At 45.1% G+C, this 144,179-nt stretch overlaps 1 protein-coding gene and 2 long non-coding RNA genes across 3 annotated transcripts; 1 reads left to right on the top strand and 2 right to left on the bottom strand.

The window, feature by feature from the left end:
- Positions 1–33,212: 33,212 nt before the first annotated feature.
- Positions 33,213–40,543, bottom strand: LOC107974940 (uncharacterized). The gene is made up of 4 exons (XR_001718053.4): positions 40,414–40,543; positions 40,211–40,316; positions 38,952–39,051; positions 33,213–36,441 (listed from the first exon to the last, which is right to left on the bottom strand). It is a non-coding gene; the product is annotated as an uncharacterized LOC107974940 (long non-coding RNA).
- Positions 40,544–71,126: 30,583 nt separating this feature from the next.
- On the bottom strand, positions 71,127–134,787 carry NSG2 (neuronal vesicle trafficking associated 2). The gene is made up of 5 exons (XM_518109.8): positions 134,512–134,787; positions 133,470–133,620; positions 116,071–116,154; positions 75,970–76,080; positions 71,127–72,994 (listed from the first exon to the last, which is right to left on the bottom strand). The coding sequence occupies exons 1-5, from the start codon at positions 134,751–134,753 to the stop codon at positions 72,803–72,805; spliced, it is 780 nt and encodes a 259-aa protein (XP_518109.3). The 5' UTR covers positions 134,754–134,787; the 3' UTR covers positions 71,127–72,802.
- On the top strand, positions 85,742–88,010 carry LOC107974937 (uncharacterized). Its single transcript, XR_001718050.3, has 3 exons — positions 85,742–86,148; positions 87,112–87,255; positions 87,725–88,010. It is a non-coding gene; the product is annotated as an uncharacterized LOC107974937 (long non-coding RNA).
- Positions 134,788–144,179: the final 9,392 nt, after the last annotated feature.

The following is a 144,179-nucleotide window of genomic DNA, read 5'->3' as shown; positions in this document are numbered from 1 at the left end:
GGGGCTTGCTTGTCCACTGATCCCTCGGTGAGCAGCTGGAACTCAGGAAGGAGGGTCAGGGCTGTGGGGAGAATTCTGGGAGGCCAACAAAGCAAGTGTGTTTTCACATTCGTCACACATCACCCCCAGACTCCCAGAGTACAGGGTGGGGAAGGAACCTGGGGTACCCTCCCCTGGGGACCAGTGGGCAAGTCAAGGGCTCCATCCCTCCCAGTAACTGGTGAAGTTCCATCCTGGTTTTGCTACGTCCCAGCTGTGTGATCTTGAACAAGAGACTTCCCCTCCCTGAGCCTCAGTTTATTCATCTACAAAATGGGAATCAGATCCCCTACAACTGCAGGGTTGTAAGGAAGAGATGAGCACCTAGTACATTCACAGCTCTTTAAAGAGGTTTTGTTTTGTTTTGTTTTGTTTTGTTTTTTTCTCACCATTGTCCCTGATGAAAGAGAGAATGTTTATTCAGGGACTGAAATTCACCTGCAGACCTGGCTGGAACAGCATTTTTATGGCCTCATTCCTTTTGCCACCCCGACAGGAAAGGTGTTTTATGGTGCAAGAACATTTTCATCGAGTTCTTTTAAATCTTCTTTGCAAGGCTCTGCACAAAATCACTTGGACCATAAACAGAACTGAACAGATGACCGAGGCGACTTCCCCTGACACCTCAGTCCTCTCCCCTGTTTTTGTACGGTGTTCATATTTGCTCTGACCGCCCACAGAGTGCTGTTCCCGGGAGCTCAAGGTCATGGATGGTCCGGGCCACAGGGGTTGATGCTTATCTGGTTGGAAATCGTCACCAATTTGCACTAGGGTTTTTTCCTGATCAAAAGGTTGCCAGTGGATATGGCTTTGACCTCCCAAGGAGCTGCTGTATTTTGCCAGCTATGCCCATTTACAATGCCTGTTTCAAAATGCATCTATTATTGTTCTTGCAATTTAAGCCCTAAAGCAATTGTTGCAAACTCCATTTCCTGCAGGTGCCTACTGGGAAAAGTGAACAGTGACGCTTGCTGGGTGCAAGATGACAGGGCATGGTAGGGCCTGTGGTAAACTGCTGGGCCTGCACCTTGTCTCATGGAGAGTGTCTCCTTGGCTCCAGCTGGTTGCTGTTCCTGCCACATGCGTAAGTGATTCTAGTGTTGCTAGGGCTTTCAAGTATTCTAGAGAAACTAGAAATAAGCAATTTTACACAAAATTCTCTGAGTTTCAGGCAGGCCAACAACATCTTCAGGCCACCCATTTTCCAAACTGGTCTCAGACAATTGTATTGTTATTTGAATAAAGAATAAGAATAGCTAGCACTAGTCTGATAATCCTCAGATTACAAAACATTTCCCTCGCTGACAATTTGGCTTTTAATTTTACTAAACGTCTGCTCTGGGCCAAGCCCAGTGCTGGGGCTGGGGGTGCAAAGACAAATCACACACGTCACTGCCCCCAGGGAGCTCATGTCCCACCAAGAGAGCCGCAGAGCCACTCCCACCAATGGTATCATCAGGATCTCTCTTCCTCCTAGGCAGGGTCCCAGGTGGGAACACAGAGTAGTCATCCTTGTTTCCCTGCCTCAGTTTCCTCATCTGTACATTGGGGACAATGTTATCTGCCTCAGTTTCCTCATCTGTGCATTGGGGACAATGTCATCTCATTGGCAGGGTTGTTGTGAGGACTAAATAAGGCACTGTATGTAAAGTACCAACTCAGAGTAGCATACAAATATCAGCCTTTACTAAGGAGCTCTCTTCATTTTTACTGAAAATAGAATGAGTTATTCAGAATGCCTGCATCTAACTCCCACATTCTGAAACCTAAGGCTCATGACCCAAGGAAGGAGGCAAGCATTTGTGTAGAGGATAGAATCAGAGTCCTGGATCCAAATTCTGGCTCTACTATTGACTGTGGCCCTGGACAAGTCCCTTCACCTCTCTGACCCTCAGTTTCTTTTTCTATAAAATAGGAATGAAATCTACCTCCTAGAACAAGCATGAAATGAGGTCACACATAGAATCTGGCTCTTAGTAAACGCACAATAAATATTTCCTCGTATCCCAGGTCCCAGGGGAGAATACCTTAATCCCCAGACTTCATCAATAGTTCAACCCCACCTTCTTGATTCTCAGATCTTGCTGGAGCTCAGCTTGCACCATCAAGGAAGGAGGTTTATATCAGCAAAAAGGCTCCCAGGTCAGGATTTAGAAGGGCGCAAATGAAACTGACTTTCTCTAAGCCACTGCGGTGGAGCGGGGAAACACCTTCAACCCTGGCAGAAAGTCAAGAAGTAGAAACCAGCCTGGGTGCGTCCTGCATGCCATTGTCACTGAGATGCCAAAGGCCCATGAGAAACATTGATTGGCACCTGTTGGGACAGGGTTTTATTTGTTTAGAAGCCAGGAAGCTTGATTTCATCTCTGCATATGGTAGGAAAGGGTAGAAATTTGACTTGGAGCAGGGAGTTTTAAGCACTACTGATGCCTGGGTCCAGCCCCAGAGATCCTGCTGTGGTCCATCTGGGTGCAGATAGCACATGAGGGTTTTTTAACTCTAATGCACAGCCTGGTGAGTCTCCCGTGCAGTCAGGGCTGCGAACCACTAGAGAGGAGAGATGAGCGAGACCTCAGTTTCTCATCCTCTAACTATTCCTAATGTTAAATTTCATTGATGCCAAGATGCAATTTTCTTTTCACATTTTAGCATCTCTGAAATAAGAATGTCTTTAGAATCATGATGATAAGACAGGACTGCATTATAATTTAGTTGACAATGTTCTTCCTGTCTTAGCGGAATATGAAATAATGGTGTGTCTCATAATCAGTGATGTATTTGTTCTTCTACTCAGGCAGGAAAAGCAGTGTTCCCAAACCTGAACGCGTGTCAGAATCACCTTGAGGGCTCTTAGAATGCAGATCGCTGGGCTCCGCCCCCAGAATTTCTGATTCAGCAAGTTTGGGCTGGGTCCCAAGAATTGGTGTTTCTGGTAAGTTCCCCAGGGCTGCCAAGCGGCTGGTTGGAACCCTCACTTTGAGAAGCACTGGTTGATGAGCAGACCTGGGTAGAGAAAAGGTGGCAGTTGACACAACTTTTGAGGGATGGGGCTGTGCTAAGCACTGGACACTTTATCCTCACAGTAAGTCCATGAAACTGGTGCCACGGTTCTCCCATTTTTCAGAAGAGTAAACTAAGTCAGTGAGGGGCTAGGACAGCCAACACGCGGCAGAGGAGGAGTGCCAGGAAAGAAATAAACAGTCTGGTTGCCAGAAGGTCTGGCAAGGCCAATTGAGACAGGGTGATCAAGAAAGGCTTCTCTGAAGAGGTGGCATGTCAGTTGAAAATTGAAATAAGTGTGTGAATGAACTCGCAATGAGAGAAGACTATCTTTTTACCATTTATGTGTGCTTAATACCGTGCTAAGTTAAACTAATGCTTACAACAGCCTTTGAAGTAATTACTTTTATTATGTCAATTTTCTACATAAGGGAATTGAGGCTTGCTATAGACTGAATGTTTGTGTTTCTCCCAAATTTGTATGTTGAAACCCTAACCCCCAAAGTGAGGGTATTCAGAGATGGACTTCCGGGAGGTGATTAGGTCACAAGGGTGGAGCCCTCATGAATGGGGTTAGTGCCTTTTTGAAAAGAGGCTCCAGAGAGCCCCTTTGCCCCTTCCACCACTTGAGGATGCAATGAGAAGACCGCCATCCATGAGCCAGAAAGCAGGCCCTCAACAGACACTGACTCTTCCGGCCCCTTGACCTTGGACTTCTCAGCCTCCAGAACTGTGAGAAATATCTGTGGTATAAGCCACCCAGTCTGTGGTATTCAGTTATAGCAGCCTGAACCAACTAAGACATGGCATAAAGAGGTGAAGCAACCACCCCACTAGAAAGTCAAGGGGCCAGGATACAAAGCCAGGAGGTCTGATGCAATAGTGCCTGCCTTCAGCCACTGCATTTTACAAACTCCCAGGCAGTAGAAGACGGGAGTGGTCACGGGAGGCACTGCACTGTGGGGATGGTGTTGGCTCTGGTGTCAGCCAGATCTGGGGTTGAATCCCTGGCGTGGGACCTTGAACAAGCCACTGTGCTTCTCTGATGTTCCGATTCCTTGCCTGTAAAACGCAGAAAGGAACAGCAACTCTGTGCACTGTTTTAAAGACTTAGTCAGTTGATATGTAGTTAGTCCAGTTTCTGGCACATATGGAGCACTCAGAAAGTGGCAGTCATTGTCACTATTGCTTTGTGTTGTGATGGCTTCCAGTGTAGCCTTTCAGCCAGAAACTGGAAGGCCTCCAGGGTCGTCAGAATTGCCCATCTGATATAAATCCAGGTTTCCCCACTAGGATATCAGCCTCCAGCAATTTCACTAACACTCACTCCATCTTTCACAACCTTAGAGGAATATCAAACCGATCCATCCTCTACCAATGGCTTCCTGTCCCTCAGCCATGAAGTCTTTCCTTCCCTGTGACTCTGTTTGAGTGATGGGGAGTGGATGAGGGGCTGGGCTGTTCCATGTGGGAAAACGAAGCTGAACGCGTCTCTGTTCTCGTCTTCCTTAAACCGAAACTTCCTCTGCTCAGTTGGGAATTGCCTTACCGAGGAAAACACACATTTTCTTTTCATCCTGTAGCTGTTTCTTTTTGGCTTTGGTCAGAGTTGGCAGAATTGCCGTAGGTTTCCAGCCAGAATCACAAGGCAGTTATCACACATGAACACACACACCCGGCTTTGTTTCTAAATCGTTTCAGCCCCTCTGCTTATACATTCCACGTCCTCTAACTTCGCACCACCTGCCCTCTTTTTACCCACAAGGAAACCCAAATCCAGTTCCGTTCGACAGATATTCACTAAATGAGTGAGTTTCCAGACCCAGGCCTGGAGCTGCTGCAGGGAGACTCAGGGACAGTTCCAGATGAGTCCCTGCACGTGAGAAATGCAGTCTCGTGCAGGTCACACCTGGTCACTCTGCTTTCAACCTTCCATGGTGTGATGGAGACAGCTAGCTGCTCATCAAACGTGTCCTCCTCCTCCAGGCACACAGCTGAGACACATCCCCAGCCTCCTTCACAATTAGGCATGACCCTGTGTTATAGGATTACATTCTGGGCCACAAAAATTTATATGTTGAAGTCTTAACCCTCAGGACTTCAGAATGTGACTTATGTGGAAATAGAGTCTTTGTAGATGTAATTAGCTAAAATGAGGTCAAACTGGAGGAGAGTGGGCCCCTGAACCAATATGACTGGTATCCTTATAAAAAGGGGAAGCTTTTTATACACCCAGAGAATGCCATGTGAATATGAAGGCAGAGATGGGGTGACGTTTCTCCAAGCCAAACCACGCCTAAGATCACTGGCAAACCACCCGACACTGAGGGAGAGGCAAGGGACAGATTCTACCCCAGCACCCTCACAAGGAACCAATCTTGCCAACACCCTGATCCTGAACTTTCTAGCCTCCAGAACCATGAGACAATAAATTTCTGTTGTTTAAGACATCCAGTTTAGGTGACGTGGAAGCCATATGTTGAAGAGGCCATGGCCTCCATCAGCCTGGGTCTCTGCGTGACTGCATGGAGCAGAGCCACCCACCCCCAATACCAACTGGATTCAAATAACAGACAGGGACTTCTATTCAGTAAGCCACTGAGACCTGGGGATTTTTCTGACAATCCTGTTTAAAGTGGCCAGCCCTTATTTCCTTTCATAGCATTTATCACAATTTATAATAATGTTTTTGATTTGGTTACCTACTTATTTTCTGCCTCTGCCACTAAGTAGTAAGTTTTACAAAGTTGGGGGGCACTCCTATTTGTTAACTGCTGCTAGGCCAGTGCACAGCAAATGGCCTAATGCCTAGAAAGCCCTCCTTCCATATTTCTGGATGGGATATTCCTTCTGGTTCGAGAAATGGTCAGGGAAGCAGGCAATGGCTACTCACTGTGACATATAATGACCAGGTTGTGAGCAGGGGGACCACTGTCTTTGAAGGGAAGAAAAGAAGAGCAGAAAACCTCAGCAAGGAACTGATCCCCAATCAGAGTTTGAGAAGAGAAACTGGCGTTTCAGTGGGGCAGAGCAAGTGTGGGAAGGTGTGTGGATAACATCGCACGGATAAGATCGCATTCCAGCAAAGGACGTGGCTCAGACAGGGGCAGGAATGAGTGGAGGACTCTGCGTGTTCTGAGAACAGTAGGGCAGATTATGTGGCCATGTTCAGGGAGAGGTAATACCAAGAAATGCAGCTGGAGAAAGTTGGAGAAGCCGGACCTCAAGGGTCCTGAAAGCTCAGATGAATTTTCACTTAATCCACCAACTGTTGAACCTTTGAGCTCACACCTCATAGAAAGAAACACATTGTACATCACAATCCAGCGCACACCCATTCATGCCTTAACAGAAGAGAAACAGCAGTCTCAAAAGATGGCACAGGCTCCTATCATTAGAAAACAACCAGTTTGGCATTTTCTATTCTAATCCACACTCCATATTTTTAAATGCGGATCTCTTTCACTAAGTGGATTTCACTATAACTATGGGTTATCACCCAGAATTGGAAAAATCACTGCTGCTGGCCATGGAACTGAGTGCTAATGCTTTAAAGGACTGAAGAGTCCTTTGGGTGGACTCTGAGCCAGGGAGGAAGCCAAAGAGACCATGGACTGAGGGGCAGTGGGGCCAGCCCAAGGGAGGCGAGCCTGGCACAGTGCAGTGGTTACGGAAGGCAGATCCCAGAGTGACATCCTGTGAGCAGGGGTAGGCCCGGGGATTGGCAGGAACTCAAGTGCGGCAAATAGCTGTCTCTTTCTAAGGGTTTGGCTGAGCAATGTGGGGGAGTCCTAGGCCAGGCTGCAGGTAACTGTGTGCCCTCCTGGGGGAACTTGCTGATGGATGCTTGGCCGGCATCTTTGGAAAAGAGGGTTTGCTGAGGTGGCGGATAGGACCAGAGGTGTAGAAGGGAGGTGTGTGAGCACATTAGCCTCAGGGGTGGCCAGTGTCTCAGCACTACCCTCAAGAGGACTGGCAAACCCTCAACACAAAGAAGGGCTGTGTGTGTGTGTGTGTGTGTCTGTGCACACGTGTGCACGTATGTATCTGTGCATGTGTGTGTTATGTGTGTGGGTGTGTAAATGTGTGAGTGTGCATGTGACAGTGTAAGTGCATGTGTGTACATGTGAGTGTGTGTGTCTGCATAGGGATGACACATATGATGGCGGCACTCCCTCCCACCACAGGTGTGACATCTTCAGGAAAATATGCCCTCCCTTAATCACCCCTCAGGTGGTGGCCTGGCCCCAGAGCACAGTGGGAAGCTTTGGAGTCAGACAGAATCATGAGATGAACCCCTGAGCTTGCTCTTTACTCACATGTGACGAGCCAAGTTACTTCTTTCTAAGCCTCAGTTTCCATATCTGCAAAGTGAGTGTAGCAATGCCTTCACTGCAAGGTGGTTTTGTGAGGCCCTTCACAGTAAGGTATGGAGGCTTCCTGGCACCTGGCTGACTTACTGGAGGCCATTTCAGAAGGAAGAAGGTTCTGAACTTGACTTAATTCCCACTGGGGCCGCTTGAGATGATCTGCCTCCTTCTAAGCCTCTCTCACTTGTGGACACTGCTGTGGTAGCCATTCACTGCCCTACAGGTCTTTCCTCAGTCTCCCCTGTGACCCTCTTTCTACCCTGGCTACTGACAGATTTTTGAATGACAGAACTAGGAACTAAAGTTCACCTCTGCTCTTCCAAACATAGCCCCTCTGAGTCTCCACATCTGCATCTGTGCAATGGGCACAAGACTCGTCACGCCTCCCTTGGCAGGGTTGTTGTGAGAAGCTGGAGAATTAACACACTTGGAAGGGCATGGTCATCTGCAAAGAAGCTCGAGTAGTGACAGGATAATGGGGAACTGCACGGATGTTGGTGACTCAGGCAAGATGCTGGCAAACTCCCTGCAAAGAATTGGGCACGCAGGACAGCTGGGGCAGCTCAGGACATTGGGTGTGGATGCAGGCTGCCAGTAGCTATAGAGAGAGTTCTCTCTTTCCTTCACTCCTTCCTGCTCCTCTCCCATCTCTTGCCCATATTTGGATTTGGACGTGATTCAAAAAAAGGGGAAGAGAGATTGCCCCAAAGAGGGCCCTAGATGCTCCCAGACAATAGCCCTGTAGACTATGCACCTTATGGCTTCCTATCACCTCCTCTGCCTCCAGACAGGGCCCATGGTAACACCTAAAGCAGGGTCTCCACCATCCCCACCCCCTAATCTTTGCAGCCAGCTCTGCTCCCTGAGCAACGGGGAATAAATACACAGCCTTCAAGGGTTAGAATTCTCTTGGATTCTTGCTGGCACCCAGTTTCCATGGCAACCTGAAACTCTCCTTCGCCATCTTCAGGAATGTCATTAGGCTGCGAGGGGGAGGCTGCAAACAAAGCCACGATGTGTCAGGCTGCAGCAGATGCTGAGGAGGGCAGCTCTGGGGGGCAGAAGCCCTTTTCGTGGCAGGTATTTTTTTTTCTTTAAAATAAAATACATAAACCATTCCATTACATCAAACCAACTAAAGCTTCTGTTTTTCTAAGGAAAAAAGCAACAAAACTAATAACATGTGCCTCAATGCCAGTTAAGGGATTGGAAAATATATGCTCATGTTTCAACACAGACACGATAATAACAATAACGATCCTGCTTGCTTTGTCACATTAAACCCTCCCAACCACCTATTCTATGGATGAGAAAACTGAGTTTATGAGAAGCAAAGCAACCTGTCTAAGGTCACAGATCAGTGTGCGGGGCATAGGGATTTGCAGTCTCTTTCTAACACTGAGTTCCATCCTCAGAGCCTGCTCAGCACTCTGGTACACTCACCAGCATGGCGCTTACAGGAGACAGTGGCCATGTCATAAGCACCTGATTCAGGACCCCGGTGGGGAGAAGGGAAGGGGTACTGGATGCCTTGTTCACTTTCCATCCTCAGGCTGTGGTGCTGATGCAAACCTTCAGCCTGTGCCACTTCCCTTGTGAGGTCTTTCCTCTCCACCTCCATGCAGATGTAAGAGCACCCTCCTCTCAGCCTTTAAAATATTTAGACTTATAGCACTTACCTCATTTACCGAAATTATTTACTAACATATTTGTCCTCCACTAGACTGGAATGCTTTGAGGGCAGAGACTGCATCTGGTTCATTACTGTGATTCAAGCATGTAGCAGGTGCTCGGGAATTTGTGAATGGTTGACTGGCACATGCACCCACACACATGCAGATGGACAGTGAAAAAACGAAAGCATGCAAATGTGAGCAAAAGTTGTTTAAAGCTAAGCCAATGAGAGATGGTACTGGGATGAGTTATTTTTCTATTTGAAAATCTCTTTGGAGTTTTTGGAACACAATTTGCATGATATAAACAAGTCTGATCTGTTGTTGCACCAGTGACCAGGCTCATAGCATGGCTATCTAGGCATGCTCAAGGACTGGAGGCATCTTGTCTTATCTTGTTAAGCACCATTAACATCTCTGGATAGTCTACCCACTTAGAGAAAAATCTATGGCCTTAAATGCATTTATTAGAAAACCACAAGGTTGACAAGAAGGGGCCTTAGCATGCATCTTTTAAAAAAAGGCAGAAAAGAACAAAATAACCCACTGTCTAAAGCACGGGTCCCCAACGCCGGGTCCACTAGGAACGAGGCCACAGAGCAGGAAGTGAGTGGCAGGTGAACGAGCGTTACAGCCTGATCTCTACCTCTTGTGAGATCAGCAGCAGTATTAGATTCTTATAGGAGTGCAAACCCTATTACGAACTGTGCTTGTGAGGGATCCAGGTTGCACACTCCTTACGAGAATCTAATGCTTGATGATCTGAGGTGAAACAGTTTCATCCCAAAACCATTCTTCCCCCCACTCCCCACCCCATCCATGGAAAAATTGTCTTCCATGAAACTGGTCCCTGGTGCCAAAAAGGTTGGGGACCACTGCTCTAAAGGAAGCAATTTAAAAGGATGAAAGCAGAAATTAATAAAATAGAACACAAGCAAAACAAAATCAGTAGATTTGATCAATACAACCAACGATGGTTCTCTAAAAAGATTAATATAATAAACAAATTTCTGGCAATTCTTATTTTAAAAAACCCAGAAAGACCATTTTAAAAAATAGCTTAGAAATGACAGAAGGAAAGGAACCCTTACAGATAAAGGTGATATTAGAAATGTATGTAAGAATGCTTGGTACAACTTACTGTCAATAAATGTGAGCATCTAGATAAAATGAATTATTTCTTAGGAAAATATAAATTATAAAAATAATTTCAAGAAGAGATAGAAAACCTAAATAGATTAATAAACATAGAAGAAATTAGAAAGTTAGCCAAAGATCTACTCCTTAAAAAGGAAGTAAACTCAGATAATTTATGGCAAGTCTTACCAAATTTTCAAAAAAACTTGTAATTTATGATACATAAACTGAACATCAAATAAGGTGAAATCATTTCTCCTTCATCTCTGAGAAAAACTCTTGACATCAAAACTGAAAAAGTAAATAGTAGGCTATATTCACTAAGAAACATAGATATAACATGACCAATCAAATATTAGCAAATTAAACCTAGCAATATATTAAAATAATAATGCCAAGGATATTTTACTATGTAATACTTTTAAAATATTAATATTAACACAAATGTTAATATTAATACAAATTCCTAACATATTAGATTACAGAAGAAAATACCAAAATTAATAAAAATATTAATGCTATTATATTAATATTAATAAAAATATTAATATTTATACTATTATATTAATATTAATAAAAATATTAATATTTTTATTAATTTGGGTATTAATATTTATATTAATTATATAATTAATATATAATATATTAATACTAATGCATTAATATTGATATTAATACAATTAATATCAATATTAATATAATTGATATCGATATTAATACAATTACAAATATTAATACAATTAATATTGATACAAATATTAATACAATTAATATTGATACAAATATTAATACAATTAATATTGATACAAATATTAATACAATTAATATTGATACAAATATTAATATTAATACAAATTGCCAGCTTAATAGATTAGAGAAGAAAATACCCAAAAACACTTGGTCAAATTAAACACCTAAATAAAAACCATAACCTAGTAGTTAATGCTTAACAAACATCAGATGTACTGGTGAAATATAGAAGCATTCTCTCTTAGGACTTGAACAAGTAATGATGCTTTCTGTATCATTCTTGCTATACAACATTGTTATCAGTATCTCAGCCAATACAATAAAGCAAGAAAAAAATAAAAGTAATAAAACTTCAAACATGGAAAATTGTCATTATTTGTAGGCAATAGTATTATCTCCCTAGAAAATCAGCTAACAAAATAACAAGGCTAATAAGAGAAATCAGTAAACAGGGAGTAGATACATGCACAACATTCAAAAATCAGTAGTTTCTATTACTACATAATAATCAATTAGAAAATCAAATTAAATTTTCCATTCATAATAAAAACAAAGAAACATACATATAGTATCTAGGAATAAACCTAATAAGAACTATGCAAGAAGAAAGTTATTAAGCCTTATGAAACGAATGTCACAACCGTTTTAAAAACCTTAAATAATGAAGATTCATGGCATAATCCTAGATGAGAAGACAAGTTGTAAAAATGTAAAAATTATCTCCACATAATCTTCACATTCAGTGCAACCCTAATCGTAATTTGAGCATGATTTTTAATAAACTTAACAAGTTGATTCTAATCTTACCATAAGATGCATACAAATTATTAGGGAAATTGTCAAAAGGAACAATGACATGGAACTTGCTATACCAACATATAAAACCATACTACAGGCCGAGCACAGTGTCCCAAGCCTGTAATCCCAGCACTTTCAGATGCTGAGGGAGGCAGATCACCTGAGGTCAGGAGTTCCAGACCACCCTGATCAACATGGAGGAACCTCGTCTGTACTAAAAATACAAAATTAGCTAGGCATGGTGGCGCATGCCTGTAATCCCAGCTACTCAGGGGGCTGAGGCAGGAGAATCGCTTGAACCCAAGAGGCGGAGGTTGTGGTGAGCTGAGATCTCACCATTGTACTCCAGCCTGGGCAACAAGAATGAAACTACATTAAAAAACAACAAAAAAAAAAACAAACAAAAAACATACTACAAAGCTGTAGTAATTAAAAGTGTGTTTACTGACTCAGAAATAGACAACTGATTAAAAGAACAAAATAGTATAGAAACAGATAAATACATTTAAGAATTTATTTTATGATAAGATATGGCCTACTCAATCAACAATATTTCTCAGCAGAAAAAAACGAGGGTGATAATAAAAAATGTATGGTTATATCATATGAAAAATAATGAAATGGTTAGTGACATAGATAGATTTCCAATACAAATTGTAAAATGAAAAAAAGGAAAATCATGGAGCAAGGTGCATACTGTAATTCCATTTCTGATTTAAGATGCAAGCACATTTGCACAGGTTTGAACGTAAATGCATAGAAAAGAGTCCAGAAGATGGATGCAAAACTGTTTACAGTGGATACAGTTGGGGTGGAAATTGGGATGGAAAGGGAGATGTAAAAAAAAATTCTCACTCTGCTTTGTATTCTTTTAGATTATTTTAACCTCTCACACTGAAAATGAATTCAGTCATGATTTGTTTATATTATGCATTAAGTAACAATTTTTCAGGAAAAGAAAAAAAAAGAACAACAATTCCATCATATACGATGGGAAAGTGGGAAAGACCCCAGTGCCTGCAGAACAGGGCTGGAGCTGTGAGGGCCCAGGAAGTTTTCTGAGCTGACCCTCTTCCTCCTCCTCACCTGTCCGGCTGTGCAGAGGCACAGTCTTTCCTCTCTAAAGCCAGTTCTGCCTCTCTGGCTGTCCCTGCTAGAAGTGGCCTCTGACGCCCATCCAGTTAACAAGCCTGCCTTCTCTCCTGGACATCCCTTAGCTGCATCTGTCCCACTCCTACTCTGAGTGCTGGCTCAACCAGCCCAAGGGGGGTTCAGGCCCTCCCATCTGAAACGCGCAGAAATCGGATGCCAGGGCCCCTGTGTCAGTGCCCCTGAGCAAGGAGCCTTCCTCCCCAGAAGGCAAGATGCCACGTGGCCACCTCCTGACCACCAGCTTCTGTCATCTTTCCTCATCATTCCCTGGCCTTCTGTGTCGTAATTATCTTCGCACATCAAGCTGTCTGTTTGCCACTAGAATGAAGAAGAGCAGGGAATTGATTTTTGTTTTTGGTTTGGTCTATCTCCGGCCCCTAGAAGTGTGCCTGGCCCCTGGTAGGCACTCAGTAAATAGTTACAGGCTGAGTTCAAGAAGTCACATGACCTATTTTACATTCACCAAAATGGGGTCAATTTTATTCTCTTTTGGGAATGTTGGTATGGAGTAAATATAAGGAAAGCAGCTTCCTCGGCCCAGCCCAGCTCTGAGTAACTGTGCCCCAGAGGGGCTGAACCCCTCATGTTTAGGGCCCCACTGTGGACACACCTCTCTGATTTCTGACTCCTCAGGGCTGGGTGCAGGATGCCCTTCTCACTCATGGTAGGCCCTGTCTCGCTTCTTCTCCCCAGAACAACCTATCTTGTAGGCTTCGGGCCTCTAAGCCATAGTTTCCACTTCCCAAATAATGTAATCCCCAAATTCTCATGTCAAGACAAGTCAGGAGTAGGGCAGCCAGCGCCGTGAATGGCTTCCAGGACAGCAGTCACAGGATTTGCATTTTTTTTGCAAGCTTCATCTCATAAATTTCCCCTGTACACCCTGGCCAAGGATTCATCAGACTAAAGATTTTCTGTATCTCCTTTCCACAACCAAACTCAAGGAGAATTTCTAATTTTCTGCCCATCCCCTGTGCTCCATGGCTTTCTTTCCCAGAGTTTTGTGTCACCAAAAATATTGATTCCTAGAGGAAAAAGCCACAATAGATCCAGCCTTTCCAGAGGTCTTAATGAGGAGAGTGCCTGCCAGCCGGAGCCACTGTCATCTGAGTCTCAGTAGGAGTCCAGAAGGACTTTGTGAGAGGACACAGCCAAACACAGCCCCCCAGGGGAGAGTCTGACAGGCACCTCAGGAACTGGCCCACCTGGCTCTGAGCCAAAAGCTCTAAGCAGGGCAGCCCGCAGCGTGGAAAAGCCGGCAAGCTTGTGTAGGGAGGAGAAAAGCAGTCACTTTGAAATCTGAGACTTGGGGAAAGAGAACAAACTCCACTGGGCCTCAGTCATCCCATCTATGCAATGGGCATAATCACCCTTCTGTCGTGAAGTTCTGGGCCTATCATCTAAGACAATAATAATCATGAGTGTGACCAGCACAGACAGGGAGCCTCAGAACTACTTCTTTTCCCTCTAGACTTTTCCTATAACCCTGACACTCATCCCTCCACCAAGAAAATGAGCCTCACACACAGCTTTGGTTGTTTGTTTTGCTTTTTGGTTTTTGGAGGTTTTTTTTTTTTTTCTTTTTTGGTAATCCTTGGAAAGTGTCCATTCAAAGGTCAATTTTGAGCACAGACTGTGGCTTAGCACTGGGCCAAAGCAGCTTGGGAGATGATAAAGAAACCTAAGAGATGTTTGCTGCCTTGTCAAAGTTTACAATTTGCTTGAGGACATAAAAGTGAGTATTTGCCAGCGATGAGTGTTCGACGAAGGCAGCTTTTACTCAGAAGCCCTGGGAACAGAGTCCAGTGCTGCCTACCACCAGCCATGTCACATGGCTGATAACAGCCTCACAATGCCTGGTCCTGTATCCGTAGAAAAGGCATTTTAACATCCACCCTCTTGGATCGTCATGTGACTTTAAAAAAGCATCTGCAAAATGATGTTGGTGAAACATTTATTAATGAGCTGGGCATGGGACAAACACACACTAACTGCTTTTTGAAATTTATGACCATTGATAATCAGGGAATAATTATGTGCCCCCACAGTCAACATACAGTGGAGCCGTACTGGAGGGAAGCGAATGTGAAATGCTGAGAAACCCAGCCACTGCTGCACCGTGCTCACGTCTCCATTCACCTCGGCTTTTACAACTGTCCTAGATTCCTCCACGGCCAGGAGGCAGGGAGCGCAGTTAGGCCGATGGAGGTGTGCAGGGAGCTAGAGACATTTGGGTTCTAAATCCAGTTTCACAAGCAGCCTGCGGTGTGACCTTGGCTGGTGGCTGACCTTCTCCATCTCTACACCTTCCTTGTCTATAAGACGCCAATAATGACAGTCCCTTCATCACAGGGTGGTGTCAAGGATGAAATCATGTAGGATGTGTAAGAGTAGAATGCAATGCAGATCCAGAGATGGCAGCTAATTTCGTCGGGAGAGCTCCAGTCCCCAGTCACATGGTGAGAATGCCAGTTCTGTTCCTTCTTAGAAATGGGAGTTCCCTGGGGTGCTGGGGAGGGGCAGGGAAGAGAAGCAGGGGAGGGAAGGAAGCAAGCGAGATGAGAGATGCTCACACATGCCATGTGAAGGGGTCTGGACGTGGGAATCAGCATCACACTAAGAAGAGGAAAAAGAGAAACGGGGTCCGGGAGCATCCCAGAAATCCCTCAGTCCCTGGCAAGCTGGAACAGCCATTCACTCCAAAGGCACGATTGCAGTAGCAGCAGTGGCACACAGAGAAGCTGGGCTCGGCCAAGAAGACAATGCAGGAGAAGCAAGGGGAGCATTGGAGGGTCCTGGAGAAGAGAGCAAAGTCCCAAGGAAAGCTTTTCACAGATCCTGAGCCATGACTCAGAGAGGAGCTCAAGGCATGGGCATTTGCTTGTGGGACAGCTGGTCAACCACCTCCATAGCCCTACACAACCCTAGCATCGTGCGTTGCTGGTGGTGTTGCACAGACATTTTCCAAATCAGTGAAATAGGCACAGCACTGTCACCAAGAGAAGAGATGCTGGAAGAGACACTTGCCATTCAGCCCAACGCATGAGAGTCTGGAAGAAAACTGAGAAGCTCAGAAGAAGGCAGGGCATAAACACTAGAGGACAGGCATGAAGATTAGAGGACAGGGCAAGAAAACTGAGGCATGTGCCCAGCTGCCAGGCAAGGAGGGACTGATGGTTGAAATCCTCAGAGGGATTTGTAATAACTCACATGTGCTTAACTTCACAGTTTAAAGAATGTGACTGTGGGCCGGACGTGGTGGCTCACGCCTGTAATCCCAGCACTTTGGGAGGCTGAGGTTTATGGATCACAAGGTCAGGAGTTCGAGACCAGCTTGGCCAATATGGTGAAACACTGTCTCTACTAAAAATACAAACATTAGCCAGGCGTGGTGGCGTGCACCTGTAGTCCCAGCTACTTGGGAGGCTGAGGCAGAAGAATTGCTTGAACCCGGGAGGCGGAAGTTGCAGTGAGCCAAGATTGCGCCACCGCACTCCGGCCTGGGTGACAGAGCAAGACTCTGTCTCAAAAAACAAAACAAACAAACAAAATGACAACAACAACAACAAGCAAAACAGAAAAAGAATATGACTGTGATGCCGTGAAATATATATTTGGGCTTCGACCCAGTTTCCTGGTATACAACTCCTAAAATCCTTAGAAACTCCAAAGTGGTATGTTTTGTTTGCTAATGAGTTGACTCTTGGCTGGGCACCCCTAGGTAACTTCAGGATGGAGCTGGTCACCAGAAAAACCAAGGCAAGACCAGCGGGTTGGGACTTTCAGCCCCACCCTCCATCCTCCACAATGGCCATTGGTTTAATCACTCCTGCCCACATAATGAAGCCTCCATAAAAATCCAAAAGGACCGGGTTTTGAGAACTTCCGGATAGATGGACATGTGGAGGCTGACAGGACATTGAACAAGAACTCATCCATGTGCCAGGAAGTTGGTGCACCCCAGCTCCATGGGGACAGAAGCTCCTGTACTTGGGACCCTTCCAAATTTTGCCCTATGTATCTCCTCATTTAGCTGTTTATTCGTATCCTTTAAATTACCTTTTGTGATAAACTGGTAAATGTAAGATTTCCCCTGAGTTCTGTGAGCAGTTCTAGCAAGTTAATGGAACCCAAAGAGGGGGTTGTGGGAACCCAACTTGAAGCCAGTCTGTCAGAAGTTCCAGAGGCCCAGACTTGCAGCTGGTGTCTGTAGGGGGACAGTCTTGGAGACTGAGCCCTCACCCCGTGGGATCTGATGCTGTCTCCAGGTTGATAGTGTCGGAATTGAATTAGAGGACACCCAGCTGGTTGTGTCTGCAGCAGAACTGATTGCTTGCTCGCTGATGGGGAGAAATACACACACACACACACTGGGTCTCAGAGGTCTTCTGTGTTGATAATCATTTTGGTGTGAGAGCAGAGGAGAAAGTTTGAGGTTTTATAATTATTATTATTGTTATTTGAGACAGAGTCTTGCTCTGTTGTCCAGGCTGGAGTGCAGTGGTGCTATATCAGCTCACTGCGGCCTTCACCTCCTGAGGTCAAGCAATTCTCCTGCCTCAGCCTCCCGAGCAGCTGGGACTACAGGCATGTGCCACCACTCCTGGCTAATTTTTGTATTTTTAGTAGAGACAGGGTTTCACCATGTTGGCCAGGCTGGTCTCGAATTCCTGACCTCAGGTGATCTGCCTTCCTCGGCCTCCCAAAGTGCTGGGATTATAGACAAGCCACAGTACCCTGCCAAAGTTTGAGTTTTTCCACTTTCAGAGGCTGTAACTTCCTAAACCGTGACAAGCAGTTACAGTTATGACAATAGCTAACATTTCCAAGCACTTTACTTCTATAAAACACTGACAGCTTTTATCTTATTTAAGGCTCACAGCAATCTTATTGTACAGGTACGATCTCTATGCCTATTCTACAGATTAGGAACCCGAGGCTTAGAAATGTCAGCTCACTTGCCCAGGTATCCAGGAGCAACAGAAGAGCTCAATAGTTGGTTATGTCCCAGGTTCCCCTCTTTGTATCCAAGGGGGGGTGTGTCCCACATGAAGATCAGTCTATTGGCTAAAGAAGGGGGAGTAAATGTTGCGGAGATCAACACCCAAGTCCACACCCCAGGGCACCTCCAGGTACATGCTATAATCAAACACTTGCCTTTAGCATCAGCTGCATTCAATGAAATCCAATCTAAAATTAAGCCTTGCCTAAATCTTTTCTCATTTTGGTTATAGAGTCATTAAACGTAAAAACTCTTCTAGATGCAAAGTCATTGGCCATACACTCCATATGCCCCAGCTCCCAAAGTCATGTTTTTACGTTTCACATTTTCCCCAGTTCTGCTAAAATAGCCACTTCTGACCATTGGTAAAGAACTCTCTCTCTAACTCACAAAACCAATTTTTTCTTTCTATATCTGAGAAAATGGGGTGTGTAATTATAAGAACCTAATTATCAGCTCTTTCAAAAGAGTCAGGATGCTTGGGCTATGTTTGTGGCGTTGCACCCAACAGCGGTAAAAACTTATTGCACAGTATTATAATTATTGTAATCAATCATGCTACCCTCGCAGTACTAAATGGTGACCTTTTTTCTGGAAACAAAACAAAGTAAACCCCTTTTCTTTTTTATTTTATTTTTTAAGTTCCAGGGTGTATGTGCAGGATGTGCAGGTTTGTTACATAGGTAAACATGTGCCATGGTGGTTTGCTGCACCTGTCAATCCAGTACCTATAGGTATGAAGCCCTGCATGCATTAGCAATTTTTCCCAATGCTCTCTCCCACCCAACAGGCCACAGTGTGTGTTGTTCCTCTCCCTGTGTCCATGTGTTCTCATTGGTGAAGCCCTTTTCAATGACAAATAAGTAGCAGGATGGGAGCCAGTTAATTTAGTGGTCTGAGTCATACAGATGAGAGTTCCCCATTTTGCCCTGACTAGCTGTGTGACCTTGGGCAAGTCACTCAACATTTCAGAGTCTTAGTTTCCTCATCTGTAAAATGGGGTTAAAATGATTTCCCTCACACGGCCATGTGAAGTTAGCAAAATAACACATGTCAAAGCAAGTCCCAGGGTGTCTGGCACAAAAGAAGCCCTCACTAAATGGTAGCGTTATTCACATTTAATATATTTAGATTATTTTATTGAATGAGGATGATGGATTGAGAATGCTCTTAGTAAACTGTAAGCTCCTCTCCTTATGTTATAACTGATTGTCCAGCTAAGAAGTTCACTTCTTAGACTTGAGGAATTCACCTCCTCTTCCCCCTTCATCTTGGGAGAAGCCCAGATCGTAAAGCTCAAAGAGACATGAAAAGGCCATCAGCATAACTTCCTGGGCCTGTTTCTCAGCTGTAAAACTGGCTGGTCTCTACCTCACTGGCTTGCTGTGAGTATTGGTTCAGGGATGTAAAAAGTCCTCCTCCGTGCCCAGCACATAGTTGTTGCCCCATAAATGACAGTTTTCTTCCTTTTGGTGCCTTCTGTGCCAGCAAGAACCCTGTCCCTGTTGGAGCAGCGGTGAGCTGACCTCTATGAGGTCACTCTGCTGGATAAAGCTGGAATCTAAACTCCGCCTTGGGCTCCACTCTGTGGCTCCATTCCTGTACTCCTTCTGATGGTCCACAGCCATCTCATGCATTCACTCAACACAAATCTACTGAGTGCTTCCCACATACCAAGCTGTCAGCTGGGCTACTGCAAAGGTCCAGGCTTGACTTAATGAGGGCCTGACCAAGGCCAGTGGCACCAGAAAAAGCTAAGGAGGCAGCTTCTGTCTCTTCTTTCTGTGCCTCCTCTCCCCTCTTCCCTGCTTATTCTCCCTCTCATTTCTTTTCTCCAGGGCTTCACCACCCACCCACACAGCCAGCCACAATCAGATGAAGTTAATAATCAGGGTGTCAGCTTTAAATATAAGTTAGCTCAAGGGGGAGAGAGCCAACCTACTCCCCCTCCCCACCCCCCCAAAAAAAAACTAACAAGAGGAATATTCCAATTGAGCTAACGCATTACCACAGTCCATGACACAGTTGTACGGCACCTATTCATCTGCTGGTTCTTGGAAGAAGTATTTATGAACATCTATTAGGTGTTAGATTGTTCTTCTTCTGTAAATGACAAGAGACTGAATATTTAAGGCTTGAGAGCTCTACAGCATCTATTGCAACGACTCAAGGCTGCTCTTGTGATATAGACAACATGGAAACAAGTGGGGTGGCCGTGTTCTAGCACAAAGTTGTTCATAAAAACAGAAGGTGGGCTGCAGCTTGCTCACCCCTCTGTAAACTCCAGGACACAAAAGAAAACAGGGCCCAGGCCCCTTCCTCATGGAGGTCAGAGTCTGGAAATGAAGATAGACAAGGAGCCCGCACTGGCATCAGAAGAAGATAAAGGCACGATGATAATGGTAATTAGTAGTTTGTGGCCTGTCAAGCGCCTACTCTGTACCAGACCCTGTACCTAAGTCACTTCATGTATCTTTCCAACAACACTTTGAAGATGGTATTCTCTATCGGCATTTACAGAAGAGAAAAATCAGAGTGACAAGATTTCCCTGAACCACATGGCAGTGGTCAGTGTTCACTGATTTGGACAGGTGTGTCTGACTCCAAAGCTCACGCTCTGAAATGCTGCCTCTCTATGGAGGCGCAAAGGAGGGAGGTCTCTAACCAGGTCACTTGGCTGGAGCAGGTCACTAATCAAGGTGGTGATTCTTAAGCTGAAACTTCAAGTTTTTATTGAACTTTCCCAGGCAGGATGCAGGAGGCGAGACAGCTTTCAGAGGCTGGGGAGGGAGAGCAGGCAGGGGAGCCCCCCACACCTCCCTTCTGGCTCCTGGACAAAGCCACCATTGACAGGAGGAAGCCCAGCTAAACTGGGAGAGCCTGAGGGCAGGGCCTGGGTTTTGTCCACTTTGTCTCCCTGGTGCCCTGGAGAAGGTTCTAGAAAGCCTGCTGAGTTGCTGGCCAGTTGCCTCACCAAAGGACACACAGGATGTGTGACTAATGGGGCAGGACTCTTCAAATTCTTGTCCCCGCCCTGCCCCTCCCACCCTCCTAAAAGCGTCGCAGCCTGGACACTCACTCTCACTGTGATCCTCTACTTTTCAGTACGTTCCAGCCCATGCTCCGCCCCCAGCTGCCACCCAGCCTCTTGGTCACTGAGGCCCCGGGACTGGGAGCCCTCCACAAACCAGAAAGCCCCATTCTGCGTACTTTGTGGGCAGAGGACATTAGCATCCCTGGGGTCATGTGGCTGAGGACAATTCCTCTCCAGGGGACTCCCACTCCAAGAGACAAATTTTGAGGGAGGTAACAATCCCCGGGGCCAGTACAACCTCACTGAATAAACGGCTGCCTTGTCGGTTAGCCCAGGCCTGGAGTTGGCCCTGGGCAACATTGCATGGGGTCCCCAGTCCCTGTGTTGAAGCTTCACACCCATCTGGCTGCTGCCACCAGCTGCCGCTCTGGGACCCACCCTCCTGCCCTGCTCTGGCCTCCAAGACAGAGCACTTGTCACCACCTGACATAATATGTTTTTACTTGTTCATCGTGTGTTTCTCAAGAAGAATGTGAGCTCCATGAGGGAAGAAACTTCATTTTGTTCTCTGCTATATTCTTTAAATACTGCCTGGTACATGGTAGGTATTCAAAAAATATTTGTTGAATGAAGGATGGATGGGTAGATGGATGGATGGATGGATGGATGGATGGATGGATGGATGGATGGATGGTTGGTTGGGTGGATGGATGGTTGGATGGATGGATGGTTGGGTGGATGGATGGATGGGTCAGTGGGTGGATGGATGGATGGTTGGGTGGATGGATGGATGGATGGGTGGGTGGGTGGATGGATGGATGGATGGATGGATGGATGGATGGGTGGCTGGAGTGTGATGGAGCTGCTTTAAACCCTGACTCCACACCGGATTTACTATGTGACAGAGAGTGAGGTAGTTCACCTCCGAGTCTCCTCAATTATCAAACTCAGGGGTTAATAGCATTTAGCTCCTTCACAGGACTGGAGATAAATACTTCACAGCTCATTTTCAGTAGGACCTTCAACTAATCAGGACAGCTGTTGGGCCAATCGGAACTGGCCCTGAGTAGGCCAGCTGAGGGCCAGTGTTGCTCACAGATAAGACCATCCACATAAGGTGCCAGCACCCTTTCTGTTGCACGGCGAGTGCACAGTAAAATGCATCTGTAACACAGCGATGCCTAGCACATATATTCACTCAAAGAGTTAAAGCTGTTTTACTCATATTATTTGTTTTACGGAATTCTCCCCATTCTATATAGTAACATAACTCATATTCCCATAACAACTTGTGAGGTAAGTGCCACTAATCCCATTTTATTTTTTTAACTTTTTTTAGGTTTGGGGGTACATGTGAAGGTCTGTTACATAGGTAAACTCATGTCACAAGGGTTTGTTGTATAGATTATTTCATCACCCAGGTATTAAGCCCAGTACCCAATAGTTATCTTTTTTTCTCCTCTCTCTTCTCCCACCCTCCACCCTCAACCCTCAAGTAGACTCCAATCTCTGTTGTTCCCTTCTTTGCGTCCATGTGTTCTCATCATTTAGCTACCACTTATAAGTGAGAACATGTCATATTTGGTTTTCTGTTCCTGCGTTAGTTGGCTAAGAATAATATCCTCCAGCTCCATCCATGTTCCTGCAAAAGACATGATCTCATTCTTTTTAACAACTGCATAGTATTCCATGGTGTATATTTACCACAATTTCTTTATCCAGTCTGCCACCGATGGGCATTTAGGTTAATTTCATGTCTTTTCTATTGTGAATAGTGCTGCAGTGACCATTTGTGTGCAAGTGTCTTTATGGTAGAATGATGTATATTCTTTTGGGTATCTACCCAGTAATGGGAATGCTGGGTTGAATGGTAGTTCTGCTTTTAGCTCCTTGAGGAACTGCCATACTGCTTTCTACAATGGTTGAACTAATTTACACTATTCCCATTTTAAAGATAAGGAAACTAAGAATGAGAGCAATCAAGACACATGGCAAGTCACACTTTATTCATTCATTCAACAAATTTTTTGAATGCTTGTCATGTACCAGGCACTGTTCAAAAGGCAAGGGATATAGCAGTGAACAAAACAAAGTCCCTGTTCTCAGGTAGCTGGCATTCCCGTGGGGAGGGATACACAATGAACAAACAAAAATATAAAATGTCAGGAGATGCTCAGAGGTAAATGAAGCTGGGAAGGACAGAGACTGTGGCCAGAGAGGACTTCTCTAAGGACCCGACAGTAGATGGAAGGAAATGAGGGAGTGAGACATGTGGTCCAGCCAGAGAAAACAGCACATGCAAAGGTCTTAAGGTACAGGTGTGTTTGGGTGATGTAGGAGCAAGAGTAGTGAAAGGAGAAGAGCTCTAGAAGGTCGCTGGGAGCCAGATTGTGGAGGGGCCCTGGCATCCTGTCCAAGGACCTGCTGGCTCAGATGGGCACAGCTGAGAATGCGAGTGGCCCCAGTATCCCCATGCTCATCCCTCCACTGCCCATAGGGTGCACTTTCCTGAGTGGAGCAACCTCCACAGAGGCCCAAAGCAGAGGAAAGGCAGGTCTGAGTGTCCTGCCCTCAGGACTAGAGACCACCTCCTCCCTCCCACTGAAGGAGCAGGGGCAAAAGCGGAGCTGCTCACCCACACAGGCCACTGCAGCCTCAGCATCAGCTGTCCCAGAAAGAGGTTAAAGAGGGAAAAGAGCTTCCTTTAAAAGAAACAACTCACAAAGAAACATTTGTTTCCTGGTCAATCCTAATTGGTAAAAGCAATATCAGGCAATTCTTCCATAAACAAAGCATCATATTCATCTTTTGTGAATCCATTCTGATTTCACTCTTTGCCAATACTACGGGTAGATGTGTGTAGTGGGGAAAAACCATCTAGGTTTACTTATTCTTTTATTTTTTTAAGTGAGCATAAATAATAGTTAAGTTTTTGCCCATTAAAAATGTAGTTTTCAGAAATTATTTTAACTGATGTCAGAAAAAAAATGCATGGCTCAGATGGAATACATTATCATGTATTTCTTCTTTTCACTCTGCAATGGCACATTTATGAGCTTCCTAGGAATCAAATGTAGTAGCCTTTGACCACAGTGTAGACAATCCCGGCCCACAGCATTGATTCACGTGCAGATTGCTTTCCTGACACATGTGCCATGCTGGGGTGGGCGAAGAGATGAGCAAAAGAGGGGTCCAAAGGGGCACACATTCTAAATAATTGACACTGAGCTTGCTGCCAATCTGTTTCTAGATAAATTTATGGATGTGTCACAAAGATCGGCAAGGCATTTTAAAGAGACAGGAAAGATATATTCCTTTTGACAATATCCAGATGCCAGAAATAAGTTTCCTGACCTCGTCTCCAACAATGGGTCCAAAGTGTGTCATTGCCCTTCAGGGCTTCTAGCTGAGGGACTGTGTGGAAGACAACATGGGCGGTAAGATTTGGTCTATATTCAGAAAGATGAATTTAAAGCACTCATTAGCTCAGTTCTTCTCTCAAGGGGAAAAGGCAGGCTGTTGAGATGCCAGAAACTGTAGCTGTATCTGTTTGCAAGCCTTTTCTCTTGTATATTTATTTGAAGGAAAAATATCATAAGAGAAGCCTGAGCTTATCACCCTGTTTTCATGCCTTTGTCATGCTGATCTTTTTACCTTAGAGGCCCTTGCCCATACTTTCTGCAAAAAAGAACTACTTTTTCTTTAAGAATGAGCGTGGAATTCTGCTTACAGTATGGTGAGTTAAGTCCTAGCAGACATCAATCCTCCCAGAAATAACAACTATCAACTATGGACAGAATATAAAAAGCAACTACATTAAAGACTCTAGAGAGTGATTAAAAGCAGGCAAATTTTGGAGGGAAGCCAAAATGCTGAAAGGACTGGCATCGGGTGAGTTCCCGATGCAAAGTTTTGCAGCTTTGTCTGAGGGAGGGCTGTAATCTCAGAGTGGTGTAAGGCAGCTGAAGCTCTGATAGGAAACCCATAATCTTTCTGCAGTAAAAGAGGATAGAGGTTAGCATGGCCACAGCCACCAGAAACTAAGGAAGGGATTGAGGATCCAGGAAAGGAAAGACATAGAGAATGGGGAGACCCAGGTTCAATGTATAAACTTTGTCCAAGTATCTGGCCAACCCCCTGAACCATGTATGCATGGGACACACTCAAAGTAGCCCAAATAAGGATTAAATCCAGATCTGGGAATTGAGCTACCATCCACTGCATGCAAGCGAGAGACCACAGTTGGAATCTAACTGTCTGCTAAAACAAAAACATTAACATTCTTGGGGGGAGCATAAAAGAAAGCCAGAGTTCCTGTTATATTCCAGAGTTTATTATTCCATAATAATCAAAATGTTCAGGATAAAATCAAAATAACTCACCATATGAAGAACTAGGAAAATTTGACTCTTTTGCAATAGAAAAGAAAAATCAACAATAGTAAACCACAAGATGACTCTGATGTTTTCATTATTTTTTAAAATTCTAATTTTGCTCAGGGAGGTGAAGAAAATATACCAATGAATAAAAAGATAGGGAACACGATCAGAGAAATAGATGTGTCTGTATGTGGGTGTTTACCAAATAGAAAATCAACACCTGAAAAATAGCATGTCTGAAATCTAAAATACACTTGTTAGGTAATGATGAACTTATAGCTTTAGCTTAGAATTCATAAAGCTAGAAAGAACATTTCTCTCACCTTTATAAAAACAACAAAATTTTAGGCAACCTGGAAAAAAAAATGTTTTTCTTGAATTTATCACATCCAGACACTGGGCATACTGTATTCAAACTGCTAAAAACTTAAGAAAAAGACAATGTGTATTCTGAGAAAAACCTGAGTAACCAAATTAAACAAGTAAACAAAACTAAACAAATGAACAAGAAAAAGGCAGTTTATGTATGGTAGCTAGAGAGGAAAGAGATAAGAATAACTCATTGCAGACTTCTCAATAGAAACTATGCAATCCAGAAGATAATGGGTGGTGTTAAAAAGAGCTGAAATAAAAATGCTGTCAACACAGAATTTTATACCCAGCAAATATATTTTTCAAAAATGAAAGAAAAATAAGGTTTTTCAGACAAACAAAAGGAGAGAGAACTCACAGCTGGGTGACTTACATTACCAAAAAATAGTTAAAAGAACTTCATCAGGCAGAAGAAATACGATACCAGACAGAAATTTGGAGCTACAACAAAACAAAACAAACACTGGAAGTAGAAACAAAGTTAAATATAAAAATCAGGTTTTTTTTATTTTTACCTGCATCAAATGACAACTGACTAGAGCAACAAGAGTAGCAATGTATTGTGTGTTTATAATATGTATAAAAGTAAAATTTACAGCAACAGTAGCACAAAGGATGGGAGAGAAGAATTGGGAGTATACTGTAGTAAGGTCCTTCTACTACAAACAATTTAATATTGAGAATTGAGCAACATAATTTTTGAAGATAGATACTTCTACTCTTTAAAACTATTAAAAGAATTAAAAGACAAGCCACAGACTGGAAGAAATTATTTGCAAATCACATATCTGATGAGGAATTTGTATTCAGAATATCTAAACAACTCTCAAAATTCACTGACAAGAAAACAAATAATCCAAGAAAAAGCATGTAAGAATTTACATAAGGGAAATGCAAATTAAAGCCAAAATGAGATACCATCACACACCTATTAGAATGGATAACATTAAAAATATTGTGAACTTACAATAATACTAAATATTATTAGTATTTTTACTAATATGCAGATGAGGAACAACTGGAACTCTTACATATTACTGATAAGAATGTGAAATGTCACAGTCACTGTGAAAATAGGTCGGTAGCTTCCTATAAAGTCAAACATACACTCATCACAGGACCCAGCCAATTTATTTCTAGGTATTTACATAAGTGAAATGAAATGTGTGTGTAAATGCCTTAGTGGCTTTATTTGCAATCAACAAAATCTAGACACAACCCTAAATATTCTTCAACTGGTGAGTGAATGAACAAACTCTGAGATGTCCATACAGTGAAATACTACTCAGAAATAAAAAACAGCTAACTATTGATAGATGGTTGAGATTCCACAGCATGAATGAATCTTAAATTTATAATGCTAACTGAAAGAAGCTAGACTCATAAGGCTATATACCATATAATTCTATTTACATGTTATCCTGGAAAATGCAAAACCTGTAAGGACAGAAAACACATTCATAGTTTCCAGGGGCTGAGGGTAGGACACAGATTGACTACAAGAAGGATGGAGGAATTTGAGGAGTGATTAATGGAACTGTTCTATATCTTGCTTGTCTATCTTGATAATCTTAGCAGCATTATATAATTATATACATTTGTTAAAATTTGCAGAACTGTGTACTAAAACAGGTGAATGTTACTGTATGTATATTCATGGCTGTATAATTCTGTCAAAACTCATTGAATTTTACATTTTTAATGGGTGCAATGTATTGTACATAAATTATAACTCACTAAAGTTTTTTTGTAATCCAGCTCAAATTTTTTGTCTTGTGTAAGGCCCTGCAAGATCCCCCTGACATCGTGAATCTTTCCCTCTCTGTACTCCATTGATATGTTATACAGGTTCCTTTTACAGTACTGGCTGTGTGGTTCTGAGGCCATTTTTCTCTCTTCCTAAGCCTGTCATGTCTCATTTTTCTCCAACTCTCCCACAGAGCCTGGAATTCATTCTTTCAACAAATATGTGATCTGCACCTATTGTGGGCTAGTCAACAGCTGTGCCTTCATGAAGATTACAGTATAGCTGGAAAGAAGAATAATAATCTCGTAAACAAATGAATGAAGGTAAGTTCTCAGAGCCTCATTTCTTCCTCTATAAAATGGAGATGATAATAACCATCAGGCAGTTATGAGGTCTACATGGAGCAACCAACAGTGTCTGACACACAGCAAGCACTCAGTAAGTGTTCATTCATATTGTTATTACTGAATATTAAATTATTAAACTTAATTGCTGCTGTGACAATAGCTGGGAAGAAAGTTAACCTGATTTGGTGACAGAAATAATGAGAAAGCACCTACTTTAGAAAGGGTAATCAGGGTGGCCTCTCTGAGAGTGGACACGGAAGCTGGAACCTGAAATAGGAGAAGGCATCAGCCAGGTGAAGTGTGCTTCTGTCAGGCAGCACAGCCTAGATGAAGTCTCTGAGACAGGGAATTGAGGGGCCCCTTGGAGGAACCAGAAAGAAGCTGAGCAGCTTTAGCCCAAGAAGGAAAGGTACGAGTGGAGGAGGTGAGGGAGAAACAGAGGCCCCTTCACCAAGGGTTTATGGGCACTGGCATGGCTTTGGTTAATGTTAGATGGATGGAGGATGGATGGATGGATGGATGGATGGATGGATAGATGGAAGGGTGGATGGATGGATGGATGGACATATGGATAGATAGATGGATAACCCCGCAATTCAGAAGCCACACAGATGTGGGTGTCAACTCTCTTTGTCTCTTGGCAGCTGTGTGATTAAAGGCAAGTAGCTTTCCCTAGCACAGTTTCAGCTTCCACATCTATTAATAAAACAGTGTTAATAATAGTAGCAACCCCACATGATTATTGTAAGAATCAAGTAAGATCATGTACAGTCTACCACTTAGTAAATAATCTCACTTTTCTCTCTCCCCACTGTATGTAAGCATGTGTGTATTTCTCTCCGCCATTCCCATGTGTGTATGTACACATGTGTATGTGGGTGCACGTGTGTATCTCCCTCCATGCTTGGTGTAACCACCATGGTCAAGAGCTATGCCTCAGCTTGGCCAGACCAGAAATACAACTTGGCGAGGGCCCCTGGAGTTGACTGGGCTCAGAATCTGTCAGACTTGCCAGAGATGGATGCATGAACCAGAAGTCACATTCTGTCATTCCCTGAAACAGAGAGAGGCTGGGTCATTTGGTGAGGGCACTCTTGGGAGTCATCAGCAGCTGACTGAAGGCAGAGCAGGGCAGGAAATGGACTGGTTTCAGTAGCAAAGCAAGGGGAGAGAATAGACAAGAAGAATAGTGAATGTGCATTGAGTTCTTCTTATGGAGGAAGCACTTGGCATCAATTTTCTCTCTCTCTCTCTTTCTTTTTTTTTTTTTTTGAGACAGATTCTTGCTCTGTAACCCAGGCTGGAGTGCAGTAGCACAATCTCTGCTCACTGCAACCTCAGCCTCCTGGGTGCAAACGATTCTCCTGCCTCAGCCTCCTGAGTAGCTGGAATTATAGTTGTGTTTCACCACACCTGGCTAATTTTTGTATTTTTAGTAGAGACGGGGTTTCACTATGTTGGTCAGGCTGGTCTCGAACTGCTGACCTTGTGATCCACCCACCTCGACCTCCCAGAGTGCTGGGATTATAGGCATAAGCCACCACACCAGGCCTGATTTTCTCATTTTATCCCCACCACAACTCTAGAATAGTGCTATTTTTATCATCATCTCCATTATACAGATAAGAAAATTGGGGCTCACAGAGGTTATGTTATGCTTCCCCGCAAGGTGCTCCTATTGGATGAGGTGTGTGCTGAGATAGCCTTGATGCCCTCAGCACTGGACATAGTCAGTCCCCAGCTATGAGCAAACTCGTCTTCTTTCCCTAGGGTGACTAATAAATTTGATCATTTGCTGTATATGCCTTGACAAATGGTGGGGCACATCAGGGTAATCAATTCACTCGAGGGCCCCACTAGTCAATGGTGGGAGGGATTCGAGTCCCAGCAGTCAGACTCCCAAGCCCACCCCACTACGGTAGGGAAAGCCTGCTATACATACACCCTGGCCCTGAGTTCTAGCTCTGTCCCCTCCCTGTCCTCCCCTCCCATGGCAGGCTGCAGTCAGCCATGACCCTAATTAACCCTCCCACAGATCTGATGGGGAGGGTGATTCCATCCACTGTACAGATGCAAAAATTGGAGCATCCCTCATCCCCTCTTCCCCTTTGTCAAGCCTTATTCAGACTGTGCCATCTCTGCCTGCCCAGGGCAAAGGCATTGAGTTGGGGTAGATGGCACCTGGGATGGGGTCTGTTCTGTTTGTAGAACTGAACACTAAAAGGTCCGTTGGAAAACTGCCCTTCCAGAGCCCCTGAGCACATTCCAGAACTTCCTGAGGCCCTTGGTCAGCAGTTCTTTTGTAGGCTTTGTGACCACCTCCTCAGCCAGCCTTCTAGGCTCAGCTCCAATGTCACCCTTTTGTCCCAGTCCAGAAAGAGCTAGTGGTTCTCTCCTCCTCACACCCACAGCTCCCTTACAGAAGCGCCCTCCTGGAATTACAACTGACTGTGTGTCAGCTGCATCACATGCTGGAAAAAACCTTGTGGGTAGGCACACCTGGGAAGTGGAGGGCCGTGCACAGGCCTGGGATTTATGGGGAGACAGAATTAACAGAACTTGGTGATTAGGCGGATGCAGGGAATAAGCTGGATGAAAGAGACGTGAATACTCCCAGCTCCCGGTTATAAGCAAAAGGGGGAAGATGGTGCCATTTGTTGAGACGGATGGAGGAAGGCAGCTGGGGCTTCTGTGGAGGGGATGATTAAAAATCTCATTAGGGGAGGAATCCCAGCATCAAACCTACAATCTCTCAGGAGAGCAATCTTGACATGCAGTTAAGACCTTTGGAGGCTGAGTCTTCCAAGTAACCCCTTTCTCTCAAGCCACTGGCATTTCAGGGATCTTTATTTAGATGATGGAAACATCTAGAAAAACTGGGTCCATTTTTGCATTTCTTTTAGTTCACCAGCAATTTTTAGTGTGGCTAAGTTCAACGGGAAAATCACCCTCCCTTTCAATTCTATCTGATGTCTAGGGAATGTCTCCGTCGGTCGTCGGGGTGGGAGAGAAGAAAGTCAAAATCATCCAGGGTTCTGGGCTAGGGAAAGGGTCAAGAGGCCAGGGTTATGGCCCCAGGGCCACTTCTGGTGATGGCCCCAAGTATGGAGTTCAGTTCTCCAGGCCCACCCTCTGAGATGCCCTGGCTTGCTGGGAACTCTTCCTGCTTCTGCTTCCAGGCCATTCTTGGTGACCCTTGTCCCTCTCTGAACAGAGCAAAACATTCTCCTCTCCCCTCCTCAGCATCCAGTTCATTCCTCAATTACAGCAGCTGCCACATTCAACTCCCATCATTCCTGGTCAGTGCCATGAAGTGGAAAGAACTCGAGAGTCAGACGATTTTTGGTCCCCATCCCAGGCTTTGACTCCACATCTGCGACTCTGGGGAAGCCTCTTTTCCTCTTTGAGTCTCTATCTCCAATTGATGTGAGATTTTAAACATGAGAAGAAAAAATACACATAACTGTTTGTCATCATGACAGGCACATGCTAAGTGCACAATAAATACTAGGTCCTTGTCCCAAGAAGACAGAGAGCTCCATGGGACAGGGACCATCTGTATCATGCATCTCTGAGGACCTAGACTTTGCTACCAGATTGAAGTGTGTCTGTGTCCTGGTTCTGCCTCTTACCAGGTGGGTAAGCTTAAGGCAGATCATTTTACTTCTTTGAGCCTCAGTTTCATATTCTGTAAAATGTAAAATTTCATAATCTGTAAAATGGTGGCTTTTGTTAGGAAAAATGTGAATTGTATGACAGTATCTGGCACTTACTCTTATAAAAGGCTCAAATTGTTGAGCTAAGCCCTTGAAACCTCTGTGAGATCAGGAACTGTTTCTATCTTGCTCACAACTGTGTCCTCAGGTCTTCCATGTACAGCTACGTAAGTTGCGCACTGCTCTATTCCAGAGCATCCTTCATGCAAACTTTGGGATGAATTGTGCTCCCTGGAGTTTGCAGTGTATCAGCCCTGCCAGCACAGTGCCTGGCATTGTTCCAGGTGCTATAAACAGGACTAATTCCTGCTTTCATAGAGATTATAGTATCATGGGGAGGAAAAATAATAAACAGGAAAATAAATGTTACCAATTAATAAAATAGGGTGATGTGACAGAGAGTGACTAGGAGAGGGGTGACTCCCACATAGATAGTGACATGAGCTGAGGCATGAAGGTCAGCCATGCAAAAATGGGGAACACAAAGGACACAAAAGCAAAGGGCCTGGGACAGGTACGAGGGTGGAGAGAGGTGGGCAGCAGGCAAATCATCTCAGGCAAGCAGTATTGGGTAGGAACAGCACGTCCTTCAAGGTCCTCCAGGAAGCCATGGAAATTTTGAATCAGAAGCTGGACATGATCCAATGTGTGATTTATAAAGGGGAGAAGGGGAGCAGGGAACCAATCACGAGACTAATGCCCACACCCTGGCACAGAAGGGCCACTGAGACCAGGGAGGGGGTAGTAGAGTTGGGAAGAAGTGAATCTGGTCTGTCCATATGTCAGAAGTGGAGGAAGTAGGAAGGCACGGAAGTGTAAGATGTGGAAGAGAATAGCGAAGGGCTGTCCTCAGGGGTGGACAGGGAGTTACCGAGGGAGATGGGAAGACTGAGAGAGGAAGAGGTTAGGGAGGTTTCAGTGCCAGTTAGGCATCCAAGTGGAGATGCCTAGTGCTTAACTGGTGCTCAATAAAACCTGTTGGATGAATGAATAAATGAATGAATGAGACTCCAGGTCCTCTGTAATGTGGAGGTAATAAGCCTCACTTTTGTGAAAAGAAAATAAGACTGCAGAGGTCATAGGTGGAGGAAGTCGCTCTGTTGCTGCCCTGGAGAGGGAGAGGTGGTCTCCCCTGCCTGCCCCTGAGCTGCCCTGCCCTGTCCCAATGCCTGCCCCTGCCCTCCCTGCCCACCCTCCACCCTGTGTTTAGAGCTCTCTGACTTCCTTCTTCAAGTGTCTCCTGCCCCTCTTCCTGAGTAGAGCTACTGCAGTCCAGAGGGGCCACAGCTCCTCTCAGCCCGGGGACACTCTGCCCAGCTCCTCGGGGTGCAGGGTCAGAGTGGCCAGCCTGCTGAGGGTGCAGAGGTGAAGGCAGTGGTGCCAGTTCCTTGACCTATGAAGGAGCAATGTATTTTGGTAGGGGCTTGGTTTGGGGTCGGTGGTCCTGCTGAGCATGGTGCAGGGAGGAGGAGGCTCCTGGTGTCCTGGGCAGAGGCCAGACCCATGCTGGGCAGGGCTACAGCTCACTCTACATGCTTTTCCCATAACTCCTCTCCCCCATGGTTCTCCACGCCCCCCCCCCCGCCCCCCGCCGCACCCACCCTCTCATCTGGGTTGGCCTTTTCATTCTCTGGCAGGTGTTGTCTCCAAACTGAAGGTGTCTGTGAACACTGTGGAAATGAGAATATGTCAAGGCTCTTATTTCTGTGCAGTTTTATTTTAACTGCCCTTCAAAGAGACCTGGGGCTTCCTAGCAGAGCCATGGCACTGGTGGACTCGGGCTTGGATCCTGGCACCATGATCACAAGCTGTGCCACCTGGGGCAAGTCACTTCCGGTCTCTGAGCCTCAGGTTCCTCACCTGCAGGATGGGCTGTTTGCACAGATTCCTCACCTGCAGGATGGGCTGTTTGCAAGGCCAGAGCACTTATTTAGTAACATGCAATAGACCCTCAGCTAAATGTCTGGCCCAGAATAGAGACAGAGAAATATTAGTGAGCTGCTTCCTCTCAAATCAATGTAAGACCAAAGACCCCAGAAGGCTCACTTCACAAATTCTAACGTTCACTTTTCAGATCCTCATTCATTCAAAAAGTACTAAACGGCCTCTCCCCTCTCCTGTGTGCCGGGTCCTGGGCCAGGTGTTGGGGTAGATAATGGGGCGAACAAGACTGGAACCCAGCGCCTGATAGAGGAGAGCCCTGTGAATGGCAGAGGGTGGTGGATGGGGTCCTGGGAGAAGAAAGACCCCATGGCTTCAGGGTAGGAAGGTAGGCTGCGGGGATGAGGGGGATCTGAACTGAAACCTGAAGGAGGGGGGAGAATGACCAAGATCAAGGTGAGGAAGTCACCTGCTCTGAAGCAAGAAGATCATGACACTCAGAGAAAAGGAAGGAGAAACAGCAAAGAAGGAATGAGGGCATGGAGAGGAAGGAGTGTGATGCCTGAGGGTGAGCCATGGCTGGAGGACAACATGATTTGCTTCATGTTTTCCAAACAAACCCCTGGTTGTGTTGCAGAGAACGTGTTGCAGTGGACAATGGATGGAGCAGGGAAGAAATCAAAGCCAAATTCCTTGTGCTCTCTGGAGCCCTGGAATCAGACAGGCCTAGGTTTCCCTCTCAGCCTTACCACTTCATATTTAAGTGGACTTGGATAAGCCCCCTTTCCTCTCTAAGTCCTGGGTTTCTTGTCTGTAAAATGGGAAGAGTTTAGAACATGCCTCCTGAGGCTGCTATATGTTATACAAAATGAAATGTGTTAATTCATGCAGTGACTGGCACAGAACAAGCCCCCAGTAAGTGGAAGTTGTTATCGTTGCTGCCTTTCTCTCCCCATCACACACATATGCACTCCTTGCCCTAACATACCCGTGGACTCTCATAAGAACCTCTCCAATTTTTCCAGCCAGTTCCAAATCAACCACTGTCAGCAGCCCTGGGTTGGGGGTGAGCAGAACAGAGGCCTCTCAGGATTCGTGCTGTAGCTCGGTTGCCTAGCAACAGCATCAGCATCTGCATCATTGCAGAGCCAGGCTGCATCAGGCACCAGTCAAAACAAAGGCAGAAGAAATGAGTCACAGCCAGGCTCTGGGAACTGGTGGGAGCAGGGCCCTGTTTTTGGCAAGAATCAGATACACCCATAATCTAGTTCTGGAGGGAAGCCCCCCACTTCTAGCTTCCTCTGCTTCCCTAGGGGAACCCACATTCCTCCCAATTCCCTGGGCATTCTGGTATGAGGAGAGGACTCAGAATGGATCTGAGTGGTATGCTACAGCCCTCTGCATACACTATACATTCATGGGTTTCAGAATAATGCTTATCCCCAACTTACAGCTGAGAAAGATGAGGCTCAGAGAAGATTTAAAGTTCAAGTCTCTCTTTCCCCACAGACCTTGCTCAGTTCCCTAGTCCACAAGGGTACCAATGCCTCCCCAGACTTGCTCCCCAGCCCTGACTCTACTGAGCTCGAGACACAAATAGTCAAGTGCTCTGGTCCTCTCCCATGAATGAACTCCAGGCAGCTCACTTAGGCGCCTCAAAGCTGGACTCTTCATCCTCCCCCATCCAGCTCCTTCTGCTTCTAAGTCCTCTTCTCACAAGGGCACCAGCACCTGGCCATGACTTGCACCTAATGAAGCAGGTGTCACCCTGGATGCTTCTCTTCCTCGTCTACCTCAAGGCCAATTTGACTCCAAATCCCAGCAACAGTCTTCTCCACAGGCCTCCTCTCCATTCTCAGGACCAGACCTGGCCATGGTGTCCTGGACCCACCACCTGGTGCCCAGCCTCAGCTGCCCACCTCTCTCCACCCTGCAGCCCTGTCTAGAGGTTGCCTCTGACCTCGTCACTCTTTTGCTTGAATCCCTATGCTGGCTCCACCTGCCCACAGTTTGAAACCCATACTCCTTACCAAAGCCTTCAAGGTCCTGCACAGTCCCTATGCCTGCTGCCTACAACACACACACACACACACACACACACACACACACACACACACACTGGGACCCCCCACCCTTCACTCCTGACAGTCTGAGTGACGGTGCTCCTCAGTGTTCCCTGACAATAGGTGAGCAGAGGACAGCTGATAATCTTAGCCACTCAGGCCCCTCTCTGACCCATCAGTTTTCCAGTAAAAACACATCCTAAGTTCTAGGTCAGGTGCAGCTCATCCCTGATTCTCGATGCTCCAGTCACCCTCAGGTGATGCCTGTTTACATCTGAGACTGACCAACAATGTCACATCACTCCTGAGGGTATAAGGTGGCCTGTCGAGGCAGCAGGAGGACCCCAGGCTTCTGGACCAAGATGACTTAGCTTTAAATCCTAGCAAGAAATCTTACTAGGTCCATGACTACGGTGGTGTTAAAATGTGTCCATGCATTCTTTAACACTTCCTTCAAAAGTTAAAACTTAGTTCTCCTTCCTTTGGGTGTCTGCTGGATTTAGTGATCCACTTCTAGCAAACAGAATAAAGTGGAAATGATGGCATGTGACTCCCAAGACTAGGTCCGAAGCTTTGACTTTGCTGTCTGTCTTGGATCACGCGCTCTGGGGAAAGAGTTGCCATGTCATGAGGATGCTCAAGCAAGCCCAAGGAGAGGGTCCCGTCGACAGAAAACAAAGCCCTGAGGCCTCTTGCCAGCAGCCATGTGAGTGAACCATCCTGGACGCAGGTCTTCAGCTCCACCAAGCCTCCAGATGCCTGTGGCACCAGCTGACATCCTGATGACAGCCTCATGGCAGCCCCTGGCCCAGAGCCACCCAGCGGTTCCATTCTCCAATTCCTGACCCACAGAAACTATGAGATAATAAGTGTTTGTTGTTGTAAGTTGCCAAGTTGCTATAAATTTAATACACAGCAACAGATGACTAAACAGTATCCTGGAGCACATCACTTCACCTCACCATGCCTCCGTTTCCTCACCTGTAAAACAGAGTTAATAAGAACATATGTATACTGCTGTTCAAAAGATTAAAAGAATTAGTAATTAGGAAGCACTTAGCACAGTGCCTGGTGTATATTAAACTTTCAAAAAATATCGCCTCCATTTTGTTTACTATTATTTATTATAAAGGGTTTATTATTTTTTTCCATAGACCCCAAATAAGGCCAAACTCAAGAGGCTGGTCCCCTAACCAAAAAGGTGTTCACAGGTTGTTGCATCTGCCACCAGAAGCCTAGATACTGCTACTGTGATTGCTGAAAGCCGTTGCCATTATTTCTTCTCTCTCTCTCTTTTTTTTTTTCTTGAGACGGAGTCTCACTCTGTTGCCCAGGCTGTAGTGCTCGGCACCATCTCGGCTCACTGCAACCTCCACCTCCGGGGTTCCAGCGAGTCTCCTGCCTCAGCCTCCCGAGTAGCTGAGATTACAGGCATACACCACCATGCCTGGCTAATTTTTGTATTTTTAGTAGATACAGGGTTTCACCATGTTGGCTAGGCTGGTCTCGAACTCCTGACCTCAGGGGATCCACCCGTCTCGGCCTCCCAAAGTGCTGGAATTACAGGCATGAGCCACCGCTCCCAGCCCATTACTTCTTTGAGAAAGAATTTTAGCCTGATGGTCCCTAGCCTTTGCCAAGAGCATGATGCTTGCCTCAATAACAATAACAGCAATCATAACAAAAGAGGTAGCCGCTATCACATACCAAGCTCTTCCTCTAAGTGTCTTACATAGATAAATCCTCCCATGTGGGAGTACTGGGTCCAGTGACAGATGAGGGAATTGAAGTGCAAAGGACAGAGGGCTATGTCCAAGGTCCTGCAGTGAGTAAGCCACAGAGCCAGGACCCAAACCTGCTCTGTCTGACCTCAAAGCCACTGCTAAGAGGAACTTCGAGAGCAGACCCTGTTCTTACCTCCAACCTCGAGAACTCCCAGAAAGGCAAGTGTTGACTGTGGCAGGAACTGAATGCCAGCTCTGAAGTCAAAGGCACTGGTTTTTGGAGATGCCACACCTTTTGAACACCCTCCTGCCTGCACTCCAGGGACTTGGAGCCTCCAGGGGCTTTTAGAAGCCGGTGGCCCTGTTTTGCTGTGGGGAGCAAACTCCTCAGCCTGCTCTCCATCCGAGGCCCCATTTCTGTACTGAGGCCTCCAGAGCTGAGCAAGACCAAAGGCCCTGGAGAGAATGAAGCTCCTTAGCATCATCTCCAGGTCCTCTGGTGCTCCCCTCCCTGAGGTGTCACAAAGGCCCATGGTACAAGAAAGCACTTCCAATGCAGAGTGCTGCCACAAACACCTTCCCGGAACACGCTTATTGGCCAATTCCAACTTCACTTCCCCACCTGGGAGACCCCCCTAGGGGTGGCTGTCTGAGCCTGGAAACCAAATAGTGACCTTTCAAATGGTTATCATCAAAAACCCCATCATCTTGTTTGTTTGTTTGTTTGTTTGAGAACGAGTCTCGCTCTGTCGCCAGGCTGGAGTGCAGTGGCGCAATCTTGCCTCACTGCAAACTCTGCCTCCCGGGTTCAAGCAATTCTCCTGCCTCAGCCTCCTGAGTAGCTGGGACTACAGGCGTCCGCCACCACACCCAGCTAACTTTTGTATTTTTAGTAGAGACTTGGTTTCACCATGTTGGCCAGGATGGTCTCGATCTCTTGACCTTGTAATCCACCCGCCTCAGCCTCCCAAAGTGCTGGGATTACAGGCGTGAGCCACCGCGCCCGGCCAGAAAACTCCATCATCTTTTATAGCCCTTTGTCCTAGGTCTTATCAGTGTAGGGATGACAGAACGTGGAGGAAAGGCTCGGGCACTCACATGAGGCTCAGCATGTTAGATTTTAAAGTTCACGCAGCAAAGCATGGGCCAGCTTTCACTCACCTTTGAACCTGGCAAGCAGGCTTGCAGAGCTCTCACTGAGAAGAAGGTGGAGCTTTCTTGCCGATGTCAAGGAAGTGAAGAAATGAAAGGCCTCCCATGCACCTAAAAAATGTCTTGTTCCCATGGTCTTACAATGAGGAGTCCAGAACCTAAGAGGGGACAGCAGAGCCCCACATCCTCCCTCCCATCCCTCAGTCTCCTCTGTCTCCTTGCAAGGGAGGAGAGATGCTCATCCTCTCCTCGCCTATCTGCTGATAGAGCTTACTACTTCCCAAGACAGCCCTTTCTGGAACCTAGATTTGGGAATGAGAACCTGGGGTTGGATATTGGGTTCAGTTGTGTGACCCCGGAAAGCCACTGCACTCCGTGGGTTCCAGTTGCCCTTCCTACAGACAGGGCTCGTGATCTCACAGTGCTGCAGAGACTCAAATACGGCATTGGCTACTAATATGCTTTAGAAATGGCAAAAGGTAAAGCAGCAAAAGGGAAGGCGAGGGTTATTTTTGTCATAATTACTGTTATTATGAGGATGTCACACGGCACTCATTGTTCCGGAGCTTCCCCTGATATTGAACCCACATTTGCTCCCCTCTGGCACCTACTCACCAGGTCTCTCCACCCATAGGGTAATTACAGTGGTTGTGATGAGAAAGATAAGCATTTGTCAGCTTTGTTAAGACTTGAATCCAATCTGAGAATGGCCATTCTGGAAAACATAAACCCAGGGGTACTCACTTATGACCTTGCTACCAGTCACGAGGCCACATGCATCAAAGAGAAGGAAGTACACTTCCCCTCCTCCTTTCTGTCGACAAGCATTCTAGTGTCTTCTACGACAGATACAGAGACCTCCTCAGACCACCCAACATGCATCCAGCACACAGCCCCAGCACTCTGTCCCTGCTGATTTCCTTCTTTCTATAGCACTCATCACCAATGGATAGTTTCTCATTCACCTCTTTGTTTGCCTATCTGTACTGTCCTGCTACAGTGTGAGTCCCTTCCAAGCAGAGACCTTGTCTGTCTTGTTCTCCACTGAGTTGCCAGTGCCAGCAGGGGCCTGGCAAAAGAGATCCTGAATACATGCCTGTAGAATGAATTTATAAATAAATTATAACAAGGTGCAGCCTCTGCACCCTGAGAACCTCTGTACGGTGTAGAACAACTGACAAGCACACAGGCGATATGGATTCAGTAAGATTAATGCCATGAGAGCAGCTGAATAAGAAAAAATAGAGACAAAACAAGACAAGGGAGGAACTCTGTCTCAGCAGTGGCCAAGAAGGCTTCCCTCGGGAGAGACTCAAGTTGGGCTTTGAGGGATGAATAGGGGTTAGCCAGGTGGAGGAGGACGTTGTGCATATAAACAGCCAGGGGGTCAAACAAGAAGATGTGTTTGCAATTGGACACGTCATTCCTTATGGCTGGAGCATAGGGTTTACTGGGAATCTGCTGAGTGAGGGCTGGCCCTGAAATGCAAATTCAGGATGAGTGGCCCTCATCTCAAGAGCAGCAGGAAGTTCTGAGAGCTTCTGAGCAGGAGTGTGGTGAGGTCAGATTTACAGTTGGGAAGATCACTTTGGGGCAGTGGGGAGGAGAGAGGGAAAGAGAATGCAGGCAGGAGATCAGGGTGGGAGTAGGGCAGGAGAGGGGTGGAGTGTCCTGAACTAGGGCCTGGGAAGGAAGCTAAGGAGACCTGGAAATGAGGAGGCAGGAATGAGCTTCTAGAGTCAAGGTGAGAATGAAATTAGGAAAAAGAAGAACTAAGAAAAATTTAAATGAAAAACAACTGTATGATACTAGCACAGGCCTAGATTCCTAAGGGAAAACGGGAGGGGAGGAAGCAATCACGTGTGGATACCTACTATGTGCCAGGCGGTTCCCATCCACTGCCTCGCTCAGTCCATGAGTGGGGCGTTCCTACCTCCATTTTATAGATGAAGAAACTGAGGCTCAGAGAAGTTGAAAAGTCTATCCAAATTTTCACATATAGGAAAGGAGAGAGCCGAGAATCAAATCTGGTTCCTTCAGACATCAAAACCCAAATTCCTTACACTCTACCACCTACCTCCCAGAAAACTCAAGGGGACAAGTATGGGAAGAAAGGGAAGAGAGGAAAGTAGTGGGAGACAAAACCGTGCTGCCCCAGAACTCGGCCTCTATGGAATTCTTCCTTTCTCATTGCCAAGCTCAGAACTCGGCCTCTATGGAATTCTTCCTTTCTCATTGCCAAGCTCAGAACTCGGCCTCTATGGAATTCTTCCTTTCTCATTGCCAAGCTCAGAACTCGGCCTCTATGGAATTCTTCCTTTCTCATTGCCAAGCTCAGAACTCGGCCTCTATGGAATTCTTCCTTTCTCATTGCCAAGCTCAGTCTTGTCTAAATGTCAATAGTAAAGAGAACAAGTTGCCCTTTTTCTTCCATGCTAATTATGTTCACATTAAAATTTTTTTAATCCTTCCCCATTCCTGGATTCAGGCACTATTTTCCTTTTTGTTCATGTAAAGTGAGATTGTGGAGGCCTAAACTCTGACCTGCTTTCTCTCTCTCTCTCTCTTGTTTTTTTTTTTTTTTTTTTTTTTGGCACCAATTGTTGGCAAACCTTGGCTTCAAAAGTGAGAATTTCTGAACAGATCGTCTGAGCTCTTAAAAGGGAAGAGAAAGCTGTCCACAGTGGCTCACGCCTGTAATCCCAGCAACTCGGGAGGCTGAGGTGGGAGGATTGATTGAGGCCAAGAGTTGGAGACCATCCTGGGCAACATAGTGAGACCTCATTTCTGAAATAATTTAAAAATTAGCCACATGCATTGACTCATGGATTTAGTCCCAGCTACTTGGGAGACTGAGGTGGGAAGTTCACTTGAGCCCAGAAATTCAAAATTACAGCAACCTATGATTGTACAACTCCACTTCAGCCTGAACCACAGAGTGAGACTAGTCTCTGTTAAAAAAAAAAAAAAAAAAAGGTGGCCGGGAGCGGGGAGGTGGAGTGGAAGAAAGAGCTCAGATATTAAAACCCAAGAAAAGGCTATTCCTCCAGGCACCTTCTGTGCAACATTGTTGAATCATAATTTATCACCATTCCCATTTTACAGATGAGAAAACTGAGAGTCAGAGGTGAAATTATTCACACAAGATCACACTAGTAAGTGAAGACCAAGCCTGTCACATCCATCATGAAATACGGCTCATGTGGGCTTTTCATGTGGCACGGGCTATGACTGTTGAGCACAATATGGGGACTCAATAAATGTTTGCAAAATGCAGTCGATGGATGAGTGTAATCTTTTTCACTCTAATGACAACTTTTTATTTGTATCTTCATTTCCAAGTATAGCTCATGATACCTAATTGTTATTTCATCAAAATTTGTTGAGAAGACTGACAAATCATGTTGTAACTGGTGCAGAAAGGTGGAATAGTTCCATATTGTACCCCAACATTACACCCACAAAACAGGGCCATTCCAACCCTGCAGACCTCAATTGACAAAGGGTGGATGTCATGAAGGTGGGCGGGCACAGAGCCACCGTGGAGAAGACAGGCTGCTCGCTCATCAAAGCCATCTCTCTCCCCAGCTAGGCACATAGGAAGACTCCATTTGCACCCAGCTGGGGCCACGTGCCTGATAAAGGGAATGACAAGGACAAAGTCCTTGAGGCAGAAATGAGCAGGGTGAGCATTTGACGAATGATAAGAAGGATGTGGTATAAACACACCGTGAAATATTATGCAGCCATAAAAGGGAAGGAAGTCCTGCCATTTGCAACAACATGGATGAATCTGGAGGACATTATGTTAAGTGAAATAAGCCAGACACAGAAGGACCAATACTTTATAATTCCACTTATATCTATATCTAAAATAGACAAACTCATAGAAGTGGAGAATACCATAGTGGTTGCTGGGGTTGGGGGAGTGGAAAATGGAGAGTTGTTCAATTGGTAAAAAGGTTCAGTTATGCAAGATGAACAAGTTCTAGAGCTCTGCTATGCAATGTCGTGCCTCTAGTTAGCAATATGGTATTGGGCCCTTCTGAATTTGTTAAGAGGGTAGATCTCATGTGAAGTGTTCTTACCACAAAACAAGAAAAGCAAACAAAAACAAAGCTACACATGAAAACTTTGGGGGGTAGGCTGACTATGTCAGTCACCTTGATTGTGGGGATGGTATCACAGGTGTTTGAAGATGCCCAAACTCATGAAATCATACACATTAACTATGTGCAATTCTTTATCAAGAACACCCCAATAAAGCTGTTTTTGAAATGCATATTTTTGTGTTTTGGATCCAAAACAAACTGCTCCTTTTGCTTTGGGGGTAGGATAATCTTTGCAAATTACAACTGGTATTCTATACCCATGTTACTTTCTCTGCTTTCTCTCCTCCCTTACCCCTCCCCCTCAGGACTGTTCTGGAACTTAAAGCAGAGAAAAGGGAAAAACCTAAATTCTTAGTGGAGGGAAACCCCTTACAGCACACAAAACATTTAGGAGAAAACATGAGGCTATACAAACAAGGCCTTCCTCTCCTTCATAGCTCAACCCCTCAAGTCTGAGCAGATTTCTCCAGACTTGGAGCAAGAAGATATCAGAGGAGAATCAAGATACTTCAGGGGAGTCTTAGAGAAAGTGCATTGATCTCTTCTCCAGGCAGCCCCAGGAAGGGATAAATATCTTCAAGAGGTTTGTGGGATCCCAGGGCAGAGACCTCACAGGAGTATAAGGAGGGTAAAAGAAACCACAAAAGCCAAAATGCATGGTATGTCTTGGAAACAAGGCCCCAGACAGGCTCACACAGATGTGCTGGTGGCCAGGGGCTGCAGAAGAAATGAAACGACATCCGAGCACCCAGCCAGCACCCAGCAGAGCCCGCACATCTGAGAGGGCAGCCTTGACCCATTCTCTCTGAAGAAAGAGCAGATACTAGGCTGGCCCTTCAAAACCTAAGTACAAGGGAGATGCCCCACTAGTGTAGCTCTTTCTACTTTTATGTTTCTCGCCATCCTCATACCCTGGACCTAGCCACCACCTCTCCCCTGAATTGCCACAGCAGCCTCCTAACTTACTCCCACCCTCACCCTGTTACAGCTGTTTCTTCCCACAGCAGCCAGAGTGATCCTTTCAAAACATAGGTTAGGTTGTGTCACTCCTCCTCTGCTCAGAATCCCCCAGCATCCCCTCGTCTCACTGAGCCCAAAAGGCCAATCCCCTCTGTGACCTACAAGGCCCTACCTGCCCACCCCTCGGGCCTTGTCTCCCCCTTGCTCACTCAGTTCCAGTCACCCCACCCTCCGGGCTGTCCCTCCAACATACGGAGCTCACACTGGGGCCTTTGCACATGCCCTGGAGTGCTCCTAGGCAGAACCGGGACTCACTCCTTCAATTCTTTCAGGTGTTGGCTTAAACACCACCTTAGCGTCCTGTCCATCATCACCCCCACTCATTCACTCTCCACACTCTGATCGCCGTAACTCTTATCACCTGACAGATATTTACTGGATTATTTTCTATCCTCCATCTTCACCCCTATTAGAATGTAGCTCCAAGAGCATGATTTTGTCTGTTTCTTTTATGTCTGTATCTCGAACACCTAGGACAGCACCTGATGCTTCAGATGTGATCAATGAGTTTTTATTGAATGAGCAAATGGCCCACGTTGACAGATAACCAAGGGCCAGTGGACTGGAATCCTGAGTCTTGAATGGATGTTACCAAGAACTGGAGAAGCCAGATCCTCAAGGTGTGCATAGTATTTGAGACCTCTAGATCTTAGATGTTACCCTGGGAGAAAGTAGGGGAACATTTGATTGTGTCCACCACCCTAACATGGAGGCTAGAAGTAGAAGTCATGTAAGTGATAGAAAATGAGGCTATGTTTCTTGCACTGTCTGTGGCCTGGGAGCCATAGCAGGTGCTCTTTCCTGGAAGCACAACCCCCAGCCAGTTGGTGATGACCCATCGACAGTCCTGATGGCCTTGCTCTTGGACGAGCTCACCTGTTTCCCTCCTTCCTGCACACTGGAAACAAGACTCAATCCTTTCTATGTGTTGGCCCCTGGGCTGGGTGAGCAGTAGGTCACTATCAATAATAATTATTAGACTTTGCGGAGCATTTACAGTTTCAGAAATTGTACTAAAGGCCTTTCCTAGATCATCACCTTTAATCTTCCCAACTACCTTGTAAGGTTTGTAAGGCTTTCACTGTTATTAGCCACACATTACAGACGGTCCCTGACCTTGAAGCATGCCGAGTTCCATGGAGGACACAAAGACATGAATCCATAATAACCCATAATAACCATATGGTGGGAGCTCAAATAGAAGGAAGCACAATGCTGCAGGAACACAGATGGAAAGCTGATTAATTCTCTTTAGGGTGGGGGTCAACAATTCTACATCCCGCAGCGACCACAGCTCTCCCAGCTCCTTGCTTTTAAGGGCCTCTGAGCCTGCTGTTCCCTCTCTTGAAGACACTCCGTCCTTGGTTTTTCAAATGGCCAGCTCCTCCCCTTTCATCTCCAATCACTCTCTCACACCTCCACCAAAAGTAAAGCCCCTTCTCCCCATCTCCATTATTTCCTAGGACAGTAGTTGGCCCATTTCCTTATCTTGTTTGTGTGTTTCCCATCTCCTTCACTAGAATGTGAGCTCCCTGGGGCAGAGACACCACCTGCCTTATTCATCACTGTATCCTCAAAACCTGAATGAGTGATTGACACAACATAGGTGCTCAGTAAACATGTATTGAACAAAGGCCTGCATAAGCACATAAGCAAATTAAGTAACTGAAATTATAAGAGGCTCAATAGGCTGGGGGAAGGCAGAGAGGGAAGAGGAGAACATTCCAGGTAGAAGAGAATGCTTAGGCAAAGCTGGAGAGAGTTTGCCAGAACTCTGCAGAGGGGGCCTAAGGCCTTTCAGAGGTATCCTCTGCATCACTCCATTCAGGGAACCTCATGGTCAGTATCTCATAACCCTCCTGGCAAACACATCTTAGCGGAGTTCCTAAAACACTCTAGATTCTCCTTGATGTGTGATGAATGAATGAATGAATGGGAATCATCCAAGCAGAGCAAATGAGCAGCTGCATAGGGTGGTGCTGCCTCTCCAGGCATTCCCTTCTCAACAACCAGTCTCAGTAACTGGTTAGTTCATTCTCTTTCTCAGTAGCCTGTTCACTGGAGGTTCTAATGCCAGGCAGACCTGGTTTGGAACCCCAGCTTTGCTACCATGGGCAAGGTGCTCAGCCCCTAAGCCCCCATTTCTGTACCTGCAAATGGAGTTAACAATACCTCAATGGTTGCTATGAGGATTAGGTGAGATGAGGTCTGTGAAGTCCTCTGAATAATGGTTGGTACAGAATGAAGGCTTAATAAATAAGAGATGGATGGATGGCTGGATGGATGGATGGATGGATGGAAGGATGATGAATGGATGGATGGATGATGAATGGATGGATTGATGGATGGAAAATGGATGATGAATGGATGACTGGATGAATGGATGGATGGATGATGGCTTGATAGATGATTAATGGATGGATGGATGGATATTGATGGATGTATGATGAATGGATGGATGGATGGATGGATGGATGGATGGATAATGAATGGATTGATGGATGGATGGGTGGATGGATGGATGATGGATTGATGGATGATGAATGGATGGATGGATGGATAATGGGTGTATGTATGATGAATAGATGGATGGATAATGAATGGATGGATGGGTGGGTGGATGATGGGTGAATGGATGGATGATGGATGGGTGGATAATGGATGGATGGATGGATGGGTGGATGATGGGTGAATGAATGGATAATGAGTGGATGGATGGATATATGATAAATGAATTGATGAATGGAAGATGGATGGATGGGTAAATAATAAACGAATAGTTATTTTTGATGAGATTTTGGGATTTAGCAAATTTAGGACAGCTAGATGCAAGACAGGGTGCACATCCTCCTCCCCAAGCATCCTGAGAGGTAGTGCTTTTTAAAAGCATAGATGTGAGCTGAGAAGGAACCTTACCCTCATACCTACCCTCTGGGCAGAACTAGAGCAGGAGTTTGGAGGGCACAGGCCAGGGATGTGGGTGTGATGATCTCCATCCCCCTGTCCTGTCCTCACCCCAAAGTGGAAATAGCCAACACAGCCAGAGGGCTGCCTCTGCCCCACAGGGGCAGGGGGCTTGAGGCTGGCCCTCAGAGAGCTTGTTATACCTTTGCAGATATAGTTTAGTAGATGAGAGAGTGGGCTCTGGAGCCCAAATGTCAGGGTTTGAAAGTCAACTCTGCTTCTTATTGAGTGTCCTTGAGCAAGTGGCATGACCCTCCATCATGCCTTGGTTTCTGAATCTGTAAATTGAGAATAATAATAGCACCTGCCTTATTGGGTTGTTTTACGGATTATTGAGTTCACATATAGAAAGCATGAGAATGATACCTGGCACACTGTAGATACCCAATAGATGTTGGCCAAGAGTAAAAATGAAAAACTGTGCCATTGGCCGGGCGCAATGGCTCATACCTGTAATCCCAGCACTTTGGGAGGCTGAGGCGGACAGATCACAAAGTCAAGAGATCAAGACCATCCTGGCCAACATGGTGAAACCTCGTATCTACTAAAAAATACAAAAATTAGCTGGGCGTGGTGGCACGCACCTGTAGTCCCAGCTACTCAGGAGGCTGAGGCAGGAGAATCACTTGAACCTGGGAGGTGGAGGTTGCAGTGAGCCGAGATGGTGCTACTGCACTCCAGCCTGGAGACAGAGAGAGACTCCATCTAAAAAATAAAAATAAAAAGATGTGGTATTATACACCTGGCCCTTACTTAGCATCCATTCTCTTCTAGGTCCTGAATGTGGGAGATAGAGAGATAACCAAGAAGTGATTGGAGCCCCCATGTGGCTGCAGCATAGTGCGAGAGGCAGCTGGGTGAACAGACAGTGGCTTCCACTCACGTGGCTGCCATGATGGGAGAACTATTAACAGGCTGTGAGCACCCGTGGCAAGGGCACCCAACTCAACCACGCAACCCAGAGACCCTTCCTGGAGGAGGCAATGTACCTCAAATGGCAAGGGGGCTGAACCAGGAGGAGGAGAGGGGAAAAGCATTCCAGGCAAAGGCGATGTATGTGCAACAGCCCGGAGGCAAGAGAGAACTTGGCACAGCCAGGACCTGGGAGGATGAGAAATACACAGATAAGTTGGGAAGTGATCATTGATAGGACTTTGAAGACACACCCCATGGAGGACAGGAAAGCAGACAGCAGCAGGTGTCAAGGAGTATAGTAAGAGAGATGGAAGCCTAGATAAGCAATAATAATACCTGGGAGACAGTGGGAGGAGGCTGTGGCCGAGGTACACCCAGCAGCTAGAGGGTACCCTGTGTAAGCATGTGAGAAGAGTTGGCGAGAATTCTGAGCAGACACAATGACTGCAACAGCTTTCTTTCCTTCCACCAAGAGGTAGCATGGCATGGTGGCATGGCAGTTAGCAGTGCTGGCTCTCAATTCAAATCTTAACTCTGCTGCTTAGCAGCTGTGTGACCTTGGCCAAGCACTAAACCTCTCTGTGTTTCTCATGCAATTGCAAAAAAGATTTAGAAAACCATTAGCATATTTAATGCACTTAAACCAGGCCTAGCACAATGCTCTATCTGTTATGTGTGATTATCCATTTATTTAGCATACCTGTGTCAGGCTCTCCTGGCTGCCAGACCCAGTTCTGATCACTGGAGACATCGTAATAACCTAAACAGACAAGATTCTTGCCTTCATGCACCTTATATCCTAGTGAGGGAAGACAAGCAATAGGCATATAGACAAATAAACGAACGTGATAGATGATATGTGCTAGCAATAATTGCCATGATAGAAATGAAACAGCGTGGCAGGGTGGTGAGTGACCCAGGAAGAGTGGCCTGGATGGCATGCACAGCAAAGGCCCTTTAGAGGTGACATCTGAACTAATTCCTTGAGTGTGAGGAGAAACCAACTGGCGACAGAGAGTTTTGAAGGTTGTCAATGGCAGGCACAGTGACCCCAGGGCAGTGCATGAAAACTCAGCCCAAGGCTTCCTGCAAGGAAGTCTTCCAAGACCCTCCCTAAGCTGGGAACCCACTTGGCAAGTTCAAAGAGGAGAAAGAAGATAAGTGTGGCTGGAGCATAATTCACATAGAAAACAAGGCAGGAGAGAATGTTGGAGAGAAACGGTATTTGAGCTCTATCCCATATGCAGTAGGAGCCACGACAGGTTCTGCTTTGGGGAGTGACATAGTCAGATGCGGTGTGTTAGAAAGACCACTCTCCCATGCAGCTGTTCAGTTGAGTACTGCATGGGTTTCTAAGGCTGCTGTGACAGGGCACCACAAACTGGGTGGTTTAAAACAAGAACGTATTGCCTCACAGCACTAGAGGCTAGAAGGCGGAAATCAAGGTGCCTGCAGGGCTGTAGGGAAATCCTTCTGAAACCTGCAGAGAAAGTTTCTTCCTGGCCTCTTCCAGCTCCTGGCTACTTGCTAACAATCTTTGTCATTCAGTGGCTTGCAGCTGCCACCCTTCAATCCTCGCCCCCAATTCTCACATGGAGTTCTCCCCTCCTGGGTCTGTGGCTTCCCATGGCATTTTCCCCTTCTTATAAGGACACCAGCCCTTTTGGATTACGGCCGTCCTAATGACTTCATTTTAACTTGATCATGTGTAAAGACCCTCTTGTCAAATAAGATGATATTCACAGGTGCCAGGGATGAGGACCCCTGCAAATCTTTTTTGCCAGGGTTGGGGGGGTCACAATTCAACCTATGACGTGTGTGTCTAATATCAGAGTTGTTTTTGACCCAAATTAGCAGGAATCTGTAGGCCAAAAGATACAGCCTTGATGCTGGCCAGGAAGAAAAGTTAAAGACCTATGACAGCTGTTTTTGACATATTCTAAGCACAAGCATTCGCCTTTAAGGCCTCGTCAAAACAGTACCTGGTGGGGTTTGTTGCCTGACTCCAAAAAGCTGCCACCTTCCTGCTGATTCTTATGAATCAATGATCTTTACTCAAGGACTGTAAAACCCCTGAGACTGGACCTTCCTAGGATGCCCAATGGTCCCAAACTGAGGGAAGGGTTTCATGGGATGTGGTACTTCTGGTGTTCAAACTGGGACAGTCCCAGGCAAGCTGAGACAGCTGATCACACTAATTTTTACCTTTGCAGTCTCGGGAATTGCTTTCTTTCTGAGCACCACTTCCTTCACTGAGAAAGTGAGGCCCAGCCCTGTATGTGCTGCCTGCCGATTGCAAATAAGGCTCCTTGGGACAGCCCATCATCTTCCTGATCTGTTTCCCAACTACCAGACCAAAAGGTAATATCGGTGCCTTCGAACGCTACTGTTATCTCAGCCGTATCATTGAGCATATCTACTACCATTTACTTCATACTTTTTTAAAATGGACCAGGGAGGTTTACTTAAAACTTTTTAAGTGAAAAGTTTTATTTTATTTAAAGAGGAAAAGATGAAGGACATAATGATGAGGGGTCCAGAGTGATCAGGAGTGGGAACATCTTTGGTAAAAAACAGAACATAAGTGAGCCTGTTTGTTTTAGAACATGGTTGTAGAAACAGAGGGTTGGGACAGAGCAGAGTATTGGAATCAAATAGGGAAAGAACTCAGAGATCCTATCATTGGACAGGCTTATTTTTATCAATGAAGCAACAGAAGAACCCAAGGGAGGTACACAGAGGTGACTCATCCAAGGCCCCCCAACGAGTCTGTGGCAGAACTGGAACCCAGGCTTTTTGGCTGTGAGTTTAGTGCCCTGCCCCACCTTTCATCTCATTTTCACTCTTTTCTGCTCAAACCGCTAGTGAGACCTTGTGGAGTTCAGTGTAACATCTAAAGATGAGTCTTACTCCTCTCTGAGCCTTTGTGTAGGTCAAATAGATACTTTCCCAGCCCTTGGTCCTTGCAGTGGCCAACTGCTACGTGAATTGAGAGTTTGGGAAATGAAATCTTTGTCGCTGTCATGAGTATTTATTTTCCTCAATAAACTCTGGCATTGTATTATGAAAGCCCTAAAGTATTGATATTCGTCACGATTTGGAGTCCACAGGGAATCAAATTGTTTGCACAAATCCCGGTTTATAACTCAGAGATTAAAAATAAACTGCCGTATTTCAGTTCAAACTTCAAACGAAAACCTTTTATTCAGTCTGGGTCAGCCCGAATTCTGACCTTCACTGAGATATGAATATTATTTGCTTTCTTCTTGGGTCCAGAAATTCATTTCATTAAGTCATCTTAGCCATTTTGTAAAGGCTAATTTAGCATGGCAGCATGTGGAATATTAGGGAACCTGCTCAAGTGTGTTGCCCAAATGTTTATTTGCAGTAAAACATTCACACACTTCGTCATGGACACACCAATAATTTTATCCTGTATGGACAATCCAAAGGAAGCTCATTATTTTCACACCAAATCTGGTGCTCCTCGTGGGTTCCCGGTCCTGGTAATGCCAGCACAGTCCACTTAGGTGTGCAGAAACACAAGAAGTATTCTGGATGCATCCCTCTGCTTCACCCTCCACATTCAATCCATCACTCATCCCATCATTTCTGCCTCCTCCCAAGTGTCCCTTAAATCTGTTGGAATCACGTTATTTCTAGACTTGGCTCAAGTCTTATCTTTTTTCTTTTTCTTTTTTTTTTTTTTGTGTGTGTTTGTTTGTTTTGAGACAGGTCTCACTCTGTCACCCAGGCTGGAGTGCAGTGGTGTGATCTCGGCTCACTGCAACCTTCGCCTCCCAGGCTCGTGCGATCCTCCCCTCCCACCTCAGCCTCCTGAGTAGCAGAGACTACAGGCATACCCCACCATGCTTGGCTAATTTTTTGTGTATTTTTTGTAGGTACAGGATCTCACCATGTTGCCCAGGCTGGTCTCGAACTCCTGATCTCGAGCGATCTGCCCACCTCAGCCTCCCAAAGTGTTGGGATTACAGACGTGAGCCACTTATCTTTTTTCACCCAGGCTTTTCTAGTAGCCCCTCACTGGGTTCTCTGTCCCAGTCCACTCCTGTCTCTACTACCTAGACTTGTGGTCAGACATCTTCCAAGTGTCTGCCTAGATGCTCTGTTTCTTTATTTTAAATTTCTCTCCTTCCTCCCTGATTCTTTGTTGTTGTTGTTGTTGCTTTTTGTTTTTTGAGATGGAATCTCACTCTGTTGCCCATGCTGGAGTGCAGTGGTGCAATCTCAGCTCACTGCAACCTCCATCTCCTGGGTTTAAGCAACTCTTCTGCCTCAGCCTCCAAAGTAGTTGGGGCTACAGGTGCCTGCCACCACACCCGGCTAATTTTTGTATTTTTAGTAAAGATGGGGTTTCACTATGTTGGCCAGGCTGTTCTCAAACTCCTGACCTCAGGTGATCTGCCCGCCTCGGCCTCCCAAAGTGCTGGGATTACAGGCATGAGCCGCTGCGCCCAGCCTTCCCTGATTCTTTATTAGACTGAACTCTCTTAGCACCCAGCCTACTATGTCTCATACACATCTTTAAATATGCATTGATTCTAATGAAATAGGTAATATAGCTTTGTGTGTGATGTATTTAATTTAGATACATTGTGCCATGGGGTTAATTTCATTGGATTTCCTACTTGCTTCCCAGTTTTGTTGAATGGAGACCTTTCCATGCAGCCGTGTGTACACCTAATTTATGGTTTCTGGCTGTTACATAGTATCCCACACAGTGTGTATCCACCACATTGTACTTGTCCTTGCCCCTAATGACAGACACCCAGGTTGACTTCAACGCTCTCCTCCACTTCCACACAGAGCCTAGCAACACCTACCCTAGTACATCTTCCTTTGCAGACATTGGAAAGAATTGATCTGGATTGTATACCTAGGAATGTGCTAACTGGGACATAGGGCACAGGTGTGCTTAATTTTGCTAAGTGTTACAGGTCACCTTCTAGAAGGGATAGCATTAGGAGATATAGCTAATGTAAATGATGAGTTAATGGGTGCAGCACACCAACATGGCACATGTATACATATGTAAAAAACCTGCATGTTTTGCACATGTACCCTAGAATTTAAAGTGTAATAAATATATATATATATATATATATATAAATCGAAAATAAAAAAAGAAAGACTCTGCCAAATTATATTCCAGCTTCAGAGTAGGAGAGCTCTGGTCTCCCCACATCCCCACCAGCACTTGGTGTTGTTCACATGCTAATGTTTGTCAAACTCATAGATCCAAATGGATTATCTCATTGCCGTTCGCATTTTTGTGCCCTTCATTACTAGTGAGTTTGGGCCTGTCTTCACATATTGTTTAGCCAGTTGGATTTTCCTTTCAGTGAAGGAACGGTCCATCTTCTTTGCCTAATTTCTTATTGAGTTCTTTTCTTTTTAATTGATTTGTAGGGGTTTTATATATATCAGAGGTATCAGTAATTTGTTGATATGAGATATTGCAAATACCTTTACTCAGTCTGTCATTTATCGGTTAACATTTCTGATGGGTTTTTTTATTAAGAGAGAATCTTCTGTTTTAATGTCAAAATCATCCACTTTTTTCTCTCTGGCTTGTCAGGATCTCTGTTTCTCTCCAAACTTACCCCAGGTCCTAAGCACATGACTGTAGCACAGACAGTCATGTGCCTCCAATGTTTTCTTGCTTTCATGGATATAAGTGATTGTGCACAGATGGGCCCCTGACCCCACTGGGACAAGGACCCCATTTCTATGGAATGTGAAATTGAGAATCAGAGCAAGCCAATCAATCATGCCCCAAGTGGCTATAAGATTTGGGAGCTATTGATGACCATTTTCTACTGTGATAAAGCTGGTCTGCAGAGAAACACCAAGATACAGTAGGCATGTGAAGAGAAACAGAGATAGAACGGAATTGGAGGGTTTCATGAACTCTCTTTCCATTCTCTGGTCCCTAAGGCCCTGCTCCTAGAAACAGTGCAGCATCTTCCTGACCTGTATTTCTCAACCACTTTTCCAAAAGGTAATATTTGGGCATTCAAATACTACCCCTATCTTAGCCATATCCTCGCACCGCACTGCACCAACAATTTGCTTAATAATCTTCTTTAAATCGAACAGATATGTTTGCTTAAAACTTTTCATTTAAAGAAGAAACTGCATATCAAGTCTGTAAACAGAAAATTAGTAGCATTTGCTATACCTACAGGTAATGACAAAAGTAAATATAACTAAAACAGTGTAAATATTAGCTAGGTATCATTACGCATTGAAGATGGAGACACAGAGAAATGCACTAATAAAAATAGATCTAAATTGAGACCATCTCTTTAACGTATCCAGATGTATAAAGATTTAGGATAAGAATAACCTTTTCTTTGTGTGACTCAATATTACTTAATGCTTTTTCCCCAACCTCCCAAGAGCATCTCCATATCTCAGGGGTACCTTTAAAAGCTAGTGTTCTAACAAGTCCCCTCATTTCTTCCCCGATAGCCTTTTTATTTTCCCTCTCTTTAACCTACTAAAAGGTTTCTGGTCACCACAACCAAAAACATGTCACAACAAAGTGAGGTATCCGCAGGTAAATGGACCAAGTTTTCTGATTTATCATGAAGAATCAGGCTGCTGGGAAAATGGCCTACATTCCCTCCCACACTCCATTGGCCAGAATTCAGTCATCTGAGCCCATCTAGGAAGAGGTGGGAAATGTAGTCCAAAGCTCAACCACTGCTTTCTGCAACAATTCTACCCCGTGGAAGACATGCATGAATCTTTTGTGAACCATGTCTGCCGCACATTGTCACTAGCAGCTAGCACACATGCTATAGGACATATTATAGGAGCTCAGGTGAGGGAGAAAAGGAAGGAAGAGAGACAGAGGAAGAGAAGGTGCCCCATTATTTCCCTTTAAGTGGGAAAAATGCTATTCACCTTGAGTCTTCACTCTTTTAAATGAGCGTGAGCTACTTTTTCCATAGACATAGTGATGTTAGCATAACTCAGTGAAAACATAATGGTTTTACTGAACAGTCTCACTTTCACTCCCAGCATCTCTATGGCAGTACATGACATATAGGTAATTCCTGAAAGGTCACCTGAAAAATAGATTTGTATAAATTAAGTCCTGCCTTCTTCTGGCCTTCATTGTGCTATCAAAGTCACGTTTCTCTGGGGACATCTTTCCAAGGCACGTCGTATTGAAGAAATCAGCTAAACATACTTAAGTGTGTGTGTGTGGATGGGAGATGGGTGTCAAAACAAATCACAGCATAAAATGTCCTAGGACTAAGAATTACGTTGGTGTTGCATGATTTCCTAAGGCTGCCTTAACAAAGTGCCACATACTGGATGGCTTATACAACAGAAATGGATTGTCTGACATTCGGGAGCCTAGAAGTTCATGATCAAGATGTTAATGGGATTGGCTTCTTCCGTTGGCTGAGAAAGAATCTGCTCTATGCGCCTCCTCTAGCTTCTGCCAGCCTGCCATCAATCTTCTGAATTTCTTGACTTGTAGATACGTCATCCCATCTCTGCCCTCATGTCTATGTGGTATTCTCCCTATGTGCGTGTCTATCTCTGTGTTCAAATTGGATTAGGGCCCACCCTTAACTTCATCATTTTTATAGTTCCTATCTCCGAATAAGGTCACGTTCAAAGGTACTAGGGGTTAGGCCTTCACCATATGAATCTGGGGAGGATTCAACCCATAACAGTCTTTGTCTCAAAATCAAAATGCTCAAAGGAAAAACAGTTGAGGCCATGTAAGAGAGTCAAATGCACAGCGCCAAAGTCAACCAGCCTCTGTCACGTCTGTCGCTAGAGAATAGCTGACACTTGATGGTTTCTTCAACCTTACTTCCCAAGATTTTAAATAACTACTGGCCTCTAAAAGGGCAGCCTTTGATCTTGGTGAGATTATCAAAGTTGGGTGTCAGAGGTGGGATTCCTGGGTTCTAATCCAGACTTAAGTCTAAACAATGATGTGAATTTGCGCATGTTATTTGAGCCTCTCTGAACCAGTGTTTTCTCATCTGTAACCCAGGATGATGCATGCCTCATAAGATTAGTAAGAAAACCCAGTGAGCAAAATGCCTGATAAGTAGCTCACAGCAGGCATAACGCTAAACTCATACTGCTATCAAGTGGTGTTGAAGACGGACCAAACAAACTAGGCATAGAAGGGACATACCTCAAAATAATAAAAGCCATATGTGGCAAACCCACAGCCAACATCATACTGAATGGGGAAAAGTTGAAAGCATTCTCCCTAGGAACTGGAACAAAACAAGGATCCCCACTTTCACCACTTCTATTCAACATAGTACTGGAAGTCCTATCCAGCACAATCAGGCAAGAGAAGGAAATAAAAGGCATCCAAATTGGAAAAGAGGAAGTCAAACTATTGCTGTTTGCCGATGATATGATTGTATGCCTAGAAAACCCTAAAGAGTCCCCCTAAAGACTCTTAGATTTGATAAACAAATTCAGTAAAGTCTTAGGTTACAAAATCAATGTACATAAATTAGTAGCACTTCTATATACCAACAACAACCAAGCTGAGGATCAAATCAAAAACTTAATCTCCTTTCTACAGCTGCAAAAAAAAAAAAAAAAAAAAACCTTGGAATATACTTAACCAAGGAGGTGAAAGATCTCTATAAGGAGAACTACAAAACACTGCTGAAAGAAATCATAGATGACACAAACAAATAGAAACACATCCCCAGGCTCTTGGACTGAAGAATCAATATCATGAAAATGACCATACTACCCAAAGCAATCTACAGATTCAATGCAATTCCTTTCAAATACCAGCATCATTTTTCACGTAATTAGGAAAAACAATCCTAAAATTCATATGGACCCAAAAAAAGGGCTAAATAGCCAGAGCAATCCTAAGAAAAAAAGAACAAATCTGGAGGCATCACATTACCCAATTTCAAATTATAACACAAGGCTATAGTTACCAAAACAGCATGGTACTGGTATAAAAGTCAGCACATAGACCAACAGAACAGAATAGACAACCCAGAAATAAAGCCAAATGCTTACAGCCAACTGATCTTTATCAAAGCAAACAAAAACATAAATTGGGGAAAAGACACTCTATTTAATAAATGGTGCTGGGAAAACTAGATAGCCCCATGTAGAAGAATAAAGCAGGATCCTCATCTCTTACCTTATACAAAAATCAACTCAAGATGGATCAAAGGCTTAAATCTAAGAGCTGAAACCATAAAAATTCTAGAGGGTAACCAAGGAAAAACTCTTCTGGACATTAGCCTAGGCAAAGAATTTATGACTAAAACCCCAAAAACAAATGCAACAAAAACAAAAATAAATAAACGGGGCCTAATTAAACTAAAATACTTCTGTACGGCAAAAGAAATATCATCAGAGTAAAGAAACAGTCTACAGAATGGAAGAAAATATTGGCAAACTGTGCATCTGACAAAGGACTGATATCCAGAATCTACAAGGAACTCAAATAAATCAGCAAGAAAAAAAAAAAGTAATCCCATCAAAAAGTGGGCAAATGACTCGAGTAGACATTTCTCAAAAGAAGATATACAAATGGCCAACAAACGTATGAGAAAATGCTCAACATCACTAATGATTAAGGAAATGCATATCAAAACCACAATGAGATACCACCTTACTCAGCAAGAATAGCCATTGTTAAAAAGTCAAAAAACAATAGATGTTGGTATGGATGTAGTGAAAATGGAACGCTTATACACTGCTGGTGGGAATGTAAATTAGTAAAACCTCTATGGAAACAGTATGGAGGTTTCTTAAAGAACTAAAAGTAGATCTCCCATTCCCTGCAGCAATCCCACTACTGGGTATCTATCCAAAGAAAAATAAGTCACTATATCAAAAAGACACCTGCACACATATGTTTATTGCAGCACAATTCACAATCGCAAGGACATGGAACCAACCTCAGTGCCCATCAACCAATGAGTGGTTAAAGAAAATGTGAGATATATACACCACAGAATACTACTCAGCCATAAAAACAAAATAACGTCTTTTGCAGCAACTTGGACGGAGCTGGAGGCCATTATTCTAAGTGAAGTAACTCAGGAATGGAAAACTAAATACAGTATGTTCTCACTTATAAATGGAAGCTAAGCCGTGGGTACGCAGAAGCATACAGAGTGGTATAATGGACTTTGGAGACTCAGGAGGAGCGGTGGCGGACGCCTGTAGTCCCAGCTACTCCAGAGGCTGAGGCAGGAGAATGGCCTGAATGCGGGAGGCGGAGCTTGCAGTGAGCGGAGATCGCGCCACCGCACTCCAGCCTGGGGACAGAGCAAGACTCTGTCTCAAAAAAAAAAAAAAAAAAAAAAAGAAAGAAAGGTGAGGGATAAAAACTAAATATCTACATATTGGGTACAATGTAAACTACTTGGGTGATGGGTGCACTAAAATCTCAGGCTTGGCAGGGCGCCGTGGCTCACGCCTGTAATTCCAGCACTTTGGGAGGCTGAGGCGGGCGGATCACCTGCGGTCAGGGGTTCAAGACTAGCCTGAACCAACATGGAGAAACCCTGTCTCTACTAAAAATACAAAATTAGCCAGGCGTGGTGGCACATGCCTGTAATACCAGCTACTGGGGAGGCTGAGGCAGGAGAATCGCTTGAACCCGGGAGGTAGAGGTTGCGGTGAGCCGAGATCCTCCAGCCTGGGCAACAAGAGTGAAACTCCATCTCAAACAAAAAATATATATATATCAGGCTCAAACCACTATACAGCTCATCCAGGTAATCAAAAACCGCTTGTATTCTAAAAGCTACTGAAATTTTTCAAAATATTAAAAAAAAAATAACACAGGCCGACTTTAAAAGAGTAGGGCTGTGAGCAGCCATGCCCCCAACCACCGACGTATCACTAAGATTTGGCTGCGTTTCCTTTATCACGTATCTTTCCATCTATCCATCCCCTCCGTCCATTTCTCCCTTGTCACTTTTATGCATTTCAAAGTAAGTTGCAGGCATTGACACACTTCCTTTTAAACATTTCAGCATGCATCCCATTAACCAGTGTTCAATATTTGTTTACAGTGCCTTTTGTAGTTTGGGGTGAAATTTAATACAGCGAAATGCACAAGTCTTTGACAAATGATATCCCTGTAAAACACAAACACCTCTCAAGATACAGAACATTTCCATCACCCTAGAACCTTCCCAGTTAATTCCTCTCACCCATCCACCATCAGAGGCAGCCATTCTCCTAATTCCTATCATTCAAGACTAGTTTGGCTGTTACAAAACTTCATGTAAATGGAATGAGACAGTATGTATTCTTTGGAGTAAGGATTCTTTCACTCAGCAGAATGCGTTTGTGAATCATCCACGGTATTATGTAATCAGGGGCTCCTTCCTTCTGTTGCTGAGTACTATTCCATTATATGGATGTATCACACTTCGTTTACCCATCCTCCCACTGATGGAGGCCTGGGCTGCTTCCACTGTTTTGGCTAGTGTGGAAACACTGCTATGGATATTCTTATACAAGTCTTTGTGCAGACATGAGCTTTCCTATTTCTCTTTTTTTTTTTTTTTTTTTTTTTTTTTTTTTTTTTTTTGAGACGGAGTCTCACTCTGTCTCCCAGGCTGGAGTGCAGTTGTGCGATCTTGGTTCACTGAAAGCTCCGCCTCCTGGGTTCACGCCATTCTCCTGCCTCAGCCTCCCGAGTAGCTGGGACTACAGGTGCCCACCACCACGCCCAGATAATTTTTTTTGTATTTTTGGTAGAGATGGGGTTTCATCATGTCAGCCAGGATGGTCTCTATCTCCTGACCTCATGATCCACCCGCCTTTGCCTCCCAAAGTGCTGGGATTACAGGCGTGAGCCACCACGCCCGGCCGTGCTTTCCTATTTCTTGGGAGTGCAAATGTTTGGTCATAGGGTAGGAATATGTTTGGTTCATATATATAGGTACAAACTTCCAGAAACGTTTTCCAAAATAGCTGTGTCATTCTACACTCCCACCAACAATTTTCTAAGATTTTTAAAAAGGAAGATCACTCTTGTGCCCTGTGAGGAAGACAGACCTGAAAAAAAGTGCCCAGCCAGGCGGGTGACTGGCTGGGAAGCTTTTGCAATATTCTGGAGAAGGATGACAGAAGCTTGACAGGTACCTTCGAAGTCACAAAGACGTCGCTCATCTTTTTTAAAAGTTGATAACACAGCATGATTTTTTTTTCTCTGTGTGCTCCGAATAATCCCAAACTACTACCAAGACACCTAACAGAGTTTAGAGAGAAAAGACCATTCTTAATTTAGACGATAATTTATTGGGACAATAAAGACCTATAAATGTAGAATATTTTAATATCCACACCACTGTATTGTTTTATTAAATCTAAAAAGGCTTGACCTATTTAATACCAGAGGGGAATCATCTGGGGGAGAGAGATGAGGCTATTTTAGTGCTGTTTCTCTGTTCTTTCACCCTGCAGCTGTTGCAGGGAACACTGGCCTCCTTAGCAGGCCCCTCTGCAGCATGCATTTGGGCTCAGGAAGCTGAGCCTGGGGGTGGGTTCCAGCCCTCTCAATGAATCTGTGAACCTTTTAGCAGGCTTTCCTCATTCCCCTTTCCACTTATGTATCTGAGAATCATCAAATAGGTGGAGCAGACCCCAGGATGGCACACAAAGACTTAGGTTTGTTTTAGGGAATCAGTTTTCAGATCTTCAGCTTCCAAAAGCCTGGCTTCCAACACAGGGCCTCTGGCCATTACCAAGGCCTCCCTGCACTTCATTCTCACCCCGCCCCTGCTTCCCAGTCACCCTTCTCCCACTTAGCAAAAGTGAGAACTGCTTCTCATTATTATGACAGTGCTTTGGCACAGGGGGCAATGTCTCCAGGCCCAAAAAGGGGGAAAGATTTGAGAATGGACAGCTCCACCACAAAGCAAAATCAGTGAGTGAGGAATACTGAAGCAAACTGCTTGCGGGACTCCTGGCCGACTTTATTCAACCATCTATCTATCTCTGTCTGTCCATCTGTTTGTCCAACTTAAAATTTGGAAATGGGATACTTGTCTCAAGGTCGAATATATATGAACTCGGCAATGAGGTCAGATGTTTTCCAGCAGACGGTTTGATTTGGCTGATGGTTTAAATAGACAGCCTTGCCATTTGCGCTACGTGGCAGACATTTTTTGAAATTGAAAGAGCTAAATGTGCTGCTTCAAGGTTTCAAAGAAAGTATATTTAAAGCCCATACTTAAATGCAATAAATTGTAAGTTTTATCGTTTACAACTGTTTAAATGTGTGATTGAAAAACTTCACATATCATCCTAAAAACGTGTTAAGGGAAAATGTAGTTTTTAAAATTACTGTTGTTTTAGGGGGACTTTGAGTACAATTTTTTTAAGACCACTGCCTGAGCTTATCTCCCTTCATCCAACTGGCTTCTCAAAGCATTTCTTCCAAATAAATACAGTGCTCTTCTCAGGAGGAAATCTGGCGAAATGAATTCTCACCATCTCATTGAGTGGGAGGAAGGGTGTGTAATAAAGCTGTCCCTTCGCTTTCAGGAAAGGAAATTCATTTGCAAAGAGTTCGATCAGCCACAATAAAGCTGTCTGATGGGCCCGGATGAAAGATAGGCATTTCAGGGCACCCCAGAATCACATGGTGTGCTTCTCAGCTGTCCATATTTTCCAGGCCTCAGCTGAAAGAAGCTTTCTTCCCACAGCTGCAGGAAGGGATTGCAGGCCAAAGCCCAAGCAAAAAGTACCGCTTGTTGCTTTTCAACGATGCAGAATCTGAAGCCCCTTTGCCTTCTTCACTTGGAGGGCAGCACTCTCTTCAATGAGAAGGCGTCTGTCTACACCAGCAACCACCCCCTCCGCTTACTTAAGGAATGTGGCAGGGGATGGAAGTGAACTTCGGGTTGGCTTGAGCCCAGCTTGACCAGCTTTCATCTGGGTTACTGAGAAAAGGGTCAAAGAACAACTAATTAAAAGCACCACTTCTCACGCTGGAAAAAATACAATAATGACTTTAAAAGACGTTCCTCTGTTTTTCATTCCAAATGCAATTAAATGTCAACTACCTTTGCTGATTTCCAGCTCAAATTGCTGATGCTATTTTATCTCACGCTCATGATTACAAAACAGGAGTTTGAGAGCTACCAGCAAATATGTAAGAAAGAGAGGTCGTTTTCCAGCTCATCGAGTCCAAACGAAGTTTCTCTCCTCTTCTTTTGCCCCTGGCTGGCTAACGGTTGGGTTGCTGTTGTGGGTGTGACCATGAGCATGATGATGTTATTATTGTCTGTGGACTGTCCTCTCTGTCACCACACTGCAAAACCCCCAGCATTAGAGGCTGTGGTATACTTCCTTAATACGGTCCTCTCCAAGCTTTTTGTAACCCTATGTCCAGCCACACCAGTGTTCACTTGGTAGCTTCCTAAGGGCAGGGCCAGGCCCTCCCATCTTTTATGTCCCCACCAGCTGATCCAGGCAGTATGGGCACTGCCTGAATGACTGTGGGACATTTATAAGAATGAAAAGACTCCATTTTTGGACTGTGTTTGGCATCTGTCACTATTGCCTTGAAGGTGGGGGTCTGCATTTTGGTCATGGCTGGCTTCTCCATTCCTAGAGGCCCTGCATGTGGCTGGAGGTCAGTGGATGCTGAATTGAATAGATCTGCTTAGCTTTGTATTTATTTTATTATAATGACTACAGAGTAAACAGTCATCATGTGCAGTTTAGAGAAACGGCACAGGCCGGGCGTGGTGGCTTACACCTGTAATTCCAGCACTTTGGGAGTCCAAGGTGGGGGGATCATCTGAGGTCAGGAGTTCGAGACCAGCCTGGCCAACATGGTGAAACTCCATCTCTACTAAAAATACAAAAATTAGCCGGGCGTGGTGGCATGCATCTTTAATCCCAGCTATTTGGGAGGCTGAAGCAGGAGAATTGCTGGAACCTGGGGTTCAGAGGCTGCAGTGAGCTGAGATGGCACCACCGCACTCCAGCCTGGATGACAGAGCAAGACTCCAGAAAAAAAGAAAGGAGAAAGAAAGAAAGAGAGAAAGAGAGAGGAAAGAAGGAAGGAAGGAAGGAAGGGGGGAAGGAAGGAAGGAGGGAAGGAAGGAAGGAAGGGGTACAGGGTTTGGAGTCTGTATAAAAAGTACCACAAATGGTAGCTTAAAATGTATTTCAGCCAGAAACTAATTGTCTCGCAGTTCTGGAGGCTGAAAGTACGAAATGAAGGTGTCAGCAGGGTTGGTTCTTCCTGAGGGCTGCAAGGAAGAATCTGTTCCACGCCTCGCCTCCCCCGCCCTGCCCAGCTTCTGGTGGTTTCCTGGCAATCTTTGGGGCCCTGGCTTGTAGATGCATCACCCCAAACCTCTGTCTTCATGGGGCATCTACCCTGTGTCTTTGTGTCTGCACCCAATTTCCCCGTTTCATAAGAACACCCGTCAGAGTGGATCAGAGCCCTCCCAGTGGCCTTATTTGAACTTGAGTATGTCTGTCAAGACCCTACCTCCAAGTAAAGTCACATTTTGAGGAACTGAGAGGTGAAGGCTGGAGCACATCTTTTGTGGGGGGCACAATCAACCCATAACAGATTTAGACATCCCTGAGTCACATCACGACTCCATGAGTTTCTAGCAGGGTGACCACGTACTCTCGTGTCCTCAGGAGGATACCTGGGCCACTTGTTTGTTTTTGTGCAATCAAATGTAAAGGAATATTATTCTTCTACTTCTACTGCATCTTAAAGTTTCAAAAAAACCTGGATCCTTTCTCAAATGATCTTCACAGCTGACCTGTGAAGATCAAGGTATCCACAGGGTTGGTCCTTTCAGAGCCTTGCAAGGAAGCATCTTGGGATTCTTATCCTCATTTTGCAGATGAAGAAAGTGAAGCTGGAAGGGTGATATGACCTGCCCATGGTCTCACAGCCAGAGAGCAGTGGAGCTGGATTCAGACCCAGTATCTGTCCGACTCAAGGCCCGGGATCCTCTACATGCTACCAATTTGCTGATAGCATCTTCATTTTCTCTCTCAAGAGCTCACTGGTCTAAATTGTGTTGGGTTTTTTTTCCTTTTTAATTAGTTGGACAATTTGCATAGAAGGGAATAAATTACCAACATTGGAAGGCACATCTTCCTAATCAGATGTGTTTATTTAAAGTGGCGGGGGGGAAAGCCAGCCGGTGGAGATGTCAGTGATGCTGTAGTCCTGCAGGAGACTGAGACTGGGAGAGGGCTGCAAGGAGGCTGGAGGAGGCCAAGAAGGGCACAAAGGGGCCCCACGCCAAGGTGCAGGGGCATTTGCCTGGCACTGGACTGCAAGTCAGGTTCACCACTCCCCTCAGGTAACCTCTCTGAGCATCCATTTCTTCATCTATTCAATGAAATAATCATGACAGTCAGGTTTCCTGTCTGGAAACCCAAGTGGTTGGTGAAGTCATCATCCAATTTAAGGAACACAGGAAATGGAGCATATTTGGGGGAGATATGACAAAGGTTTTGGGGGACATGTTGAGTTTGAAGTTCCTGAAAGGATATTCAATTAGAAATAGCCAGAAGGAAGAGGTGTCTATTGGTATGAATCTCAACAGAAAGATCAGAGCTGGAGACAGATGTTTTGGAGTCATTGGCATAGAGATCATTTTTTCATCTATTGATTCAAACATCCATCCAGCAATTCACAGACAAGTAACCAGAAGATAAAAATAGGTTGTGGTAATTCTGCTAAAGAGGGATATACAGGATTCAAGGAAACTACAGTGGAGGATACTACTTGGTTGGGAAGATCAGGGAAGACTTCCTGGAAAAAGTGATGCTTGAACTGAGTCCTGAAGTATGAACTGGAACACAGTTGATGGATGAGAAAGCTTGGAGGCCAGGGCACTTTCTGGAGAGAGCTCACCTACGGGAGAGCCAGGTTGAGCATCATGAGCCCAGCCATAGTTATAACCGATCTTAAACCAGGTATGGTGTCCAGATGGAAAATGGGTTTCATTTGTGTATGGGGCAGGGCAATTCCACTGTAACAAACCCCAATATTTCACTAATAATACTGTAAAAGTTATATTTTACTCAGGCAACAGCCCAACGTGGGCAGCTTCATGTGGCTCTCGTCCACCTGGAGATTCAGGGATCCAGGCTCCTTCCAGCCTGTAGCTCCATCATCCCCTAAGGCCTGAGAGGCCTCAGCTTCCAGATATTACAGGGTAGGGAGGGTTGGTGTAGAAGAGAGACTAGAGAAGCACCTACCATTTGCTTAAAAATGACATCCTAGAAGTGACACACGTCACTTCCACTCACATTCGAGTGGTGATTCCTAGTATGTCACCAAGCTTGAAGCAAGAGGGGCCAAGAAAGAAAATCCCCCACCAGTCATGTCCTTCCTGGAAACAACTCCATGCTATGAACAGGGGTCATGAAACACTCTAGAGAGCCAGAAATCTCTGTCACTATCAGCATCAAATTGAGTAGCAGAGGGAGCACAGAGAGCTGTGCAGGGAACGATTACTTGGCTGCAACAGGGCTCAGTGGGAAAGAGCGATGTGACTGATTTGCAGAGCCTGCCATGGGTATAGATAGGAACAGGTATAGTGTGTGTCAAGCATGACAGCCATTACTCAGATTTGTCTTCAGTGCAGCCCCCGTGGAGTCATGCATGGGTCCCACGTGGAGTAGCACAAAGGTAAGGGTGCTGTGGATAAAACAGAAAGAACAAAGAACCATTTTGGTTAAAATTCTGTAGGATACTGGAAGCAAAAGCAATCCTGCAGTGGGCTGCTGATAATGGAATGAAGTTCAAAAGAAAAAGAATACCTCTGGCTGAGGTGGAAGCATCTCCAGAGCCCAGGAGTTCAAGGCTGCATGAGCTAAAATCATGCCACTGCATTCCAGCCTGGGTGGCAGAGCAAGACCCTGTCTCTAAAAAAAATAATAAATAGAATAAATAAAATAAGAATGCCATCTTCACTTACTCCACTGGATCCTGAGGCAACTGGAAACTGCAAGAACTCCTGGGCATCTGTGGAGCTGTCCATCAGAGCCTGAGAACATCTGGGCATCCATGGAGCTCAGAGGAGCAGCCAAGTCCAGCAGGTACACACCTGTTCTTGGGCACATGTGAGAGTCCACCTGGGAGCTCCCAGAAATATCTGTAGTGGGCTGATGAGTGAGATCTTTACAAGGGGGTCAGGATCCTGCATGAGCAGATGGGAGTAGGTATCTATGACGTGTAAGAGATTATTGTTAATAAGTCCTCATTGTTACTCTAAGTGATGAGGCCTTGGGAAACTCAGCTTAAATATAATACAACACATTGCCCCTTGCAAAAATGTTAGCCTTCAGAAAACATGAAGTGGCTTTATATATGAGCCCTTACAATTAAACACAAAGATGCTGTACTCTCAAACACAATGTTAGTGACTCAGAAAATGTCTGTAACAATGTCAGTTCTAAATGCCAAAAAACATGTGTCTGAAGTGACTTCACATGTACACTAGAGATGAATGAATAAGTAAATATATTGTAAATAATAGAGACATATTTCCCACTGTCAGAGAAAGAAATTACAAGCAAGTGAAGAGGGAATCCTAGAAAAAACCTTATGGTTTTGCATTGGAGTAAGAGGGATTAAAATACTCATGTTTGTGTGACATAGATAGATAGATAGATTGATTGATTGATAGATTGATAGATAGATAGCAGACAGACAAATAGACAGATGTATACACAGGCTAGTATACATCCATAACTTCCTAGCTCTGTATACCAAGAAAGCGTGGAAGAAATGACACCCTGCAGCAGTGAGCACAGCTAACATCCAGAACTGGGTTTCTAAATGTCATTCCCTCATCAAAGGAACCAGGGCTCCCTGGGGACACAATCGATTCCAGGACTGAAAAGGGGAAAATATAAGATGAGCCTGGAGTATCTTGTGGTGCCAGAAAATTAGGAACTGTTAAAGGGATGCATCAAAAAGACACGTGAGCTAACCTGAAACAGCACTCAATGACTAATCAGAAACAATTTGAGAAACAAAATAAAAATCATATTAGATTTTAATCCAAAGAATAAGTAAATATTTATGAGTGTATACTAATATAAATAAATGATTGAATAAATAAATGTGGAGATGGGACAACTCTTCCTTATAGAGGAATTCCAGTTTATAAATGTACAAGAAATGGGGGAAATATAAAATTGCTATGAGAACACTATAACGGTAATTGCTGCAGGTAAGATCCATTGATGAACACTAAAATTAATGTGTGAAAGAAGAAATAGAATATTCGCATTGTCCTCAAAGGAACTTCCCTCAAATTTTTACTAATTACAAAGAAAAAAATGTAACTTGTAATAGAGAAACCTGGCAAACACCACCTAAACCAAGGGGTCAAGGTTAACTTTGCCAGTAATAAGACACATCAATATCTTGTACTCCTGATATGACGCTCTGAGAAGGGCACCTCCGTGAATTCTTCCACCAAAATCCATATCTTCAGTGTGATCATGGAAAAATGTCAGACAAAATTGAGAGATAGGCTACAAAGTACCTGATCAGCACATCCAAAGTGTCAAGGTTGTGAAAGACTAGGTAAGGCAGGAATTGTCACAAATCTGAAAGGACTGAAGAGACAACTAAATGCAGTCCAAGGGCTTGGATCAGATCCTGAAACAGAGAAAGGATTTTAGTGGGAAGACTGGTGAGATTTGAATAAAGTCTGTAATCTTGTTTTATTTTATTTATGTATGTATTTATTGCTTGGTTTGAAGTGCATGTAAATAATTTAATCAAAATGGTTTTGGAAAATGTGACAGAGACCTCAAAGCAACACTTTATTTGTAATCTTTAAAAATGATGTATTTGTGCCCATCAGTGATAGACTGGTTACAGAAAATGTGATGCATACACACCATGGAATACTATGCAGCCATAAAAAGGAATGAGATCATGTCCTTTGCAGGGACATGAATGGAGCTGGAGGCCATCATTCTCGGCAAGCTAATACAGAAACAGAAAACCAAACATGGCATGTTCTAAGTGGGAGCTGCACACCGAGAACCACGTGGACACAGGGAGGGAAACAACACACACTGGGGCCTGTCCGGGGGTGGGTGGGGTTGGGGGAGGGAGAGCATCGGGATAAATAGCTAATGCTTGCTGGGCTTAATACCTAAGTGATGGGTCGATAGGTGCAGCAAATCAGCACGACACACATTTACCTATGTAACAAACCTGCACATCCTGTACCTGGACCCCAGAACTTAAGATAAAATGAATTTTTTTTAAGATGATGTATTTGTGTAACTAAATGTAGCAATTAAAAACTGTGAGTAGACATGAAGAAAATGGGGCAGCCTGTGGCTTTGTGTGGTAGATGTGGCATATGTGGTAGGTGACATGAGGCTGCCGTGCGAGGAAAGGGACAGGGCCTGGGAGCTTCCTGAGGGCAGGCAGGAGGTAATCCGTTTCTCTGTTATAGTCACTTCAAGGCCATTGCCTTATTTTAACCCACAGCAACCCTATGGGTGGGGGGGGGGGGCAGTATTTACAAGTAATTCCAATTTACAAATAAGGAAGCTGAGGCAGAGAGATTGATCCACAGTAGCTACAATTTGTCGAGTTCGTGCTCTAGGTAAATCTTCAAACACTATGTCATGGAATTCTCACAAAATGAGGTAGGAACAATTCTTATTCCCATTTTAAAGATGAGGAAGCTGCGGTGTGAAGAGACGAAGGGAACTGGCAGAGGCAGGTGCAGGAGTCGCGCCGGGTCCCAGGGCTGCCTACTCTCCTCCCGGGTCCAACCTCTCCTTGTGCCACCGGCCACACCCCCAACACCTGGCCCAAACCCAGGGAGGCTCTCACCAAGGGCCTGGAATTGAAAAATAAATTACGTAAGCTCAGTCCACAGCCTCTAGACAACATTCCCTCAGGAGATAGTGAGGCAGAGACAGAAAAAGAGAAAGATTAAGAGAAAGAGAGGAGACAGTGAGGAGAGAGAGGAGCGGGGAGTGTCCAGAGAGAGAGGTGCAACCACCTTTGGGGGCTACTTTGACTAACTGAACTCTAGATCTGTGTTTCCAGAAACAGGTCATTTCTGACAAAAGGACAGACTCAGATAAACAGCCTGCTGTACTAGACTGAGTCTGATCTATGGGAAACGGCATTGACGTTGCCGTGGAAACGAGTCCTTTTCTCTCCACTGTCCAGGAGTGCTATTTTTTAAAGAGATGGTATTGTGTGCTTCTTGGAAAAACTATTGGGGATCAATTTCTTCTTCTTCCACATGACTCCCCATTTGGATTAGAGCACATTGCAGGAGTTGAGGGAAGATAAATTGACCAACAGCAGTTCTCACAGGTGGCCTTTCAATTTTCCAGAAAAAATGTGTATCTCGCTAAATACCTTCTGATCCGATCGACCGCTGGGATGACTCCGGGTGCCATCACTGCTTCTCCCCAGTATGCAGCCATGGGCTGCTCTTTCATCTCGCTCCTCCTCTCCCCCAGCCTGGACTGTGAGCCCAGGGGTACGGACTTGAATCCTTGCCTCTGGCACTGGCTTGGGGGAGGCACCCCAGCAGCCTTATGAGCAGAAGCCCCGAGCTTTCGCCCCTCCAAACCTTTACAATGCTGTCCCCATTACCTGGGAGGATGGCTCTGTGGTGTCTCTCCTCCACCCTCCCGAATTCTTCCTGTCATAGTGCAGCCCATCCTTCAAGGCCCAGTTCCAAGGCCAGGTCCTCCCAGAACCCAGCCTGACACCCACAGACATGCCCTCTCGCCTCAGACCTTCTTGCCACACACAGGCCCAGCCCAGCCACCCTCTGCACAGCCTTCATCCTGTCTTATCTGGGGGGAATCTCTGGGGAGGTTCCCAATGTTGGTGAATAGATTAAAAAGCAGGCAAAACACACAAATAGAGCTTGATCTACAAACCAAGGTGCTGTTTTTAGGATCATTGCCTGGCTCCCCTGACCCTCCATCAGCCAGCAGGGCTCTGTAACACCCCATCCTGCAAAATGCAGAGATGTCCCTGACCAAACCCCCTTTGGTTAAACTCTTCTAACTGATGCCACACTCCTTGGATATATTCATGGGAAGAGTTAGGCATCATCGTCTGTTCCGATAAGGATAGCACTTGGCCCCAGAGTCACTCCTAAACCAGAAATATCTGCACCCATCTCCTGGCCCTCTCATTCTCCCTCGTTTCTACTCATACACCCATAGCCTGTTCATTCCAGAGAAGTGACAGCTTTCTTACTTTTTGAGGCACTGGAGTGGCAAATCCACTTATGACAGAGTGTTTGTACATGTGTTCATTAAGCCTTTCACTGATTCTGTGTAATTGAAAGACACGTTGGGTGTTTCTGTGCTGGCTTTGTGGATCAGCCAGGCTTTGTGGGTAGGATGCCAGCTCCGATCCCTGCACTCTCCCACTCACCATCTCCCAAAGCCGGGCTGGAAACCCGAGGCTGTATGGGAGTGGGTAGGGTTGTCTGAGGCCCTGTGTTCAGCAGCCTGTGGAGCCCCAGATGGGAGGTGCTGCGTCGTCTCCCTTCTCTCTCCCACCCACCACGCATGTTCAGCCCCAACCCTTAGCATAGCAACCCGCTTGGAGCCTCAGCTTCCAACTCTGCCCAAAGTCAACCCTGGTCTCTTCCTCAGATGGCCTGCCATCCACGTTAGAGAAGATGTGTGAGCACAAACTATAACCTACAAAGCAAGATGCAGAGATGCATGGTCACTGCTGCATGGCACAGTGCTTAAGACCCTGGTACCAAAAAGGTGTGGGCTTCAATCACAGCTCTGCTGCTCACTGACTGCGTGACCTCGAGCAAGCTGCTTCACCGCTCTGTTCCTCCAGTTCTTCGTCTCCAAACGGGGATGATGATGACAAAGCGGATGGTAGTGGTGCTGAAGGTGGAGCACCTACTTCACAGAACTGGTAGGAGGGTTGTAGGAACTAAGATACATGCGGCATTTAGTACTTGGCATGGAGCACAGGGCATTTAAGTGTTGGCTTTTCTTCATAGTCACCATTGATACCGAGTTCTGGCTGAGAATCAGCTAATTCACTCTTACAGCTGCAACTTGACTTTCTGGAAAAGTAACTAGGCAGTGTTGCTCAGGGTCTGACATGGAACAGAAGTAGTGTGGGGGTGCAAAGGAGTCCCACAAGCCTGGGATTGGACCCCCCACTGCTCTGTTACAGCCCTACTACAGTCTCTTTTTCCCCCTCTGAGCCTCCATGCCTTCATCTGTCTAATGGGCTCAATGACCCCTACCTGCCAAGGTCATGCTAAGCCCTAAATTAACAATTTAAAAAGGGGTCCTCAACATCTTCCTCCTCAGTTGCGGCTAATCACCAGTTGCATTAAGTCAAAGGCATTATCACACCTTTATTTTCATATCTGACTCCATCGCCAGACCTCAGGGCAATGATTCTCTGTCATCCGTTTCTGTATCCCCCATGCCCAGCACAGCCTGGCCCTAGAAGCTGCCCAGTAGGCATCTGCTGCATGAAGGACATTGAGCTGGCAGATAAGCAGCCAGGTACACCTCTTGGTCCTTCCTTAGGACCGCAACACCATCTCAGGCCCCAGTTGCCTGAGGATGGACATGCCCCTACAGTCCAATTCTAGCCCCAGCCCAACAGGACACTGTAGGGCTCACCCTGCCCGCTGGGACCCCCACCCCCAGCATCTTCCCCATCAGGCTCACTGAGCAGGAGATAAAGAACATCGCAAAGGAAGGTCAAGACTCTCAGACACATCTATCTTTATTTGTTTCCTGTCAGAAAATTTCAAGAATTACACCAAAAAATACTTCAGCCTCTGCTACCTACTGACAAAAATACACCACAAAATTATAAAGCGCTCAGCGGTTTTGCTAGGGACAACTTGTTATTCCGCTTTGAATGACAAATGAATTTACAGGTGACTCAGGGTGATTGGAGGTTGGGGGAGAAGGGAGGAAAAATCAGATGAGAGCGTTTGGCAGGATAGTTTGAGCTATGCTAGTCTTATTACCCAGCTGTTGCATACGATGATCTCAGCAACACAGCAAGCCACAAAAAAATACCCTTTACACGGCCTGTCGGAGACTTGTGAGGAAGCAGTACCACATCTCAAATAACCAATTCTCCCAGCTGGTTCTGGCCCTGTGGGTCCTGGAGCTGACACCCTGCAGAACTGGCCTCCCTGAAACATTTGTGAGAGGCAGGGGAGTGCCTGATACGGTTCCAGGGAACTGGGAGGCCTGGTCAAGGCTGGATGCTGCCTCCTTGTCAGGAGCTTCTAGAACTCGGTTGGGGAGTTTGGACAAATGTCCCCTTTTAACACAATGAAGTGGGCAAAAGACAGTCCCATTTTTCAGCTTCCTTTAGAAACGATTTGGCATTGTGGTGGCCCCAACCTTCAGGTCTCTTCCTGGCTGTCACTTGAGGCTCCTGGTTGGAATCCTATTGTTGTTGTTATTGTTATCAGCACTTTGGGAAACAACAAACAAACAAAAACTTAAAAGTCAGGTGCCTGTGCTTATCGCTTGTGGCCTAGTGTCACATGCCTGTCCCGTGCCTTCCTTCTTGCAGCCGCACCTTCCTTCCCTCCCTCTCCCCCCGCTGCTGTCTCGTCAACATGGGCAGTATCCAGGTGTGGATCTAGAAAATGCAAGCAAAAGACAAAGAAAATCTGCCCACTCCTCAGCGTTTGCTGATGCAGAACCCACCGTCGCAGGGTGGGCATTCAGAGCCCAGGCCATGTGGGTCTGCCCAGGTCCTAGGATGGAGGCCCAGAAAGTTTGTGCTCATCTTGCAAAATGCACCAGAGGCCAGCACATTTCACTATGGGTTATGTGCATTCTGGGCTTAGTAATGCCAAAATCAGCTCTTCTCTCCAGCTCGGCCATTCCTCATTTCCTGCGGGCCTACCCTGCAGACCACAGGCTAATGGAATAGTCCCGGTCTGTGTCACTCACATACTCTGCAACCCTGGAGCCCCCACTGAAGCTACGTTTTCTTATCTAAGAAGCCCACAGAGTCTGTGCTCTTCACTGCCCTTCAACGTCTTCCGATGGAGCCAGTTTAATGCTTTTTGTTCATGTTCTTTGTTTCTTTCCTTTTCTGCTGTTACATTTTCCTAACAAAGAATAAGCAGTGGCTTTAAAAATATCTTACATGGGAACAATCAACACGAAACATGCCTTTGTACATGAGCCTGACTCGGCAACGAATCAACAATACCAAGGAACAAAAAGAAATATCGGTTCGGACAACTCCAGCACACACCACGTGTTTGGTGCGTTCTCCCCCCAACCCTGCCCTGCCCCGCCCCCGCCCCCATATCCCAGGAGTACAGTGTTGTCTTGTAACTGGAGCTTGGCTTAGCCAGGGGGGGTCCTCCTCTCCACCCCGCCCCCCATTCTGGCTGGGGCAGGCCTCTAGTGGCCCTGGGTCTTGGGCGGCTTGGGCTCATGGATGACAGCGGCTGCTGACAGCCACGGCCCGATGGCCCGGGCAGTGCTCTGCTTGGCCACGCTGTAGTGGCTGATGACTGTGTAGAAGCGGCTTCTGGAATTGGGGTCCTGGGAGGAGTAGTAAGCATCCAGGGAGGCTGGGATACAGCGTTTGTGCTGGGGAAGAAAGAGACAGAGTCAGGGGTCATTCAGCGAACTGCTCCCAACCTGCCCAGCAACACAGCCACCCTGACTGGAGTGCAGCTGCATCGGGCTGTCAGCCAGAGGGCAGGTGACAGCTCCTGACCTGGGCCTGGCACGCAGCAGCCTTCCCAACACCAGCATCAGCACAAACAGCAAAGCTCCACTTAGAAGAAGCCAGACGACCTGAACCTGATATTGACACTGATTCAAGGCCAGCCTTCTCTGCATACTGACTGTCCGGCTGTAGTGGAGGCTGTAGAGACCCCCACAGACTCCCTCTATCTGGCTGATTCACCTGTCCCCTTGTTGCCTCTCTGGGCTGTTGTTCACAGCCAATGACTATTTATTTCCTCTATTTTATACTTGCATCTCTTTTCTCTTATATCAAAAGTCTTGCCGGATGCGGTGGCTCACGCCTGTAATCCCAGCACTTTGGGAGGCCGAGGCAGGCAGATCATGAGGTCGAGTTCAACACCAGCCTGCCCAACAGAGTGAAACCCCATCTCTACTAAAAATACAAAAAATAGCTGGGCATGGTGGTGCACACCTGTAATCCCAGCTACTCAGGAGGCTGAGGCAGGAGAATCGCTTGAACCCAGGAGGCGGAGATTGCAGTGAGCTGAGATGGCACCACTGCACTCCAGCGTGGGCGACAGAGTGAGACTCCATCGCAAAAAAAAAAAAAAAAAAAAAAAAAAGGCTTCATTCCTAACAACATTCATGTAATGATGTATTTGCATTATCCTACAATAAACATAGAACAGTCACAAAATAGCACCAATATGACTACTAAGAGGCAATGAACCTGGGGACTACCGGACGAACTTGGAGGTTTCTCTGCAACTCCATGTGTCCCTAGAATACACTCCACCAAGGGTGTGAGGCGAACATGCTGTCATCTACAACCGGTTGAAATAATTATTTTCTTTGCACGTTTATGTCCTTAACTTGATATAGAGCTAGGTTCTTTAAACAACGAACCTCTTGTTTTTTCTCATTTATTTATTTTTAAATATGTCAAACATTTACATATTTCAAGGACAAATATTTAAGAAGATAGATCCGAAGAAGCCTTGCGTCCATCCCTTCCTCCTGATGAACCATTTTTATTAATTTTTAAAATTTATCCTTCCTGAATTTCTTTCCAAAACAATAAGCAAATAGCGCTCACCTCCCCTTTGCCCACACATAGGCAGGACCTTCCTTCCATCATTCATCCTTACTGTCTTGAAGAGCATTCTCTTTCCGTGTATGGAGGCCTGCCTTCCTCATTTTCCCAGTTGTAGTGACGTCCACTGCGTGGATGTGTCACTGTTTATTCAACTGTCCCCTACTGTTCCCATTGCTTTGAGTCTTCCAGAACCTCAGCTTCTTTTTTTTTGAGACAGAGTCTCGCTCTGTCCCCCCAGGCTGGAGTGCAATGGCGCGACCTCGGCTCACCGCAACCTCCACTTCCCAGGTTAAAGTGATTCTCCTGCCTCAGCCTCCCAAGTAGCTGGGATTACAGGCATGAGCCACCACGCCTGGCTAATTTTGTATTTTTAGTAGAGACGGGGTTTCTCCACGTTGGTCAGGATGGTCTCAGAACCTCAGCTTCTGACCACTTGGAGTGTAATCTAGGAAGCCAGATCTGAACCCCCTCCATGGAAGTCTAGGAAGTCAGATTACACCCTTGGTGGAGTGTATTCTAAGGACACATGGAGTTGCAGAGAAACCTCCACGTTCGTTCAGTAGTCTCCAGGTTCATTACCTCTTAGTAGTAACATTGGTGCTATTTTGTGACTGTTCTATGTATATTGTAGGATAAGGCAAATACATCATTACGTGAACGTTGTTAGGAGCCAAGACTTTTGATACAAGAGAAAAGAGATGCAAGTATATAATGGAGGAAATAAACAGTCATTGGCTGTGAGCAGTGGCCCAGAGAGGCAACCAGGTGATAGGTGAGTCAACCAGCTAGAGGCCGTCAGATTGGAGTGTAATCTAGGCAGTGCAGAACTGAAGGATACACATTTTCAGGCTGGCACACTTCCTATTTGATCTCCCCACATCAAAACATAATTATTGTGATGTCTTGGAAAACCTTCTTAACTAAATACTCTCTACATTTAATTCCTCATATGTGAAACGGGAGCCAAAGAAACCCTATTTCTCAGAATGGTTGTACAGCTCAATTGAGATAATGTTTAAGGAAACATCTAGCAAAGGGTCTGATGTATTAGAGATACTCAGCAAATGGTAATTATAAATATTAATAGTATCAGCTGTGTTCGCTCTGAAACAGACTCTGTCTTTATTGCAACTAACATTCGTTGAGAGTTCATTATCTAATAGGCCCTTTGTTAACTGATTTTACTTAAATTCTCTCCTTAAGGCCTCCCAAAAATCCTGGGAAAAGGCATTATGAGCCCCCATTTTGCAGGCAAGAAAACGAGGTTCAGAGGGGCAAGAAAACTCCCAGAGGTCATGCAGCAGGTTCCGTTCTTTCAGAGAAGGAGTTTAATCAGAGTGTGGGTCAAGGGGAGACTTGGAGACAGAGCTTCAAAGAACCTCAGAGGCACCAGCGCTGCCTTCACACCTCTGGAGGCCACTGCAAGGGTAAGCAAACAGCCATTGAGCCAGGAAGACCTGCACCAAGCCGAGCTTTCCCAAAATGGAACAGTCCACGTCAAGAGGTAGTGAGCTGCTTCCCTCATTGCTGATGTGCCGTCGAAGCTGGACCACCTCCTGACCCTGGAGAGCACCATCTTGGGGGAGGAACTCTACTGCCTACTGGAGACTGAGTCCCTCAAGAAAACTTGGAAACTCCTTGCCAAACACATATTCCATTTTAAACAGTCAGTAGGGAGGTCGTCATACCCAGAATTTGGACACCAGTGAAGAGAAGACATTGATCAACCCTCTAACTGAATTTGATAGTGACCTGGGACTACTCAACCACCTCTTACCTTATAGACGAATCCCTCTGGGCAGCTGTGATCATAGGTGAAGGCTTTGTAAACCACCAGGAACACGATGCACGCAAGGAAAGCTAGGGCCAGGCTGACAAGGATGGTGACCTGGAGGGATACAAAGTTAAGTCATCCAGCCTCAGTCTGCCCACCTTCAGTCCCCGTATGCAGCTTTCAGACCCTAGAACTGGCAGGCAGCATGGTGTGCTAGAAAGGGGGACAGGCCCAAGGAACTGGCTCTGTCTTGGCTTTGTTACTAACTTGCAGTCTTCGGCAAATTACCTGCGCTCTTTGGGCCTCTTTCCCCCTTCTGCAGGATAATCTCTGAAGCTCCATTTTTTTTGTTTTGGTTTTTTTTTGTTGTTGTTTATTTGTTTGTTTTTGTGAGATGGAGTCTCACTCTGTCACCCAGGCTGGAGAGCTGGAGTGCAATGGCACCATCTCAGCTCATTGCAACCTTCACCTCCCAGGTTCAAGTGCTTCTCCCTGCCTCAGCCTTCCGAGTAGCTGGGATTACAGGCACCCACCACCACACCTGGCTAATTTTTGTATTTTTTAGTAGAGACAGGGTTTAGTAGAGACAGGGTTTCACCATGTTGGCCAGGCTGGTCTTGAACTCCTGACCTCAGGTGATCCACCTGCTTCGGCCTCCCAAAGTACTAGGATTACAGGCATGAGCCACTGCGCCCGACCACTCCTTTCTGATTTAACATGTGATTTCCCCCTCATTTTCCTTTTCCTGATAACTATGTGGGATGTGGGGGAGTTGATCATTAAGCCGTCACTTCCAGTGCTTCCTGCTTTACATCCCCACCGTGCCCCACCACTGGTGCATTGCAACCTCGGACATCAACTGCTTCTTTCGCCTCTACTTGGACATCTAATACACACTTTCAACACATTCCCAAACCGGATTCCCGCTCTCCTCCCAACTCAAACCTGCTCCACCTGCATTCTTCATCTCAGAATATGTCAATTTCACATTTGCGGTCACTCAGGCCAAATATCCTGAAGTCATCCATGACTCCCTTTTTCTCACACACCACATCCAATCTACCAGAAGAAACGATCATTTCTGCCTTCAAATACACCCATAATCTGACCACTTTTTACCACCTCAATCATGTCCAACCGGGTGGAAGCCATCATCATCTCACCTGCAGCATCTAACAGCCTTCTAACTAGTGACGACTTCCTTGTCCTCTAGGGTGTATTCAGCACACAGCAACCAGAGAGAGCTTTGTAAAATCTAAAACAAAGCAGGGGCCAGGTGCAGTGGCTCACACCTGTAATCTCAGCACTTTGGGAGGCCGAGGTAGGAAGATCACTTGAGGTCAGGAGGTCGTGACCAGCCTGCCCAATATGGCGAAACCCTGTCTCTACTAAAAATACAAAAAAAAAAAAAAAAAAAAAAAAGCTGGGGTACTGGGGAGGCTGAGGCAGGAGAATTGCTTGAACCCGGGAGGCGGAGGTTGCGGTGAGTTGAGATCGCACCATTGCACTCCAGCCTGGCCAACAAGAGCGAAACTCTGTCTTAAAACAGTTTGTTTTTTAAGATAGCATACAGGCTGGGCACAGTGGCTCACACCTGTAATCCCAGCACTTTGGGAGGCCGAGGTAGGAAGATCACTTGAGGTCAGGAGTTCGTGACCAGCCTGCCCAATATGGCGAAACCCTGTCTCTACTAAAAATACAAAAAAAAAAAAAAAAAAAAAAAAAAAGCCAGGGTGGTGGCAGGCACCTGTGATCCCAGCTACTGGGGAGGCTGAGGCAGAAGAATTGCTTGAACCTGGGAGGAGGAGGCTGCAGTGAGCCGAGATTGTGCCACAGCACTCCAGCCTGGGTGACAGAGTGAGACTCCGTCTAAATAAATACATACATACATACATACATACATACATACATACATACATAAAACAAAGCATGGCCCTTTTCTGCTCGAAAGCCTGCAGTGGTCTCCAGCATATAACCCAGTTCCTATCCACTATCTGAAAGCAACCAAAAAAAAAATAATACAATACCAAACAAAGTGGGGGCACCATCAGGATTCATCTGAAACCAGTAATTGGTTAACTTCAGAGGCACCTCTAGGCTTGCACTGACCCCAGCCCACCATCTATGTACAAGGGGGCAGGGAAGTCCCCATGATACCGGGGCATCTAATATTACAAGCAGAATTTGTGTGTGTGTTATTTTTTAAAGCTGGTGTCCCTTTCAGTCAGTTGGCCTAGAAATATGGCAGGATTCTTCTCATGGAGGAAAGGTTCCTTTTGATTCAGAAAAAGAATAAAATTAACTTTGGGAGTGCCCATGCCATCTCTTTCCCACCCCAGGGCATGTTTACAAGGAAAGGAGGAGACAGGAGTCTACATTGCTCCAAAAATATGGAGTTGTCTGTTGGCAGTTTTAAATACTGGACGGGAGGAATTTGAAAAGGGAAAGAGGAAGAGGGATGTCGGGAGGATTCTGTCCAAATCTCATGGGCAGACACCGTCCGTGAGCAATTCCTAATGAGTGTGTATATGAAGTTTTAGGACAGTACTGTGTAACATTCAGTTTTAAGCTACTGTTGACACCATGTGCTGTCCATTCTCTCCATTACCCCAAGCCAGAAGTTGAAGCCTGTTGCATGCTTATCAGCCTCCTGCCCTGGATTGGAGTGATAACAGTATGGGATGAGATGGTGCAGAGATCAGTCCAGTATCACACAGGCAAGAGGTGGAGCCGAGGTGGAGAAATCAAGAGAAGTTGGACTTAAAGCAAGAGATACCCTGAAGACACATATGCACCCTAGGAAACTCCTATTTGAATAGTACAGGAAAGGAGGCCACCCAAGACCACGACTCACAAATGCTGAGGACCTAGGAACACATGATCAACACGTGTTTGGAGTAGAGATATAAAAAAATTTTAAATGCTCAGATTTCCCAATAGCCAAAAGGTAGAAACAGCCCAAATTTCCATCTGCTGGTGAATGAATAAACAAATTGTGGTCTATCCATGCAGCGGAATGTTATTCAGCCACGAAAGGGAATGAAGGACCAGCTGCAGATGCAGACGGCCCTTCAAACGTGATGCTGAGCCAAAGAACCCAGACGCCAATGGCCACATGTCATGTGATTCCATCTGATGAGACTCCCAGAATAGGGAAATGCACAGAGGCAGGTGCAGACTGGAGCCCGCTAGGACTAGGTGGTCTGGGGGAGTGGGGAATGACTGATAAGGGGTATAGGGTTTCCTTTTGGGGTGATGAAAACATTTTGAAACTAGACAGAGGTGATGGTGGTACAACATTATGGATGCACTAAATGCCACTGCACTGCTCACTTTAAAGTCGTTATGTTTATGTTACATGAGTTTTCTCTTAGTTTTTAAAAATAAATGCCCAGAGTTCAGGCAGCATCCTGGCACCTGCAGCTCTGCCCTGGGGACAGGGAGCCAATTTCCTAAGTGGTGACCCTTTCTGTTAAAGGGATATTAAAATCCTGCTGGCATCCCCTCCCCTCAAAGAGAACACACCTGGGCCCAGCCAAGACAGTTGCCTATAGTCGCAGGCTCTTCCACAGACTACAGTGCAGCTGTCGAGCTCGTGCATGCTCAGGAGGGAGTTCAGAGCCTCAGCCCCAGCCTGCCATTGCCTCCAGCCTGATGCAGGGTCTGAGGGAGCTGCTGAAAAGCTTCCCATCCCAATGACCATGTGCAACCCCAAACCTTGCCTAGGCAGAGTCCCAGGCCTCTTGAGAGACTCAGGAGCTGGGCAAGACCTCCCAACATGGGTATGGACATGCCCAGACAGGGCTGGATATGGCCCCTGGTCAGCAGCAGGTTAGTAAAGGGGCACTAGGAGCTGGTGCAGGACCCAGCAAGCCTGCCTGTGGGACAGGTTCCCTTTACAGGGTGAGCTCTTCCACTGCTAACATCCCCTGAGTTAAGAAATCCCAAATAGGAACTGCAGGGGCTGATTCACCAAAGCACCACCAGGGCTAGAGAGCACGAGCACAGAGCAGGCCTCCAGCAAATGCTTCTGGAAAAAGAAAAGGGAGGGAGGGAGGTACCTTGGAGGTAGTGGTTTCAAACCCTGCTTCACATTAGAAGCAGCTGAGGAGCTCGGAAATGCTGATGCCTAGGTTGTCACCACCCCCATGGATTCTAATTCCATGGGTCCAGGACAAGGCTGTCCAGGTAATTACCGTGTGTAACCAGGAAGAGAAGCGCTGCTCTAGTAGGACTAGCTGTGAGTGGTTCTCAAGCAGCTGCACATGTTAGAATCCCCTGGGATTCAAACGTTTCAAATGATCCTGGAGCTCTAGCCCTATCTCAAACCAACTACACCAGAATCTCTGGGGGTGCAGTCCAGGCCTCAGCATGTTTCGAAGCCCCCACGTGGTCCCCACATGAAAGCAGTCCTGTGTGCTGACACTTGCCGGGGTGTCCTCCGTGACTGTCAGAGTCAAGGGTCTAATGCTGACTGGTTGCTACGGGTGCAGCCCAGCCCATGGGATTCTGCCCAAGCAGGGCTAACTTCCGCCAGGCCGCCCCACGTGCTCCATCACCCCAGAATTAGGCTCAATGGAGGCTGTCTTAGCTGAAGGAGAGTTTGCCTCCCTGTCCTGAATTTTGGTAACTTCTGCAACTGAAGGCCAATCATTCCCTAAGAGTCTGGGGAGGTCAGAGAGTACGTTGTGGTGAATCAGGCACAGGCTCTTTCTTGAGGCCTCACAGTCTACAGGGGGAGGAAGAGATGGACTGATGGGTGCAGACACTTGCAATGCAGAGGTGACACCATGACTGAGGCCATCAGCACAGGGGGCTGCTGGACCTAATTAACCTGGGGGCGGGGGCATCAGGGACGTCCTCCTGGGGGATGTGACATCAGAAGTGACTCCATGGAAGAACATTAGGATTAAGGGGAAGAAGGCTCTGAGCAGAGGAAATGGCATCAGCCCTGGACAGAACGCGGAGAGCACATGGGCTGTTCTGAAGGCATCACAGGCCTTGGCATGGCTGGCCCAAGGGGTGTGAGTGATGGGGAAGCCTGGGGGCCTGGGCAGGGGGCAGAGAACAGATTACACTTGGACTTGATCTCAAGGACAACAGGGAGCCAGTGACAGTTCTAAGCAGGAAAGCGACAAGGTGAGAATTATGTTTTGGAGTGATGTCTCTGGGGGCAACAGGAGGCATGTTTGCAGGGGGATGGCTGAAGGCAAGGGGGCCAGTAGGAAGGCTGATGTAGTAGGGCGTGTCCCAGGTGCTGAGGCCAGACGGGGCAATGGGGTGGAGTCAATGGCCTAAGATGGCATAGGAGGTGAGCACAGCACTGCGAGACAAGAGGAGGAAGGGCCGGCTCAGGCCGGCGAGTTCCACTGGTGAGCTTTCTGGATTCTGGATGACGGAGTTGTCAATGGTTGCTGGGGTGGGGCGGGAGCTGGAGAGTCCTGGTTTGGTTCCAGGGCGAGATTTCCTACAGGCAGGTTTCAGTTCTGCGAGGCATCCTGCTGGACCCAGCCTCCCCGGCCTCCCTTTCTGGTGGATTTGTGAAATTCAGGGGCCTACGTGCCTGATCCCTGCAACAAAGCTCCCGCCATGCCGGGTGAGCCTAAGAGGGCCGGGGAGAGAAACTCCCACCTCCCCACAAAGCACCTCTGAACATGAAAGCCGGACTCCACATCAATATTTATTGACTCGGTTTATATAACCTCCATCCTCAGAGACGTTCTAAAGCCCTTGGTTTCACTTCTTGAATTTAACAACCTGAGCCTCGCGATAAACAGCTCGCTAGTTCTCCAGCGCTAAATTGGAGGGTTTCATTACAGGCACAGTCCTCACCACGGAATCACCCTCTCTGCACCCGTCTCCCCTCATCCACTCACTCAGCCACTCATCGTCCGCTCAGTGCCACTCTACTAAAGGGCCTACTGTGAGCCGGATGCTGTGCACAGTCATTGCCTCAAGGAGTTCACAGGAGGGAGAGAGTGAGACATTCAATGAGCAATTCACCAAAGAAATAACCACAAACCAAGCACTGAATGTGGTCTGAACAGAGCACATGAGGGGGGCCCTTTGACGGGGTGGTCCTGGAAGCGAGAGGGGACTGGGCTCCAGGCAACCCCGGGCCAGAGCATTGCAGCATTCTAGGACGCCCAGAGATCCTACAAGGAAGAGGAGCTCGAGGTTCCAGAGGGCCTGGAAGAAGCAGTCTGGCTGTGACGAAGGGGACAAGGAGGAGAGAACGCTGAGGTGAGGCTGGAAGGAAAGCAGGGTCCAGCCCCCTAGGGCTTTGGAGGCCAATATCACCCTTGTCCTGCCCAAGACAGTAGCTCCCCACAGAGGCAGCCCTGGTGCTGTCGGGGTAACATCTTTGCTCAGCCTGCACCCCCTCAACCACCCTCCAGTCTCATGTACCTCTCCCCACTGGTTCACACTGTCCCCTCCAGCCCCGGCACCCTGACAGCTCCTGCAGTTGCTTCTCTGGGCCTTGGGCCAGGCCTGGAGCCCCTGTGTGCCTTTCCTCAGCAAGGAGAACATCTCCTCAGCATTCAGCTCCAGCCCTGAACCCCTAATCCATCCCTGCTCTGTAGCTGGGGCCTGCTCCAGTTCCTCCTCCATAGGAGCACACTGCATCCCCATCACCCCTCTCGCCTACCAGCCACCTTCTGCTGGGAAGGCCTCGGGCAGCAAGCGAGTCGCACCCTTTTCTCTGTGCCCAGTAGTGACTCATACAAAGTGGGGATCAGAAACATTTCCTGACCTGCAGTGTTGAGTTGAATTAAGACCAGAGAGACAGAGAGAGAGAGACAGACACACAGACACTCATACACACACACACACATATACACAGACACACAGAGTCATACACACACAGACACACACAGAGAGACACACTCACACACACAGTTACACACACACACAGAGACACACACACTGAGAGAAAGGTACACACACAGAGACACAGACACACACACAGAGACACACACAGAGACAAACACACACAAAGACACACACAGTTACACACACAGAGACACACAGATATTCACACACACACTCACTGAGAGAGAAACACATACACAGAGACACACACACAGTTACACACACACAGAGACACACACAGTTACACACACAGAGACATACAGACACACACACATAGTTACACACATACAGAGACACACACACTGAGAAAGACACACACACACAGACATACACACATACACACACACAGCCTCCCCCCAGACATCCACAAGCAGACAGACGGCAACCTGGCCCAAACCGTGCCGTGTGCAGGTGTAGTGGCGCACGGAAGCACCTGCATGTCTCCTCCTGTTCTCTTCCCTCTCCTCAACCCCGCCACCCCACACATGTGTCCAACAAAAGCACCTTAACCTTGAGGAGAATCAGGGTTTGGGCTGGCACCCACGAAGATGCACCCAAGATTCCTCTTCAGGCTTGTGAGATCCAAGACAGAAGAGAGGAAGAATTCAAAATACAGCACAGAGTTGGCGACTCTGGCAAAGATGTGCCGGGACTACAGTCACAGCGACCGCTGCCCCATGACCCTCCCTCCATCTAATCACAGTGGCAGGAGTCGTAACAATAACAACAGATGCTAAGAGTTATTGGGAACGTAGTGTACACTATCGTCACAATCATACGAAGTAGAATTATTATCCCCATTTTGCTGATGGAGAAAGTGAGGCTCTGAGAGGTGAAGTGACTTCCCCAAGGTTCCCCAGTTGGTAAGAGGTAAGTCGAGAAAAGGCACCAAGTTATATCATGGGCATCTTGACCTCACCATGCCCCTGACCAGCCTCAGCTGTGGCAGGAGGCAGCACTGCCCACCGCATCTGGGGCCTGACTCTGCAGCGACCCCTGCCTCCACTTTTCCCCCAGAGCCATGCCTAGGCAGACACCAGCTCTGGCAGCTTCTGCCTCTGACACAGCTTATTTATCTCCCCCTGCCCCCATATTCATCATAAGCCCCCTGGCCAGACCACCATCACCTCTCCCCTGGGTGCAGCAGCCTCACTGCTCCTGGGCCTCCAGCCTCTAGGCTTCCAGTCCGCCCTAGACTCTCCAACAAGCCAACTTGGTCACACTGCCTCCCTGATGAATGAGCCACCACACCTACAGGATGAGGGCTCATCTCCTTGGCAGAGCAGACAAGGAATTTTTGGATTTAGCCTCCATTCCCTTTTCAGCCCCAACCCTGGCCCTCCAAGCTCCAGGTACCCCAGTTTTCCCCACCCCCATGATCTTGCAGCTGCTGGTCTCTGCCTAGAATGCCAGTTCCCACTCCTCAGCCTGTCAAGTCCCTGCTCACCCTAGACTCAGCTCAACTATCTCCTCCTCCCCAAAGTCTTCCCCAAAAGTCCTCAGGCAATGTTGAGCCGCTATGCTGTCTGATCACAGCTCTTCAAGACACTTCTCCTAGGGCACTTTAATTAACCTCACCTGTCTGCCGCCCCTCTTGGGACGCAGTGTGGGGTAATACTTCTCACTTCCATTTACTAGGCACTGATTGTGCCAGGCACTGTTCTTGGCACTGTACATGGATTTGCTCTTGCAAACCTTACAACAGCCCTATGAGGTAGGTGGTATTGTATCCTCATTTTTCAGATGAGAAGACTAAGGCACAGAAAGGTTGCATAATTTTCTCAAGGTCACACAGCTCATTAAGTAATCCAGCCAGGCATCTAGTTCTATGTAGTGTGGCCTGGGCTCTTAGCCTATGCTATGCTCCTCATAAAGCTTGGGCTGAGATATTTTATTCACTAATTATTAACTGAGCACCTACAGTGTGTCAGAGATAACTGCACACATTGGGCATAAAAAGAGGACAGGGGAATCCCTGCTTGCATAAAGTCTACCTTTAATCTTTTGAGTTTCCTTTTCTGTCAAAGGGGAATTGTAACAACATCTGTCTCTCGGAGTTCTGAGGGTTACGTGGGATAATGCATGTGGGACCTGAAAGTGGGTCGAGTGGTGGCCCCTGAAATACATGCCCACATCCAAATCTCCAGAACCTGTCAATGTGATCATATTTAGAAAAGGGGCCTTTGCAGATGTAATTTAGTTAAGAATCTTGAGATGAAATCATCCTGGATTATGCAGGCAGGCCCTGAATTCAAGCAGTGCCCCTATTAGAGACACACGGAGGGAGACAGACCCACAGAGAGAAGAGAAGCCACATGAAAACGGGAGGCGGGATTTGAGTGATGCATCCACAAGCCTGGGAACACCTGCGCTCACCACAAGCCCAAAGAGGAAAGGAGAGATTCTTTCCTGGATACTTCAGAGGAAATGTGGCCCTGCCAGCACCTCAGCAGTGGATGTCTGACACCCTGAACTGTGAGAGAACAAGTTTCTGTTGCATTCAGCCGCACAGTTTATGGTCATTTGTTTTGGCAGCTCCAGGAAATGAATACAGCGCCCTCCCACAGTGCCTGGTATACGTGCTACAAATGCGGACTCCTCTCTTCCCCCATATTGTCTGCCATGCTCCTCAGCATGCACTTCAAAAGCTCCAACCACTCAGGAAGACTGCCATATGAACTGCTCTTGCATATCTTTTCAGCCACTCTCCCCTTGGTGAACTCCTAGTCATGCTTCAAAGCCCAACTCACCATGTCACCTCCTCTGAGAAGCCTTCCTTTGCCTATTTTTGCTCTCATTACACTTTGTGCATCCATCTACCACTTAGCACTCAGCCCACTGGATCACAATTGTTCATTGTGTGTGTCATGTGGACAGGGACCAAATCTTATTCCCAACTTCCAACTCATGACCTGGCATGGGATAGGGGAGAGGCTAATTCATTCCCTAGTCCACACCTTATCCTCACTTTTGGTACAAAGCACTGGCTGCAGTGAGTTTTCAGGACCCGTCTTAACTGTTCTACAGCTTGGCAGAGTGACTGAACGGAAGAACCCAGTTGGATGAAATCACTGCATATGGTCATCTGAAGTATAGTTTGTCTGATGCTGGAAGAATTCTTAGTTGACCCTGAAGTGGCCTCTTTGTCTGCCTGCTGTGCCCCTCAAAGATGAGAAGCTTCTCTCTGACAGCTGGGAGAGCTGGACCCTGCATTCTGGAAAGTATTTAGGCAGTTCTCTGAGGTAACTATGGCCACATCGTGACAGGAGTCAATCTCACTTCTGCTTCTGATGAGCTGTGTGACCTTGGGTAAGATGCTTCATCTCTCTGAGCCCCTTTTTCTTCATCTGTTAAATGGGGACCAGAAAAATCAATCCCACCCCATAGGATTGCTGTGAAGATTAAATGAGATGGTGCCTATAAATTGCCTGGTATTACTGGCCCAGCCTATGGGCTTACCTGATAATAACAATCACTTATTGACTATTCAATAATGAGCAAGGCATTTGGCGAGTGATTTTTATGTGTGATCTCCTTTAAACCTCATGATAGCCCTGGAAGCTGAATTATTACCCCCATTTTATAGCTGTAGAAACTGAAGCACAGAGAGGTTTAGTAACTTGTCTGAGGCCACATGGTTCCTGAAGGAGTACAGCCTGCTTAGAACTCTGGAGTATCTCATTCTAAAGCCCTCAACCCTAACCATACCTTAATTGGCGTTGTGATACATATTTTCCTGTCCTGCAGCTGCATTTGCTTGTAATAGTGCAACGAAGCAAGATACCATGCACGATGCATACTGTAAACTTATTCTAGGAAGATATGTCACCACCCAGGTAGAAACCTCAGGAATTAGGAAGACAGTGGAGAAAACCAAAAACTCTTCCACTGTCAAGCCAGGTTGCTGATCTAGGACCCTCATCATGTCAGGAAACATGAACTTCATTAACACTCAGGTACTGCCACATCTTAACACCACAGTGCACAATAAACCAGTCTTTTTTATGAAGAATGCAAACCCTGGAAACCTCAAAGCAATAGAACCACTCACATCAGGGAAATTAAACTTTGTGGTGAAATAAAAACAGGGCTGCCAAACAGACATTTGCCTTCTGTATGTGGCAGCTGGAACCTCCAGAGACAGAATTAGGCCTCCCGGCACCTTGTTCCTGGCTGAGCCCCAAAGATCCTGACAATAGGGCTTGAGCAGAAAGTTCAAAGGGGTTGCAACCTCTGTAAATTCTGCCCAGATGACACCTGGGTTTTTTTTAGCCCTTCCCCTAGTACCAAGTAATGAATGAAGCAGAGCCTTCGAAGCCAGAAGGTCTAGACTGAAAGCACAGCTCGCCACCTGCTCACCAATGAACCTGGGAAAGTTGCTTACCCTTTGGAATCCTCAGCTTACTTCTCTGAAAGGTAGGTGACACTGATGGCTGCTTCACAATAGCTGTTGGATGGCGGGGCGTGGTAGTGCATAAAAGCCCTCAGGATAGGCCTAGCCTATCCTAGTAGATGCTCAGCCTTTCCCGGGAATGCCTTTAGTTAATTAGCATACATGGAATGCTTACATACATTTCAATACTTCATGCCCCTGCAACTCCATGAAGTAGGTGCTATCAGTGCGCCCATTGTACAATGTTGTATCAGAGATAGATGGAAAGACCTTACATATGTGAGGGGCAGGGTGAGGATTATAACTCAGACCTGTCTCACTCAGAAGCCCAGCCGGTTAACCATATGTTAGACTGCCTATAAACCTACAATAACATTACAGTTCATTTTTATTAAAAATATATTGCACCATTATTATAAGAACAATATTGAAAATCCAAAAGGAAAAACACTTATTATAATCCTGCCATCAATCCCCCATATGTTTTTACAGGCTTGCTTCTTGTTCCCATCTACATGGATCCCAGCTTAAATCTTGATTCCTTCTGTTCCATCCCATTTTACACACTGTGGCCCCTCCAGCTTTGTATAATCACATAGAGCATCCTCACGTGCTGAGTCTGGACCACCTCAGAATCAAGACAAGCCTTGACCCCACCACCTACACAATGGCTCTAAATCAGTGCGCTAATGTACAAAAAACTATCATGAGGTACAATCAAGATGATTAATGCGAAAGGAAAGAGAGTCATGTAAATGCTAAAGTGACAAATTAATGCTTCTTGTTGTCATTGTTGTTATTTTTATAATTATGCAGGATTTATGAATTTGGTTCGACTATCGCCTCAGCACGAAGCCACTGGGTATTACTCTGTGTCGCCTGGGTATTACACTGTATTACATCTGTGATCCCTCCTCCCCAACCAACTGACAGCCCCTCAAGGGCAGGGCCATACCCTCTGTGTTTGACCTTCCCCAGGGCCCGAGGGCCCCACCCTTTAAGGGTTTTGCTGATGATTCATATTAATGGGGCAGAAAAGCACCTTTGACAGGGATCATTTCCTCTCTGACCCTTCCTGCATCCCCGACCCTAACTATTCTCCCTGTTGGCCACCAAAGCTATCTTCTTAAATTACTCTTCTGAACATTGCATGGTGGGGCTGAAAGCCCTCCCCCGACTTCCCATCTCCTGGCACAGCAGGTCTATGACTTGACTAAGCATCAGAACCATCTAAAGAGAATGGTAAGATGCAGAGTCCTGAGTACACATAGATTCTGATCCCCTTGTTCTATGATAACACCCAGAAATCAGCATTTTCCACACAAATCCAGGAGGTTTGAATGCAAGTAGCCTGGAGACTGTCATTGGAACAAGACAATGTTCAAAATCCTTTGTCTGGCTTCTGAATAAAGGAGGGCAAGAAACTCACATCCTTAAATCATCAGCTACTCAGCACTTGACAAGTATCATCTCACTAAGTCCTACCCAGGATTCCATAAAGTGAGGACTGTTGATATTCCTGGTTTTCAGATGGCAAAACTGAGGCTTGCAGATGTTGGGTAAATTGTGGATTAAATAATGGATTATCCAGCCAATTAGTAGTAAAGCAAGACCTAGAAGCCAGGTTTGCCTGGATCCAAAACACGTATTATTTCCTTGGCACTGTGCTATTTCCATCATCTGGTCCCTGCTTACCAGTCCCACTTCACTAATTGTTCCTGCCCCAGACACACACACACACACGCGCACACACACACACACACACGACAGTCCTAGTTCCTGAAAGTTCTAGGCTGTCTGCTACTGGCATGCCTCCCACGGCCTCCCACTTAGAGGGTGCTCCACACACACACCAGGAAGCCTTCCCAGACTTCCCCTTTAAGCAAGCCCCCCACCTCCCCAGGCTCCCAGGGCCATCAGTTCCAGCTGCAGCCACACATCACATGTGCTATCACAGCCACGTAACACATAAGCCTGCCCCAGCAGTCCACGAGCTCCTCAAGAGTAGGGCCTGTGCCTCGGTGGCCGCCTGCCCAGCTCTTGGCCTGGGCCTGCACAAAGGGCACACAGGTGAACTCGGAAGAAGAACTCACATCTAGTTGCTCCATCCAACCCCAAGAGACAGGCCCCATAGCAGGGCCAGACTATCCCCCTCAGCCCAGAGGGCCATCCGTGCAGATCTCGGCTCCAGTCAGAGGCGCACAACTGTCTCACTGCATCCCCGCCAACCGTCTGTCTAGACACAGCCTGCATTACCATCTCCATGGAGACATGAGCCCGGCAGCCCAAATAGCTTGTTCCATTAAGCTACTTCCATTCCTTAATCCCCTTTCTTGGCAGAAAAGTTGATGGAAAAAAAAAAGGAAGAAGAAGGGGAAGGAAGAAGAAAAGAAAGAATCAGATCAGCAAAGTTGGTTGGAAAATTAAAAATCATTCCCAAATTTCAATGTGTGGCACTGCTAGGCATGCCAGTGGGGGTTCCCCTGCCAGATAAACTACTCCATGTCTCCCTGTAATTCTTGCAAGGATAAGAATAATTCTGCTAATACCACAGTCTAGCATACCCAGCAGTATCTCCTCTGGACATAAGTCAGCCATGTTGGGGAAGACGGCATTTCTGTCCCCGTGCTCAATTTGCTACCTTGTCCATGAGGAGGAAGGAATCTCTACCCTGTCTTCTACCTCCCCACCCCGCTGCCCTAAACAAATACACACAGACACACAGACACACTCTACCTGGGAGGAGTCTTGGAAGGCGTTTTCACACAAAACAGTTCACATAGCCAGCCTGAGATTGGTACCCTTGGAAAGGTCTGCATGCAAGACTGGCCCCTTGGCTGGCGTCTGGGAAGCTGGATTTTAAGAGTGTTCCCACCATCCCCAGAACTGATAGGAGTGGCTCACCCTGCCTAACTTGTACTTACAATATGGCTTATGTTGAACACCTAGAGTCCGAAACTTGGGTGGGTGCTAAGCAAACAGTGCCTATGTGACCAGCCCCCAGTGAAAACCCTGGAGACAGTCTTTAACAAGCTTCCCTGGCGGACATTTCCCACACGCCTCTGAAACTGCTGCGGGAATGAGGCGCATCCTCCATGACTCCACTGGGAGACGATTCTTGGAAGGTTGTGCCTGGTTTCCCCTCGACATTGCCTCATGCTCTTTTTTTCTTTTCTTTTGCTGATTTTGCTATGTATCCCTTTGCTGTAAGAGATCACAGCCACGCATACAGCCATATGCTGAGTGCTGTGAGTCCTCCTGGTGAATTATTGAACCTGGGGATGGTCTTGGGGACCGTCAACACAGCCGCCCCTGTGCTCAATGTGAAGGCAGGAGAACGCATTCCATATCTTATTTTTCAGAGTCAAACTCGTAACGAGCTATGCTTTACCAGGGACCCTGTGCCTTAAAAGGCAGGCACCAGGTTCCAGCCCTTTGCCTTTCTCTTCCTGCCTCCCAGAGCCCAGGCCCCACTAACATCTCATCCTGGCTGGGTGTGGTGGCTCATGCCTATAATCCCAGCACTTTGGGAGGTCGAGGCAGGAGTATTACTTGAGGCCAGGAGTTCAAGACCAGCCTGGGCAACATAGCAAAATCCCATCTCTACAAAAAAAGAAAAAAGTAAAAACTAGCTGGAGGTGGTAGTGGACGCCTGTTGTCCCAGCTACTCAGGAGGCTGAGCTGGGAGGATCACTTGAGCCCAGGGAGTTTGAGGCTACAGTGAGTCGTGCACCCCAGCCTGGGCAACAAATCAAGCAAGAACTGTCTCAAACAAGCAAACAACAAAATCCCCACAAACTCTTCCTTTCCTTCTTTGCTCGTGGGTCAGGATGAGGGTAGGGGTCTTATTCTTCCTGCACGGAGAAGCCTGGGGTATCTTTTTTGGGCCAGGCTCCTCTGTGCAGGAAGAGTAAGACGCTCTTCCTCTCCTTCCCTGTGGCATCCTGACTTCAGCTATCTTTCAGTGAGCCTGACATTAGACATGGAAAAAAAAATACACCCTCTCCTACCTTCCACCTCATGGGTTTCCCTCTGGTGGTGGCATACACTTTGGACTGCCTCCTTGCACTGCAGGATGAGACCCCTCTTTGGGGCGAGGGTGGGCACAACAGGACAGGAATCTGTAAATTCATTGAGGACCCCATCCTGAGCCTCAACCCCAGCTTTGCTTACTGGAGGTGCTGCCCCTCAGAGTTAGGGATGCTTGCCAGGTGAATACAGCAGTTCTTTGCCATTTGGGGCTAGTCCTTATAGACAGACCTCCTTGTCAGTGAGCCTTAGAAGGCAAGAGTGGTGGGATTCCAGAACCCAAAGCCCCTTTCTGATCCCTGTCAGTATCGGTATGCAGATGGGGGTCATGGCTGATTCCACATCCACTCAGCCCCTTCAAGGGGCTTACCAATTTCACCTTTAAATAATACCTAGAAGCCAAGTCTGCCCTCAAAGCCCACATGTTCCCAGGCCAGGAAGTATGTTTCACTGTGACTTCACCTTTGCATCCATCTGTTCTGTCCTGATAAAGAGAAAAACCAGGTCTTGACCTCAGCTTTGTCCTGAAGCCAGAAACACCCTTGCCGAGATTCCCACCCATCACTTTCTGGGTCTCTTATTACATTTCCTGGGCTCAGCTGTCTTATCTGGAAATGAGAATCCTAATAGCCACCTTGAAGCACTGATGTAAGGAGGAAATGAAATCATTGTGTGGAAATGCCAAGCCCAGCACCTGGCATAGAGCAGGTGCCCAGAGACCAAGGATCTGGGAGAAGGAACATGCCTTAGGATCTAAAGTCTTGTTCCTCTCCCTGTCCCATAGTTCCCATGTTTCAAATGAGTTTTTTTCATGCCAAACAGACTGCATTTATTCAATACGAATGAATTCATTCTCCCGTTTTGGATTTATCAGACTCATGCACATATCTGAGAATAGGAGATAACCAGGGTGATCATGATGTTTCTGTTGGTCTATTTGGCCTAATCAGAAGAAAAGGAATCATTTCCTTGGGGTGTTGTGAAATACTGGAATGAGGCTGAAGACAGCCTTCATTACTGGCCAGAGCTGGTCTGGAGCCAGTATAGCCTCTGGGGACAGACAGACTCTCCGCCTGCAGCTTCTCCCACTATTACCACCTGTGCGACTTTGAACAAGTTTTGTGATATCTCTAAGCCTCAGTTTCTTCATTCATAAAACAGGAACTAGAATGTTCTCTCACACCCCAAAACGCCGAAAGGTGGAATGAGATTATGGAGCTCACCTGTCTGGCTTCAGTCTGAAACAGTATGTGTTCAGTAAATGGCATCTAAGTCAATATATCAGAAGAATTCCTGTAAAGATCCTCTCTTGGATAGAAATGACAACCCTAAAATGGCAAGACAGGTTTGGGAGGTAACATCTGTGGAGGGCCTGTTTACTGCTCATTGTTCTGTCTAATCCCTCAATTAGACAGAATTAGAGACCTCAATTCTCTAGGGTCAATCCCTAGAGAAGGAGTTGGCTTTGTCTGTGGGCTGTGCTCTCATATCCAAGATGATTTCACTGGAAAGGCTTAAGATGCATATTAGAATTTATAAAACATGATGTAGTTATTTTAACTTCATTTCTTGTTAACAATTTTTTGTTTTTGAGACAGGGTCTCCCTCTGTTACCCAGTCTGGAGTGCAGTGGTGCGATCTTGGCTCACTGCAGCCTCAGCCTCCCAGGCACAAGCGATCCTCCCACCTCAGCCTCCTGCAAGTAGGAGGACTTGCAGGAGTGCACCACTATGCCCAGCTATTTTTTTTTATTATTATTTTTTTGTAGAGATGGAGTCTCACTGTGTTTCCCAGGCTGGTCTCAAACTCTTGGCTTCAAGTAACCCTCCTACCTCAGCCTCCCAAAGTGCTGGGATTACAAGCATGAGCCACAATGCTCAGCCTCATTTCTTGCTAATAATTTTTAAAACCAACTCTATAAGGTAGATCCTGTCATTTTTCCTGTTTTATACATGAAGAAAATGAAACACGGAGTAGTTAAGTCACCTGCCTATAAGGAAACTCAATTAATGAATGGAGTAGCCAGGATTTGAATTCAGGTGTGACCATAAAGGCCATGTGCACCTTCTACTGACTCCACAGCCTCTGGAGTGGCTGTATGATTGTTGCAGCATGGAATACACCGGTTCTCTCCATCCGCAAACCAAAAAGATTGCATTATCATAATGTTTGGTCAGCTCCCCATGGAAGCCCCCCAAAACCCATTAAAGAAGCCCATTCTCTAGGGCCCCAATGAATCTCACTAAGTAAATTGCCTTTTGAAAGTAAAAGGAAAATGAAACATCTGTGGCCTCAAACTTTATATGAGCAATAATTCAGGAATCTCTTTCAGAACCCAGAGAGGAAAGCTCCCCATGGGAAGAAGGAGGGGTGTAAAAGTGTGATTCCTGGGTGTAGAGCCAGAAACTCATTAATATTTGTGGAATCCTTGAAAGAGAAAAAGCACAGTTTGAACTGGAACATTCCAAAGCAGTAATTCATTTCCCAAATTAATGTGCTGTGGTATAATCGTTAGGAAGAAGAGCGAGGGTCCGAGGGCCCTGCCGATGTAGGAGATAAATCTCTGGGCTCCCGAAATGTTTTTCATTTTAAAAGTTCAAGTCATCATTCAACATGGGCCAGAGAATACTAAGACCTTTGACAGTGAACCTCTTACAGGATGGAGAAGCTGAGGCCTTAACTCACAAGGTTGTGCCTTGATAAGGCAACAAAGCAAAAGCCAGTGTGTCATAGATGGAAACCTGTTTACCTAGATCTCACCGACCTGTTGAGAGGAAAGGAGCCAACCTGGCCTGGTGACCTTCTCTGTGCAAGCAGGGAGCAGGCACACACCACCAATGAGTGAAGAAGGCTGCTGTGGCATGCTCGGGACCTAGAGGGAACCTGCCTCATTGACAGGGGACAGCAGCTGCACAGCTCCAGACAATCGTTGTCAAGGACGGGAATGAGATTCTAACATGGCTGATCTGATTTTTCAAGAAAGGTAGAGATCATGAAATTACATGAAGTTTCCCAGTTTTTAACTTGGGGATGGTGCTTTCATTACTTTCTTTGTTACTTGCATTAAGCCTTTCAACAACCCTGTCTGGTTGGGCTTTTTATCCCTATTTTAGAGGAAATAAGTTTCCAGAAAGTGATTGGCCCGCGGTCAGTTAGCCAGCAATCACCCCAATCTGTTCAACAAGGCCCAGGGTGAGGCCAGGAGTGTGACTTGTCTGGGGCTGAGCCAGGAGCTGGCTCCCAGCTGGCACCATGGGCTCCTGTGGCCAGGTACTTGACAGGGCAGGGCAGGGGGTTAAACGGGTCTGAAACATGTGTCCACAAAAAATCTCCAAATATGTACAGGCCACCATCTACCACAAAGGAGGGATTTGAGAATGTAGAGGAGAAGGACCTAATATTCATTGAGCATCCCTGTAAGCCAGGAGCTGGGCTTTGCGTGCATTGCTTTAGTTGAAGTCCAAAATAACAACAACGGTTTGACGAAGATGTCATTAATCCCCATCTGACTGTGGCAAGGTGAAAGGACTTCCTAGCCTCGCACAGCCAGGTCAGGTGGAGTCTCTTCTTTCTGACATTTGCTCAATACACCTAGGCCTTCCTCTGGCCTGGGATGTGGAGCTTTCATCCGCGAACTTGTCAATCTCTAGCATTTGGGAAAAATGATCCAAACAAGAAAACCCTCACAAGTCTCACCAGGGTCATTTTGTACAAAGTGAAACTCGGGAAATTAAGATGTCATCGCACAGTCTTGCTGTTTCCTGTAGCTACAGGCAATGATTGTAGCTACAAATTTGTCCCAAAATGCAGGCAAATGGGCTTGGAGCAGTGAGGTCATGAAGCTTATTTACTGCTGCCATGATGATAATTTTAATTTGCTATTAAGAAAATGAAGGGCTAGCAAGCGTTCAGGATACAGATGATATAGCAGTTTAGTTTTGGCTGTTCAGAGACTGGGATGCAGGAGCCTGAAAGAGAACCAGTGTGAGGTGGGAAAAGGAGAATAGGCCTTACCATCAAACTAGGATTTAATCTCTGCTCCACAATTTCCTGGCTGTGTTACCTTCAGTACACGACGCCACCTCTCTGAGCCTCAGTCTCCTTATCTGCATCTCCTTATCTGAATCATAACACCTACCTACTAGGTACATTGGGTGGACTTCCAAAGATGCTGGATGTAAAGCTCCCATAAATGTTGGATATTATTACTGTCATTATTATTTAAATACACACTTATGGAGTCACCAACAGAGCCAACCATTTGACTTCCTGCCACTAAAATAGCCGGAGGCCTGGCTGCACTGCTTAATTTCATCAAGATGGTCTGGTGAGTCACAGCCTTAATTAACTTTCCCATGGTTTGATCAGAGCAGAAATCAGACTCTTGCATTTCACCCACTCTTCCTGGCTCCAAAAAAGATGGACGTGCACATCCTTATCCACCATTCTGACTGTACGAAGACAAGAAAATTATCCAGTAGACACAGGAGTGCACGCACAGCCAGCCTGCAAGGCCACAGAGACATCGCCACAGAGCATTAGAGCAAGAGCCTGGAACCTAATAAAATTATCTTCCCTCAGCCGATCTGCCTGCCGCAGCTGCAATTTGGGTCCCCATTTGTGTGCTTATTCAACTGTGACCCCGTAGCCCTGGCAGGATGAATGGGGCCTCACAACCCAGGGTGGGGCGTCAGCCCAGGGGTGTCTTCCTTTATGCAAAGCTCTTCTTTGAGGGGCTATGGACAAACCACATGGCTGGAGGTGAGCTTCAGATCTGGGCTGCTTCCTGGACACAGAAAATAAAGCAGGACAGGAGATGCAGAGAGCATGGAATGCTCTTCACTACAGGCTCCGTGGAAGGAACCCGCATCAAGCCAGCTGAGAAAGCCAGTTTGACATTCACCTGTGGCAGACCTGGGTTTTGACTGAACCGCTTGCTCCTTGAGGCCCGAGGCCCTGAGGACTCATCTCTGTAGCCCCTGCATCTGGCCAGGACTTGGTTGCAGTAGGGGCTTGATAAACCTATGCTAAGTATAAAATGCCACCTAACTTGTTTCACTCATCTTATCTTTATTACACTTTCCTCTTTTTCCAGAAATGACTTCTGGCAACTTACAGGCTCCACGTTGAGTGTTCACACTGTGCCCAATTCTGCCCTGAGCACTTTGCTTGGTTTCTCCACAACAATATTGCGATCAGTATAATTACTGTTATTCCCATTTTATAGATGAGAAAAATAGTAATGGAGGAAATGGAAGGAAAAAGGATGGCCATAAGTTGGAGGCAGGTATGGTAACAGTGTCCCTACTTGCAGCAGGCGGGCAAGACATATAGCTCAAGGTTTTCCAGAAACCTGACCAATGATAGGAAATGGGTCGGCGATAATATTCATAGAGTCCAGAAGATAAAAGCAAACTGATTGCTCAGAAGACACACAAATGGCCCCTATCTAATGCATGTGGCCTTGGACAAGTCACTTCTCTCTCATTCTCTATCTTCTGTACAAAGGGAGTGATTACAATAATGTCCCCATCACAGGGCACTTATGCAGGTCAAGGAAGTAGACAAATGCAGCAGTCACTGTGCCTAGAACCCAGAAGATGCTGTATCAATGTTCATTCTCCTGTCTTTCTTGTGGTCTTTTGTTCTCCCTCCATTTACTGAAGGCAGCGTCTTGGAGTGTGGGTGTTTAACTATAAAGTCATTGGCAACCAAGCAGCTGCCCAACCAGCTCATTATGACCTAAAAAGAAGAAAGGAGCTTTGCAAGGAAGCTTTGCAAGCACGCCAGCTCCGGAATTTCATGAGCAGTGGGCAGCTGAATGGTGAGTTCTCGCCTGAGCTCGGCTTGAAATGCACGTAAGAATGAAAGGGGCCTCCAGCACAGTCCACCTCTTGCCACTCTGTTATAGTGCTGTGCCCTGGGATATTCAGGAAAGTTACGCTGTTCCATCATCTCCTGAAGCCGAGAAACACAATTGATTTTCCTGGCCTCATTTCTGTTATAAAGAACAATTTCCCCCAGGGATCCCCAGAGAACTAAAATGGAGAAAATCTCATTCATATTTTACCATGTAAGCCAAAGCCTAATTGTTCACTGGACAATAGATACAAGCTGAACGCCTAGCCCTTCGCTGGCCCTGGGCCAGGCACATGGGATGCAGGGATGACGTATACGTGGTGTCTGCTCTCAGGAAAGACTCATAGAAGGCAAGGTGAGAAGCGATGTGATGGAGATGGCACTGGGGAGTGGGGCTCCTGGGCCAGCCTGGAAGGAGAGAGTAAAAGGGGGATCCAGGTGGAGAGAACAGCCTGCCCCAGGGTGTGGACGTTGGGGTGGCCCATGACAGTGAAAGACAAGTCTTGGATGGTAAGCAGAGGAAGCCTGAGGAAGGAGCATAAGGTTCAGACTGAAGAGTTTACTGGGGGCACTAGAGAGCCAGTGGGTATTTCATATCCGGCATTCATGGACATGGTTCCATTGGAGTTTTTAAAATCACTTTGGCAGCTTGGATGGAAATTGATTGGAAGGAGTGGATTTTGGAAGTAGGAAGACCAGCTAAGGGCTCTAAAAATAATCTAGACTTGAACAAGTGTCCCATACCCCATAGTACTTCATAGCCCAGTACTCAGCTAGCTATTTTGGGAGATACCAAAACGAGGAGGTAAATGTAGATTTTCTGGGTGCCAACTGTGTTTTGATGCTTTACATATACTATCTAAGTATGACAAAGTAAGATCGGTGTCTCCATCTCACAGGTGAAAGACCCAAATTCATGGAAGGGAAGTGAGTCACACAGGGAGCCAGTGGCAGAGCCACACCCCACACAGCAATCAACGTGCTCTACTCTGCAGACCTGCAACAGAGAGGGAAGCCAGACTCTGATGCAAGAAGGAAAGACCATGTGTTGGCTCAGTGTGTGCAGCCTGGAGTGAGCTACTGAACTCTAAATCCAAGGATGACTAATGTAAACCTAAAGGGTAATCTGCAAATACCTCTCCATTAATATTCAATGATAAATAATATTGCTTTAGAATCAAATTCACATAAATGGAAACTTCAGCTGTATGTCAGCACCCTGGGAACATTAAATTGTAGGCCACGTCTTGTACTTCCATGAATCATCCATACCATCTACCCCAAGGCTCCGGACATGGAAGCTACTGTGTAAACACTTATTGACTGAATGGGGCCACTCGAAAAAATTGCTGAAGGGAGTTACAATTAAGAGAATGGCAATGGGTGCATTTCTAAATGTAATCTTTCAAAGCTTCAGACAGGTGGTCGGGCACAAATGAAATTTATTTGTACGTTAATTCTTCACATATTTACTGAAAACTACCCACATCCTTCCAAATGCTAAGATGATTTTGTGGGTTAATTCTGTTTTTAAAAAATATATAAAGAAACAGATTATTTCTCTACTGTCAAATTTTCCAGGACATGGAGAAAGAAAAATGCATGTACATTCTCTCTCTCTTTTTTTTTTTTGAGTCGGAGTCTCACTGTTGCTCAGGCTGGAGTGCAGTGGTGCCATCTTGGCTCACTGCAAGCTCTGCCTCCCGGGTTCATGCCATTCTCCTGCCTCAGCCTCCCAAGTAACTGGGACTACAGGTGCCCACCACCACATCTGGCTAATTTTTTGTATTTTTAGTAGAGATGGGGTTTCACCTTGTTAGCCAGGATGGTCTTGATCTCCTGACCTCATGATGTGCCTACACATTCTTTTTTAAAAAATGCTTGTACATTCTTTTTACAGAGGCAGAATGACATTAATACCAGACCTGATGAAGACAGCACAAAAAGTAAATCTCAACACAACCTCACAATATTAATGAAGCAAAAATTTTAAATACAGTAATGTATTAGCAAACAGAACTCCATGGTACACCATGACCAAATGAGGACATGTAAGAATGGCTTAATATCTGAAAATATATTAGTATAATTTACCATAATGCCAAGTCAAAGAAGACAAACCATATCACCATGTCCATAAATGCAGAAAGGGTATTTGGGGGGGAAAAAAACATCAAAATGTAAATGCTAAAACACTAGAAATAGCAAATCTGAAAGTACTGACCACTGCAATTAGACAGGAAAATGACATCAGGAGTCTAAAAATTGCAAACAGGAAATAACATAAGAAAACTAAATATCAGAAAAAGAGGAGCAATATTAGAATTACAGGCAGATGGAACAATTGTATATTCTTTGTAAACATAAAGAATCAAAATTTTAAAGAAATTATTAGAAATAAGAGAAGTTGGTAACTGGTGGCAAATAAATATACAAAATTCAAAAGCATTTTTATTAAGTATAAATAATACCCAGTTAAAAAACAACGAAAGAAAAGATTCCTTGTACAATATCAACAACAACAAAAAAAACAGGTAAAATACTTCAGAATAAATTTAACAAGAACTGCAAAAATGATCTTACAGCTCAACTGAAAGTGATGAAAGTCTTCAACAGATGCAATCTTGCTTCTAGATAGAAAATCTCAATATTTTAGGCCAGGCGTGGTGGCTCACATCTGTAATCCTAGCACTTTGGGAGACCAAGGCGGGCGGATCACCTGAGATCAGGAATTTAAGACCAGCCTGGCCAATATGGTAAAACCCCATCTTTACTAAAAAATACAAAAATTAGCCAGGTGTAGTGGCGCGTGCCTGTAATCCCAGCTACTCAGGAGGCTGAGGCACAACCATCACTTGAACCCGGGAGGTGGAGGTTGCAGTGAGCCAAGATCACACCACTGTACCCCAGCCTGGACGACAGAACAGACTCTGTCAAGAAAGAAAAGAAAGAAAGAAAGAGAGAAAGGGAAAGAAAGAAAGGGAAAGAAAGAAAATCTCAATATTTTAAAGACGTAGCATCTCCTCAAATTGAAATCTATAAATTTAGTAATCCAAGTAAACAGTAACAGTAGTAAAATATCCACATACATATGGTTATATATAATAAGGTTAATTTATATATAGGGTTATATATAACATTATATATATATATAACATATATAAATATATATATTTACCTGCAAAAGTGAAATGCAAGAATGGGTAAGGAGTGAAAGGAATGAGAGAAGAATAATTTACACAGATATAAAGATGTGTAACAAAGCTGTAACTGAAAGAATTTGGTATACAATAACAAAAAACAGTCAGTTCAATAGAAGAAAAGAGAGAACAGAAGTAGACTGAAACCCATATGGAAATGCAGTAGCTTTTTTAAAGGTTGTATGTCAAGTCAGAGAGGGAAAAGATTAATAAATGATCTTAGAACACCTGACAAACTGCCATTCAAAAACAAATAAACTTGGATTCCCAGCTTGCTCTTCACACAGAGACAAATTCCAAATGAATCAAAATTGTAACATATAAAACACAATCATAAAAGCACCAGAAGAAAACATAAATTTAGGGTGGGAGATGGCCTTAATTTTTAAAGTCAAATGTATCAATATTTTCCCTCATGCCTTGTGGAGTCCATGATTAATTTGAGTTAAAGCAAAAGTTAGAAATATTGTAGAATGAAAAAAGCAGTTACACCATAAACAAAACCAAAAGGCAAAGGACGACTGAGGAAATAACAAACAAGGGAGAAAAACTAAGTCTGTAGCTTTGGGAGGTAGCAACACAAATCAGGAGGAAGGAACAAATGGTCCAGCCAGATAAGAATTTTTCCAGAAAAGAACCAATGATCAAACAGGCAATAATAACCCAAAAAGAAGCTCAAACTCACTGATAATGAAAGATGTGCATGGCCAGGCATGGTGGCTCACGCCTGTAATCCCAGCACTTTGGGAGGTTGAAGCAGGCTGATCACAAGGTCAGGAGTTCCAGACCAGCCTGGCCAACATGGTGAAACCCCGTCTCTACTAAAAATACAAAAATTAGCTCGGTGTGGTGGCAGGCGTCTGCATTCCCAGCTACTCAGGAAGCTGAGGCAGGAGAATCGCTTGAGCCCGGGAGGTGGAGGTTGCAGTGAGCTGAGATTGCACCACTGTACTCCAGCCTGGGCGACAGAGCAAGACTCCATCTAAAAAAAAAAAAAAAAAAAAAAAAAAAAGAGAGAGAGAAAGAGAGAGAAAGACATGCAGACTTCAAGAGGAAGGGCCATTTCCTACCTATCAGATGGGTAGGACTTAGAGTTGGTTAAAACCTGGTGCCAGCACACGGGGAGGAGCAGCTCACGCTTAGGCACTGTTGGGGGAGTATAGACTGGTGGAACATATTTGGAAGGTAATTTGGCAAAATTTATTAATTAAAATGGAAGGTGTATATACCCTCTGGCAAGGTTTTTAAGATTGAAGACTCTCATGCCCTCCACTTACACTTGCAGAACATATGAAAGGGGTGTGCGTGTGCATGTGTGTGTGTGCGTGTGTCTTAGTCCATTTGGGCTGTTATAAGAAAATACCATAGACTGGATAGCTTAGAAACAACAGACATTTATTTCTCACAGTTCTGAAAGTTGAGAGACCTAAGATGAAGGCACCAGGAGATTTGGTATCTGGGATGGGCCCACTTTCTGGTTCATAGATGGTGCCTTCTATCTGTGTCCTCACATGGTGGAAGGGTAGATCAAGCTTCTTGGGGCCTCTGTTATAAAGACACTAAGCCCATTCATGAGAGCTCCACCCCCGTGACCTAATCACTTCCCAAAGGCCCCACCTCCTAATAACTAATATGAACTTGGGGGTTAGCATTTCAACATCGGAATTTGTGGGAAAACACAAACATTCAAACTGTAGTAGTGCGTGTAGTTCACTGGAAGGAGGTTCGCTGCAGCTTGATTTCAGCAGCAGAAGGCTGAAAGCTAGAACAATCGTGGACTAATTGAGAAAGATGATGAAACATCCTCTGTCTACAACCATTAACAGGAAGAAAAAGGATCTCAATGTGCTGATGTGGAAAGATCTCTGAGATATATTATTAAGAGAAAGAAGCAAGGTACAAGAGAATGTGTATACAATGGTTACATTTGAAAAGATGAATGAGGAAATCAAGTTTAAGTGTGTGTGTGTGTGTGTGTGTGTGTGTGTGGTGTGTGTGCATGTACTGTACATATAAGACCTTTAGGAAATGTCCCTGGATGAGATCATAGGAACACAGGAAGCTGCTCCTGGACTAACAGAACTTTCTGCAATGATGGAAATGTTCTCTAAATTTGAGCTGTCCCATATGGTAGTCACCAGGCTCACATGGCTACTAAGTACTTGAAATGTGGCTAGTGTGATAGAAATTAAACTTTAAATTGTATTTTGTTTTGACCAATTTAAATGTATATAGCCACAGGTGGCTAGGGGCTTCCAATTTGGACAGCACAGATGTAGACAACAGATATTTTTTGTGAGAACTATGAAGGAGGGAAAGGGAGACTTTAATTTCTCAGTGAATGCCTTTCTGTACTGTTGGAATGTTGTGCATTTGTATGTTATTCTTATTTTAAAACAAAGGTTACTGACCACCTACTGTATTCAAGGCCCCAGAATGTATAGGCATACGGGGCTATAAAACTGAATCAGGCAGTTTCTGTCCTCAAGAGCCCAGGCTTTCATAGCACCAGAAAAACGCAGGAAAGGAAATAACTGCATGAAGGAGGGAAAGATGACCAATTCTGCCCAGTGATTAAGGTCCCAGAAAGGAAATGGTCAGTCCTTTCTGAAAATGAGGAAGAGAGGTGCGGCTACTAGGAAAGGAGGTGATGTCCCAGCCAGTTTTATGAGATGAATAGGTGGCCACCAGACTGTGGGGAGAGAAAAGCATTCAGAGTAGAAAGAACAGCTAAGCGGAGGAGTAAAGATGAAATCGGGTCCAGTGTGTCGAGAATTCGACAGGTAATTTAGCTTGTTCGGAGGAGACTGAAGAGATGAGCAAGAGACAGGCTCGAGAGACCAAGTATAGCAGGCGAAGGAGTTCAGATTTTACCCTAATGATCAAGAGAAGCCCCAGAATGGTTTGAAGCAGGGAAAGGAAGTGATTGCCTGTGAGTTTCAGAAGAGACACACTCTGACTGTGGCTTGACATGTCAAAACCGAAGAGAGGAGCTGGAAATGAGAAGGGCAGTTGAAATATCTGCAAGATTTATTTTTATCCTCCTTTATACAAAAAATAATAAAGCTATTTATAGACCTAAAATTGCATCAAGTACATTTTGCTTTGTGCACAAAACAATCATATTGGGTCTGTTTAGGGTTGTGCAGTATCGCACCTCCTGTGGCCATCTCATTTTTTTATTGAGCTTCCTACAACCTTGAGAAGTCTTTTTGTCTTTACCTTTTCTAATTTTTCTAAGGCTTCAAATCTCTGGGAGATTGCTAGGATAAGACACTGAAATACTGAACAAATCTGACTTATCCTTGGTGGCGTGACTATGGTTTGATTTCTGGTTTTAGACCCAGCGAACATGCTGGTAAATCCTAGAGCAAGGTTTCTCAGCATTTGGGGCTGGACAATGCTTTGTTGTAAGGAGCTGTCCTATGTATCATAGGGTGTTTAGCTGCATCTCTGGCCTCTACCCACTAGAGACCAATAGCATCCCCACCCCCAGCTGTGACAACCAAAACTGTCTCCAGATATTGCCAAGTGTCCTCTGAGAAACAAAATTACCTCTGACTGAGAACGATTGTTCCAGGCCTCTTAGGGATGAACTCACCCAACTACCTCATTTTACAGATGGGAAAACTGAGGCCCAAAGATTGAGACCAGAGACCAGGTTTCTTGACTCAGTTTGGAGATTCTTTTAGAAATTAGAAATTTTTTTTTTCTTAGTCTCAGAGAAATGCAATATAAAATAAAGTTGGAGTTTTCATTCAAGTCAGTTTCATTAACTAAATATTCATTTATATTTAGCTTTTTTTCTCTCTCTCTTCGTCTCTCTTTTTTTCCCTGTCTCATATCTTGTACATGATTCAGCCTCGAATTTCTGTTTAGTAGCCTGGTTTTCAAGCCACAAATGCTACCCAAATTAATGACAATACTTTTTTAAAGACTATGAAAACACCTACCCTCCCTACTTGTAGCATTTTCATTTTTCATTTGCTCCCAGTGAAAGAAGTTAAGGGGAATGTGTCCCGTCTATTTTAGGGGCTACTGCATGCCGGGCGCTGTGCTAGCCACATCCCAAGCACCATCATCACAATGGCTCTCTCAATTGGTGGGCACTGGCATCCCCATTTTACAGAAGTAAAAACTGAGGCTGATGGAAGTGAGGTGACTTGCCCAAGGTCACACAGTCCAGTGAGTTATAGAACTAACATTCAAACCAGGTCTGTCAGATTGCAAAGTAAAACTGGGTTCAGGTTGTCAAGATTAGAATGAATGAATGCTGATCACCCAAGTGAGGGTTGAAACCCCTTAAAGAACCAAATTCCCTCCCAGTTACTTGGATCACAGAGCTGAGCGCTCAGCATCCCCAGGAGGAAGCGAGGCCTACATGGCAGTTGCTATAACAACTCATTTTCTTATAATTATAGAACCTATTGGCAACATGAAAAGCTGCACATACAGTCATCTTATTAGGGCCTTCTTCTGACAGTTCCAGGAGCTTAAACATCATCAATTTTTTAAGAATCACATTTAATATAATCATGCATTGCAGGAGCAAAGGCCCAGAGAGCGAGGAAGCCAGGAGATGAGCTCTCCCACCTTGTGACTGGGATTGCGGAGCAGGTGGCATGACAGACCCTGGGGAAAACGGCATCTCTTTCTTGGGAAATTGTTGCTTCTCTTTTTCCCTTTTGGATCAACGCATTTCAGGACTCGGCCAAACAGTGTATTTAAAGAGAAAAAAGAGGACGAGAGAGCCAACGCAAAATTAACCTAACACTCGGCAAATAACAGGGATCTGCAGCAAAATTTTAGTATTCTTGCAACCACATTTCAGTTTAGCTTAATTTAGCCAATTCCCCAAATGTGCAGGGTTTCCCAATTTGGAAGATGGTATAAAAGAATATACGTGTATGCATGCACACACATACACATAACCACACGTCGGTGCACATACCCCTCTGGGTCAGAAAATCCCGACTCTGCCCCCTTATTGGCTGTATGACCCCGAGTGGCTTAATTAATCATGCTGATCCCCAGCTTTCTCATCCGTATATTAAAAATATGCCTATTTCATGAGTTACAATAAAGATAAAATGGGAAATGACTCACAGGCTATCTGGCACATAATAGAAGTTTAATAAAATAAAGCTGTTATTATTTATTACTGCAAATAATTATTTTTAAAATGTTGTTTTACTTTCTGTATCTTCCTTTTATTACTCCAACCAAGGATTTGAGAAACCTTTAGGAAGCCCTCTTTTCAGTGGCACCTTCAGCAATCCAGCCAGGTAGCAGAACTCTAGGAAAGCCGATGTGCCATCTCAGCAGTGAGGTGCAGGAAGAGAAGGAAAAGTTGTAATGCTAGGAACCTAGGACTTCCAGGTGTGAAAGTGGGGAGTCAAGGACCAGTTCCAGGGGAGATGAGCTCTAAGCGGGGTCTCCAAGCAGAAAACATGGATGGCAATGGAGGCAGAGGACACTGCATGGGCAATGCTGGAAGTGTGAAAAGGCATGGCAGTTTTGCAGTGCTATGAGAGCCCCAGAACACTGGGAGTGTAGGAAGGCAGTGGCAGAGGGACAGGAACCAGCAGCAAGGCCCACCTTTGGAAGAGCCTGCAGTGCCGTACTAAGGACATCACACTGCAGCCCCTAGGAAGCAGGGAGACATCGCAGATTTCTCAAGCAGGAGAGTGATCTCATGACGTAACCTGGTTTTTCTCATATTGCGTGAAGGGGTGGGACAGAGATGGAGAGCTGGGAGCTGGCGCAGTGGAAAGGGTAAGCCAAGAGGAGCAACTGAGCTACGGCAGCGTCACCTGGGATGGAGGCCCACAGGTACCAGGCGTAGCTTCCCACTGGAGACCCAAGCTAGGTGGCAGCATCCATCTAGCAAGAGACCTCCCTCCCCAGAAATGAAACTACCATGCAGCTACAAGAGGAAGCTCACGTTTATCGAGCCACAGTGGAACAACTGTGTTAGCTTACATTGCCTCACTTAGGCCTCGCACTAGGTCTATGAGGGAGCCTTCAGCCACCCATTTTGCAGATTGGGAAACGCAGGTTCAGAGAGCTGAAATGACATGTTCCAGTTCACAAACCCATGGGATCAAACCCCTAACCCATGTGTTTCTTCCATATCGCCTTTCCACAGTGGTGTGCTGAGAGACCAGCTCTTGGGGGGAGACGAGGAGATTTGTAGCCTTTGCTGATTTCCATGGTGTAAACACTCCCACCATGATTGATTTCAAGCTTCCAACAGTTTCACAACTGGCTTGCAAACTTGGAAGAATCAGCTCTCAGGAGTGGGTGTGAGTTACTCCAGCCCACCCCTGCAGGAGTCCCATAGGAAACAAGAGTGCTCACTATACCCTAGAAGTCTTCTTCTACACTATGTTTATTAACAAGTGACTTGCTTTATTGCAGCATTTACTTAACAATATTTGTTTGGATCAATGAGAATGTAAAGCCGGTAATAAAAGCCCATCCTTTTGCGATGGGGTGGTCATTGAATCACCCCGTCTCTCATCAAACCCTATGCACATTCCTCCTAAGGCAGCACAATGTGTGTTTTCTGTCTCAGAGGAATGTTTCGTTAAAAAATTAAGCCACGATTGCTTTGCAACTATCAATTAATAACAGCATACATTTTTGAAGGTCATTCTAATAGTACACTCACAAAGCCAGGCGAAAGCACCTGGACAAAAACATAGGCCAGCATCTTCAGTCTGATTTTCAATAAAACCCTGGCCAGAAGTGAAATAATAAACATGAAACACTCTGGCAGCCTTTCTCCACCAAGTCCTCATGTGCAAATTCTTTCCATGCCAAATAATGACTCTGCTCCTAACCCAGCAGGCAGTGTTTTTAATAACTTGCCTAAAAATGTTCCTCAAAATGTAAAAGAAAGAGAGAGCAATAAAAACCAAGACAACAGATAATAAAGTAAAATCGCTTATCTCCATTTGCTGCTGTCAGCAAATATTAGAATCCCATGGAATGAAGGCCCTGGAGTTTTGATGAAAAATTGGTAGAAGCAAATGGTGAAGCTAGAAATGTTGTCTAACTTCTTAAGAATGTGGCATCAGGAAGAGAGTTATGAGGATGTGTTATCAGCAAGAGTTCAGAAGAAAAGATAGGGCCCTGATTTTAAATAAAGATACTGGAAATGAGGCAACCAGAGCTGTTGATGTGATCGATGTGGAGTTTCTTGGTCAGCCATACGGATTTTTTTTGTTTGCTCATTCACCTCCTTATGCATTCATTCATTCATTCATTCATTCATTTGAGACAGGATCTCACTCTGTTTCCCAGGTTGGAGTGCAGTGGCACAATCCGGCTCACTGCAGCCTCAACCTCCCAGGCTCAGATGATCCTCCTGCCTCAGCTTCCTGAGCAGCTGGGACCACAGGCATGCATAACCACATCCAGTTAATTTTTTGCATTTTTTGTAGAGATGGGGTTTTGCCATGTTGCCCAGGCTGGTCTCAAACTCCTGGGTTCAAGCAATCCTCCCACCTTGGCCTTCCAAAGTGCTAGGATTACAGGTGTGAGCCACCACACCCAGCCTTATTCATTTATTAAGGGCATTTTTTACTGCTTCATCCGGCCAGGTGCTGGCTAGCTTCTTAGGGTACAGAGACCAAAAAACACCATTCCTGCCTCAAAGAGCTCCTGGTCCAGTCAGCAGGAGACCTAGTAGGTAACTCACTGATGCCAACTCTGTTTAATTGGTACTAGAATGGAGGGTCCTATAGGACATGCAGGAACCCAAAGGACAGGCTTTGCATGTCAGTGCAAGCAACACTGCACAAGGCCCAGGCCATGTGCATTTGGTGTTGAGGGATGAATAGGGAGATGGCCCCATGGCAGGCAGGAAAGACAATTCAGCTAGGAGGGACGACACAGACAAAGGCAGGGAGACATCCAATGGACAGGATCATGAGGGAAGGGCCAGTGCTTCTGGGAGGTGGATGCACCTATGGGAGAGGCAGGTAAGCAGTGGAGGCACAGGAATGCCACTGTGGGTCATGTGCTCTAGAAGGGGAGGAGAAAGGACTGGGGCTGCTGAGGAAAGGGGCCAGGGATCAGGGAGAGGGCTGGGACAGGTGGTGATGTGGGTTGAACCAGAGTGTTGGAGTGAGAACAGAGAAGAAAGGACAGTCACTAGAGACTTCCAGAGGGAGAGGGGCCTAGCTCTATGGCTGCTAGGTGCAGCGGCCAGCACTGAGGAGGCTGGTTTCTGCGCTTCTCCCTGCTTCTTCTCCTGTTAGTGTTGGAGGGAATGTGAGCAGGGTTGAGGCTTGAGACAGGGAGCCAAGGCCCCCATTTCTTGGCCCTAGATTATAAAAGGAAAGGAGAAGGAGCCTCTGGCAGGTAAGTGAGCTCAGCAGCATCCTTAGGAGCCATTCCTGTGTAGCCGGGGATCCCCTTCCATTTGAGCAACCTTCCCTGACCCTGTCTACCCGGGCAGGTGGCCCAGCTGCACAGCCTCCAGGGTGTGGACCTCAGATGGCTCGCTCTGCCTCTCTGAGCCTGTGTTCCTCATATGCAAGTGGAGTAACAATCCCGCCAGCCTGACGTGCTGGGACCATTCAGCGGGGTAGTGCACATAAAGTGCTAGCCACAGGCAGGAGCCCAAAGAGTGGAATGGATCGGTGAGCGGATGAAACAGCAAAAAATCCACACCTTCTAATGTTAGCCTGAAACTTCAACTGGGGTTTTATTTTTGTTTTACTTGTTGCTGTTTGTTTTAATAATAGCCCACTGACACTGGTTCTTTTGTTGTTGTTGTTGTTGTTACTGAGTCTTGCTCTGTCGTCAGGCTGGAGTGCAGTGGTGCAATCTCAGCTCACTGCAAGCCGCACCTCTCGGGTTCAAGCAATTCCCCTGCCTCAGCCTCCCAAGTAGCTGGGACCTATAGGTGCGTGCCACCACACCAGGCTAATTTTTGTATTTTAGTAGAGACGGTGTTTCACCATGTTGGCCAGGATGGTCTCCGTCTCCTGACCTCGTGATCCACCCACCTTGGCTTCCCGAAGTGCTAGGATAACAGGCATGAGCCACTGGTTGTTTAAAAAGGACTGACCCTCTCATTTCCAGTTCTTGGTCCCACCTCGTTTTAATGAGAGAATGGTGAGCTCTGGTCCCTTTGGGCTAAGGTGTCCCTCCCACTGCAGCTTCTCCCCACTGGATGTGCTCTAGGTCTGGACTGCAGGCATTCCCAGGATCCTTCCCAAGTGCCTACACACCCTCCAGTCTGAGCTGGCCCTGGCCAGAGCCTAATGAGGCAGATTCTCTGAATGCTGGATCAGGGTGTGGGGTCAGGGATGCTCCTGAGACCATCCCAAGAGACAGGGCCCACAATGCAACACACCCAAAGCCTGCTCCATGCCAGGCCAGTGCTGGGAACTGGGAACACAGAGATGCACCAGACACCTCCCTGCCCTCCAGGGATCAGAAGCTAGAGGGGGCTGCAGGTGCAGGATAGGCCAGGCAGAGGACAGTGGGAAAGGAGGCCTCATGACCCTACAGAGCCCAGAGGAGGCCCCAAATCCAGCTAGAGGATCAGGAAGGGGTCCCAGAGTTGCTGACTCCAGGAAGACCACAGCTGAGAAGCTGCACAGAATGTTTCTCATCTGATCCACACATTTGTTAGCTCCTTCAGGGCAGAGGTTTTGTTTTATCCATTTTTGTATCTCCCAGCAACAGGCATTGAGCCCAGGCCAGAACCAATATTAATAATGACAAAGAAGAAAAGGGAGGGAGACCAAGAAGGAAGGAAAGAAGGCAGGAAGGTCACAGCTTGGCCAGGACAATGGCAGGGTGACATCAAGTTGTGGCAGAGAGAATGGGATATGGAGCCATGAAGCTGGGTTCTTGCTTTGTTCTGACATTTCCTGGCTAAGTGACCTTGGGAAAATCACCTCACTTCTCTAAGCATTAGTTTCCTCACCTGTAAAATGGGGATAATAAAAGTACCTACTTCCCAAGATTGTTGTTAGGCTGAAAAGTAGATGTAAAAGCATATTTAAGACATTATTATTATTCGTCTTATAACTGAAGTACTAAAAAATAGCCCACGAAAAAAATGACCAGACGGGGCATGATGGCTCACACCTGTAATCCCAGAACTTTGGGAGGCCGAGGCAGGAGGATCGCTTGAAGCCAGGAGTTCAAACCAGCCTGAGCAACAAAGTGAGACCCTATCTCTACCAAAAAAAGAAAAACCTTTTTAAATTATTCGAGCATGGTGGCTTGTGCCTGTAGTCCCAGCTCTTTGGGAGGCTAAGGTGGGAGGATCACTTGAGCCTGGGAGGTCAAGGCTGCAGTGAGCCATGATCATGCTAGTGCACTCCAGTCTTGGTGACAAAGTAAGACCTTGTCTCAAAAAAAAAAAAAAAAAAAATGGCCTACCTTTACCAACAAGCAAACACGTGCCTCCAGGAATCACTGTGGGAAGCCAGAGACCACCCATGAATCCTGACAATGAACTGGCTACCCCTTGAAATGTTCCTCCAGGTTCTCCCAGTCACATTCCCAGGGAGAAAAGCCTGCAAAGAGAGGCCCAGAGCCCAACCAACAAACAAAATCCAGCTAATTAGACAGGAAGCTAAGAACACAAGAGGAAGAAAAAGGATATAAATAGGAAAAAAAGAAAATGATAATTTATTAAGCCCCTAGCGTGCACCAAAGACAGACTATTCATTATTATTGTCTGGTTTTATTAATGAAAAGTTGGGAACTTGGGAGTGGAGAGATTTTTCCCAAGGTCATGAAGCTAAGATATGGCAAAGCCAAGATCTAAGATGCCTAGGCGAGCCTAGCCTCAAACCCAGGTGTCTCCCTGGAGGACAGCTGTGCCTCTCCACAGCTTAGCACCAATGACTTCCAAATCCAAACTCAGCTCCAACTCACAGACGAACCTGGAAACAACCAGGCCTGGCAGCATAGCTAGGTGCATAAGCACCTTCCAGAGCCTCAGTACCCTCCTCAGCACCAGCATCTTCCATAGCACCAACAACCTTCAGAGCACCAGTAACCTTTAGAGCACCAGCACTCTCCTTGGCACCAGCTCCCTCCATAGCACCAGGATCACCATGATACAAGCACCCTCCACAGCAGCAAGATCACCATCACACCAGCACCCTCCACAGCACCAGGGTCACCGTGACATCAGCACCCTCCACAGCACCAGGATCACCTCCATAGCACCAACACCTTCCACAGCACCAGCACCCTCCATAGCACCAGGATCACCATGACACCAGCACTCTCCATAGCACCACGATCACCATGACACCAGCACCCTCCATAGTACTAGCACTTTCCACAGCACCAGGATCCCCATGACACCAGCACCTTCCACAGCACCAGCACCTTCCACAGCACCAGGATTCCCACGACACCAGCACCTTCCACAGCACCAGCACCTTCCACAGCACCAGCACCTTCCATAGCACCAGGATTCCCATGACACCAGCACCTTCCACAGCACCAGCACCTTCCATAGCACCAGAATCACTATGACACCAGCACCCTCCATAGCACCAGCACCTTCCATAGCACCAGGATCACCGTGACACCAGCACCCTCCATAGCACCAGCACCTTCCATAGCACCAGGATCACCGTGACACCAGAACCCTATATAGCACCAGCACCTTCCACAGCACAAGGATCACCAGGAAACCAGCACCCCCAACATGACACCAGCACCTTCCACAGCACAAGGATCACCAGGAAACCAGCACCCGCAACATGACACCAGCACCTTCCACATCACCAGCACCTTCCACAGCACCAGGATTCCATGACACAAACACCCACCACAGCGCCAGCACCATCCATAGCAAAATCAGTTTTAGAGAACCCCTTGCTCTCAGATTAAGAAAGGAGGGTTTTCTCTGCATTTTCCCATTTTCTCACATAACCCTGATGAAAATATTTCAAGTCTGTGGCCCTTTACGATGACTGCAGGGCCTCCTTAGTTTCAGAAATGACAAAAATTCCAGGCAATTCTTTCAGCTCATCTTTCTCTATTCATCTCTCCCCACCCTGCTCCCTTCTTTTCTCTCTCACAGAATAATTGCCATGAACTGCTTTCTCCAGGTTAATTTTGAAATTCAAATCACAAGCTGTCCCAGATCCATGAAGGGATTGGAATGAGAAGGGGTGCACCTTTGCAGTTTCCAAGGTTCCCTCAGCCCCGGGCAATATATCTGCAGGGTGACCCAGTGACTGTGTAACAGCACCAAGCTCTCTAACTGTAAATTCCCTGACTCCAGCCCTAGTTCTCCAGTGGAAATCTCCATCCTGAGCTCCAAACCTATTAGTTCCAAGGGTGGCCAGACCACCTGTCTTCCCCCTCCCCACCCATGGTCTCCAGGCACCTCACACTCAGAGCATCCCCCCAGCTCCCTACCTCAGTGGCAGGTAGACAAGCCAAACACCAAAGAGTCCCCCAGTGCCCTTCCTCCAACCAGGAGCAAGTCCTGTAAATTCCACCTCCATAACAGCCCCTCCCTGGATCATGAGCCCCAGCCAGCTTACTCAGCTCAGACCCTCAGACTCTTCTTAATTACCTCCACGCCTCCTCCCTAGCCTCCCTGCATCCACCTCTGCACCTGCAGGTGCATCCTTCATGGGGCCCAGAAGGAGCTCTCTTTAAGAAAGTGAAAAACCAGGCTAATTAATTCTTGCAGCTTTACATAAGCATAAGAGAATCTGCTCCATTCCTCCCATTTTGCTTCAAGTGCAGGTCCCCCTCTGCCCATGCCTGACAGGGCTGACAGAGGGCTGCCCCTGAACCACAAAGCCCTTCTTTCCTGACCCCCAGGACTAATTGAGTCAAACTGCGTGGGGGTGGAGAACTTCTACAGGCCTTGGTCCCTGACCCAGCACCCTTTTTCTCTTAGCTGACTCATTTCTGTTCTACCCAGCAGTTACCTACTGCAGGCATCATGGCTGAGCAGAGAGGCCGCCAGGCCCTGGCTCTGCCACTTGCTGGTGGGTCAGCATGTTATGTCACCTCTCGGAGCCATAGGGGATTATATCAATCTCTCACATAGATATGAAAAAGTAGCCACATCACCAAAAGTTGTCAAACAAGACAAAAAAAAATATAGCCCTATATCACTGCTAATAACACAGCCATAGACAGCATTTTAATATTAATACATTTATTTGTAATTTTTCATAGCTCCAATCCTAGAAAGCATACAATCTTAATCTCTATTTTACTCACTCAACATTCTCTCTTTAAGTATTTGCCCAAATTATTGCACTTCACAGCCATCATTTCAAATGACTGCTGGATAAAGGATAATTTCATTAAAAATGCCTAACACTCTATCTGTTTTTTTTTTAAAAAGCACACTTAAAAATAATTCTCATTTTTGTCTGATTATTGAAATAATTAAGTGCACATTGCATAAAATTTGGAAAGCATAGAGAAGTAAAAATTAGATGAAAGTATCTCATAAACATATAATTTAGAGAAAACTACTCTCTGAGGAAAAAAAGGTAATTCTTAAGAAACTGTAAAGTAGTTCATCATATGGATGTGTTCTCATTTATGAAATCACAAGAAAGTTGTTGAAAGTCTAGTTTCCAATACTTTAATTTTATAGATAGTACTGCAGCAAACATTCTTACATGTGAACCTGGGAATATTTCTTGTGATCTCTTGCCAGGAAGGCAGGTCAACTTGACCCCGTGGCCTGGTGCACCAAGATACCCCAGGCCTCTCCTGCAAGCTCTGTGCTCATTCATGCAGGTACCTGCTTATTGCTGCAAGTACTTGTACGCAGCTGGGTCTTGGTCCACTTTCACTGGGCCTGTGCTGTGTGGCAGACACTGAAAGTACAATAAAAAAGTAAGACCAGCCGCTGCTCTCCAAGAGGAGGGTGGCATCTAGGAAGTTCCACATTCCAGGGAATGCACACAGAGGGACCACACTCCTCCCCTGGGCCACATACGCAGCTGCTTCAGTATTGATTTAGTGGGGAGAAAAATAGTCAAAGACAAACAAACCCACATGTTTCTCCCCGCATACGCTTCAATTCCCAGATAACCAACCACGAGTCATGTTCACTTTCAAAGCTCCCAGTCACAGTTGACATAAAAAGGCTACTATTACGCACTTATACAGATCCAAGTGCTTTGCATGTACTTTGTACTTCATCGTCATAGCAACCCTACTATTATCTCCATTTGATAAGTGAGGCTTAGTGACTCGCTTGTGGCCACACAGCTAGGATAAGGTGGAACCAAGGCTCAAGCCCAGCCAGGCTGCTGCATCATCCATCCACAGGACCACTTGTTCTACTGCCTCCAGGGCTGATTGTTTGCCTCCTAAATATTTGAGATCTGCCTGCATCTCTCCACCCACTGGCCACCCTTATCTGATCTGCCACAGTTTTTTGTGTGTTTTTTCACTTGAATGACTGCAGTAGCCTAATAGTGCCCCTCCATCCCCTTTCATCCACCACACTCCATTAGCCATGTAAAAGCCAGCATACTTTTTCTAAAACCCAAATGTAATCATGTCCCTTCTCTTCCTGAAGTCCTTCAAAGGCTTCCTGTTGCTTTTAGTATTAAACCCTAAATGCCTTCATACAGCCTTCAATGCTTGGAACTGTCTGCCCTCCGCCCACTTCTGCCTCATCTGTGTCTGCTCCCTGCACCCTCCTAGAGCCCGGCCTCACTGTCCTTATTTCTTTTTTTTTTTTTTTTTTTTTTTTTGAGATGGAGTCTTGCTCTGTCATCCAGGCTGGAGTGCAGTGGTGCGATCTTGGCTCACTGCAAGCTCTGCCTCCCTGGTTCACTCCATTCTCCTGCCTCAGCCTCCCGAGTAGATGGGATTACAGGCGCCCGCCACTACGCCCAGCTGATTTTTTGTATTTTTAGTAGAGGTGGGGTTTCACCGTGTTAGCCAGGATGGTCTCGATCTCCTGACCTCGTGATCCATCCGACTCAGCCTCCCAAAGTGCTGGGATTACAGGCGTGAGCCGCCGTGCCCGGCCCTCACTGTCCTTATTTCTATTCAGGGTTTCTATTTCTGTTTCTATTCAGGGTTGGGGCTAGCCTCCTTCCTGCCTCAGGGCCTTTGCACAAGCTGCACTCTCCTCAGCTGCCAGCACCTTGTACCTGCTTCATACCCACTTCCCCACCCACCTCAGCTCCTAAGTGACTTCCTCGGGGCATTCCCTGGGATTCCTCTTTCACACTCACAGAGAGTGCTTTGTGGATCCTTGATGCAATTCATCACAGCTAGCAACATATTCTCCAGTGCTCCTCGCGGCCCCTCCACCAAGAAATAGGAAGCCAACCATTAGGGTTTCACCACCAAGAAGCCAGCTTTTCTTCCCCCCACCTTTGTTTTTCTCATATTTGTTGCAACGAAGGACTAAAATATGAGTCACTTACTGCATTTCCATCACATTTCCTGGAGATAGTGATGAAAAAGCAGGAAGAAGGGAACAGGAGAAAGGAGAAGGAATAGAAGAGGCATTTATCAATTATGAGATTTATCAGAACATTCCAGAGTACACGAGAATATGATAGACCTCAGAGGCAGAGTTCTTGTTATTTGATTAAACTCAGTGGCCAGACTGTATGGCTTCAAGAAATCCTCCAGAAATAGCCTGCATCATTTCCCCACCCACAGCAGTACTTGCTCCAAGCACGAGGTGTGCTGAGCTGGCTGAAGCCAGCCTCTCCTTTACTCTTTCTATTACACCATCAAGAAACTGACCGTAAATTCAGCGATTTTCGGCACCCGGAACTTCCCTTTGTTCTTCTGTTCCGGCTGATATTCCGTTCTTGTCTTCACAATCACCTGAAAGAGTCAACCAGTGTGTTAGCATGCATGGAGACTTGAAACATTTTCCTTTCTTTTTTTTCAGTAACCAGAATTTATTACACATGACATAAAGATCAAAAAAATAAAGAACCCCCCTTCAAACACACGTAAGAGAAAATTCAAGTTACTCATAATACTTCCCCATTCCAACAGAGACAACCCTAGGTAACAATTTTGATTATACCTTTTTAGATATTTATATAGACTTATATATGTACATATTGTTATATATTTACTATTTGTGAAAATATATATTTTATGAGATGAATTCATACTTTATAGTTTATAACCTGCTTTTATCACACAACACTATATTTTTCTCCAATTTTCCAATGTAAACAAATATATCGTTGTATTTTGCCTTTTGGCATAGTATAACATTTCACCGCATGTGTGTACTGCAACTGATCTAATTAAACTTTAATTGTTACACGTTTAGGTTGCCTCCAGTTTTGGTTATATAAACAAGTTATGGGATTGTTTGTAACTCAAAGGATAAATGGAGGGGATGGAGGGGATAAATACCCCATTCTCCATGATGTGCTTCACATTGCATGCCTGTATCAAAATATCTCCTGTACCCCAAAAATATATATACCATGTACCCACAAAAATTAAATAAATAAATAAATACGTAAATAAATAAAATAAAATAGAAAGTTATGATGAAGATTCTGTTTCTAAGCCTTTGCACACACACTTAATTCCAATTTGATTTGGGGACTTGTGAGAAGAAAAATAGAAAGTTCTGTTGAATCTGTTGTATCATCTTATTTTTCTAAAGTCTGAATATTTTTGCAGAGGTGGTTAACATCTTATCAAGATATGCTGTCAACCTGACAAGACATTTATGTAACTCCATCCCACTGTGCAGGCAAAGTGAAAGAAAAAGAAACCTGACAGATAATCAATAACTATCGCCAAGTGCTGCAGTGCCATGAGGAACACAGAAGCTGTCTAAGCCTCAGGGTCTCATCTGTAAAATAGAGACAAATAATTCTAATCATATCCCTATTTTGTAAGGTTGCTTTGAGAGTTAAGTGAGATGATAATGAGCAATATTTTTGAACCACTTATTATATGCCAGAACTAGATCAAGCACTTCATATGCCTCACCTACCTATCACTACTATTTCCATTCTCCTAACAAGGAAACTCAAGCTCAGAGATGCTAAGTCACTTGTCCAGGGTCACACAGCTAAAATGAAGTAATCTTCTAACCATGATCATTCCTACTTCCCATTATGGCTCAAATTAACAGAATTTTCACTGAAAACGCCCACCAACCTTCCCTGGAGACAACAGTCAAGCGTATTAACTACAGCAAGAATTCTTCTATGAAGAATGTCCTTTAACATCTGTGAGGCATGTCATGGACTCAATGCAGCTCAAAAAGGAAGGGATAGGGACGGCACTACCATACATGGAACATCTACCAGGTGGTACCTAAACCCAACTAACCTATGGCTGGACTTATGGGGGTTAAGGAGGCCCTGGACCCCAGCCCATCAGCACCCCACCCTCTCTTACCTCTAGAACCCATTTCTGGATGGAAATTCTGCTGTTGTTTCCTGCCCTCTTTGCAGTCTGTTCCTCCAAACAACAAAAAGAGAGCCCCTGGCTTCCTTAAACAGGGAAGCAACACAGCCAAACATGGATGAGAGCTTACAGGGGGTTGGGGGCAGAAGGATGCTCTGTTATTTTTATTTTCTTCCTACCCGCTAGGCCAAAGAATAGGAAAACAGAAGCTCTTGTACCACAGATAAGAAAAATAATTCTCATACTTTGTGCATTTACTATATAGCAGGCATTGAGCATTTGGCATGCCTTACCTCACTTAATTCTACACTATAAAGCAGATACCAATATTGTCAATATTGTAGGGGAGTGTACAAGTGTGGGCTGAGTTCAAATCCTGGCTCCAGCACTTACTAGCTGGTGACCTTGGGTGAGTTGATGATGCCTTCTGTGTCTTGATTTTCTCATCTATAAAATGGGGAAATCACCATGACCACCTCGTTGGATTGTTGGGAGGCATAAATGAGTTGATGCAAGTTAGACGTTCAGAACATTAATCCAATAACATCTGGGTGCTATCACATTTTCTTCCATAGATATCTGAGGCAGCTGTAGAGTGGAGCCTTGCACCTGTCAGGCAGCAGTGTCACCCTACCTAGCCTATCAAGAGCAACACAAGGACTTCTCAGGAACATGGGCATTCAAGAATGCCCCCAACTTCCCTGCCTAAAAAAAAAAAAAAAAAAGTTTGGGGGCTGGGCACAGTGGCTCCCGCCTGTAATCCCAGCCCTTTGGGAGGCTGAGGCGGGTGGATCATGGGGTCAAGAGATCAAGACCACCCTGGCCAACATGGTGAAACCCCATATTTACTAAAAATTAAAAAAATTAGCTGGGCATGGTGGCACACACCTGTAATCCCAGCTACTCAGGAGGCTGAGGCAGGAGAATCGCTTGAACCCGGGAGGTAGAGGTTGCAGTGAGCCAAGATTGTGCCACTGCACTCCAGCCTGGCGACAGAGCAACACTCCGTCTCAAAAAAAGAAAAGAAAAGAGTTTTGGAAGATGAATAGAAGTTTCCTGGGTGGACAAAACAAGGGAAGACAGTCTCGGCAAAGTGTACCACAGAGCCAAAGAAACAAAAGCGAGAAATAGCACGTGATCTACAAGAACTTGCTTTGCTGGCATGTGAACTGCAATGCGAATACGAGAGTCGGAAGCTGATGTAAACAAAAGAGCAAATGGTAAAGCTCCTAGGCTAGTTCACAGCATTCTGGGATGGACCAAATGAAAGAACATACATGCAGGTGCTTTGTGAACTGAAAGGATATTCTACAAATTCCAGTTGTTAGAAATATTTTGGACATCACTAGATCAACTGTCAGATTATGAAGTGGTACAGAAAATTTAGATGTCTGATTATTTCTCTTAATCCACGATTTTAGAAATATTCACAAACTTGGATTTACAATTTTAATTTTATTTCCCCATGCATGTGTGTATGTATATATGTGTGTGTGTGTGTAATATATACATGTAACATATCTATTAATATATATAATATATGTATTTCTTGGTCAGCATGAGCCACAAGCCTTGGGGTAATAATTGCTTTTTGGGGTAGGCAGCATTCTAATTTGGCTCCAAAGATTCCTGCCCCATGGTGTTCATGTGCTGTATAATTTCCTCCCTTTAGGATGTGGGCTGGACCTGTGGTTATGATGGGCTAGTCCCTCCCATGATTACATTGTGCTATGTAAAACTCCAGGGTAACAGACTGGAAAGAGATTCTCCACTGACCTTGAAGAATTAAACTGACATGCTGAAAGACAGCCATGCAGCTAGTACCTGAGGGCAACCCTCAACCAAGAGCCAACAAGAAAACCAGGACCTCAGTCCTCCAACCACAAGGAACTGAAATCTGTCGACAGCCTCAATGAGCTTGAAAGAAGATCTCAAGTGTCAGTGGGAATGCAGCCTGGCTAACACCTTGATTTCAGGCTCATGAGACCCTGTGCAGAGAACCCAGCTAGCTTATGGCTGGACTTCTGACCTATGAAAACTGTGAGATAATAAGTTTATGGATTTTAAGCCACTTAATTTTTGGTAATTTGTCACACAGCAATTGAAAACTAGTCCACCTTCCCACATTGCCAAGTCTATTTCCATCATCTCTTGGCTTGATCCCTTCCTTTCTAGATCCACAGTCCTCCAACTGTTCTTGAGAATCCTCACATCAAATGTTGGATACAAACTCAGAGACTAGTAAATTTAAAAAAAAAAAATATTAAGAAATACTTGCTTCTTAGTCTTTCTCGCTCCCTCTCTATTTTTATAAACATCCTTCCCAGAGCTTTTGAAAAAGCTGAAAACCGTTTCCATTCTCTGTAAACTTAAAAGACCCCATATTCTAACCAACATGTTGAGACAGGAGACAGAACTGAAAAATATTACTGTCAGAACAAGACCATGAATAATCATTACAGGCAATATCATTTTTATTCTCATAATAATAAATATTTTGAGGTTGCTTCTCTAGCATCCATCTCCTTCTTCAACCAAAAGCGCTATGATATTCCTTTTGGGAACCCACCCCTGCCTCACTGTGTGGCAGCCATGTGGTTCAGTGGGATTGACCACTTCCTTAGTGACAGTGATGGTCCCTAGTGAAGTTGAGCCAATCAGGGCATACCATCCTATTGATCACACAATTTGATTGACTCAGACATGGGCATGTTACCCAGTTTGGACCAATGAGCTATGAGGTAGTATTGACTAGTGTCTTGATGAAAGAAGCCTTGTAGGTCTTCATGAGTGATTCTTCCTCTGGATGGTATGGTGAAGACTTTAGTCCTGGAATTGTTGCCATCTTGATGGGAACCAGGAGAAGAACAAGGCAGCACACAAAGAAGGGCAGAGCCAAGAGGAACCCAGAGAAATGGAGCTGGGTCCAGATGACATCCTACCCTGGGATTGCACCTTGCCTGAAGTTAGACCTACTCTGGGATCCACAGTTATAGGGGCAAATACCTACTCTTTGAGCCTTAACATAATTTTGGCTGGGTTTTCTGTTACTTGAAACTAAAAGCTTTCTATCTGATACACATGTCTTCCAAGATAACCCAAGAAAATGAACTGAAAAGTGATTAGAATTTAGTAAGGTAGCCAAATACTAAATAAGTAAACCAAAATCAATAGATTTCCTAGGTGTCAGCAAAAAGTCAGCTCAAAAACATAATGAGTCCACCAAAAGATACAAGAACATTCATAGCAGCTTTGTTCCTGATAGCCCCAAACTGGGAACTTCTCAAATGTACACTAATAGGAGAATGGATAAATTGTGGTTTACTCAGAAAATGGAATGCCTCACTGCTATACTACATATACATTGATGAATTTCATAGACATTACATTGAACAAAAGAAATTAGACACCAAGAGGTTTTTATATACTGCGTGATGTCATTTACATCAACTTCAAGTATACATATAATAATTTATATGTATAATATATTTATCATAAAAATATGCCACTCACCATTTGCAGTCATGGGGTTAGAGGGTACTGAAATTAGGCAGAGTTGGGACCATAACCCTCTCTTCAAATCCATGTCCTGCTTTGCTCTGAACCCTTATGAAATGCTACTTAGGCTTTGAGTGACTTTCTAATGAAAATAGTCCCTTTAGCTTCAGGTCCTCACTCCTCAAACCACAAAGTTCAAATACAGGCCAAGAGACAGGCAGGTGCCTGATACCATGTGGGTCCTCAGTCATCTGCTGTTTTCTTTAGCTAAGCCACATTTTCTCCAAAAGCAACTCAGGCTGCTATACAATATTTTGTCTTCACCCCGAGGAAGTGTTAGCTCTTTGGAACTCCATCTCCATTTCAAAAGGTCTTGGCCTGTTTGCCTGGAACAAATGGACAGTGCTCTGCCTTCATCTTCTTTGACCTCTCAGTCATTTTTGACAAGCTTGTTCTCTCTCTCCTCCTTGAAAGGTTCTCCTCCCTTGGGCCCATGGCAGCCTCTCTCTTGGTTCTGTTGCTGGCTCACCCAGCAGCCCTCCTCCGTCTCCACTCCAGGCTCCTCCTCTTTCTGCTGATCTCTCAGTGTTGGGATTTCTCAAAGCCAGCTCATGACCACTCTTCTTTCCATCTACAAGCCCCCTCTGCATGTTCTCACTCCCATCACTTCCAAGTTCATTGGTTTTTTTGTTTCTTTGTTTGTTTGTTTTTTACAGAGTCTCGCTCTGTTGCCCAGGCTGGAGTGCAGTGGCGTGATCTCAGCTCACTGCAACCTCTACCTTTTGGGTTCAAGAAATTCTCCTGTCTCAGCCTCCTGAGTGGTTTGGACTACAGGCATGTGCCACCACACCTGGCTAATCAAGTTCATTGTTTATCCTCATGACTCCCAAATATTTACTTCCACTCAGATATCACTCAACACTCAGATGACCCTACTGGACATTCACCCTTGACCCTCCTGCCCCAGCCACCTCACTCTCAACATCTTCATGCCATGTAATCCCCAACTTAGAAGATAACAGCAGCATTATCCAAACTACTGTTTATGTCAAATCAAACACAGAATCTCTCATGATTCCTCCCTTCCCTTTAGTCTCAAAATTCATTCCATTATTCCACCCATTCCAGCTCCAGCTTCCTCAAAAATTTCCCTTAAATCAACCCACTCATCCAGTTGCACGGCCTCTACCCCAATATAGGACATGGTCATCTCTCTTTGGACCTTTGCCCTGGCCAGCTTCCTTGTTTCCAAACCCAGGGGAAAGATCCCTCTAGATCGAGGGAGAGATGATACCACAAACCTTCAGAAGACATCCAGGAGGCCAGCACCTGAGGCAACTACAGAGAAGCAGTTTTAAGTGGCCAGGGAACAGGATGGGTGAGGTGAGTAGGTGACAGGGAGGAAGCTAGAGAGGCACACAGAGGCTCTGAATGCCATGCTAGGCACCTTGAAGATTAATGTGAGGGCAGTGCAGAGCTGAGGAATGATTATAAATGAGAAAACAGCTTTGCAGGTATGCATTTCAGGCACAGGAGAGGCCTCTGGCCACAGTGAAGGTACCCTGCATGGGGACCGGCAGAGAGCAGGGAAAATACAACCCTACGAAGTCACTACAACCAGCCAGCTAGAGGACTTTCATAAAGCTTAGTGTTTTGTTCCTGTGGAGTAGAGCCAGAAACATTTCCCTTCCATAAACGATAAAGTCACAGTTCCTTTTTTTTAGTACTCTGAAAGGGAAAGCATTAAGAAATGTTAGCCAATCGTTATTAATTGTACCTTGGAGGAATCAGCTCGCATAGGCAAAGAGAACAAGACAGGAGAAAAATAAATTTGCAAAGAAAGCCTCTCTTCTAGACATTCTTCTTTTTCCCGCAGTTAAAAGAAAATGGAGCAAAACAGAGCCCTGAGCGCCTTGTCTATCAGCAGAAATGAGAGAAGAAAAGTAGAGAGGGGAGGGGCAAAATTTCTCCTACTCTTTTTATTCTTAAAAGTGGGGTTTTATGGATATTTGGAAAAATGAAACTCCAGGTTTTCAAATATGATTGTGGATTTGGGCAAAGCAATAACTTTGTTTTCTTTCCATATTTACACATTGGATCCCCATTGTCCTGTCAGCTGCTAATATGAAGAACATAATTTAATATAATTGGCATTGTGAAAATGGGATAAATTATTCATCCCTAAAGGACCCCTTGTCTGGATATAATTCCCGTGTCACTGGCAAGGCCAGATAATACATGGTGGTTCAGACGGTGCAAAGTACAGATCATAAAAATTTAAAATACTACTTCCCAGGATTATCAATAATGAAGAGGTTCCCACATGGAGAGGTCCCAGGATTGGCAGGAACAATAAATACAAGTGCAGAAGTGCTGACAAGGAGCAAGATTGTATTTTTATGAGCTGGACTTGCACAGTCCAAAAATAGATCTAAGCTATAGCCATCATCCCTGGAGCAAAGAGACAGGTTCAGAGCCAGGACAATAAATGGCTGGCACTGAATCCCTACTGTGAGCCAGGCACGGTGCCGGGTGCCCTGCTGATGTGGACTCATTCAATTCTCATAATTCTCCTGACAACATTCTCTCCAAGCCTCAGTTCTCTCCTTCAAAATCATTATGATTATTCCCATTTTTCAGGGGAGGAAATTTAGCCTCTGAGAGTTCAGTCGCTTGCCTGTGATCAAATGACTGGCCTCGGGTTGAGCTACATTCAAACTCAAGAATACCATACTCTTTCCTATTGATCATGGTTTTGGGTTTTTTGTAAAGGTACCCACTATGTGCCTGGCACTGTGCCAAACACTTTACATCCTGTATCTCAGCAAATCTTTTCAATCATTCTATGAGGTAAAGGTAATTATTCCCATTTTACAGATAAGGAGCCTGAGTCCCAGAGAGCAGAAATGACTTCATAACTTCACATGGCCACTAGGAGGCAGAGCCCAGACTTGAACCTAAGCTCAGTTCCAAGTGCCACCTAACACTTGAACTCTGATCCTGGGGAACCAAGACACAATAGGGAGGCCATAAAAACTGTGGAATGAATCAGTGAACAAATAAATCCTATTTCTAAAGAGAGAGGGTGAAGTTGCCCAGATGGGGCCTGCATCCTTAGTTGGGAACTTCCCCATTTGCACCTCTTGCTCCTCACTCCACACTCCCTCTTTGGATTCGAGTTTTTTCCTGGGCCTTGAAGGTTGGTATTGGGCCCTGAACACAGGGTAAAATGTCAGTGCTCAAAAGACTTTAGTGGCAGTGTTGTCCAACCTCATCAATTCACAAATAGGGAGACTGAGGCATAGAGCGGGAAAGGGATTTGCCACAGCTCACACAGTAAGACTGAGTCAGAAGCAGGTCTCTAGTATGAATGCCAACTCTCAGTCTGGAGCTCTTTCCATGGAATAAACTTTGTCTTTCTTGCTGGGCCTTTGCTTTGCTTTCTCAGAGGCAATATAAAAGTTGGTCTCAAATGAACTATCTGCCTCAATAAGTCTATAACTCCCCACTTATTTTTTTATTTTTATTTTTATTTTTTTGAGACAGAGTCTCGCTCTGTCGCCCAGGCTGGAGTGCGGTGGCGTGATATCTTGGCTCACTGCAAGCTCCACCTCCTGGGTTCACACCATTCTCCTGCCTCAGCCTCCCAAGTAGCTGGGACTATAGGCACCTGCCACCACGCCCAGCTAATTTTTTGCATTTTTTTTTAGTAGAGATGGGGTTTCACCGTGTTAGCCAGGATGGTCTGGATCTCCTGACCTCATGATCCGCCCACCTCGGCTTCCCAAAGTGCTGGGATTACAGGCGTGAGCCACCATGCCCAGCCAACTCCCCACTTCTATGGCAATGCATAGCATGGGGCAAGATGAGGTGCTCTCCACAGGATCCTCTACTGGGGACTTCCAGCTCCTTCTGCTCTGAACAGAGGCAAGCTGCCTAGGCTGGAATCATTACAGTGAAGCCCATAGCTCTGCCACCTGAGTCTTCCACAGTCCAGAGGCCCAGGCCATGTCACTGTTCACCTCTCCTTGCTGCCTGGGGTAGCCCTGTGACCTCCAGAAACAGGGAACCTGTTTCTGGAACTAAATAGATCATGTTAAGAACAACAGCAATAATAATTACTCCGTTGCATTAAGCATCTACTACGTACTAGGCACTATGATAAACATTTGCTATGTATTTTCCTCATTTTATCTTTACAACAATCCTTAGAGAAAGATACTAGTGTCATGAGGAAACAGAGGGTCAAAGTGGTTAATAAACTCACCCAGGGTCACAGTGCAAGTAGGTGGAGTTAGGATTTGAATTTAAACTGTGCTATTCTGACACCTCCCTGTACAGACAGACACTGGCTTCACAGTGATCTCCCTGTGTGTCAAAGTGAACAAGTTACAACCATTCCCTGAGACCATTCACTGTCTGTGAAACGGGGGTGATTTTTTTTTAATAGAAAATCTGAGGCCAGGTGTAGTGGCTTACATCTGTAATCCCAGCACTTTGGGAGGTCAAGGCAGAAGGATCAGTTGAGGCCAGAAGTTTGAGACTAGCCTGGGCAACAAGGCCCCGTCTATTAAAAGTCTTTAAAAATCAGCCTGGGTGTGGTAGCATGTGCCTGTAGTCCCAGCTACTTAGGGGACTGAGGCGGGAGGATTGCTTGAGCCCAGGAGTTCGCGACTGCAGGGAGCTATGTACAATCACACCACTACACTCCAGCTTCAGGACGACAGAGAGAGACCTTGTCTCTAAAAACAGATGAATAAAATTCGATGCATTCTTATGGTTAAAAACAAAAAAAGATGAAAAGTATAGAATAAAATTCTTCAAATGGAACGCACCTACCCCAATTCCCATTTCCCAAACATTTAACAGTTTTCTGTGTGTCCTTCCAAAACTGTCTTATGAATTACAAGAATAAAACATGCTCACACTATGTGTGTTTCCCCAAATGGGATCACTCCACACCATTCTCTTTAAAGCTGTTTGGACGAAGCAGCGTGTCTGTTATAGCTTTCCATGCTGGCGCATGCAGATCAGCCTCATTCTCAAAACCTCTGCTTAGGATTCCACATGCGTGTGCCAGAGCTCAGTTAACCAGGCCCTTCTCAGGGAATAGTCCAAGTTGTTCCCAGTTCTTTTCAATATATAGTGGCCTTTGCATACTTGAAATATATACCCATAGGGTAACTTCCTACCAGTGAAAAGCATACCAGTCAAATGCTACCCACAGTTTACATTGTACAGACAATGTCAAAATACCCTCTGAAAAACACTGCATCACATTACATAACCAACAAGAGCAAACTGAGGACAAGTTTGCCCCAGTATTGTCAACATGAGGAAATATCCATTTTTTTGTGCCAATTTGGTAGGTAAAAAAAGTATATTTTGTTTAAGATTGTGTTTTTAAATTATAAGGTATTTTTGCTACATTTATTGATCATTAGCTATTTGCTGGATCTGCCTAATCAGAGATGTTGTCCCAATTTGAGATGATTTATAACTCATCTCTTGAGATTCTCTGAAGAACCAGGGGGCTCTAGGGCCTGGAGCCTGCAGTGATGTGCATTTCTGTTGTTCCCTGGGGAAAGCCTATGTTTCTCATATCCTGTGTCTCAGAGAGAAAAAGAAACACTGCGGAAAGCCCAGGGAGAGGCCCAGAAGGCACACAGGCCTCAGTGACAGCCATAGGTCCCCTTTCAGGCCTCCCCTGCAGAGCATCATCAGGCCCCACCCCGCCCCACACCCACCCGTGAAACCCCATCCTTCTCAGCATGCTCCAATTCTGCAGTCTCCTTCTAAACCTATCATCTTCAAGAGACATATTCTGGATGCCCAGTGAAAGAAAGGAAACTCTATCTGTGCTCTCCCTCAGTATGCCTTGCACTGAGCTGGGCCCATTAGACAACTGTCACACTGTTTCCCTCATCAGCACCCTCTGAGGTAGATATTATTGCCTGTTTTAGGGCTGAACAAACTCAAAGCCCAGAGATGCTAAGCAATGTGCCTAAAGCTACACAGTAAGTAAATAGCTTAGCTGAGATTTGAACCCAGGTCTCTAGGACTATGAAGTGCATGTGGCCTACTGTGCAAAATTTAAAGCATGCCATACATTAGTCATTAGTTTCTAAATATCTGTGTTCCTCTCCTCCCACAAGCAGGTAAGTGATCTCCTCCAAGATGCATAAAGACTTAATAATCAATAGAAAGAAAAGAAGCGTTTGCCCAGAGCGCAGCAGCAGACTTGCCGATTATGGTTCCCCTGTGGCTCTGCCAAGGTGGGTTGTGCCTGTCTATGGTTTGCTTTCTGCAGACCTGCCACCCTTCCCAGCACACCTGCATGCAGATCTTGGCTGCACTGTTTTCCTTTGGTGCACCCTAGGACAGCCTTCCACCTGTCTGAGCCTGTTTCTGCACCTGTAAAATGGGGATTATGGTAGCAACGTCACAGGGGTTGTGAGGACACCTGGGTTATTGTGGCTACTTAGATGAACCAAAGGCAGCAAAGCACCAAAGGCATGTCCTGAAATTTGATGTCTGCAAACTAATGTTCCAGCTTTTCAGGAGCTTGCTCCCATGGCCTGGAGAAAGCCACCTAGATTTGAGTCTATTTCCTCAGCTACCAAGTAGAGAAATTGAGTCCAGTTTTAAGCTAGGCAAGAGAGGGGATCAGCCAGTAATTTCCACTGCCCACTGCAGGCCAGGCCTAAGGCTACCGAGATGACACAGCCTCAGGTCTAGCTGGGGCCTCAGGTCTAGTGGGCAAATGGAGCAGAGAAAGCAAATTCTCCTCCCAATCAACCTGGTACCACATCTCAATACCACTAGCCTCCCCACCCCACTGCCACTGCCCCACTGCCCTCTCCTCCCTGAATGTAGTAGTGGCCTTCTAACTGGTGTCAGACCTCCCATTCCTTTCTTCTACTCCCATATCGGGGGTGCTTCAGGCAACTCAGTCACCCCTGTTTTGGGGGACACTAATCTGGTGCTGCGTGGAGGACTGATTGGACAGAAAGAAGTAGAGGAGATCAGAAGACCAGGCATGAGACTGAACCTGTCCCTTGTCCCTAGGGTGGCTCACAGCAACGAGGGCAATCTTCCAAAATCGAACTCTGATCCTGTGACTCTCCTGCTTTAAATACCTTTTGAAAAAAACAAACAAACCACATAAACTGGTGCCCACCCCACCTCATCTCTTAAGTCTCTCCCCACCATTTGACATCACCAGCCAATGTGGCCCCCTGATCGTTTCTCCACCTTCCTCAGGGCTCAGTTAGGCCTGCTGCCTGACCACCTTGCCATTATAATTAGGTCCCCTATATGTCTTATCTCTCCTTACATTACAACACCTTGTTCTTTCCTTAATAGCCCTTCTCACAATTTGCATCTATATGCTTTTATGTGTATGATGGATTGTTTGAAGTCTCTCTTTCTCATTGGACTGGAAGCTCCATGAAAGCAGTGGCCAATGCTGTCTTTTCATTGCTGTGTACCTATGGCCTAGCACAGTGCCTGGCTCACAGAGGGTACCCTACAAGACTTGCTGGATGGATGGATGGATGGATGATGAACGGATGGGTAGATGGATGGATGGATTGGTGGATGGATGGATAGATGGACGACGAAGGAATGAATAGGTACAACTACAGCTATACTTATCAGTGGTCGAGGAAGGCATTCAGGAGAGGTGCTGTCTGAACTGGGTTTAGAAAGATTAATATTGACATCATACAAGCAAAGGAGCCAGAAGGGCATTCTGGGCAGAAGGAATGGCATGTTCATGGAGGTGAAGGCATGGAACATCCTGGGGAGTATGCAAGACTCTAGGGCAGGGTTTCCCAACCTTGGCGCTGTTGACATTTGGGGCAGGATAATTCTTCCCAGGGGCAGGACTGGGGGACTTGGGTGTCCTGTACATTATAGGATATTTAGCACCATTCCTGGCCTCCACCCATAAAATGCCAGTAGAATCCTCCCTCTAGTTGTGACAATGAAAAATGTCTCCAGACATTGCTAACTGCCCCCCAGGGAGAGAGAACCGCCCCCATGGAGCACCGCTGCTGCAGGTAGGTCTGGCACGCTAACATTCGAGGCGCAACGTGGGAGTGAAAGGAATGGAGGCCAGCAGGCCAGATGGTGAAAGAGCTGGAGTGGCAAGGTCAAGATTCAGGGATGGGATGTTGTGGGGTGAGGAGATGCAGAAGGTTTCCATGGGAGAAGGACCAAGGCACAGCCCTGGGGAGGCTTGGGGGCAGTGTGGAGGCTTGGCGGCAGTGAGTCGCATGAAAGGGAGAAGAGGCAGGAGGCAACTCAGGAGCCTGCTGCTCTTCCCTGAGGCAAACACCAGCCTCTCCAGCACCAGGCAGGGAGAGAGCACTGGGGCCTCTGGTGTTCTGTCTGGGGGACCAGTCCAGGTCCCTTCCAGGTCCAGGAGCCTGCCAGGGGGAGGGCTCAAGGGGCAGCCATGGATGAGGAAGCCTAGAGTTTGAGGAAGCACTCTCCCAGAATGAGAGACTTCTTACTGAAGGCAGTGCAATGCAGAAAAAACAAGTTGGAACATCAAGTACACTGAGGTTCCAACCCTAGCCCTTCCACTCTTCATCTGTAAAGTTTAGGCAGGCCATTACATTGTCCTGAGCCTCAGTTTCCTCATGAGTGAAATGGGTGCACTGAGATCCACCTCACAAGGCTACTGGGAAGATTAACTGAAATAACCTGAATGCCGTGCATAGTCCCCTCCCTAGCCTGGAACAAGTCTTCAGACACGTTCCACGAGAGGACTCCAGCTAGCCTCCAGAAGCTGTTCTCTTGAAATTCAGATTTCATACTACTAAAGGATACTTAGAATACTGACTTTCAGTATTACAAGCATACTCTGTATTTTACATTTTCAAAAAGAAAAGCCATGATCTGACATTGGGGTCAAATATCCTTCTTTGTGATAACCATCTTAGCTTCAAGTACTCACCATCTGACTGGAGCCTAACCAAAGGGCTGACAGCTGACAGCTGTGTCAGGGCTCACTCTGTCTCCTCTACAAAAGTCCTGTGAGTCCCAAAATTAGCATCCCCATTCTATACACTAGAAGACTGATGCTGAGGCAACTTAAGAAACTACCCTCCAAGTTCTTAGCCAAAGCAGGCTGGTAAGAGTTGGAGTGGGATTTGAACCCACCTAAAGAGGTGGCTTCAGAGTCCTTGCTGGTCATCTGAACACTATTCTAAGCATTTAGAGGACCTTTGGCTTCTTGAGCAAAATTTACTTTTAACACATCTGTTCTCATGTCAGGGAAACAATGTAATTACTCTTGTAAAGATTCTAAAATCGAAATATTAGCACAGAAAACTGATAATACAATTTCCCACTCAGAGAACACAGACCTAAGAGAGGGGAATGGAGCGCACTGTGGGTCAGTGGCTGAGCTTGAGCCACAGACCACACCTGGGGACTCCCAGGCTGGCTCACTCCTCATTTCTGCTGAGGTGGAAGGTTCTGGAACAGCACTGCCTGGGCTCTATGTCCAGGATGCTTTCCCAGCTATTTGCTATGGGGAACTACTTTACCACTCTGTGTCTGAGCTTCTGTAAAATTCAGACCAAAGCAGTGACTCCCTCACTGGGGCCTAATAATTCCTGAGAAGAAGAAAGAAAATTGCACACATGTGTGAGTGATTGTGTGTGTGTGTGTGTGTGTGTGCACGTGCGTGTGCACATATAGCTTAGAATTTAGGAAGCACCTGAAAAATGGTGAAGCTATTCTCTTGTAGTTTGTTTTTTTTGTTTGCTTTTTTTTTTTTTTTTTTTTGAGACAGTGTCTCACTCTGTTGCCCAGGCTGGAGTGCAGTGGCACAATCTCGGCTCACTGCAAGCTCTGCCTCCCAGGTTCACGCCATTCTCCTGCCTCAGCCTCCCAAGTAGCTGGGACTACAGGCACCCACCACCATGCCCGGCTAATTTTTTTGTATTTTTAGTAGAGATGGGGTTTCACCGTGTTCGCCAGGATGGTCTCGATCTCCTGACCTTGTGATCCGCCCGCCTCGGCCTCCCAAAGTGCTGGGATTACAGGCATGAGCCACCATGCCCGGCCTCTTGCAGTTTTTTTTACCAGGCACTTTATGTATGATGCCACATCTAACTTTGTTCTGCCCATTGTGAGGTAGATGTGATCCTCCCCATATCAAAAAACAGGAAACTGAGGCCGCCCTGGTGAAAGACTGTGTGATGACAATCAGAGTGTCAAACTGGGTGCCCTGGATCTTTCAGGATAATTGGCTTCACGTTGCATGCATGCAGGCCCACTATGAGAGACAATGCATTATCCTTCAGGCTTTGGGACAGCTTCTGGTACACCTAGACTGGATACTCAGTGGTTATCAGACCTGCCTCCTCTCTCAAGGAAAGAATAAAGCCCTGGGAGGTGGGTGGGAGAGTAAGGGGGGACAGAGACCATGATAATCTCTAGATGACCTGCAGGCATGTAGAAGGCTAGGGGAAAGATGACCTCACCACAGTCCCTTTTCTTTTCACACCTCTTAAAGACATGCAGATCTGCAAGGCTATAGCTGTTGGCCTCACAAAGCCCCAAGAGAATATCCCTCCCTTCTCCTACCCAACCTCTCCTTATATCTGGGTTCAAACTCCAACATTTCTACTTACTCCTTCTGTGAGCTTGGATAACTCACCAAATTTTCATCTACAAATATGAATGAATAATCCCTGACTCCCAGGTTAATGCACACCTAAAACAATGGTCCTCAACTTTGGCTGCATGCAGGAGCCACCTGGGAGATTTCATTCATATTAATGCCTGGGTCTCACTCTCAGAGACTCTGATACAATTGTTCTGGGTCATGGTCTAGAAAGCAGGAGTTTCAAAATCTCCCCAGGTGATTCTAATATGCAGTTCAAAACCAAGAAGCTCTGATATACATGTAGTACATACTCTATTAATACTGCCCCTTCTCATCTCTTTAGTGTTAGTTGCCTGTTCAGAATTTATCTTTAAAGGCTTTACCAGTTCCTTAGGATGGCACTTAAGAATTCTCTCTGTCTGCCACCCCACCCCTGCACGTTCTCCTATTGACAATCTCTGCACTTTCAAAACAAATGATTCAACCTCTGGCCAATCAGCAGCCCCTTTATCTAGCTGTGGCTCCTCTTCTGTTGATTAGTTGAAGCCAATTGGTTAAGACACACAATGCCCTCCTGCAGATGCCAATGGGAAATCAAACAGATGGAATGATCCATTGTTCGCTCTTCAGCCAGGGAACTCCATCATTGGCCTCCAAGTCTCTCCCTTACCGTGTACAAAAGCTCACATAATAAAACCCCAGGTTGTCTCAGGTGGACCTGAAATGATACTATTTCTCCCTTCTGTGTGCATAACCCCCATCCCACCTTTGTGTGAATGCCCACCTCCATTCTTCATGGACTACTCCCATGTCAGGAGATGTGCCATCAGCCAGTCACTCATTTCCAGCCACGCCTCCCCAAAAGACACTCTCCTGCAGTCATGCTGCTCCCCTAAAGCTCTCCATGCTTTGCATATGTGTGCCCTTTGCCTTAAAAATGCCTTCCCTTCCCCACTCCATGGTCTGCCAGGAAGGGTTTTTACTCACCTTTAAAAGCCCAATTCAAATGCTCTCCTCTGCAGTTTGCCTAACCTGTCTTCTCAGTCCCATTCCCAAACCCTCTCCACCCCAACAGAATTTAGTTGTTTCCACCTGTGCACCCTCACAATCTTTGTAATGCTCAGGTATAACATTTACCAGGATGAATTAATCTGTCATACTAGAAAAGGATTTTGTAATTTTGTCTTTTTATAACCAACTCCTAGTATAGGGACAGGGCCTTAGCAGGTACAAACTGAATGCTTGTTTGAGTGAATCCAATCCTCTGTCCTCAAATCTATACCTGTCAATTTTTGAAAGACCTTCCCAAAATAATCAAGATGAATTTTCTGTCACCACCTAGAAGCTTATTAGTATTCACCAGCTGTAAGAAAACTTTAACAAGGAAAGATCAATTTGCTTGCCCATTTATGCAGATATGAACAAAAAATGAATAAACACTTACCATAAATCTGAAATAACACAAGAGATGTCTTGGCTCTGGAAGGAATAACTACATTTTATAAGAGAGGGAGCACATTTGGCAGATAAGGGAATGAAAGGATTTGGGGGGTGGAATTTTTTGCTGCTTTATTTCCTGAGATGGGGGGAGCCTGGGGGCTGATGAGAGCAAGAGGACCTGCTTTACCTTTTCTGGAGCAGGCAGCTGTAAGTGATTAACCTCCAAGGGAGTGATGAGAGGGACGGTCTGGAAGCCATCCTCAACTGAAGGCGGCTTGGTTCCCTTCTCGCTGGGGTTACTGTTCAGCTTCACCATCCTTACGCCTTTCTTCCCAGACCTAAGGCAAGCAGTGGGATTCTGGTTACAGCAGGAGGTGAGGCAGAAAGAGAGGGCTGACGACAGAGAAAATAGCACTGTCCTCAACAGCTCCACTCAAGTGGCTTTCAATCTAGTGATCAGTCATTGATCTTCCACTAGATTTCCAGACATGATTCCCATTGTCCAACAAAACTTCTTTAATCATCAAAATATGCCACCTTCCCATGGGGTTCAACAGCACTCAAATTTAAGGAATTCAAGGAAAATCCTAAACCTATACACACAAAAAATATAAGTGTAAAACAAATACCCAAGACACTAGAGCTAAAGTGCTCACACAATGCCAGTAAAAAGATTATACTTAGTGCAAAATGAAGTCCTATTATACCACCCCCCGCCGCCCGCAGTATGATAAATTTCACCTCACCACTCTGGTTGCTATTCTATTATGTTGGTTTTCCATCAGCAATACCCTAAAACACAATAAATACATTCAACGTCTCAATGTGTACCCTGTTACATCATATGTGGATTGTACATGAGGTGCAATTTCCTAAAATAAAAACCAACAAAAAAAAAGGCTAGCCTGAACCTGATCCTGTTATTCAGCCATGGAATGCCTCCATTTCCTCAATAGAGAAGGGCCATTTTTTTTTTTTTTGGTTCCATGGAAAGTTAGCAGCCCCCATATTGCAGGATTGCCAACTAAATAAACAAATCACATTTATTCATCTCCAGATCCCTTAGAAGTCAAATGGTGCTCCCCTCCCACCCCCAGAAGCTCAACACAACTGAATTTCTTCTCTCAATCCTGCTGATGGAACGTTTAGACAAAACAGGGTTGTTGTGGGGGTGAAAGGGGTTGGAAGATATTGGGGAGTGGTTATAGCAAAAACAAATGCCTACTTACTGTGCTGCACTCCTGGGGGTCAGAGCAGATTCAAGCCAATTTGAAGAGGAGGAGGACGGCCAGGAGTCCTCCCTCCTCAGCCCGAGCTTGTGGTGCTGAAAGGACAGCGCCTCGCGTGTGTCTGGATCGGAGCTTCTGAGAGCAGGCGTGAGCGAGCAGGGAAGAGCTCCTGGCAGCTGCCTGCCTGCTCGCTCGCTCACGCCCCCTCCTACCGGGGAACGCGCTCCCACACCATCTGTCATCTGGCACCACCTGCTGTTTCTTATGCATGGCCACAACCACTGCACGGGACAAAATGGTTTCAAGAAAGTGGGAGGGATTTTGGCCACATCAAAAAAAAAAATTAATATGCACCATATAACAAGTAATCCTTGAGCCTTTGGAAAAACTGAAAAAGCAGGCACATTCATTAGGAGAAGGCATCGCCTCCTAAGACCTTCCAGAACAATATCATAAAACACAGAATGGTTCAAGACCTCTACTGTGCTCTGACCCTGTGGTCAGGACAGAAGGGAAATATATTTATTGTGTATCTTTCATGCAGTGGGCACTTTTCCAGCCTCTTTCAGACTATCTCCCTCATTTGCAAAATGGTGTTTCTAATAGTACACACATGATGGGGTTAGTACAAAGCATGAAATGGGATAGCATAGGGAATGCATGTAGTACAGAGCAGGGACTATGGCAAGCACTGTATTCACATTAGCTACTACACTCAGCATTGCACTGTGATCATACAGGGCAGCCACGGTAACCAGAGCTGGAATTTGAACCCTGATCGGTGGCCACCAAAATTTGTATCCAGCCCAGGACATTGCATGGCTTCCAAGTTGGTGCCTGGAATCAGACAGGGCAAAGTCCTAGTGTCTGCTCTACCAAATTCTGGCTGTATGGATTTTGGACATTTTGCATTCATTCTTTAAACCTCCATTTCCTTATCTCTGGTGTAAGAATAACAATATCTCTCTTGCAGAGTGATTGTAAATATGAGAAGAGATTGTGCTCAAGGAAACCCCTTATTACTTAGGGACAAGGTTCTGAATGGCTGAATTATTTCATCCCTGGGGATTGCTCATAGATTCTCTTCAAATCCTCTGAGGTCAAGGCTGTTGCCACTGTTTTCACTAAGCTGTGGTTCAAGTCACCGATGGTTGTTCATTCCCAGCTGCAGTGCTGCTTATGATGCACTTCATGAGGCCCAGCTGTCTTGGCATTTGTCATAGGGCCCCCTTTTGCCTTCAAAAGTATTCTAGTTTATGTGATAAATTGTTAGGTCACCCTAGTTAGTGCTCATGTGCTGAGCATACACTCTGCTAGCTAAAAGGTCAAGAGAAAACGTAAGTATTATATATATTGTTCAGTAATGAAACATGTGGCGGGGGGGACACGTGTGTGGAGAGACAGAGACATTTTCTGAGGCAACAAAGGCTAGCACATCTGAGCTGCACAGGGCTATATTAATAGAAGTAGGCAGATACATGATATGGGAGTGTCCCAATAAATGTTAGTCCTCCATTCTCTTCTTTCCAAAGACCTAGATGAGTTTTCAGGTACAATCATTGTGACAACACAATGATAACCACGTGGAGTCAATTGTGAACCCTTGTGTTTAATCTTTTTCCTCCAGAGGAAAAAGAAATTCCCTTTGACATGTCTTGTGATTGATTCACACATAGAAATCACACTTTTAATAATTTCAAGCCAAGCTTCTGCACAGCAAAGGAAATAATTAACAGACTAAAGAGACAACCTACAAAATGGAAGAAAATATCTGCAAACTATGCATCTGACCAGGGGTTAATACCCAGAATATATAAGAAACTCAAACAACAGCTAAAAAACAAAAATCTGATTTAAAAATTGGCGGCCGGGAGCAGTGGCTCATGCCTGTAATCCCAGCACTTTGGGAGGCCAAGGCAGGTGGATCGCAAGGTCAGGAGTTCGAGACCAGCCTGACCAACATGGTGAAACCCCATCTCTACTAAAAATACAAAAATTAGCCAGGCATGGTGGCGCATGCCTGTAATCCTAACTACTCGGGAGGCTGAGGCAGGAGAATCACTTGAACCTGTGAGGCACAGGTTGCAGTGAGCTGAGATCACGCCACTGCACTCCAGCCTGGGCGACAGAGCAAGACTCTGTCTCAAAAAAAAAAAAAAAAAAAAAAAGGCAAAATACCTGAATACACATTTCTCTAAAGAAGACATACAAGTTGCTAACATGTATATGAAAAAGGGCTCAATGTCCCTAATCATCAGGGAAATGCAAATCAAAACTACAATGAGATATCACCTCACCCCAGTTACAATGACTATCATTAAAAGACAAAAATAACAAATGCCATCATGTACGTGGAGAAAGGGGAACTATTACACACTGTTAGTGCGAATGTAAATTAGTACAGCCATCATGAAGAACAGTATGGAGGTTCCTCCAAATTTAAAAATAGAACTACCATATGATACAGCAATTCCACTACTGGATGTTCATCTAAAGGAAGGGAAATCAGTATGTCAAAGAGATATTTGTACTTTTCATGTTTACGACAGCACTATTCACGATAGCCAATATATGGACTCAACCCAAGTGTGCAATCAACAAATAAATGGATAAAGAAAAGGTGATATATAGATACACAATGGAATACTATTCAGCCACAAAAAATAACTTCTGTCATTTGTGGCTACATGGATGAACCTGGACATTCTGTAAAATGAAATAAGCCAGGCACGGAAGGATAAATACTGCACAATCTCACTAATGTGAAATCTTAAAACAAAAAACAAAAAGTTAATCTCATAGTAGTAGAGAGTAGAATAGTGCTTAGCAGTGGCTGGAGATAGTAGGGAGTGGGGAAGAAGGGGAAGAGATTGGTCCAGGGGTACAAAGTTACTGTTAGACAGGAAGAATAAATACTGCCATTACCTTATTCCTTCTATATAATCAAAATTTTGTATCCTTTGACCAATGTCTTCCCCCTACCCCCAGTCTCTGGTAACCACCATCTCTTCTCTACTTCTAAGTTCAACTTTTTTAGTTCCCACCTGTAAGTGAAACTACATGATATTTGTCTTTCTGTGCCTGGCTCATTTCTTTTATTATTATTATTATTATACTTTAAGTTCTAGGGTACATGTGCACAACGTGCAGGTTTGTTACATATGTATACATGTGCCATGTTGGTGTGCTGCACCCATTAACTCGTCATTTACATTAGGTATATCTCCTAATGCTATCCCTCCCCCCTCCCCCCACCCCACAACAGGCCCCGGTGTGTGATGTTCCCCTTCCTGTGTCCAAGTGTTCTCATTGTTCAATTCCCACCTATGAGTGAGAACATGCAGTGTTTGGTTTTTTGTCCTTGCGATAGTTTGCTGAGAATGATGATTTCCAGCTTCATCCATGTCCCTACGAAAGACATATTATCTTTAAAAATTAGCAAGGAAAAAAAGTGAGAGTAAACAAATACAAGTTGTCACACTTATTGTTGTTATCTGTGACACTGACTTTTAAAAAGGAGGAGAAAATATTGTCCATAATATTAGCTACTGTATAATGTGGACCCATTGTTTAAGGGACCTATATATTCATTTTTTATGTATTCGTTAGTTCTGTAATAAACATACAGTACCCGCTATATGGCAGATAACCAGGGATATGCATTATGAACAAGATGGGAACATAATAATTCTGGAAGGAAAATATTACTAACCCCATTTTATAGAAGAGACAACTGAGACTCAAAGGGGTTAAATAACTTATATAACATTATAGGTGTGAATCCTTTCCATCAATAAAACTTCTTTGGTTAATGAGAACCCAATAAAGTGAGGACTGTGCCTGTTTTGTTCACCGTGTATATCCAGCATGTCACCTATTGCCAAGTAAAGAGAAGGTGTTCAATAAATATTTTTAAATTAAAAAAAAATCTGCTTTTACACTGCACAGTAGGGTAACTATGGTTAACAATATTGTATTGTATATTTTAAAAGAGCTAAAAGAATTTTGAATGTTCTCATACAAAGAGATGATAAATAAATGAGATGAACATGCAAAATGCCCTGATTTTGTCACTGTAGAATGTATACATGTATCAGCCAGGCACGGTGGCTCACACCTGTAATCCCAGCACTTTAGGAGGCTGAGGCAGGGGGATCACCTGAGGTCAGGAATTCAAGACCAGCCCAGTCAACATGGTGAAACCCTGTCTCTACTAAAAATACAAAAATTAGCCAGGCTTAGTGGCAGGTGCCTATAATCCCAGCTACTCGGAAGGCTGAGGCAGGAGACTCACTTGGACCTGGGAAGTGGAGATTGCAGGGAGTAGAGATCATGCCACTGAACTCTAGCCTGGGTAACAGAGCAAGGCTCCGTCTCAAAAAAAAAAAAAAAAAAAAAAGAATGTATACATGTATCAAAACATCACACCATCCTCCATACATATGTACAATTATTATGTGTTAATTAAAAGCAAAATTTCAAAAAATAATTTCAAGCCAGTTGTATTGAGTTTAGTAAGGTCCAAGCCTGTCTCAAGGCAGTGGGAAATTCAGGTCTCCTGATATGTGAGGCCAGGAGAGAAGCTGCAGGAAGAAACAGAAGGCTGAAGTGATACGGGAAATTTTCTCCTGGTTGGCGAGGTCCTATTTTTTCTTCTTCCAGCTATTTTGAAACATACAATAGATTTTTATAAATTATAGTTACTCTACTGTGAGGGGTTCTTAATACAATAGACCATTATAGTATAATAGACTATTTTTCTGCTATGTAATGATCTTTTTTTTAAGAGACAAGGTCTCGTTCTGTCACCCCCACTGGAGTGCAATGGCACAATCCTATTATAGATCACTGCAGCTTCAAACTTCTGGCCTCAAGTGATCCTTCTGCCTTGGCCTCCCAAAGCACTGGGATTATAGGCATGAGCCACCTATGCCTGGCCTGGATTTCTTTAAAATATGTTTGTAGTTGAAAACAAAAATTATAACATCTTCTGATGAGGTATTCAATGTATGTAGAGTAATATATAAGACAACTGCAATACAAAGAATTGAGGCTAAAGGGACCAATATGGTGGGAATGTTTCTATATTCTACTTGAAGTGGCAAAAGTAGGCAAAGTTAAATTTTTCTATTGTTATCTCTAGGGCAAACAAAAATATACAAAGAGATATAGTCAAAATGCAATAGATCAAGTGGGATACAAAAAAAGTTCCAAAAGAAGGCAGAAAAGGAAAAGGAGAGGAACAAAAAAAATTAGGGGGCAGAAGAAAACAAATGATGAAACAGTAGACTTCAAACATACCAGTAATTACATTAAATGTAAGTGGGCTAAACAAGCTAATTAAAAAGTTTGTCAAAATGGAGAAAAAACACAAACCAAATATATGCTGTCAACAAGAAATTCACTTCAAATATAAAAATATAAGTAGATTCAAAGTAAAAGTATGGACTCTGGGCTTTCAGCTCAGAGGAAAACAAAGTGCAACCTTCTTCTGCCATGCAGCATCTGATTTCATATAACACCAGCCGCCTCTTCCATGCCATCCAGGTTCAAGCACACCAAAATCAAAGTTGTATACCTGAGGTACACTGGTGGGGAAATCAGTGTCATGCCTGCCTTGACCCCTGAGATCAACTCCATGGACCTGTCTCCAAATAAATGTTGGTGATGACATTGCCAAGAAAGCTAGTGACTGGAAGACCCTAAGGATTACAGTGAAATGAACCATTCAGAACATGCAGGCCCAGATTGAGGATTCTGCCTCTGCACTATCATCAAAGTTCTCCGAGAATCGCTCTGTGACAGAAAACAGCAAAAAAAAACAGTAAGCAGAGTGGAAATATCATTTTTGTTGCAATTGTCAGCATTTCCCAATGCAGCACTGATATTTAGCTAGAGAACTCTCTCTGGAACCCTTAAAGAGCTCCTGGAGACTGCCCACCAACTGGTGGACTGCACTATTGATGGCTACCACACTCCGCATCATAGATGACATCAACAATGGCATAGTGGAATGTCCAGCTAGTTAACAACTACAAAGGAAAATATTTAAATGAAGGATCATTTGACAACAACAAACAAAAAAACAGTAAAAGGATGAAACAAGATACACCAATGTAACACTGACCAAAAGAAAGCTGGAGTAGCTATATTAATATCAAACAAACAATCCAGAGCAAAGAAGAGAGAGATAAAGAGGGACATTACACATGATAAAAGGTCAATTCACTAAGAACACAAAACAGTCCTAAATGCGTATGAACCTAATAACAAAGCTTCAAAACGCATGGACCAAAACCTGACAGAACTAAAAAGAGAAATAGACAAAACCACAATTATAGTTGGAAACTTCAATACTTCTCTCTCTTTAATTGACTGTTAGGGGAAACAGAAAATTCAGGAATATTAACATTTTAGACTGGATAATTATGGTGAGAGTTGTGGGGTAAGGCTCTTCTGTGTATTGTAGGATGCTTAGCAGCATCTCTGGTTTCTACCTACCAGGTGCCAGCAGCATCCCCTCCTAAGCTGTGATTATCAAAAATGTCTCCAGATACTGACAAATGTCCCCTGGGGGAAGTGGGGGAAAATCATTCTCAGTTGAGAACCACTGCTATAGGAGAACAGAACATCATCAATTAACTGGATCTAACTGACATTTATAGAATAATTCACCCAAAACAGAAGAATAAACATTTATTTTTAGTGCACATTAAACACATACCAAGATAGACCATATCCTGAGTTATAAAACAAACCTGAAAAAAATTTAAAATTGAGATAATACAAAAAAACTGTTCTCTGACTATAATGGAATTAGACCAAAAATCAATGACAGAATAGTAACAGGAAAGTCTCCAAACAGAAGTTAAACAACATTGTTCAAAACAATTCATATATCAAAAAGAAAGTCTCAAGAAAAATAAGAAAATATTTTGAACGGAACAAAAAATGAAAATATAAGATATCAAAATTTGGGGAGTGCAGCTTTAGTAGTAATGAGAGATAAATTTGCAGTGTTAAATGTGTGTATTATAAAAGAGGAAAGATTTCAAATAAATAATCTAACCTTTCACACAGAAATAAGAAGAGCAAAATAAACCCAAAGCAAACAGAAGGAAAGAGATAATAAACAGCAGAAATCAATATAATTGAAAACAGAAAAACAATGGAGCAAATCAACAAAGGCAAAAGTTGGTTCTTTAAAAAGATTAGTAAATTTGGCTGGGCAGAGTGGCTCATGTCTATAATCCCAGAACCTTGGAAGGCCAAGGCAGGAGGATCACTTGAGCCCAGGAGTTCTAGATGAGCCTGGGCACCATAGTGAGACCCCATCTCTACAAAAAATTTAAAAATTAGTTAGGCATGGCGGCACATACTTGTAGTCCCAGCTACTCAGGAGGCTGAAGCGGGAGAATCACTCAAGCCAGAGAAGTCGAGGCTGCAGTGAGCTATGATAGAGCTACTGCACTCCAGCCTAGGTGACAGAGCAAAACTCTTGTTTCAAAAGAATTAAAATTTAAATTTAAAAATTAGTAATTTTGATACACCTCCAGAAAGACTGACAAAGAGAAAAGACAGAACACACAAATTACTAATCTCGTGAATGAAAGGCGCTAACACTACAGAGCATGAAGGCATTAAAAGGATAATAAAAGACTACTACAAACAATGCTATGTACATAAATTTGATAAAGTAGATTAAATCGGTCAATTTCTCAAAAACCATAAACTAGCAAAACTTACTGAAGATGAAATGATAATCTGAATGATAATCTTAACTATTAAGGGAATTGAATTTGTAGTAATTTTCCCCCAAAAAGGAATCTTCAAACCAGACAGTTTCACTGTGGGAACACACATTTTAAAAAAAAGTTCTATACAATCTCTTCTAGAAAACAGAAGAAGAGATAAACAGTTCCCAATTTATTCTATGAGGACAGCATTACTCTCATACCAAAACCAAAGACAGTACAAGACAAGAAAAATACAGGCCAATATGCCTCATGAATATAGGTGCAAAATTTTTCAACAAAATATTAGAAAATCAAATCCAGCAACACACAAAAAGAATAATACACCATGGGCTTTATCCTAGGAGTAAAACTGATGAAGAGAAAAACATTTAATAAAATTTATGTCCATTCACAATTCTCAGCAAACTTGGAACAAAATGAAACTAAGCTTGATAAAGGACATCTTAAAAATAAGATAAAACTTGGCCAAGCATAATGGCTCATGCCTGTAATCACAGCACTTTGGGAGGCAGAGGTGGGAGGATTGCTTGAGGCCAGGAGTTTGAAACCAGCCTAAGCAACATAGTGAGACCCCCATCTCTGCAAAAATTTTAAAATTAGCATTATGTTTTACTTAATGGTAAAAGACAAAATGCCTTCCTCCTAATATCTGAAACAAAGCAACACTCTCACCACTCTTACTTAGAAGTGTACTAGCCAGTGCAATGAAGCAAGAAAAATTAATAAGAGGCATATGGATTGGAGAGGAAGAAATAAAACTATCCTTATTTGTAGAGAACATAATTGCTTGCATTAAAAAAAACAAGAGATCTATTTTTTAAATACCTTGAACCAATTTAGCATGTGGGTTAACATTCATGAATATATGAATGTGCACAAATTAATCAATCATATTTCTATTTATCAGAAATGAATAATTAGAAATCAAAATGTTTTTTACAATACCATTTACAATAGTTCCCCAAAATAAAAAACCTTGGTATAAATCTAGCAAAATACATACAGGATCTGTAGAGTGAAAATTACAAAATGCTTATGAAGTATCTTAAAGGCCTAAGTAATGGAAGAATACCAAGTTCACTAATTGGACATTCAACATAGTAATGATGTCGAATCCATAAACATTGATCTATGAGTTAATTTTCAATTCTAACCTCTGGCAGAAATTTTTGTAGGTAAGGTTATTCCAAAATACATATAGAAAGGCAAAATAACTATAATAACCAAAACAATTATTTTTAAAAAGTAAATAAAATTGAAAGAATCACACTATCCAATTTTAAGACTTACTATAAAGCTACAGTATTTTATACAGCACTGTAACGGCAATGGGATAGACATACAGATTAATAGGAGAGATGAGAGAGCACAAAAATAGACCCACACAAATATGGCCAATGGATTTTTGGCAATAGCGCAAATGCAATTCAATGGAGAAAAGATGGTCTTTTTAAAATGATGCTGAATAATGAGCTTTGACCTAAACCTCATATCTTACATAAATATAGGCTACACATCTAAAAGTGAAATATGAAACTGTAAAATGTTTAGAATAAATCATAGGAAAAAATACTTCACGTCCTAGTGTTAGGCAAATACTTCATACACTTGACACCAAGTGCAAAATCTATAAAAGATAAGATTGATAAATTGGGGTTCATCAAACTTTAAGATTTTTGTTTTGCCAAAGACACTGTTAAGAAAAAATAAAAAGACAAGCTATAGACTTGGAGAAAATATTTGCAAATGTACCTGACAACAGACTTGTATTCAGAATACATAAAGAACTCTCATAATTTGACAATTAAAAAAACAAACAAACAAAAAGTGGGCAAAAATCTTGACTGGATACATCATCAAAGAGTATGAATAGATAGCAAATAAGCACATTAAAGGATGTTCAAAATCATT

This window comes from Pan troglodytes, chromosome 4 (assembly GCF_028858775.2).
Source record: "Pan troglodytes isolate AG18354 chromosome 4, NHGRI_mPanTro3-v2.0_pri, whole genome shotgun sequence".
Lineage (NCBI taxonomy): Eukaryota > Metazoa > Chordata > Mammalia > Primates > Hominidae > Pan > Pan troglodytes.
The sequence above is the reverse complement of the archived record's forward strand: the minus strand, read 5'-3'. Positions and strand labels throughout refer to the sequence as shown.

Coding starts and splice junctions, on each gene's coding strand:
- NSG2 (XM_518109.8), bottom strand. CDS start 134,753: ATGACAGATGGTGTGGGAGCGCGTTCCCCGGTAGGAGGGGGCGTGAGC. Junction 133,621..134,511: donor ACCCCCAGGAGTGCAGCACA/GTAAGTAGGCAT, acceptor TGCTTGCCTTAG/GTCTGGGAAGAAAGGCGTAA. Junction 72,995..75,969: donor CAGAGGGATTCGTCTATAAG/GTAAGAGGTGGT, acceptor TTTCTTCCCCAG/CACAAACGCTGTATCCCAGC.